The following is a 112,622-nucleotide window of genomic DNA, read 5'->3' as shown; positions in this document are numbered from 1 at the left end:
ACATCGCCCTGTGAGAAAAATCAAAATTTGATTTCTAGAAGTGTGCCATGGGCAGGAACAGTTTTCCAAGAGCCACTCAATAAAATAAAATCACTGGCAAAGCTGGGATTTACAACCAAGCTCTTAGGTGACGTTTTCTTGTAGCGTCACAGCCTAAGAGTGAAGACAATAGAGAGACTAATAGGGCAAGAATTGAAAATTATTTAATGCATGATTTCTGTAAAAAATACTATAGGCATATCACATCTTTTAAATGCGGCTGTATTTTCCTACTGACACATCTATACCAAGATCATTCTAGATCAGATTGAGTTTGACCATGCCTTGCTACAAAAGACCAATCAGAGTCATATTTGCTGGCGTCCAGCTTGCCACAGATACGATCGCTATGGCTGAGTAAGACACATCACACATCTGGTAACAAGTGATAGAAGTTTAGCAATGTTTCCCTTGATAAGATTTTGCTAGTGAAAAATTTAAACATACTGGCTATGAACACACTCCTAAACAAAAGAAAGCACCACGGCCAAGTATCACTGGCTGGCTCATATTCATATAGATTGAGTAGATCTATTAGGTTTATAGCAAGCTTGTCTTGCGGAGAGCTAGGGAATGAGCTGAGAATTGAGGAGTATGGAAACCAGGTGCTTGACTCCCCTCTGTGCCACTGGTATTCATGTGCTGAAAGATCAAGACACTTGTGAGGCTGATCAGGAGAGAAAAAGGAAAGAAGCAAACCAGAAACAAGTATAGAGTTAAGGACGAGATGTTTCATCCTAATAGATTATATATTATCTCCTATACTAATAAAATATGAGGAAATACCACTTACAAAAGAATGTTCATATTTCTTCTGGTCTGATCCTCCAAATAGCACTCCCAAAGTATGTGCTCCTTCTGACACTTTCAATAGTGAAGTCTATTCAGAGTGGAGGTGGTTTTACCACACTTGTCTGTAAAAGAGCTGTTTGGGAAAGGGTAGAGGTCCTGGAGGCATAAAGCTCCTACAGATGTGATGCTGTAGCCATTTTCTTGGCCACCAGACAGAAGGTGTGGAGGGGTCAAGGAAAGAGCTTAGGGCTCACCACACCTCCTCTATCTCTTATCCTGCCTTCAAGCCAGAGAAAAGCTAGGGGACCTGGCCTTTTTTTTGGTGCCTTCAGCTGGGGCGACAGAGAGAACAACTCAACACTAGTTCTTTCTTGTGTAATTTGTTGTAAAAGTCAGCCAACTGTGAAACACAAATCCTTTGGGAAGCAAACCCTTTAATGCAGTAGACAATGGAAATGGTAATTTCTTATGAGAAAAGTGAACACACCCCTTTCTACTCCTACTGCAAGCCCCATGACATGCCTGAAGCCTGGAGGAACTTGAGCCAGCAAACACTGCTCTAAGCAGGCAGGGTTATAGGTGACTTCTTTGGCTGTGCTCCAGACAAGAATTTCCATGACAGAATGTGAAGGGTGCTTGTAGTATGGGGTTGCTGTCATGTGTAGAAAACCTGAGGGAGATTTTGAAAGCAGAGGAGTTGTAAGAGCAGACAGAGGGAGATGACAAGAAGAAAGAAACAAATACTCTAAAGGAAAGGTGAGAAGACAGTTGCCAGAGAACAGGAAAATGGACACCTAAAAAGGAATGTGGAAAGGAAGAAGGAAAGATTAATAGTAACTGAACAGATGGCACAAAATAGAGAAATATGGTTATATGAAAAGGGGCAGACTAGAAGGACAAGAGGTCTTGAGAGTCCTATGCGCGTTACTGAGATCACTGAGAGCATGGGAAAATGGAAATAACTGTTGAAAACAATATCTTACATAACATTTCATGGTCAGTGCTCCATACTCTGGACTTAAAATTCTTCAATATCACTTCCAAGTATCTCTAGCCACATCCTTACTGTAGCATGATGATTTACAAATTAAAAATTGACACTGTAAGAGATAAACAGAGAAGAAAAAGGCTACACTGAAAAGTCTGTCTGTGTTGCAACCGTCACACTGTGTCCTGTCCTAGCTTGATTCCTGGAGACTGTGACAAATGGGTCACACCAAGTCGATTTAGATGAAATATGAGGTGTCTCCTGGAAATTTTCAAGACTCCAGCTTACTTTGGGGGTTCTGGTTGGGATTTTGCTTTCATCTCCATATTTCTCTTTTTCTTGAGTTTGTAAGAATTTACCTCACATTCTTAGAATTAACCTTAGAAACACCTGCAATCAAGAATATTACTACTAGGAAGTTATACTAACAGGAAATTCTAAACCAAACAAACACAGAACCCTCCATTTACCAGTGTTGCTTCTTCACATAGGAAAAAAAAAGAGAAAATTTCCTACAGTCATCTGTAACATCAGAGTCCTTCATTTCTGACACTGCAGCAAGTGAAAATTTGAAGTAGACTGTTCTGAGGTGAGGGTTGTAAATCTCTGAGAATCAAAGGACTGAATATAGTTTGAAAAAAGGAGATCCATTTGTGATAGCAATCAAGGAATAATACTGTAATGGTTTGACCTTGGCTGGGCACCATGTGTCCACCAAGCCACTCTCTTACTCCCCCTCTTCTTTATTCTCTGCTTGCCATCAGCAGGTGATATCCAGTCACTCCCTGGCAAAGAGGATCCAAGAACACATAAAAGTTGATTTACTAGAAAAATACCTTAATAACGAATGCCTCCTCCCATTCCAGTCTTCCTTTTTCCCAGCTTCATTTGCCGATCATGTTGTCATATGGTATGGAATATTCTTTTGGTCAGTTTGGGTCACCTGTTGCACTTGTTTCTTCCCCCAGCCTCTTGTCCACCCCCAGCATGTCAGCCTTTGCTGGGTAGCTTGGATGAGGTTGTAGAGACAGTCTTGATGTAGTGCAAGCACTGCTCACCAACAGCCAAAAATCAATGCCATCAACACTGTTCTGGTTACAAATACAAAGCACAGCACTATAAGGGCTGCTCTGGGGAAAGTTAATCCACTGCAGTCTCCACCCTTTATTCCACAACATTTGCATCATGCTCAGGTCTTATAAACTTCGATACTTCTAACCATCACATTGTATCTGTTTCTCATTCCTGAAATTCTCTCTTACCAACACTTACATCTTATTACCACATATGTAAACAGTCTTTATATCCAACATACAGATTTACGTATTCCCATTAATTAATCTCCTTTGTCCCTTAACAAATAGATAGATATTATTTTCCCATTCTATGGGCCTCTGCCTCTCCTAAAAATGCCCATAAAAACAGGCTATGACTGTCAAAGTGGTCATTCAGGACAGGCAAAACAGTATATTTGATTGTTAGATGCCAGCACTAGCTTGGTTTGGGTCACAGCTGCACTCATTGGTTTCCTGTGGAGCTCACTCTTTGTCATTTCAGGCTACCTTATGAACAGGTTTAGCTTTTCCTAAGGAAGAAGAACATACACTGCCTTCCCCAGGAACTTCCTTATGCACACTAAAAGGACTCTATCTCTTCCAACAGTATGCAGGGGTTTGTTTGGGCAGGACTAGGACAGTTAGCAGATATTCTGGTTGCCAGCTGGCTTCTACTAAATTTAAATTCAAATGTTTCCATGCCCCAGTTCCCAATGTTCTCAGCATAGCCTTAACAGTCCATTATATCAGTCAACTTTTCTAGAAGCTCGTGAGTGATGCAGTACATGATATACCCAATCAATACCTTGGATTTTGGCTAAGGACACAATGAGGTTATTTTAGAAATTAGTTCAATTTTCTGACTCAGTTCTTCCAAGGGTACCATGTTGCCATAAGCCTTGTGTTTCAAAGTCCAAGATGGTGTTTTGGGCAGTGGCATGTTTACAGGTATATTTCTAGACACTTGGTAGTTGCTTCCAGCATGGTGACTATGCAACACTTGCCTTGGAGAGTTCATAGCCGTGGCCCAGACCAGTCAATTTGCCAGGCCTCACCATATAAAAACCCCACCAATCACCCTCTATTCCAGGAAGGCTTTAATCACATATCTCATTTGATTGTGACAAATTTTTCACATTCATGAGTGGCCTGTGTGATGGCCACCGTGGTCAGGTCCACCTCTTGGCTACAAGCCCATCTGTACATTGCAACTCTCCCTGGATGTCCCAATGTCTTATGGGTCGATTGAGCTATAAATAGCTCACCCTTATGTTCTCAGTCCACGTTCACCTGAGCCACTTCAGTTTTGGCAGCTTTTTCTACATTTTCACTGGTTCAATGTTCTTAAGTGGCATGATTCTTGGGCATATCATAGAATCATAGAATCAGAGGAAGGGTTAGGTGGAAAGGGACCTTAAAGATCATCAAGTCCCAATCCCCTTGCCACAGGCAGGGACACATCACGCTAGATCAGGTTTCTCAAAGACTCATCCATATGAGGGTCTACACAATATACCATCACAGTGAAGTTTTCTACCCAGGCAGCAATGTCTGGACATAATGCAGTAGCCCAGAAGAGCTTACTTCTGCACTGCCAACTGATCTGCTTCCACTGCTGTAGCCACTCCCATAGGGCATTTGCTGCCATCCATGAGTCAGTGTAGAAGTAGCATATGGGCCACTTCTCTCGTTCAGCAATCTCTAGGGCCAGTTAGATGGCTTTCACATCTGCAGACAGATTTGACTCACCTTCTCCTTCAATGACTTGTTGTGTGGGACCCCACACAACAGCTTTCTACTTCTGATGGTTTCCTACAATACAGTAGGAGCCATTGGGAAATGGAGCATAACGCCTTTCATCTTCTAATAACTTGGGCACAAGGTACCTCCTCAGGCAATATTCCAAGATCTCTGCCTTCTGAACAGTCCATGATTTCTTCCATGACTCCTAGGTGGTTCAGATTCTCCATTTCAGCCCACTGAGCTATTAACACTAGTCACTTATTCCATGTTGCATTGATTGTGTGATGTGTAGATGGGATGTATCTTTTGAACATCCTGTAGTACAGTCTATTGCAGTGCCAAGGGGACCTGTGCTCCTGTAATACCAACTTCTGAAGCAGCTCAAATCTCTTCATATGCTGTCAGAGTGTAGCGGCCTTCCAATCCTCAATAATCCCAGCTCCAAAGCCCTAGATGTCAATCTGAAGTCAAGAGGTTCCAGGAGATGCCATGCTCCCCAGCTGTAGTGTAGAGGATGATTTGCACACCTGGCCCTGTACAGACTGGCCCAAGAGCTACTGCCCAAGTTATTTTCTGTTTGATCTGTTCAAAGGCTTGCTCTTTTTAGTAGCCCCACACAAAATAATTCTCCTTCTGGGTCACTGAATAGAAAGGGCTCACAAGCTGACTTTAACTTGGAGTACCCACTATCCGGAATCATAGAATCATAGAATCACCAGGTTGGAAGAGACCCACTGGATCATTGAGTCCAACCATTCCTATCAAACACTAAACCATGCCCCCCAGCACCTCGTCCACCCATGCCTTAAACACCTCCAGGGAAGGTGACTCAACCACCTCCCTGGGTAGCCTGTTCCAGTGCCCAATGACCCTTTCTGTGAAGAATTTTTTCCTAATGTCCAGCCTAAATCTCCCCTGGCGGAGCTTGAGGCCATTCCCTCTTGTCCTGTCCCCTGTCACTTGGGAGAAAAGGCCAGCTCCGTCCTCTCTCCAACCTCCTTTCAGGTAGTTATAGAGAGCAATGAGGTCTCCCCTCAGCCTCCTCTTCTCAAGGGTTGCTTAGCTCTCTCAGCCGTTCCTCATAGGGCCTGTAATCCCACAAGGCCTAGGGAAGCTTGTATTTCTTTCTTGTTATCTAGAAACTTTTATCTTATTGATCACATTCATATGGATATGACAACGCTTGTTGCCATTTTACTCCCAAGAACTGCATCTGCTGTGCAGGTTCTCTAATCTTGCTTCTTTTATGGTAAAACCAGCTTTCAGAATGATATGAATTAATCTTTTTTCCCTTCCCAAAAAATTCTTCTGTTTGCTTGGGTTTTTTTTTGCCCCACATAGTGATGTCATTGGTGTATTACAGATGTTCAAGAGCATCACCTTGTTCCAGTGCAGTCTGTATCAGTCCAGGACAAACGGTAGGACTGTGCTTCCACTCCTGGGACAGTTGATTCCAGGTGTATTGGACCCCCCTTCCAAGTGAAAGCAAACTATGGCTTGCACTCTGTTGCCACAGGAATTGAGAAAAAGGCATTGGAAATATCAGTTGCAGCATACCACTTGGCTGCCTTTGACTCCAGATCATACTGGAGTTCCAGCACGTCTGGTGCAGCAGTATTCAGTGGTGGCATGAATTTGCTCAGGCCACAAAACGCTACTACTAACCTCTACCCTCTATCACTTTTGCACTGGTCATTTAGGACTATTAAAGGGTGAGTAAGTCTTGCTGAACACTCCTTGGCTAACTAATTAATGAACTAGCTCATAGATGTGAACCAGGGAGTTAGTGTGATATTGCCATCAGTGCACCATAGAATCATAGAATCATAGAATAACCAGGTTGGAAGAGACCCACCGGATCATTGAGTCCAACCATTCCTATCAAACATTAGATTCTAGAAAATGTTGACAAGATACGAAAAGAAAGTTGCAAGTGCAGAGGACCAGAAATAGCCAGAATGAAGATGATCACTGTTCATAATCATATAAATCTTTGTTCAAATGAAGTGTACATAAAGACTTAAGAGCTGCAATCTATACACGTTTAGGAGGTTGTAGAGAGGAGGGTGCAGGCCTCTTCTCCCAAGTGACAGGGGACAGGACAAGAGGGAATGGCCTCAAGTTATGCCAGGGGAGGTTTAGACTGGATATCAGAAAGAAACTTTTTCACAGAAAAAGTCATCAGGCACTGGAACAAACTGCCAAGAGAGATGGTTTAGTCATCATCTCTGGAGGTACTTAAAAGACAGGTAGATGACGTGCTCAGGGACATAGTTTAGTGGCAGATAGGAACAGTTGGACTCCATGACCCAAGAGGTCTTTTCCAACCTGGTGATTCTATGATTCTATGATTCTGTAAAATAGCTGTAAACAGTTTCAGGGTTTTTTTTCCCTAGCCCTCCATGTATATTTTGTAGGCCAAGTTTAATTGTGCATTTACAGTTACTATGGTCATATTCTATGAGCAAGTATCATATTTTGTTTACAGAGCAGGCATCGTCAAAGTTTCATGACGTCCACAATAAGATTCAAGAATTTCTGGACCCAAACCAAACAATAACAAACAAAGTGTAGCAAAGAGTGTCTTATTTGATACTGAGATACAGTAAACTACACTTAACAACTGGCATTCTTTAATATATTTAGAGGTTTTTTATGAAAAGAGGTGAGAAGTGAGGGACCACATATGAAAATGAAAATTTCTTTCAGGTTAGTCTGGGACTGACAGCAGTGTCATCAAGCTTATGATAAATGCTGCTATTTGGGATATTTGGGACAATGGAAAAGGAGAGGAATCCAGTGCTATCCAGTGCCAAATGGTCTTTGGAAAGGCCCATGTAAATTTCCTCTCCTAAGCTACTTTTCTGAATGGAAAGCTGTTTCTAGCTGATCTGTGGTCAGGAAAGAAAAGAAGAAGAGATGTCAGAAAATAGCTCTGAGATTGATAGATAATATAGAAAAACACAACAGTATGCAGTCAGCTTTGATCTTTGCCTCTAGGAAAAGAATGAGAAAGTGATTCAGAGCATTGCTCTAAACATTATTTTAAGGTCTATTAAGGCCTTTCTACATGAAATCTTGAAATAAGCCCCTGAAGCCTTTCAAGGAAAATTATACATTTGCCATAGTCAAAAAATGTCAAGCAGGTCACCATTCAATTCCTGCTAAAACCTGACACACACTGAGAAATTTCTTTTCTTGTTTTGCTTAGACAGTTCAGCTCTCACTGATGTTTCCTAAAGATATGCTGGCAGGAGCTAAATGCTCTGAACGTGCCTAGTGGTGATGGTGGCTTTAACAGAGCACTCATGGAGAAGTGAGTCATCCACACCTCAACGCAACCAAAAGCCAAACAATCCACTTCCCATAGTTGCCTTCCACAAATGGCTGGAAGCCAGTGTAAATGCTTAATTTGCAGCAAAAGATTGAACACGGAGTAGGAAAACCTGCAGTGATGTTCACAGGATCAGATAGCAAGAAAAGCTGGTTTTCTGACTGGTATGGTTAGGACAGATATGTGGGAAACAGCAATCCTAAATCATGGGGTTTGCTGTGAATACAGTGACTGTATGTATCATAACAAGAGTCTGTGGCCTCTCTATCTCAAACTGCTGTGTTCTAACAAACAATAGTGAGCCTATTTAGTTCTTTCAAAGAAGAGACACCTGCCAGACATCCTGAAACAAGCCTTCTGCTTGGCTTTTTTAGAAAAAAAAAATGATCTTTAGAGAATATTTTCTAGGAGTGAATTAAACAGCATCTTTCACTCTTTCCATTGAAAAAAAAAAATGAAGCTTTGCAGAAACTGAAGTACATTTCAGCATTATTTTTCTTTTTCTTTTTTTTTTCTCCTTCTTCTTTTCCCTGAAGGATTTATTGTCTCTTTCCAGAGAAGACAAGATGTTTGGTACTCTTGGACTCAGTTGCTTGATTTGGTGGTTTATGATGCTATTTCATCCCTCGAATGCTGACATCCAGTGTACAGGGTGTAAGTATGCTTTTGCAGGCATAATCTGAGAAACATGGTTTAATTTTCATTTATGAGATATATTTACAATTAATCTGGCCATTGTAATTTTAAGCCTGGCAGATACTATCTTCTGGATTCAACAAAAAGAATAGCATATTCTTAATGAACTTATTCTGTAACACTTTCAGCAGAGACACAAGAGTCACCTATTAAAAACGTGAAAATGAACTGGAAAACAATGGAACTGTCTTGGGAAACCAGCGAGAAATTCCCTAAGTACAAATGTACAATCATGGACAGAGAAATGGAGAGCGTAGAGGAAGAGGTAAACTTGTTATTTGTTGAGATAAATAATTGCAACTTTTCCTTCACCTTTTATCTATTTCACATATTTTGAAAAAAATGAATGTTACAGGTAAAATTCAATCATTGATTGTTTGCAGTCTACACCTTGATCTGTCAGGGACTGTAGAAAGTCATCACCAATGCCAGGGCTCATCTGCCTCAGGAGGAGCATACCACGTGCATACCACAGAACTGAAGTTCTGATACCAACGTGAAAAGGAGGCAATAGCTTCAACTGTAGTTACACTGAATAGCGTACGTGTATGTAGCTGCTGATAAGAGGGGCTGAGACCAATTAAGACTCCTAGAGAATTTAGAGAAACAGAGGAAGAGACCCTGCAAGTAAAAAGTGAATTCTTCAAACACTATCATGGATTTTCATTCTCTCAACTTCTTCACTTGCTAGTAAATTGGAACATGCCTGTAGCACAGGTTATATTATAAGCCTGCTTTTTCCAAAGAGAAAAGTAGGAACCTTGACAGAGAGAGACAGGGGTGGCTTATTTAGCCTAGCAAAGCAGATGTTATAATTAGAAATACATATTACAAAACCACATCACATGTTTATTGAAGACTGTAAGTATAATGCCATAAACACCTTTCTGACCCTTGGGGAGGCCAATTGAGGACTTCCATTTTGCTTAATTCTTTGATTAAATTTCATTGTGATTCCCCTATTTATTAACCATCTTCTGTTATGTCACTGGGGCATTATTAGCCTTCTCTAATGGTTGCACCAGTGTAGCATCCAACTCCTGGGCTGAAAAGCTTTTTGTGTAGTTGAGCTTTTGATCATTCAGCTCCATTCAACATCACCCTCAAGTGGTAAAGGAGAGAGTTAGCTCTTGAATCTAAATCACATACACGTACACATGAGATTTTGGCTGTACCAATTGAGTTTCTGAGTTGTACTTCCATAGCCTGCATCATCTAACACCAGAAAAGGAAAAAAACAGAAAAATAAAATGCCAACATGTTCTTTTTCAGGTGAGCACTACACTATGCAAGTTTCCAGTGGAACAATACCTGCCTCTGCATAAAGGAGTATTCTTGACCATTGAAGTGCTGAACACAAATATCTCAAAAAGCTGTACCTTTATCCCTGGAGGTAATGTCTATGGTGTGGGTGAAGTTTTTTTCCATTTGCAATCTTTTAAGTGTAAAAATTGACATAGAAAACCATTCCTTACACAGTTGGTAACTGCTTCATATTCTATTAAAAATTATCTTTTACAGATCTTCTAAAATTATTTGCTCTGTAATGAATGGTTCCACAATTCTGCAAGAGATGGGTTGCTACAATATATTCTATTGTTGTCTCTTATACTAGGGCTCCAAAATGCCTCTAAATTACAGTGGTCTAGGGGTGGGTTCATGTGTTTTGGCTGCTACAAACTGAGATGTTAACAACCATTTCTTTATTAAATACTTTTCTGCTGGGCTGTTGGTGAGTTTGTCAGGAGCCAGACTACAGAACTAGCTATAGGCATAGTCTGGGGATCAGTGAAATCTATAAAATGAGAGAGAAAAAGGAAAGGAGATGCCAGCAATAAGCAACTAGGGTCAAACTGAATGTAGCCATCTCCTAATCTGGCCCTGGCATGCACATGCATGAGGGCACACACACATATGGGTTCCCTTACTGCTGTGCACTTGCAAGCACTGAGCTGAGACAACAGTTTACAAAGATATTCTGAGCCTTCCCTGTGTAGGAGTTAATCAAAGCAGGATTTAAGCAAATCCTAGGTTCATAATTCTTGAAAAATTTTATGGCATGTTTTCATCTTCCTCCTGAATTCAGCATTCTCCACCAAAATTGTCAAGTAACCAGTGTCCTGCAGCTGTGCATAACTCAGGTATTTCAGACTTGATAGATGTGATAACATTAGCAGTTTATATCTGAACAGTGAAAACACTCCCCACTCATCTCTTCCCAGGGACTTGACAGAGACAACACTCTCATGGTGACCCTCCAAAAACAGGCTGGGACACGCTGACCCCCTTAAACCTCTTGTGGTGCTCTTCCCCAGCTAGCTCTAGCCTTCAAGCATGCAGGTTCCCCTGCTGCCACAAGAGTTCCTTTAATACTGTGTACTGGAGGGGGCTGGAGGCAGCAATAGAGGAAACTTCAACTCTTTCACTGGAGTTGGAGCACACCACAGAACGAAGCAGAAAATTGGCTGAAGGAGAAGAGAGAAGGAGGCTGAGCATGCCTCCACAGACCAGCCATAAAGGACACTCAAAAGAATCAAGGCTTCCACTTCAATGTGCTCCAGAAAAGGAAAAGATCAAGTCTGTGTACCCACATCAGGGTGGAAAACTCAAACTAGGAGGCTATTTCATCAGAGGATCTCAACTTCATTTTAAACGTTCCAGCTCTTGAATGCTGAGTTTAAGTACTTCAAGAGTAGATTCCTAAGCATTAATTTTAAAAGGAGAAATATTTCTTTCTGTAGCACCAAGTACGGTGTTTAAAGGCAATGTCCCTTCCGGTATCTGTATGAATGCTATACTCACTCCCAGGTTTCACAGTTCAGAAGCAGTCAAAATAGGGCAAGTGTAAATTTCGGTTGTCTCACCTAACCCAAGCAACAACCAGCTGAAGTTGCAGGTGTCTAACATACCTCAGTGTGTGTCAAAATCCTCCAAATTGAGGCAGTCACATGATTTTTCCTTACCAAAGATATTCCTATGTTTGCAGGCATGAATGGATCAGCTGTTGAAAACTTCTCCTGTGTGATTTATAACATTTCCTTCATGAATTGCACTTGGCAGGCTGGCAGGGGTGCTCCAGGAGATACCCAGTATTTTCTCTACTGGCAGAACTCGAGGTAAGTAGGTCTGCTTGAGTCTCAATTGACACAATACACTACATATGTTTAACTAAACTACCTTGCAATATACAGATATGACGATGCGATGGAATGTGAGCTTTACATCAAAGATGAAAATGACAGAAACATGGGATGTAGATTCCAAAATGTGAGGATAAACACTCCAATGGCTTACTTCCTGGTGAACGGGTCTAGCAGAGACTCTCTGATCCAGTTCTATGATAAATACATTCAACTGTATGAAATAGGTAAGGAAGTGAACATTTTTTGTTTTATTACTCTTTTATAAGATAAGGAAGTGAAGAATTTCTCTCTGAAGAGAAAAGAATAAAACAAGTCTGTAGCTACCACAGGATCCTGCACTGCAGGACAGACTTTGCTGCTGACACCTGACAGGATATAGATCCAAAAATTAACTAAAACAAGCAAAGACAGACACAGCCTGAAATAATGGGTCAGAGAAGTAGTGTGAACAAAACCACAGAATCCAAGAGATTAAACACAATGGTTAGACTTCCAAAGCCATCTTTCTGAATGGCTTATTTTGCCATTCCTTAATTCTACACCTCTCTGAGAGTCACAAATGCTGTGTGCCCTGAAACCAGAGCAAGGGTACAGCTTGTAAATTAAGACTGCATTAGTTAAATATGTGGTTACCTATGTGTGAGCAAGATGTTCAAGCTCCAATAGAGATCTGAGACAGGATTCAGTTGCCTAAAAACATGCCTCTTGAGGCATTTGAGACACCCTCAGACACCTGAGTCATCCACAAGGCTTGCAGATGTGGTGCAGGATCTATGAAAGACTAGGGTATTCCTGGGTATTCTTTGTGTTTTGAAATGCATAGCATGACATTGACTCCTGCCTGTAGCCAATGTGGACTGTAAAAACCAGAGTTATTTAGCTGAGGATGCCTGCTCCATGGTACACTAAGCAGTTTTGTACACATCATGGGCACTACTGATGAGGTCTTCGCTGACTGTAGTGGATAGACACTTAGATCATACCTAGTCAACTATATTGTAGGCATTCAAATCCAGATGACTTATCTTCCACCTGAATGCTACCACAAGCACAAAAACTTCCACCTTTTTTCCTGTGGAGACATGCATTGTCCATGTGAAATTTAGATCTAGAAGAAAATGGCGCTTTGCTGATTTTACTACTGAATTACTACTGCCTGATATGTATTTTGCTATGAACATGAGTTGTAGCTGATTACTGACCATGTCTACATTAATTATTTCATTTCTTTTCAGAAATACTCACTCCTCCATTAAATGTCACTGTCAATTGCACTGGAGATGCAGTGGGTTGTATAGTTACATGGCAACCACCCGTTACAAGTCATGGGGATAAAAAAGACTGTCTTCTATATGAAATTCACATACAAAATAAGGTAAAACCAAATATTTGGTTCATATTTGGCACTGTATCTACATATGTGTACATCTATAATGTGTAAACTTCTGTTTCCTTTATTTATTAACTTCTCTCTCTCATAAGTTGTGGTGTCCTCCAGCTGTACTGGTCTCGCATCCTTCCTCTCATGACCTTATTTCAAACTAATCAGAGGTGCAAAGCAGAAAAACAAAGGAGAGCAGAGAAATGTTATAAGAGGTCACTGTCCAAGGACTGGGAGAGCACCTGAGATACTTTCCTGCATGAGCACATCTCACAGGACATGACTGCGTGATCATAGAATCACAGAATGGTCGGGTCTAGAAGAGAACTCTGGAGATCATCTAGCCCAACCTCCCCGCTACAGCAGGTTCACCTAGAACAGGTTACACAGGAATGCATCCAGGCGGATTTTGAATATCTCCAGAGAAGGAGATTCCACAACCTCCCTAGGTAGCATTTTCCAGTGCTCCATCACCCTTGCCGTAAAGAATCTTTTCCTCATGTTCAGCTGGAACTTCTTGTGTTTTGGTTTGTGTCCAGTGCCACTTGTTCTGTTGCTGTGCACCACTGAAAAAAGTCTGGCCCCATCCTCTTGACACCTGCCCTTTAGATATTTATAAGCATTGATCAGATCTCCTCTCAGGCTTCTCTTTTTCCAGGCTAAACAGGCCCAGGTATCTCAGCCTTTCCACAGTAAAGAAATGCTCCAGCTCCCAAACCATCTTTGTGGTGCTCCACTGGACTCTGTTCAGTAGCTCTTCGTCTTTCTTGAACTGGGGAGCCAAGAATTGGACACTGTACTCCAGATGAGGCCTCACTACAGCAGAGTAAAAGGCAGGATAACCTCTCTTGACCTGCTGGCCAGGTCTTATTAATGCATCCCAGGATACCCTTGGCCTTCTTGGATATGAGGGCACATTGCTGACTCACGGTTAACTTACTGTCCACCAGGACCCCCAGGTCCTTCTCAACAGAGCTGCTTCCCAGAAGTTCAACCCTCAACCTGGACTCATGCATGGGGTTATTCCTCCCCAGGCACAGAACTCTGCATTTGCCTTTTCTGAACTTTATTAGGTTCCTCTCTGTTCAACTCTCTAGCCTGTCCAGGTCTTACTGGATGGCAGCACTGCCTTCTGGGGTATCAGCCACTCCTCCTGGTTTTGTGTCATCAGCAATCTTGCTTAGGGTACACTGCCCCTCAACCAGATCATTGATGAGTATGCTGAAAACTGGGCCCAGTAGCGGCCCTTGGGGAACATGGTTAGCTACGTGCTTCCAACTAGTCTTTGCACTGCTGGTCATGACCATATGAGCTCTGCCATCCAGCCAGTTCTCAATCCATCTCACTGTCTACTCATCTAACCCACATTACCTGAGAATATCTGTGGGGATGTTATGGGAGACAGTGTCAAAAGCCTTGCTGAAGTCAAGGTAGACAACATCCACTGCTCTCTCCTCATCTACACATCCAGTCATGCCATCATAGAAGGCTACCAGATAAATCAAGTATGACTTCCTCTTGTTGAATCCATAGTGATCATTCCCAAATACCTTCTTTTCCTCCAGATGCTTAGACATGACACCCAGAATGAGTTGTTCTATCACCTTTTCAGGGATGGAGGTGAGATTAACTATCCTGTAGTTTCCTTGGTCCTCTTTCATGCCCTTTTTGAAGACTGGAGTGACACTGGCTTTTCTCCAGTCCTCAGGCACCTCTCTGGTTCACCATGAACTTTCAAAGATGATGTAGAGTAATTTAGCAATAACATCTGCCAGCTCATTCAGCACTTGTGGGTGGATTCTGTCAGGGCCCAGGGATCTGTGGGTGTTGAGTTTGCCTAAGTGATCCTCCTCAATGTGACCTGATCCTCCTCAACCAAGAGAAAGTATTCCTTTCTCTCTTTTCTCCAGGGTCTGGGTTTCCTGAGGGCTGGCCTTAGCAGTAATGACTGAAGCAGAGAAGTTGCTTAGTAACTCTGCCTCTTCTGTGTTCTCTGTCACCAGGGAACACACCTCATTCAGCAGCAGGCCCATATTTTCCTTAGTCTTCCTTTTGTTACTGAAAGGAAGCAGTGAAGGCAGCCTGTAATCTCAAGTGAGAGTCCTGCCTTGGTTGCAGCCTCCAGGATGAGGTCCCTCATGCTTGCCCCACTTCCCTGGGCACCTTGGTTTAAGCCACGCTGATGGCATTTTGCAGAAGCTCGAAAGTTCACAGCTGCCCCTCAATTTCAACATACAGAACTGTTTTAAACTACATCCCAGCCTCCACATCTCTCCTCCACCACCCCTCGCACTGTCTGTTGCCCTTTGGCAGCCCTCCCTCAGACTCCATCCTTCTTCCTCTGGAGCCTGGTTGAGCTAACTTGACTCTTGCCTGTCTACATAACATCCATCAAAAATCATTTTGAAAACAGTGCTGAAACAGAAGCTACTCTTCTGAAAAATTAGATACCACCAGTTCAGGGTAAAGTTCACACTGGCCCAGGGTAAACACCTGCAATGAATGCGTTTACTATTCAGTGAGTTACCCTCTACTCTCTCTGCAGCCAGATGAGCTGTTACTCATCCCATTCCAAGGCAGATGACAGACAAATCATGTCTTTAATGTGCTTCTTTCTTTCCATTGGCTGGAAGAGAAATCAAAGATGGATAACTCAGATGTAAACACCTACACACCAGAAATGAGCTGCAATTTCTCCTATGCTATAGGCAGAGCACTACCAATTTTCCATAGTCACCACAGGAAAAGTTCAGGATAATACAGACTGCGCCACTTTAACATAGCTGAGGTATGTTGGTTTCCATTAAGTACAATGGAGAAGAGGGGCTGCAGTATCAAATCCTCCTCCATGAATCTCAGTGTCTACAGGACCTGAATTTAACGCCCCTAAGGACAAAGGGCAAGATCCCATGAGTTTGGCAGAGGCCACAAATAGCTTGTTTCCTCTCCATCCCTGGGATACCCGTTTCACCATTACGTGATTTCCAGACATGGGCATTGTCTGTGCAGTGACAAATTAGAGCTCACTACCTACCTGCTTTCCCAGCCTCAGCTCAGAAGCCTGTAGTAGTGGCAATTCCTCAGGCATTTGTAACATGAGACCATTACAGGAAAGCGTAACTAAGGGTTAAACATAAATATGCAACCGGAATATAGCAATACACCATTAACGCTCAGTAACTCGTTCAAAATAAGGCCTGCAGCTTGCATGATTGTTCAGATTGGATTTTGTACCTTGCATGCGTTAATGGTATCTAACTTGGTAGCTATTTCAAGCAGCAATTGCTTTCCATAGCTGGGTGGTGTAATTTGACAGTAAGATCTTTCGTGAAATACTTAGAATTTTTTTACATAAGATATAGGTTACACTGTATGACCAAAGCAATATTATCAAAATGTTTATTTAAAAGAAATATATGCACATCTAGGGCTCCATGCTGCTGCACAGTAGGTACCTCATATACCTTAAGGTGCTGTAGGTACTTGAGGTATCAGAGGTACCCACATGGAGATGGCAGATATAACCCTTACCTGTTGGGAGTGGCTTTCAAAAGTAAGGCAAGATACCCCAGAGCAATTAAAATGGCACCGTACACCTAAAGTTTAAACACCTCATTTGCACCCTCCCCATTCAGAGCACAAGCCGATGACTTCCATCTTGTCCTAAGTGGAAAGAGCTCAGCTGACAATGAGCAATGGGGAAATACTAGTCTATTTTATAATGCAACATATGTGGTTGGTATATTTTCTGAAATTAGACATTCCCTCTGATAACATCTTTCTGATTTTTCCATAATGCCAGCTATCCTTCTGGCATTACATGTGATAGATGTTTCCAGAACCTCAGATTTTCAACATTTTCTGAGATCCTTAGTAAAATCACTGCTGTTGATTTTGTTCATACATTTTTTAATCTTTTCTTTTCTTTTCAACTGATCCAACTGATTTTTTAGTTTAAAATTACTTATCATCTTTATAAGCAAGAAAATAAGGACATGTGAGGGGGAAAAAAATGATTCTTTTACAAGGAAATAACAGATTTGGTTTTGGTTTTCAGGATGACCCCAAAGAAGAGAAAAAGGATCGCCCTGTGACAGTAAGTATACTCGTCCTATATAAATTTGTGCTTTTGACCACTTAAGCATATAAATACCATTATATAGAATATAGTTACTGCTAGAAGCATAGTTTTTGTACTGATATAGCAATGAGAATTCAAGAAAATATGTTCCTGTTACATCCTTATGTATTAAATTAGTATATCCCTTTTGGATGCACTAGCTTACACTAGGCAGAATTTTCCATGCATTTCACAAAACTTTCCGTGTATTGCCCAAACAGATTGTGATATAGATTAAGACAGGTGTGACATCTTGCTTAATACAAACTGGAAACATTTGTTTTCTCATATCTGTTGGTAGAAAAAGACCACTGTAGCTCAGGCCAGCTAGACAAAGGGAATACCAAGATCTTCAGACTCTATGGAAGTTAATACACACAGTCAGTCTTCTCCTTGCAATTGTGTGGTCCTTTCAGCCCTGGAAGTACCTTAGACTTGGCAGATTTCAGACTTTTTATAACGTATCAAGACACCAGATGATACGTATCTTCTATAAGATTGTCTCAAAAACATTGTATGTTTGGCAGACAGACACCATCCAGGGAATATTCTTTATATAATTAATCCTCATAAAGCTTGCAGAGTGAATTCAAAGGGTGCTTCACTGGTGTCAGAGAACCCCATTCTTATGGGGGTTTTAGGATCCATAAACAAGGACAGAAAAAAACGTCCTTAAAGCATAATAAAATAAAGACCAAATAAACTTCAAAATCCAACTTTAAACTTCAAAAACACAGAAAGATTTTGTGGCAGGATGAACTAATTTATCACAGATTTAAATTTGAGGAGAAGAACACCTAACTACTACCTAATTACAAAAGCATACAAATTAGTATTAGTATTTGTATCAGGAAATAAACCCCCAAATTTTATTAATATTTGCTAATGGGGTGAAATGCACAGTCTGATTGCTTTGAATCTAGGTAACGACTGAGAGATACGAATTCCAAAATTACAATGAGAAAAAAAAATACATTCTGAAAATCAGAGCACGTGGAAACAACTGTCTCGCAAGCTCAAACTGGGGCGAATGGAGTCAACCCATTGAGTTTGGTAAGACTGTGAAATATTATTGAAATATAGATCATTTTTTTCAGTACTATCAGGTTTGCCTCCCTTTCTCCTTCACACTCACAGATATGAATAAAATCTCAGTTCTTACCCAATGACATGGAAGGAACCCATTGGAAACTATATGGTGATGGAGGCTGATACCAGCCGGGATTGTGAAGGCAAAAGTTTCTCAGGTGTTGGGGCTACAGGAACAGGCTGAGACAGACCCAGTTGTATCTCCAGTCTAAAGTGCTGAGGCTGCCTTTCAGTTCTTTAAGTTTTTGCCATGAATACCACCCCCTTCCTCCCAAAACTTCCTTTTCACCCTTTCCTCAATACTCTTCACAGTTCCACCACTTTTGCTGTTATTCATTCTGTGACTCTGTTTCTCCTTCTTCTTTTCTGGATTTTCTTTTTAATTGTCTACATTTTAAATATTTGAAATGGTTTAAAATGTGTAAGGTGTACGTGAACTTTTTGACAAGGCTCTATAAGATGTTAAGTTGAAGTCCTTGAGGTTATTCAAAAAACTGGGTTGAATTTTTATTCATTACTGACAGTCACAAAGGTAGCTTTTGGAGCTGTAAGATAATTATCTCTCTTGGATGTTTCAGGTCAAGGGAAAGATTACTTCATTTTTGTGATTTTTTTTCTGATAGCACTTGGAACAATCTCAGTGACACTGCTCCAATATTGTCTTTTCAAAAGGTAAATCAATCTTTTTGATGCAGAAATTTTTGATACAGAATTATTTCTATGAAACACATTCCTCCTACCTCTTAACTTCCTACTTACACATTTAAATAACCTGATTATTACCACTATTGTTGTGGAAAGCACTTTGGCATGCAAAATCATAACAAGTGAAAAAAGGAAAGTATGTTAAAGTCAGTAAGTGATTGATTCTACTTGCAAAAATATTTCTATCATTACTTCTAAGGATTTAACATCCACATTGCTTTGAATCCATTTACTTCATCCAGTCCCAAGCAAGAGGGAATCACAGAATCACAGAATAACCAGGTTGGAAGAGACCCACCGGATCATCGAGTCCAACCGTTCCTACCAAACACTAAACCATATCCCTCAGCACCTCGTCCACCTGTGCCTTAAACACCTCCAGGGAAGGTGACTCAACCACCGCCCTGGGCAGCCTGTACCAGTGCCCAATGACCCTTTCTGTGAAGAATTTTTTCTTAACGTCTAGCCTAAACCTCCCCTGGCGGAGCTTGAGGCCATTCCCTCTTGTCCTGTCCCCTGTCACTTGGGAGAAGAGGCCAGCACCCTCCTCTCTACAACCTCCTTTCAGGTAGTTGTAGAGAGCAACGAGGTCACCCCTCAGCCTCCTCTTCTCCAGGCTAAACAATCAGGACAAATGAATATGTCATTATTTTGAAAAAAACTTTTCAGTGGTGGAAGGAAGTTATGTCATCTGATTTATTGAAAGTTGTTGTTAAACAAGGCATTTACTGTGACTCTAGTCACAAAATAAATTTTATCTACCCATGTGCTAACTGTAGTAGTAGTTATCCACCAGTCTACACGCAAACTATTTTCCTTCTCACTTAATGATTTGTAGAGCAAGGGCTATTCAATCTTGAAAGTAAGAAACGTCCCTAAGGTACAACACAAAATGTTTGCACAATTTATATTACCAGTATTTTTAATTTCTTAACAATCCCATTTTCTGCCTACAGGTATTGCAGTTCAAAAGGCATATTTTCTCCCATTCCACAACCAAGAGACAAAGTTAATGCGTCAACCAATGAAGATATCCAGGTATGCTTTCTTTTCATTTCAGTCTAATTTGTTAACTATAAACCACAATAGGCCAAACACTAGAATAATTGGCATATAAACACGGAATTTGGTCCATTAAAAACTAATTTGCTCCCATGCAAAGTATGCTGCTTTGATACTAGAAATGCTCTACGCCAGTGTTGAGACAAATGATTATCCTGTATGTATTTGCAACCATATTTTAAGCCTAGAGTTTTAACTGCTACTGAGATCAATAGTTTTTGTGTGTACCAGTTTTTCTAGGTTTCTGTTCATACTTTGGAAATAAGCTACGGAAGAAAGCATTCACCATCAGCATTTTCAAATGTCAATGATCATAACACAACATGAATATCTATTTTATGTCTGACCTATATCCATTTGAAAAAAAGCCCTGTTGTGTTCAATCTTGAAAAGCAGGGCTGGACAGTCCCATCAGCTTAACTAGCCTTGCTCTTTGTTTCAGCACAGGATTAGGTATGATGGTTTTGATGTTCTGTGTAAGTTATGCTTGGCTGATATTCTGTAGCATCTCTATGCAGTCTATTTTAATGTTTTTACTATCATTACTTTTAGAATTTTTTTTTAAATTATCTCTTTTACTGCATTTAAAATCCATTATACCTTATCTTTATTCCTTTCCTGTTTACATCACCTTGTACATTTGCATACTGTCAACAGTAACCAACACTTTCAGGCTTTCTTAATATCTCATAACAACCAGGCTTCAAACCATTCATGCTTCTTTTCTAATTCATCCATTTGAATAGTGGTTTGTATAGTATCTGCATAGTAAGGGAATGCCTTGTACCAGCTGTCTAAAGCAAAGATGCACTTCAAGCCAATAAATCAGGTCAGCTGTTTATTGCCTACAACATTCTGGTGGGCAACAACACCTTTTCAGTAAGGGTTTCAAGTGACACAGACATTTTCCTTCAATTATTTATAAAGAATTCTCAAAGCTATTACCACTATAACTCTCTGGTTTTGCTAACTACACACCAGCACATTGTCCTAATTTATTTGTCTTTGGCCCTGCCATCTTTGGCTTTAATAAAAGAGAGCAGTGGTAGAAGGTAGTGATGTAACTTGGATGAGTTTCCCCATACACCTTAATTCATAAATACTCAATATATCACTTCATATCAGGCTGCCTGAGCTAAGGCTACAGAGCAGCAGCGGTCCAGAGTCCATCATATTATTAAATAGTAAGTGGTAGCGCAGTAGCAAGCAGTCCTTCAAAACCTGAAGACTTTCCAGATTGCTGGCTTTTGCTAAAGTTGAGGGGCTTCCAAATCCCTATGCATATACTACCAGAATTTCTCAAACTGTTCCACTACAATTCAGAAGCCTTTCTGGATGTGGCTTTGGGAACAGCGACACAGGCAATTCCATGCAGGCAGCAACTTATCAGCAGTAATTGTCCCAGCTCAAGTGAAGCCCTCATATCAGGCTGTCTCGTATCTGCCAACATTCAACATGAAGATAATTTGTAAGCCTCAGACATGTCTAAAGAGTTTCTATAGGCTCTTCTTTGCCTATTTTAATCTACACTTAAGGCCCAGATTTATTTTACCTCTTCTCTTCACACTAAGGTATCTTTAACACTCACTGAAAACTATGATTCTTCTAGGTGGATAATAGAGCACGGATAGGTTATCTGAGGAGAGCTCTCCTCCGCTGAATGCCAGGACTACCTCATCTTGGCATTTAGTGCTAATATATTTATGAACTACCATGAAATCTGTTATGTCCTTTACTAATAACACCTTTTAAAGCTTGCATTTCCTCATTTTGTCCCCACTTACCCAACGACCTTTCACTTTTCCTTAGATCACAGAAAACCTCTTGATTTACAACTCCATCCTTTCTGAATTGAGTCTGCACTTGTATCTTTAATCCTCATGTCAAAGAACTGCCTATTCTATTTACTGTGGGTAAAACCCTCTTAACCAATTCACTCAGTGCATCTGGCACTTTGCATTCCTCTAATCCATTTTATTTTCTCAAATTCTTTCACTTGTTGGCAATTTTCACCAAAATGCTTTCCTCACGCTCACTCAGAACTGTAGCTTAATACTTTGTCTTCCTCTTTTCCTGAAATAAACACACTCGAAAAAAACCCACAAGTCACACTCTGTGTGCAGATGCAGTTTTCCTCAGCTGTTTAATGCAAAACACCATGACCACAAAGCCATGCAATGTTTACTAGTCCCAGACTACCTAAATTCCCCACCTAGACATGCCGGTTTGATGTTCTGTAACATGCACACAATGAAAGGAACACTGCTTTTTTTCTACTTTTTCCCCTTCCTCCCCCCTACCCCTCCAGTACTATTCCTCATGCTTCTTTAAAAATCAAAATTATCCCCCCCTCAATATTTAAGCCCTGTATTACTGTGACCTTACCAAGCAAGTTCACTTGCGTAGACTTCCAGGTTAATCAAGGAAAAATCATGTGATAATGCAAATGTTTTCTAATTCTAACGTAATGTCTACTTAAAGAAAACTCATGCAACACTCACCAAATAAATTTCCTCTATTGTCTCACTTAAAGTTGTCCAGCACTTAAATCAACTGTTTTCTCCTGCTTTGCAAGCATTTCTTGTGTATTAAAATAGCAATACGAGTAGTTTTTGGTACTGGCGTATCTACCAATGCTCTCTGATCATCAACAGTGACTCTGTAGCTTATTGCATGTTACAGAATTTTCTTTTCTTTTTAGACAGAAAATGTAGATCTGCCAAAACCAAGTTGTACTGAGGAAATAACAATTGTTGAAGAAATAACCTAAATTTCCTCCAAAAAAAACCCTTTTGGATTGCCCAACATGAAAAAAATCATGGATCTTCCAGACAACTAAGTAGTTCGCATCAGACTAGAAATGAACATTGTTACCTATAAAACAATTTGTCCCACCTAAAATAGAGCAGGGGAAAATAAATGGAAAAAGTCTGTTAATTTTGTTCTCCCTTTGTTCAAAATTACCAATGCCTGGCAGAAAAGCCTTTTTGCAAACATCCACAGTGAAGGCTCGCCTAAACCTTGGTAAATTTTCTTCACAACACGAAACAAGGCCTTTGATCCAGAACACAGAAGAAATTTGCCATTTGCCGTCTTCATAGCCATGATACATACTTCTTTCCTCTGAATACAATATCCTGTATGATGACAGGACTGCTTAATGCCATAGTAGTTAATTTGACCACCTTTCATCTGCCCAGGGTATTTTCTGAAGTGGAAACTAACTCTTCAAAATGTGTTTAAAATTGCCCTACAACCTTGCCACCAGCAATAGCAAACTCGCAGCACATTTTATAGTTTATGGAAAACAGAATAGGAAAGAATACTATGGTTGTCAGAAGTAACAAATAATACTCGTTTGCCAGTCAGCCATTCCACAAGTACTTCAAACGCAAATGTTGCGTTATAAATACACATCAATATTGCTTCTGCAATATTAATGTGGATTTATCTCACATAGATAGCACTTGGAAGAAGTATTAAGATTTAATTTTTGGATTTTAAATGTAAGTATTTCCTTGCAGCAATGCATTTTCATTTATTCACTTCAAAGCACACAAGCTCCATTTCCAAAGCCTTTTAAAAACAGTATAAGCTTTAGATGACGGCATCCTCTTTTAGAAGTTTGTTATTTTCCTGTTAAGACTATTTTTAAAGGTATTAATATTTTAAAAAATAAATAAATTTCAAGATTTTCAATAAGGCAGAAAACATGCTTTCTTTAAAAGTCTCATTTATTGTTTGCCTCATGTTCCCACACTGCATAATCACACTGAAAATTGCTGCTGAAAGACTAAGGGAAACCGTATACTAAAAAATGAACACCAAGTGGTACATGCTGAACGCACAGCATAAGCAAACTGCAGTTCCACTTCAAAAAAAAAAACCACCAAAAAAACCCAACCAAAGAAACAAAAATCAAAACCTAAACAGCCGCACTTGCATTTCTTTCTCTTCCTATTTTTTTTCTGGGTAAAACATAGTTCTGGAAGGGAGGGGGGCTGCTCAACCAATTATCATACTTGGTTCTTCATGACAAATCTAGGGTCACCATACACTTGCAGTGAGGCTATGGGAGGTATTCTATCATTAGCTCTACCATTCAAGTCACTGATAAAAGAAAATAAACCTAAGCAATGTATTTATAGAGACAAAAACTCTTCTGTGTCCTCCCAAATCCATATAATTACAACTGAAACAGCAGGTGGATTGGCAAGCTCAACATCAAATGACCTGTCCGCACCATTACCCAACAAGATAAAATCACCTGCAATAGGTACATAAAGTTTGCTATTAGTTGTGTACAAAGTAGCTGGGTAACACACATTCAAGTACAGATGTTGAAATCAGTGCTTCTGCAACAGTGAAAGGAAAAAGGCAAATTATGTTTTGAGAGGAAAGAAATAATCAGCCAAAGCCAAGTAGTTAATTTAAATACTTCATCTTGAACAGTAACCTCAGAAGGCACACAAAGAACTCAAGATAGCTCAGTCAGCCTTCAATGACTCATAAACAACAAGTCTTTCCTCCTCAAGATACAGGGAGAGTTCTTAAAAACACGACTTGATGATGAACACCTTGTTTTCCTTTAGTGGTCCACCCCCCATCCATGTCTTTGCAGGTTACAAAGTACAAAAGAAAGATTATATACATATGAAGAACGGCACATAGGTATTACATTATTTTAGATGAGAAATCAAGCAATCTGATTTTGGTCTTTGTACAATCCTCAGAACTAGACACCAATCAGTTAATATTGAAGGCTGACTTATTGTGATCTATATTTTACAGCTACACAGAAGCACACATATGCCTTCTCACATATCCCATTAATTTCACCCCTTAGGATGAACCTTATGCCAGATTAAATTCACCCAGAGGTACTGATCACTGCTACAGATCAGGCCAAACAGCATCTTGAATGGCACAATCAGCATTTCCAAACAGCAGCAACAATACAATACACAGCTTAGAAGTTGAAGGCATTTACTAGGTTCCTGGGTTTTTGCATGAATACCATGTTGCTTTTTATACAAACTTAAAAAAAAAATTAATAATTTATGTTAAGCTATTTTACCAAGGGCTAGAGTATTACATTTTGACTGTCCGTGGGACTTCGGGTTCTCCTAGCACTACAACAGAAAACCCCCCATTTTAAGAAGTTACAAATCAATTTCTACGAATCATGCAAAAAGCCACTTGCATCAGCCCATCATACACTATCAGGCACAAAGAATGGGAGTGGTTTCTATTAATATAACCCATGCTTCCCCCCATCAAAGTTCTCACATTCAATTATTTTTTTTAAATAGATCAAGCTTATTCTGTTACAGAGTGCAGCGCAAGTGTATCAGAGGAACCATTACCTGAAACAAGTTTTCAAATGTAAGAGGCTTTCCCAAAGCTTTTATGTAATAATTTCAACACAGACAGAGTAAGTTATGTTTATTGTTTTACAGCAGAAATGCCCCAATTTAAGACAAAATTGCTAGATGTTCAGCGGTGCAAAATGGTACATAGTGCTTCAGTACAAGTGGAAAAGAAAATGATTTGTTAGCAAGAACTTTCAAATACAATTTATGGTCCTAAAAGACAGGACTTGAAACCGGGGACTGATCCACAGGCAAACAATTTTTTCTGCCTAAATTGGACCCAGTCACTTTGGACCCAGAACCAATGCCACTGATGCCTCATAGCTGAAAAAAAAAAAAAATCACCACACTGAATTGCCAGATTCAGTGTCTTCATGCATGTTACTGAGAAATGGATCAGTCCTCTATGTCAGTTTCTAGTCCCATCTACAAATGTCACTTGGCTCCGATAAATAAGACTCTCAGGAATTTCTTGAAGGTCAATGGTCCATAATGGTAGTTATTCTACATGATCTGCTCAACTTGATTTCCAATTCTAGTTAGGCTGTTTAAATTATTTTCTTGAATTCATCGTACAGCACAAGCACAAAAGCACCCCCCATGCCTCTGAGAACATTAGACCATGCACCCTTGAAGAAAGCCTTTCCTCCCTCATCCCTTGCAATCTTCCGCCAGCAGTCAATTGTTCCAGAGTACATGATATCAGCTGTGGAAAAAGAGCAAAGAGTCATTTTTAATTCCCATAATTATATCTATGATGTTAACAAGTTTTCTCTTTCAATTCTATAGCTACTTTGTGATATCCCAAACCATGTTTTAAGACTAACACAACACTTTGTTCAGGCAACAGGAAAGCTTCTTATCTGCTTGCCTAGTTATTTAAAACCTAAGTCACAAAAATGTTAAGCTTTCTTTCTGGCAATCATACAATCAACTTGATTTCTCCACTTAGTCTGTCACTGCAAACAGGCAGTCAGTTGAAAAATCCACACCATATTTCCTGACAAACACCATAAGTTACAAGCCTTGCTGGATTTCCTAATATTATTTAAACATAGTAAAACTTAAATCACATTTATGGAACAAGAAACTTGTTAAAGTGCTGAGGGATGACTGCTAGGAAAAAACAACTCCACCCTGTTAATGTTGCTTAAAGAACTGCACAAATAAACAGCCTACCTCCTTTGCGTCCTGACTGCATCATCATTCTACGCCTCACTGTATCAAAAGGATAGGAGACCACACCAGCCACAGCAGTCACCGTCTGGGCAATCATCCAGCTGATAACAATATGAGTATTTCTGGGATCTGGGAGCATGCCTGAAATAAAAAAAGAAATAATTAGCTTTTTATCTTGTACATGGCTCCTCCAGTTCACTCACTACATGACAGCTACTTCATTAGAATAACTATTATGAAACACTGGGAAGCCATCTTTGAAGTTGCAGCTACACACTACTTATAAAATAAGGAAATTCAAAGGATCTTCTCAGTAATCGAAACAATTAGCACTTAGGCATCGGTATTCCTTTTGGACAGGCATAAGAAGAGATCTATTTCCTACTCATTTTAGAAATAAATGTAACCACAAAAGTCACTGTTTCTGTGAATTACATCAAACTATAAGCCAGTATCAATGACACCTACTCTCAAATGTCAAGCTTAGCAAGTAAGTATTTTATAGATGCAACGCTCAGTCCCATCCTGCTCAACACACTTCAAGTGGTCTAGAATAACGTACTGAAAACAAAACTAACTTGTAACTGTGCATGGTTACCAACATGCTTTAATGACATCAGGAAGAATTCCTTTCAGGGCAAGTACAAAACCAAAAGTACTTGAAAGTAGCCTGCAGCCATCAATGCATGCCCAAGTTTTGCCTTGAACACTGCAGAGTCACTGACATTGGCACCAATACCCCCACTTCCACCTCCATGCTCACCTAAACTGTAGTTACTACAGACAAAAACAGAGTAACATCCCAAGAACAGACATAAAGAGACAATGCAATTCTGTAAATAGATTGATCAGATCCCCTCTGAAATTGTACCTTTTGCTGTATCATAGATTCCAAAGTAGGCAGCTCTATAGATGATGATGCCTTGGACAGAAACATTGAACCCTTGGTACAAGCCACGCAAACCGTCAGACTTGGTAATTTTGATTAGACAGTCTCCCAGACCAGTGAATTCTCTGTCTGCACCAGCTTTTCCGACATCAGCAGCCAAACGGGTTCTTGCAAAATCCAAGGGGTAGACAAAGCAGAGGGAAGTGGCTCCAGCTGCACCACCAGAAGCCAGGTTACCAGCAAAATACCTCCAGAATTGAGTGTGCTTGTCTACACCTCCCAAGAAGACCTGCTTATACTTATCCTTGAAGGCAAAGTTGAGAGCTTGAGTTGGGAAGTATCTGATGACATTTGCCAAGTTTCCTCGCCAGAAAGACAGCACTCCTTGTTCCTTTGGAATACGCACTACACAATCGATGATACCCTTGTACTGCTTATCAGCAGCAATTTGTTTACTTGCATGTTGCACCTGTAAATAAAAGCACGTATTTTAACTGTATGCCTTTGAAGGCCTGCACTACAGGTGAGCTTAAGTCTGCTTACACATAGTGAAACAAAGAGCTGTTAAGCCTGAACGCCTGATGGCAGTTGCACATAGGAGACGAAGCCTCCATTAACCATGATAAACTAGGTGTGATAGCAAACCTCCAAGAAGCAGCTCTGGGGTCAGTTTTCATCTTAAGACTAAGAACTTGGAATCTCTAATACTGTGTTCAGTTCTGGACCCCCTGCTATACAGAAGACCTTGAGGTGCTGGAGTGTGTTCACAGAAGGGTAACAAAGCTGGTGGAGAGCCTGGATCACAAGTCTTATGAGGAGTGGCTGGGGGCACTGGGATTGTTTAGCCTGGAGAAGAGGAGGCAGAAGGAAGACCTTACTGTTCTTTACAACAGAAAATAGGTTGCAGAGAAGTGGATGTTGGTATTTTCTCCCAAGTAACAAGTGATAGGGACAAGAAGAAATAGCCTCAAGTTGTGCCAGGGGAGGCTTAGATTGGTTGTTACGAAAAAAAACTTCACCAGAAGGCTTATCAAGCATTGGAACAGGCTGCCCAGGAAAATGGTGGAGTCACCATACCTGGAGGTATATAAAAGATATGTAGGTGTGGTGCTTAGGGACATGGTTTAATGGTGGACTTGGCAGTGTTAGGTTTATGGTTGGACTAGATGATCTTTAGGGTCTCTTCCAACCTAAACAATTTGATGAACTGTGACTTATTTCTATTTCATGAAGACCACAGAACTCGAGAATTAACTTAAACCTCAAGCATTAAAAACTTACGTTTTACAAAGACACAAACCCAGAAAAATGCATGTGACGCAAAACCTTGTAGATACGTAAAGTCCTGTAAAATTACCCCCTAAAAGGTTTAACGCTGCTTCCCATGATACAAAAATCAGCTACTATTACAAAAAGCGGAATATTTTGATTTGGCTAAGGTAGAGTTAAGTTCTGTCTAAGGGATTGTCTTTTTTTAAAGTTAGACAAAATGGCCCTCTGATACCATGTTTCCTTTTAGACAGTTTTTCCAAACACTGTTCATTTTATGGAGATTAACTTCTTGTGCTCAGTAGGATCTGTGCTGAACAGATGTGTTTCCTTCTGCGACCACCTCTGCGGTATTTCCCTCCCTCAAACGCAAGGTCAGACAGCTCTGGAGCCAGCTCCAAACTGGCAACAGTTTTGACTGCCGTCACACTCACAATGTTAAAATCAGTCCTTGGAAAGTAACGGAATATGCATGAGGTTTCAGAGGAAAATTTATCCATATGGATATAAGTGGGAAATACATTCTGTCCCCAGCCCTTGTCGTGCGGCACAACTGATGATGATGGCACAACTCCTGCACGCTGCCGGTAAAACTCGCCAAATGAGGCTTGGGAGAGTTTGCTGGCCGGCATTTTCGGTATCACCCAGCTCCTTCAGAGCTCAAGGCCGGCCGAAACGCTGAGAGCCCCGGCGTGAGGGCGAGGGGCCCGCGCCCGCCTCGTACCGGGTCCCCTCCGGCGCCGCGCGGCCCGGGCCAAGGTCAGGGGAGTCACCTTGGGGCGGCCCCGCGCGCAGGGGGCGGGGGGTCACGCACGCGCCGAGCCAATGCGCGGGGCGCACGCGGCGTCACGTGAAGGTCACCAAGATGGCGGCGCGTCCCGTCGTCCCCCCGCCCCCAACCCCCGCGCCGTGCGGCGCCAGGCGGGCGGAAGTGACACCGCTCCCTCCTTCCCTCCCGCCGCGCCCCGCATAGCGGAACCGGCTTCCCCGCCGCGGCCGCCCACGTGACCTCCCCGCCAACCGCCGCCCCCAGCCCCTTTTGTCCCGCGCCCTCCCTCGCTCCTTCCCTCCCTCCGCTCCCCACTCTCCCTCTCTCTCTCTCTCTCATTCCACCGCCCGGCCCTCGGCGGGGGAAGGCGGCGGGGCCGCTCCTCGCTGCCGCCGGGCCCGGCCGCGCCGCTGACCTGAAGCAAGAGCTTGACCCGTTCGATGGGCGCCACCGCGGTCTTGCTGATGGCGGCGGCGATGCCGCCCGCTAGGAAGTCCTTGAGGAAGGAGATGGCCTGGTCCGCCATGTTCGCGCCGCGCCGGAGCCGCCGGGAAAGGAAACGCCGCCGCGGCTGGGGCCGAAAAGGGGGGGACCGCCCCCGCGCATGAGCTAAAATGCCGGGCGCCGCCGGCCACGCCCCCTCGCCCCCCGATTGGCCGCGCCGCGCGCCGGGGGGGCGGGGCCTCCGGGGCGCGCCGGTCCGGGTCGCTTCGGGGCGGCGGGAGCGCGCGCGGCCCCTCCCCGCCCCTGCGGCGCCCGAGTGGCGCAGCGCCGCGTCGCCCGCGGGAGGGAGGCGGCGATGGAGCCGGTGATCCGGGCTGGGCAACCCGGGGGAGCGACCTCCGTCAGCCGTGTGCGGCGGGGACAGAGCCGGGGCACAGCGCATTGCCCACTCGCATGCAGATGGATACATTTTCCCAGAAATCTTACGCATATTCTGTTACTGCCCAAGGAGTGCTCTTAGTGTTATTATGAAACTTCGCAACAGGATTCTTCTTGTTACCTGTTTCCTCATACTAATTTGGAGCTGGTTGCAGCTCTCTGCTTGACCTTGGCTTTCAGATAGGAAGAAAACTCCAGGCGGAGGTCATTATTACAGCGGAGGATGCATCTGTTCAGCACAGATCGTACTTATCACAAAGACGTTTGTGAGAAGCGAGACGTGAGCCGGCAGCGTGCACTCGCACCTCAAAAGGCCAACCGTGTCCTGGGCTGCATCAAAAGAAGCGCGGCCGGCAGGGCGAGGGAGGGGATTCTGCCCCTCTGTTCCTCTCTCGTGAGATCTCGTCTGGGGTGTTGTGTGCAATTCTGGAATCCCCAACCTAAGAAGGATATGGAGCTGTTGGAATGGGTCCAGAGGAGGCTACAAAGATGATCAGAGGGCTGGAGCACCTCTCATATGAGGACAGGCTGAGAGACTCTGGGTTGTTTAGCCTGGAGAAGGCTCCAAGGAGTTCTCAGTGATCACCCAGTACCTGAAAGGGGCCTGCAATAAAGCAGGTATAAACCAGAGAGGGGCAGATTTAGACTAGACATAAAGAAGAACTTCTTCACCTTGAGAGTGGTGAGGCACTGGCACAGGTTGCCCAGGGAAGCTGTGGCTGCCCCATCCCTGGAGCTGTTCAAGGCCAGGTGGGATGGGGCCTTGGGCAGCCTGGGCTGGTGGGGTGTCCCTGCCCATGGCAGGGGGATTGGAACTAGATGCACTTTAAGGTCCCTTCTAGCCCAAACTATTTTATGATTCTATGATGTTACCATCTTGAAAGAATGAACAGTGTCTGAAAGAACACCATTTTAAAGAATATACACTGACAGGGACACTGTGTCTAACATTCAAAGAACACAATTACTTAGATAAAACTTTACCTTAGCTAAATCAAAATATTCCATTTTTTGTTACAGTAACTAATTCTTGTATCAGGGCGAGGCTGAGCTGAGCTGGTTTCACCCAAGTGCGCAGATCATTGTTGCTTGCATGATTTTTTTTTCCCCCAAGACTTGCTTTCCAAAGCATTTCCTGGGGTTGCTTTGTGCTGTTCTTGGCAGAGCACATGGGAAGCTGTAGGATTTAACATGTTTTCCCCACGAAGCCCAGGGTGAAGCTGGGGAGTGCTGGATTTGGGGTGCAGGTTCATGAGCCCGGCTGGACAGTGAGTGGGGTGACTGAGTGGGCTAGGAGGCTCATGTTGGGGTAACTGGGAAGTCAGCATAGGGTGGAGGCCTTGGTCAGTAGCAGCAGCAGCCATTAGGTGGAGGGGAGTGGATTTGGGGTGTTGTCTGGGCAGCAATGTTTTTTTCTCCGTGCTTGCCACACTCATGGTAATGCTGATCAAAGGCATCACCTTGTATCCAGGTTCTGTTCCTGCCTGCTTCTCCTTACCTTTGCGGTGCCAAGCGTCACATCACCAGGCTTTCCTGTCAGTCACTGAACTGACCCAAGGCAATGAAAAGCCAAATAACTTGGAATCATAGAATCATAGAATGGTTTGGGTTGGAAGGCATCTTAAAGATCATCTAGTTCCAAACCCCCTACCATGGCCAGGGACACCTCCCACTAGACCAGGCTGCCCAAGGCCCCATCCAACCTGGCCTTGAACACTTCCAGGGATGGGGCATCCACAGCTTCCCTGGGCAACCCATTTCACTGCCTCATCATCAGCTTAACTGCAGTATCCTTGAAGAACGATGGGGAACTGTGGTCTCAGCTTCTTGTCTGGGTGCTCAGTTACATGCTGTGAAAAGCACTTCTGCAGGTTGCCGAAGCAGGTACTCACAGCAGGGCTTCTGCCCCTCTCGACAGGCACGGCCTTCCTCAGTAATTTTTGCTAATTTTAATGTATGCTGAAAGTGAAATTTTACTCCTAGTGGGCAAAGTTCTGCCAGATATTACATCCACTCTTTCTAAAAGTCAGTCTTGAAATTGTTCCTAGCTGGAAGGTGTTAGTTCACACGTACCTTTTGTTTTTGCTTTCCAACAAAAGTAAATAAAACCAAACATTTTTTTTAAACAGATGACTGGTCAACCACAAACTTTTAGTAGATGAGGTGTCTGAAACCACTGCTTATACATGTATGTACTCAGCAGAATTTCAAAATGAGAGCATCTCTCAGTGCAGCGTCATGAGAACAGCATGTGCCAGGCATAGCCTTTGTCTCTGCTGTAGTACCTTTTTTTTTGCACATCAAAAGATAGAAAGTAAATTGTGTGCTATTTTGTATTCTAAATCGTAACACAGATATCTGAAGTGACTCCTGTGCCCACACAGGGTTAGGCACATATAGCATGACAGGACCATATTTTTACGTGCGATTAATGAAAGGCTGTAGTGCGTATTCAAGCAGGCGCACACAGCTTAGTGTGGTATTCTTTTAAAAAAAGTTCATAACTGAATGTTAATACTCTCATAACACAACACAATCTGTGCAAGGCTTGGATATTTTTCCTCATAACAAATTCTATTCATTTAAAAAGAACTTGATACTCTTGGACTTTGAATCGTTGTCAGTTTGAAAAATGAAAGTAAAACATACATAACTTTTGTGACATGAAACTGTTCAATCAATAGTTGGCCTGTCCCGTTCACCTTGGGAGCTCAGGTACATCTGGCTGAGGAAAATCGTTTTCTCTTTAGCACTATGCTTTCCCTTGTTTCTGCACTTCCCCCCACACCCTTTTCCATTCTTCATCTAATCACATACGCTGCTATCCACTTTCGTAAGCCCTCAAAAATTAAGTAGGGCTAAAAAGGGGGAAGATGTTCTTGAACCAATGTGGTGCTCTCACATTTCGTCTCCAGTTACAATCACAGATAAAACATGCTTTCATACAGCTGCCTTTTTCCAGAAGCCTCACGGAAGGCAGTCTATTTTGACCCTTGAAAAGCTGCTGTTCCAATTCTTCTGTTCCAATCTTGACTGTACCATTGGCAGTAGCCGTTTCCAGGCTTCATTAGACAATATTTCTTTATTTACAGTAGATTGTGTAACATAAAATGATATTAAAACAGAAGGTGATGGAATACTGAAATGATACGTGCTTTTAACTCCTGAAAGACAGGTAAAGCGATGTATGCTAGTCTGAAAACTGGACTATTCTAATTGCACCAAGTATGAAGGAATCATTATTTCTCAGCAACATGAATCTGGCTGCAGAGTTGCTGACAACATTTGGAGACTCGTTTCTGAAGGTACTACAGATGTTTTGCAACCACTGTATCACTGTCATTTTACTCAAGTTAAAAACAAATGCAACCAATCTCCCCCCACTTTTTTAAAGTAACTTCAGAAAACTGACATAACATTTCTTGTTTGTGATATTGATGGGGAACTGAAAATGTATTTACGTAATCACAACACATGAAAAAATACTACAATCATCCAGATTTTACTACTAAATCAATTGTTTCTAGGTTTTAACACAGAAAATGACATCTAACAAATTCCCTGTCAATCTGATTCTGACATTAGTAAATCCATGTTGTTCCAGCAAGCCTCGATATTCAGAGCCACTTCTTTCCTTTCCCTCCGTCTGCACAAGCATGTTCAAAGACTGCAGTAGAGCTGTGCTTCTCCTCTTCTTCTCATCATCCAGTACCATTTCAGCCAGCAAAATACCACAGCCTAATTTAAAAACAAATGCATGCAACAGTACTAATGCACTAACAGGCAAGAGAATTTCTGCTACCATATGTAAGAGTACCAACAACCAGTCACAAGTAATTTTATTTATGGATTTGCAGTGTTATTAAAATTATTAATCCACTATTAAATGTATAATCCATTCCTCTCACCACGCCCCCAAAATTCCCTTTTACACTATGGAGGGATGAAAATCTTCCAAATCAAGTCATATCTCTGTTTTCAGACGTAGAGGGGATGATTTCTGTAGACTTGATATGAGGATTGCAGAAAACAGTAAGACAGAAAGAGTAGTTATACCTCTTTGGGATATATTACTGCTTCACATTCACACTGAAATGATGCCAAGCAGACGAAATGTGGGATGGTGAGCATTATAGAAGCAAAAAAGTCGTCAATGTTTTACATTACTTCTATAGGAACTTAGGTCTCTGTGGTAACCTAAGCATGTAAACAGAACTTAAATGATTCTATTTTCACACAGTCTTTTCCTCAATTGTCAGACTCTCGAGGGGAAAGGGAAGACAAGTGTAGCCTACTGACAAAACAAGCATTGTTTTACTCATTGTCTTTTGGCTTTGCTTCTTATGTGGTGATTTCCATTGGCACAGTGTGGGTAGGAGGTCACCAACTCAGATCACAATAGCAGCATTTTATAGTGATTTTAATACTACTAAGTGCTGCATAACATTCATATTTTTCTGTTCCTTAAGACGGTCTCCTCAGAGCCATTCCTTCTCATACATTTAACATTTAATAAAAAGTAAATTAAAAATAACACTGCAGTTTGTAAGAGAAGAGAATGAGACCTGTGGATAAAATTGCTGTCTGGGACCTTAGCATTAACTGTATCAGGAGCCATGGAAGTCCTTCTGTCAGCTTATTAATAAATTCCCTGTTTCTTCCCTGTATCATCAGCTACCTTACTAAATGCAAGTTGAAGCCACTTATCCTGTGATGAACCAAGGGCACAGGTTTGCTTCAGAAAGAAAAAGGATTAGCCAAGCATGTCTGAGGTGAGTCTCAACCTACATTGTCTCTCCAGTGGGATTCTTCTGCCCTAATTCAGTCATCCACAGATTAGATAGTTGTATTTCAGATAGCACTATTCTATACACTCTATCCACTATTAAATGTATAATCAGTTTTTTTAGGAAAACCAGGACATTTCCTTTCACAGATGGGTGAGATTAATCATTCTCTGAAAATGATGATTTTTCTGCTGATTGGAGAGCTCAAGGTGATTATATGATTTGAGTACCTAATATTTAGGTATCTAAAGTTAAGGTGATGAAGCCCATTTATTACAATTTAGTGGTTTCTATCCCCTCTCCCTTCCCATGTGATTTTCCTTTGCCTTCAACAGAGGGGCCTGGGAAGTTGCTGTTCCTGCTTCCACAGCAAACATTGCTAAAAAGAGAAATGCAGGACTATAGTTTCTAAGTCACCATTATGGTACAGCTTTGATGAATGTGTCCAAATCTTATACCCTTTGAAAGGAGGAAGCAAATACAACGGTCATAATAATTTGCCACAGGAAGTTATTTGGGACATCTGGATAACATCGGAGTAATCTGGAAAGATATACCCAGAAAGCAGAACCAGTGTGGGAGGAACACCTTTGAAAATTAACGACGGTAAATTAAGGTAGTGCAGGGAAAAAGAAAAAAAAAATCCTCTCTCATTTAATGAAGTTTTACTAATGTAATTAAAATTTTTTCATGTGAGGGACTGAAACAGAGATAACTTTCAACCCTTTACAGAAGCTTACTTTGAGGAAGAAATTTTGGTCATTGTTTTATATGAGATAAAAATTAATGATCGTACCATTTTTTTTTCTGAATTAGAAAGTAATTTTATCCAGATTATCATTGCTTATCAAGGATCTAACTTCCAGCCAAAAGATAGGGGTGGTGGAAGTAAAGTGCCAGGATCCAGAATCTCTTTTTTTTAAACAAGACAAAACACACATTAAATACTTCCCCTATCTAGGACTGAGCTAACACATCCAAAACTGAACTGAGAGTTCATACAAAGGAGCTTAGCCATTGAATAGCTATTTCTAAGATTTTGTGCTGCAAGGATCAGATGACATACTGGCCTTCGCCTCTGTCCCATTACTTTCCCAGGCACAAGTACTAGTTAATATGTGTAACAAGGTCAAAAACTGATATAAAAGATGATTGAGCTAGGACAGCCAATCGAGTTGTGTCTCTTCTTTCTTACAAACTTAAGTCTTCCTCAAGGAGTCTTACCTCAGCATTCAGTAAGCAAGTGCTGAAGTTCTTGTTTCTAATATTCATCTGTCGTGCTGTTAACCCCTGTGATTCTGCACCTCAAAAAAAATTGTTTTCTGTGCATCACATTTCCTCCAAACTTAGTATCCTCAAGAAGGCATAGTTGAATGCCACTTCCTGAGGAGCAACACAAAACCTACAGGCTTTACTGAATTTTAAAACTTATCCTCCTCATTCTTAATTTCTTGATTGGTGAATAGGTCCAAAGTTTCCTGGGTTATGCTTATTGCTTAAGAAGTCTTTTCAGTCTAACACCATTAAATCCACTCCTAACAGTCAGCAAAAGATACCAACTTCCTCTACAGCAACTGAAACAAAAAGCTTAACTTGGGCACTAATGAGAGAAGATGAGTTTATAGTTTTTCAGGTGACTGGGATACATCAAATGTTTATAATAGAGCAGCTGAGGCTGAAGTAGAACACAGGAGATCTCTAGTCCAACCTCTTGCTTGAAGCTGGGCAGCTCTACAGCCAGCTAAGCTTGTTCAGGGCGTTGTTTTCAGATCTTGAAGCCTTCAAGGGTAGAGATTCCACAAATTCTCTGGGGAACCTGCTCCAATGCTTAATTATCCTGAGAGAACAAAGCTGTGGTGCATTACCACAGACGCCATGCCCAGGAGACTAATGTTTAATGTGTACAGTATTGTGCTTTAATCACAGAGTATATTGAGGTTGTGGTAGCCAAGCACATTCTATTCAAATTTTACAGTCAGTTACATAGCACTTAAAGGCACAGTTTTAAATCTAAGACAGTTACAGGTGTGCCAACTTTAGGATTGAAATCTTTGACTCAAAGAGCTTACAGCAGCTTGAAGAACAGCATTGTGAACTTTATGAATATCTGACATGAGAAACATCCGATTGCTGGAATGAGTCTCTCAAAATACAAACCTGCTCAGCATAACAGCAAGCTTCATGTCAATACGGAAAAGAAACTTATTTTAAATTTATTCAGTTGTTGACTCTTTTGCTTTAATATCTGTACAGATGAAATCAGTTATGTTTCCATTCATAAAAAAACTTTCTGCTGAGAATTAAAAATAAAACAATTTGTACAAGTCTGACTTTTCCCTGATTTTGTGCAGCTGAAGCGCTCTGTAGTAAGCATGTGTTGCAAATAAATTCAATCACTGTGGTATTTTTGCTTTACTACATGCTCAAAGAGCAGAGTAACTTCTAAGTACCATAAGACAGTCTACCAGGCAGATGCAACTCTTGACCTTGCTCATCAGCTCTCTGTGATTTGCCAAGGTTGCTGATTCAGCATAGGCACAGCCTCTTTCACACTGCCTTATTTGGTTTATTACTGTAGAAGCATGACAAGCAAGAAACTCACAACTGACAGATTAGGAGGCTAGTTTGAAAGTGCAACTTTAATCTCCATGAAGGCTTCCACTACAAAGTACACTTCACATAGAAAAATATAAATATCAATGAAGTATCAAGAAAAAAAACATTAAGAGAGGTGACATAAATGACAAATTACTTGAAAGAGATGGGATACAATATGTTATAATCCAGTTAAAGATTTGCACATAAAGATTACACACTGGCTGGAGGATAGAGGCTGGTGAAGTTTTTTTATAGCTGCTGTAGAAACAGATTTGTGCTTTGTCCTGCTTTCACTTTTGCCTGCAGAAAAAATGCTTAAAAGATGGTGCTCTTCAAACATTTGTGTAAATCGCCACAGAAAAGTGAAAAAGAGGACTAGCACCCCCAAATTCATACAGATAGCACAGTATTCACTTTTATTGTTTTTCATTTCTGATAAAAATGAGCAGTAACCACTGACAGCACTGCAGAGAGACAACTCTCATTAGTACCTTAGTTTTCTTGGACCTTAAAATTAGTGTGGCTTATAAAAGTTTGTAGTTGTAATGTGCCATACTATACAGCTATGTCGACTAAGCTTAATACAGTTGGCAAACTAGCAAAAGAACTGGATGTGAAGGTATTTAATAATAGGAGTTTTGGCTTGCCCCAGACACAAATACATAGAACTCACTCCAGCAGAAGCTGCAGCCTGATGTTTTTTCCAGGCTTGTAACAACTATGCTTCAGATAAGGGTCAAAATGATCATAAACTGACAAATGACACCGGACTGATTGATGATGGGTGTATTGTACAAGTGTTGTTAAAATATCAGCATCCCAGTTTGCTTCTAGGCACACTATAGTGACAAAGTCTTCTTGAAGCACAAAACAGCATCTAATAAGTTTCCTGTGATCTTAATTTGTACATTTGTGAATCCATATTTCTCCAGTAACTGTTTATATTCTGAGCCACTTCTCTGCTTTCCTTCAGTCATACTGAGGGACTGTAGTACAGCTCTAGGAGGGTGCATCTTCTGTTCATCAAGCACAATTTCTGCCACTAGCAAGGCACATCCTGCATTTCCAAAACAATCAAAAGTGGTTCAGTGAAGTATTTTTAGCTTCAAGTTTTTATTGATTTGTTCAGAGACAGTTATGGACATCCCTCAGACTAGTGTTTTAATGGTCTTCAGTGGAAATCAGTAACAAAACTTTACCTTCCAGTAATTTCTTCCTAGGTGCTACCATTAACTGTTAAAAAGAAGGGGGAGTTTAGAGCACTCTCTCCACTTCAGTGAAGTTCCATCACCTCCTGACTATGCTGAGTTTAAACTCAGTCTTGTTTCCGTTTGAACCAAGCAACTCTTGTAAGCATCTGTCATATTTCATGTCTTTGCATAGCAAGATTAAGATAGTCACCCATAATATTCTTTCACAGTTTATAAACAAGATTGTGCTTTATAGCCTAAATCAAATTCTGAATGCTCAGCTATGAAATAAACTTAATAGCTACAGTTAATGCTGTTGGATTAACAATCTGTTCTTCTCAGCAGTCAGGCTCTTCTGCTTTTTGTCATCTTCTTAGATCTTTAACTGTCCGGATATGAGTAAGTGTGCCCTGGCAGCCAAAAGGGTCAACCAGGTCCTGGGGTGTATCAAGTGCAGCAGACAGCTGATCAAGGGAGGTGGCTGTACCACCCTACAATGCATTGGTGCAGCCTCACCTCAAGTACTGTATGCAGTTTTGGGCATCTCAGTATAAGGAGGACATCAGATTATTGGAGTGGTGTGCATAGAGGAGGGCAACAGAGATGGAGAAGGGCCGCGAGGCCACGACTTATGAGTGGCTGAGGTTGCTTGGTTTGTTCGCGTTGGAGAAGACAAGGTTAACGGGTGACCTCATCACTGTCTACAACTTCCTCAAGGGAGGCAGCAGAGGAGGAGAGGCTGATCTCCTCTCTAGTGACCATTGACAGTACAGCAAGAAATTGAAGCTGTGCCAGGTAAAGTACAGACTGGACATCGGGAAAAGGTTTTTCACTGAGAGGGTGGTTGATCACTGGAATAGGCTACCCTGGGATGTGGTCACAGCACCAAGCCTGTCAGACAGACTTGAAGGAGTGTCTGGACCACACTTTTAGTCATATAGTTTACTTTATGTAGTCCTGCAATGAGCAGAGAGTTGGCCTTGATGATCCTTATGGATCCTTTCCTATCTGAGATATTGTATGATTGTAGCATTGAAATGGAAGAGAAAAGGCTACATATTTCCCACACAATCTGTGCATAAAGTACTGCTGAGCTCCAGTTTACCATATTCTGGACACTAGAGATAGCAAAACAATAGCAAAGCAAACCACTGCTTCTAGATTAACCTGAAAACTTCAGTCAGACTACTTGTGTGAATACAAATAAGCACATGCTTAGTTACTTGATGATACTGGGCTTAGTAAAAAAGACTGGGCATAGCATAGAGATGATGTAGTCCTATGTGAAGTCTGCAACAACAGTATGGGCTTATTTCATATAGTTTTTGCCAGTAGCTTTGTTTCCTTTTTTTTCTTAGTAGGTATTACCATTATGCAAGCATTGACATTCAAGCAAAGACTACTGTGATTGGTCAGAAAAATATGGTTTTTTTAATTTGAACCTGTTATGATTACATGTACTTTTAAGTGTACAAGATGAAAAAACTTACCTGGTTTGCAAAGAGCTGATATCTTGCTTAACAGCAAATGTATCTTTTCATCAGGCCAATCATGAAGAACACGTGAAAGGATGTAAAGATCTGCTTCTGGAAGATCATCCTTGAAGAAGTCACCTGTTAGAAAGCAGAGGCAATACGTTCCTACAGAAACCACAGAGTACGTTCCTACAAAAGCTTCAGCAGAGGCAAAGAAAGAAACAAGAATGAACAGGTACAGGGATGCACAGATTTGCAGGTAAAGAAAGTGTAGTTACAGAGAAGACAGATCACAGCAAGAATTCTGTAACACAAAACCAGAGAGAATGCATAAAGTAAAGAAGAAGACAAAGTCCTTTGTAGCCACCATGTTGATCCTGCAAGGCAAGAATATGCAGCTTCTACTCCCAGCAGTACTCAAAACTGATTAATTCATACTTCCTTAGCTATCCACATCCTCCAACCACAGCCAGTTTGTTTTTTTTCTTCACAGGCCTGAGAAGTACAATGTTCACATTTAGCATAGGTGAGCCTACTTTTCCTTGTACTAAGATACACCTTTGGGCCTGGAGCAGTGTAATGCACCATTTTCTGCAGGAAGAGAGCCTGCTCTATGCTTCAGGATAACAGGAAAAAAACCCAACCCGTATTACTTTTACCTGATACAAATGTCACTGGAGCTGTGTGTTGTCCTGAAGGCTGAAAGTAAGAGGTGTTTGCAATGACTTCTGGAAGGTCAAATACTGTGACCTTGAGATTTGGGTATATTCGTACTAATTCATGAGCCAGAGCTCCAGTGCAACCTGTTAAAAGTTGGAAGAAGTTAAATCAAGTCTTTTCTCCCAGGATTTGCAGACATTTTTTTTAAAGACAAGGCTGTATAGAATGTTTAAAGAGACCACATTAGAATGAGACGTAGACAGTCAGCTCCACAGTTAACACAGGCAACAGCACTTCCCAGTGGATACAGCAATGCTTTAAAGCTTGGGCAATGCAGGCACGACTCTTTACTGTCATAGAATTCCTAATATGACCTTTGATACCAGTACCTCAGGGTTTTTTTTTGGGGGGTGGGGGAGGCAGAACATTATTAATGAAAGGGCAAGGACTTTAATTTGTGGATGAAAAACACTGGAACTATTTACCATTTACAAAGCACTGATATCTGAAGTTTGATACTTTCCAGCTTGGTGAAGGATAGGGATAGTCAAGTCTTGGGAGCCTCTGCACAAATGGCAAAGGTTGCACCAGTACTGTGTTAATTCCTCTGCCATGCTGTCCACCTACTCAGGCTCTAAGTGTTCTTCCTTCAGTAGATATTGCCCTATGTAATAACACTCCCTCTGTACAACTTCTAGCACAGCATAATAAGAAGAGTTTCTTCAGGTGTATCATTGGCCTTCGCCCTTTTTGGGGTCATCTTAGATCTTAATTAAAACAACACATGAAACAAATACATTCCAAAGGAATCCATCCCTTTTGTTCTAGCAGTGTAGTGTTTCAAGTCTGCCACCACAATACAGGATTCATAAATAAATCCATTACTTCTGAAAATTTTGGACATGCCAGAGGACAGCAACAGCACAGTAGACAATGAAGCTCCCAGCCCAATACTCTTATCAGCAAAGCCACAAACCCTCTTCTTTTCTGTGCTGAGCTATGTGTCACTAACTGGCTGTGACAAATATTTACTTACTTCTAACTACTCAAATACCATTTAAGTAACACTGCTTTCAGTTAACTGCACTAAGCCCTTTTATTCTGACATTACAATACCAGAAAAAAAGTAGACAATATTACTCCAGTTCTAGTGAAAAAAACATACATAAGCCTAAGCAATAAAATATGGAACTGAAATCAACCTTTTCCTTTTAGTATGTATACCAGTTCAATTACAGGCAGTACCTCCTAAATCACAAGCAGATTTAAATTGTGAAAGATCAAATGCTGTAGCCACGTCTTTTGCTGTCAGATGGGCAATGCTGTGCATGGCAGCCATAAAACATTGCTTCACCTCTTGGCTGTGATAGTAGTCCTAAGAAGGGGAAAAAAAGCACAGTAACTGAGGCTTATTTTCATTACTTAACTATAACTATGTACAACCAAGATGCACAGCATTAACATTAGAATGGTAAAATGAAAAGATAAGTTAAAAGTACATTGACTGTTTTTTCATCCAAATCCTTTGCTGTATCACTGTAGTGACAAGCAGATTTCTTCATCCTCTCCAAAATTCTGATCACACAGACATCTTTTGCAGTGCATATCAAATGACACAGTTGGCTGGTTTGAAACAGGTCTTGGTGATGTCACAAGGTCTATTAAATTCAATATATCTGCCCAGTGAAGATGGGGCAGCATAGCAGGAAGAGGGATAATCTGAAAAGCGCTTTTTAAAGAACTACTTTGTCTTTGATGTGCATTCACTTACACATTTGCTTCACATCAAGATGTCTCTAGATTTTAAACTGTTTGAAAGGACAGTTGAATTTTTTTTTCCTTCAGTCTTTTAAAGTGTTCCCTCCTCTTCTTGAGGTACTCAATTGCTTTCATTTAATTCTGACATCTGTTCTTCCATGATGTGGAAATAACTAGATGATTGAACCAAAACTTAAACCAGAAACATTAAAGCTCATACTGTTTGTTTGTTTTTATTAGATAAGCAAGTATTCAGTACCAGAACATAATGCCTTTACCTTTGAAATTATATATAAGCATGAATCCCTTTATGGCTTACTTTCATACAGACTTCATCAGATATGTCTGGCTCTACAGTTACTATGAAGTGGAAGTATCTCCATGCTGTGGCACGCATATTGCCATGGCCAGGCCATAAATTCTGCTTGGATGTACGCTTATGTACACATATGGAGCCCAGGCCTGAAGTGTTAGTGATGCCAGAAGCATCACTCAGGCAAACTCAAGTTGGCAATCCAGATGTCTATCAAAGGACGAGATCCAGTTCAACTATGTCAAAACACTTAATTTGCACATAAACTTAAGAATCTACTGCAGCAGCTACCCTAAAGCAAAATACCTGAACTCCCTTTAAAATGGCTTTTGAAAGATTCTTAGAAGAGGTCCACCAATAATCTAGGTACTAACATTAGGCCAATAGAACCTTCTTAAGCCTCCAACATCCCTTATTTCTTTCCATCAACTCTATATACATGAGTAGTAAGCTTCTTGTTTAAGAAACTGGCTTCATCAGCATCTGGAAATTAAGTACAAAATAAGAAACTCAGGGTGTAGTCTGAACTACACTATAAGCCAGCACTGCTGTCAGAGAGAAGTCCTGACATTCTTCTGCTCACTCTACTAGTGCTCTCCTTAAATGGGCACATATTTATGCCCCTCAACCTGCTTCACCAGGTAGATTAATTGACAAGTTCAGCTAGTTAGAATCATAAGTGATTCTCCAGCCTGAACATATCCATCTGGGCTAGCATTGGGAAAGGAATGCTATGGAGATGGAAACACATGGAGGAAAGGATTAGGGTTCTTGTCAGCAATATATACCACCTTGAAGCATATAAAAAAAACACAGACCTTCATAAAAGAGACTGAATCCCTTCTCCACTGCAGCAACACAAAGCAACTGTGAAAACAGCTTTGATTACACAGTCAGCACTGACTGAATTGGATGCACATCAGTACCAAGTGACTGGCATCCAAAATAGTATGAGTGCATGCGTGATAAGATACTACCTGATGTTATAAAAAGGCAGCATAAATGTAAACTAACTGGGCCCAGAGGTTCTTCTCAGAGTATCTTGGCTGGATGGACAACACTTCAGCCAAAGAATTTTTGTCAGTGCTCAAACATATAGAGGATAAGTATATGTATGAGGTCCAACACACAAAACAAGGCTGCACCTGTAACTCCTTTTATTTACTAACTTAAGAAAATCAGCTATGATCACTTTCAAAATAGTTCTCTTCTGAGTTGACACAGCTGCATACGATACTGCCAATGTTCAACACAATTCCATAGACCGTTTTCTGAAAGGCTGTTGAGATCTGCGTTGGTTTTCCTTTTACATCTTCTACTGACAAAAAAATTAGTTCCATTGAGCATGGATGTCTGGGATCTCTTCACCATAGGCCTCTCAATAACTGAAGTTTCCACTGCAGATTTCTTCAGTTTCAGAAGAAAGTCTGTTTGCTCCTGCACACCGACATTTTCTGACTTAGGTTAAGAAAACACCTCTATCTGAATGCATGTCAACTGACACTGAGTGAAGAAATTGAGCTGAGCCTTGTCTCACTGTGACAGGTTAGAACATGTTCTATAACCATCTCTTTGTCTCTCCCCTCCCACTCGTGGTTCCTGAGTTAGTCTCAGGTTTTTGTGTTGGACCTCGGGGGGGGGGGTGTGTATATATATATACACACACACACACATTTTTACATGCATAGTATACATACACATACACACACACGTGTACGTATATAAATATAAAATCACAGTATGTTCTGTGATTGCTCTAGCACTTTAGAGCCTGATATTGAAGGGAATGGAAGTCACAGACTAGCAAGTTGCATTGTGTGTCCACTATTTCTGAGACTGACCACCTTTCTTAAGCAGCTCAGTCTCCATTTACCCATAGATCAGTTCTGGACTCCTCACAGCAAGTTTTGATACTAGTAAGAATTTACATTACCTTAAACAAATCATCTGCTTTCTTCCCAAATGCTCGATGGTTCTGCCTGCTTCCTTCTTTAACAGCCGACTCCAAGTTTGTGAAGAGAGGCCAAAGGTGGTCATTAGAGTGGATAATGTAGCCATAAAGCGAGTATTCACCATCTGAAGTCAGGTAGGTATTTGCTGAATCTGTATTACTGTAACCTTATGGGAAGAAAACAATTGTAACCAGCTTTGTTTCATTATTTTACAAACTGTCATTTAAAAGCTGAAGGCACGTTTTCCTGCACAGCTGTTACATAGCTAGCAAATCCTGATCTTAGGATCATATTTTTATTTTGTGCAGAGATTTCTATGAAATACTTCTAAACATCTTCTCATTCTTAAAGGAGTTTTTCTGCTAGGCAGCTTTCCAGCCACTCTTCCCCAAGCCTGTAGTTTAGCATGGGGTTGTTGTGACCCAAGTGCAGATGTATCATCTGAGCTATTATACTGCTACCCGAGACTGCCCATCTAACTTTCTTAGAAACCGGGCTGGTACTATGCCCAGAGAGCAAAAGTAATATAAGGATTCCTCAGAGAAGACATGAATGTATTCATTAGATAAAGTCTGCCATCAAATGAAACAATTCCAGCTACTAATACTGAAAGCAAAGATGCAACAATCCATTTCGCTTCTCCCCAAATCTAAGTTACCCACAATATCAAGTCAAACCCTCTGACCTCCAAAGCATTTCTTCCAGTACTGCATGTCTTTCAGTACTATATACAGTTGTATATAGGAGGAGAAATTAGTCACCTTGTGTTGTTTTCTCCAGTAATCCAAGAGCAGCACATGCATCAAGGAGTCTTTCTGTTCCACACACAGAGGTTCCAACCTCATTTGCAATATCCACACCCTTTAATGGACCTTTATCTTTCAGATAATCAAAGACCTTCAGCTTGGAAGCTACAAACAAAGCCTACATGAAGGATAAAAAATTGTTAGCATGCTGGTTTAAAAGACTGCAACCAAGAAAAACAGTACTACACCTTTTGCCTAGAATTATTCTACACAACTACTATTCTTGAAGAAGTGCAACACAGTTTAACAAAACTTGTAAAAAATACCTAAGACACATTTCCTTCACTCTTAGAGAGTTTCATTATCTTAGTCAAGTAAAGGAATTTTAAACAGAGGTGTTTGAGAGAGAAGGGAACTCAATATTCTGCAACATAGCCTACAGATTTTGTAGGAAGACCATCTCTTTATTCTGATATTTACCATATGCCCATGTATAAGCTTATTCTATAAGGTAAAAAATTGAGCATCTGAACCCATGCCAGAAGATCAAATTAAATTTGATTTTCCTAAAATAAAAGGAACTGAAAAGCTCGACTACAGCAGCGTAACAGCTTCAGTTGCTATAATACTGACCTTTGCTTAATAAAAACTAAAGGAAAAAAAACCCCACAACTTCAGAGCACAACTGTACTACAGGGGCACCTTAATAGGACATGTATATACAGAATGAGGAAGATAACTAGTGCCCGATAAAAAACCTGTGGACAAAGCAGCTGTGCAAGTTGAAAAACTTAACTGAACTTGTATAGGTATGTCGACTAAACCAAAGAGGAAGGTTAACAATATGTGATGAGATATAACTCTCCATTTGAAATTACTTTGCAATTCTGCAGTTTCAGTACCTGAAACAATTAAAACACCTAAAAACCAAGGAACTTAGAGCACAAGAATGGAAGCATACAAAGCCATCACAAAATCCATTTATTTGCAACTGCAGGCAACATAGGCAGTTGGACTAGATGATTGTTGTAGGTCTCTTGCAGCTGAAATATTCTATTCCAATCTAAATCTTAAGCATCATCTCACTCATTTGAGAGCATCAAAACTTGCTTCCTATGGATATACAAGGAAGTTCACAAATGCAGCAGTTTCAAGGCTGCTTTATTCCAAAATCTCAATACTGCTTTGCATGCCTGCAAGCAGCACACCCACAGATCTAGTGGCCACACTATGGTTTTCCTTCAGATCTGAGTACATCTTCCTACTGTTCCAGCAAAACCATTGTCTACTGCCTTGTTTGTTTCCCTCCACCCTCTCTCAAATTTGTTATATCTTTAGTTACAGGTTTGTCATTTCACTGCCACTTGAGAACTTGTTTCACTTCTTCCTAAAACATGAATGACTATGGACATCAGTGATCTGCTAGAATGATTGGCCTTCATTTGTCCTTCACCTCCCTTTCACTACTGTCTTCACTGCACTGGAGTAGAAAACTTGGCAACACTTAAAACGTTCAGATACTCATTTCTCATCATACTTGGCTGCTACACAGAGCATGTGACCTGTTCGTAAGCTATTACTTCCATGTTTCCATCAGATACTGCAAGCAGATTATCAGCTAAAAACACACCTGGGACATGAAACAGGGTATAAAAAAATCTCCTTAATAGTAAAAAAAAAAAATTAAGACCTTCCAGAGAAATCTAATGTTAAGCATTACACGTTAGAAAGGAAATATAACATACACAATTTTTGTAGTAGTTTTAAGTCAGGTAAGTTAACCATATAAAACATTTTATTTGCAGAGTATATAAAGGTAACTTCCTGCTTGATTGTGTTCTTGTGATGAATTTAAAAAAAAAAAACCTAATTCAACAATTACTGAGAAATTGTGAAGTTTCCCTACAACATTCTACTTTACTCATGGAGTAAACATTCCACTTCTGAAGTGACTTTTATTCTGAAGCCTCCTAATCACACCAGAACTTGAATTAGTGATGTAGCTAATGGAAGATAAATTATGGTCTTGCATTAACTGCATTTAATTAGACAAAATGACAAAAGGCACATATGGGAGACAAGACGGTTCTCTTTCCAGACACCCTGGAAGCACAAGTGCACCGTTCAAAGTTAATCATGCAAGGACAAAAAACATATTCTGAGGACTTTTCTTCTCAAGAGAAGAAACATTATTATCAAAAGGCTAATTGACATTTCATAGAACAGATAAAAACAAATACCAAAAAAACAACATTGTTTGCACTGCCCCAGAAGTTTTAGTGATCTTGGACTATCTGGTACTTCAGCAACCCTTTTATACTAATTATTAATACGTTCTTTACCCCATCTCAAGTATTTCACATTACCTGCTATATATTGAAGTCCAATGAAACATCATATAATTCAGCAATGTAATGAGTAGTTTTATTTTTTGACTTACCTTTGAAGCTCTAAAACCATCCATCAGCTCCAGAATTTTAGAAGGGGGTTTTGCTGCCCTTTCCGGCACTCCATTCTGATTTTCCAAAGGTACCATAAAACCAGTTCTGACACTAGAACTGGTTTCAGAATTGTAAATAGCTTCTGAGGAATACATCCCACTGCTGTCCAACTTACTAGCACCTTTATGCTCTGTGGAATTTGATGATTCACTTTCTCCATCACTTAGGTTCTCAAAAGTGTCCACGGAAGGGATGGAGTCATACTTCTTATGTTTTATGTTATGTTTAAGAGGTGGATAGTACAATTCTGCTAGCTTTTTGCAGAAGTGATTCAGAGGAAATCCCACCACATTCAAGAAGTCTCCATGGACATACTCAACTAACATTCCACCGAGGGCCTGGATTCCATATCCGCCAGCCTTGTCCCTGGAAGAGAGAAAGCAAAACCAACATACATCTAATTAAGGTTAAGAGTAAAGGTAGCACAGAACACAAATAATCCACCAGTACTGCAGAGTCTGCAATAAAGACCAGTGTACTCAAGTTAGTGCTGGAGTAAATGTACTAGTTAGGCTCAACACTTCACTTTATAAATCACAAGATAAATATAAGGAATAGTATTTCTACTTAAGGTGAGTAGCCTAAGGTCTCTATGCTTCATATGGTCCATAGTCACCTAAAAGCAGTAGGTAGCTCAGCTGACTGCAGTCAGACTGTGTTGCCACAGGTTACTGAGCATTCTCAAAGTCATAGCTACCACAAAGGTGAACAGCAAGTGTCACTGAGAAACATTGCCACTGGGCTACCCAGCTGCATGCTGACCCTTGCTCTATTCCACAAGAGACTGGAGGCCTTTAGGAACACGTTAGCTCCAAAAGGAGCTGACAAAGAAGACATCTTAGAACACAAACAATTGTCACATGCATGTTGTGGGTCTCAGTCATAGGAACGTCTCAAATGAGGATGAGGAAGACAGGACTTTCTTGGGGAGGAGAAATTTATTCAAACACAAAATCTGCTACTATCCCTTTCAGCCCTGTCCAGTTCTTGTGTAACCCTCTGTGATAATTAGAGCTGTGGATCACAATACTGTGCTCTTAGATACCAAGCTAATACTAGCAGTTTTGCACAGGAATGTTATTTTCACAGAAAGTAACCTTGGAAATGTAATTTCTCTTTAGATATAATTACGCAAATTCCACTGCAAGGAATGGAAATGCATACAGGCTGATAAGCTGCAATAGACCCAACAATTCTACAGTTCAGATTTAAGAACAAGGCAATTAGAAGTATGCTCATTACATGACAGCACCAGAATCTGAAAGCCTAAGTCAGCAAGCTCTGAAACCAAAGGTCAGTCTCAAATCTCTTATCTTCAGATAGAACGGAATTACGCAAACTGCTTGTGAATGAAGGTTACCACACAAAGAAGATTGTAGGTTTTTCACAAACTTTACAAGTTTGTGAAACTTATTCCTGGATTCCCTTTATAATAGCTTTCTAAGAGAAACAGAAGAATCGGTATCCCAGCAAATGGGATTTTTGAGTTGCTATGAACTAGGGAACAGGTCTTTTCCTTTAAGTACCATTGCATAGCTTTGTCGTTGTTAAATTATTCCGTCTTTTATAACATACTTAAGACTTATACCATCTAAATTAGGAATATTCTAATGACTAAAAAGTATTTTCATTTTTAAATGAAGTAGCAGTCCACTAGGATGAAGTCCATCTTGTACACGCTGACAGAAAGGCAAAACCCACTGTGACCGTCAAAAGCCATGGTATCATACTCCCAGCAAGGACATCAGCACAATTGGCAGCATCTTATTTATTTTTTTATACACAATTTTATATTCTAGCACTGGATCCTGAGTAGGATTCTCTGCTACAGGTACAGCTTCTAGTCCAAAAGCATGAAGCCATGTAGTTAGTAAGTTTCATTGATTTTTCAACAAATGTCTTCCATGCTAAAATCTGGACTATATCACTATTTACACAGGTCTCAACCAGCTCTGGCTAATCTGACTGGCTTTTGCAACTGGCTACCTTCATTAGCATAGCACTAATTTTAAAGGCTTCACTTATAATATTATGCACAGCATCAGCTAATTCACTTTATAATAAACACAACTCATAATACATTTGCTATAGCTTTGAAGAAAATAACTCTTAAGAGAAATCATACAAGGGAAGAAAGTTAGACATTCACACTTTACATTTTATTACTTTATGGTGGAGTCTGAAACTGTACGGCCTCTGTAATCACCTCTTTCCCAGAATGCAGTAGCATCCTTTGGTTTCATTGCCACCATTCAGAGCAGGGCTACCAAAACCCACATCCAGTCTTCAGACTGGAAGTTATGAGCAGATAGAGAAAATTGTTCACAAGGGAAAGATTACAAAATAAAAAGCTCAGTTGAAGAGGCTGGCAGAAACTGTCTACTCATCACACAAGCCCAAAACAGTCAGGATTACTACAGTCCAGCCTTCTTTCTATAGAGCACAAGAAAAGAAGAAAGACCCTGCCAGCAGGCAAAAAAATCTTTAACTGGTAAGACGAACAAGAATAAAATAAAAAGAAAGACCATCTTTCTGTAACAAAAATTCTTTAGGGTTTTTATGGCCTCATCACAATCTGCTTTGAGGCCATACTTCAACCTTCTTCCCTTATTCATACTTGAAGTCAGCTATGTAGTTTTAGAATTAGTCTGCGTCACTAGTGACTGACTTCTATGCCAATTTTGTCCTTGCTATAAAAAGAACACAATCCAGTTTTCAACAGTACAAGTCAATTTGCTTTTATTTTTTCACATGATCATTAAGTCTTGTATGATTTCCAAATTAAGTTGCCATTTCACTTGAACTGCAATAGTGTTTAGAGAAACCCAAATATACATAAATGTGCAACCAGAATGGGCATCCACAGGGGAGAGGAGATTAAAAAAAAAGCAGCATTTTTTTAATTCCAGAGGAAATAATCAGAATATTTAAAAATATTTTCAACTTGACATTCTTCCTAGAAAATCCATTGTCATTTCTCCTTCAAACTGCAACTTTCTGATCAGTTGTATACTGAAGACCATCTTCCAAACAAACCTAACTACGAATTTCTCTTACAAACTGCATACTTGCCAAAAGATTCTTCTCTGCATAATCCAATACAGCTTTGGTCTCTAATAAGCTGTGAACCTTACATGTTCAGAAAGTATGCCTCATTTACACATAAGCACTTAAATACATCCAAAGTCTACAATGGTTCCTCTTTCCCCAGTAAAATAGGATTATATTTTTTTATAGCACAAATAAGTGTAAAAAAAACCCACAACTAATACTCTTCACAGTCAGAATTGAAGTGACAGAGCCAACTTAATCTTAGGACTAGTTAGGCATTCTATTCTTATCCTAGTTATTCTGGGGAATCAATGTTGTCTATAAGTAGCTACTACATCATGAGGGCAGAGGAAATGCGTAACTAAGACAATTTTGGCTTAAGAACACATATAAGCTGGTCAGAAGAGTAAGTGAAAAAAAACTTGGTATTTCTTGCATCAGAACAGTGCCATTTTGATAAACTAAGTAATACCCTGATTATCCAATACTTTCTCTACTCACCTGCTTTATAACAAGAACTATACATTGTCTTAGGTATCCGAGCTCCCTGAATGCATTTGTTAACAGAGAGATAATAGTATATTGCATGAGTACTTGCTCTAATCCAGAGTATTTCAACAGCCATCACTTTTCAAATTTGTTAGGGTACTAAAAAGGTAGCTCACTTTCCCTGCAAGAATGATAGTTCTAGATTAGAAGAACAGAACACCCACCTTGCATCACCCATGCTATCATTTTTCATGTATACACAGAGAAATTTCACAGAACAGAGGATAAAATGCTTTAACCTGGTGGCTAGTAACATACTCTAAGGCCTGTTCCTAAGCACTGTGCAAGAGCTTCAGGGTCTTACTTACATTGGCTCGCCACTATGAATATACTCCCATAAGAGCTCTTCAGACAGGTCAGAAAATTTTACTTTAGTCTCTTCATAGAAATTAGTGACTTCTGTCTCTAGCTGATTATCTACAGAAAGGAAGAGTTCTTATTAGAAAAAGAAATTGTAGTTTAGAGAGCACATCACCTCATTTTTATTTCAGTTTGTATTTATTCGACGTTTTTGCTTGGAAAAAAATAAAGATAATACACAGGTGTATTAAATGATGAGTAATGCTCTTCGGGGACAGTAGACTCCCCCCGCAAAAGTAAAAGCTTGCATTTTCAAGCTCTGCAGTTCTGTCTTGGGGCTAGCAGGTTGCTCTCCCTGTGCCACATTCACTTTTAAATTAATGATGCTTATGCAGAGATATTCATGGACTGCTAATATACACATGCAGCACTGAGAACTCTTAACAACACAGCATAGGTACACACATAGCTGTTATAAATACTCGAATGTGACTGTGCAGCTACATCTGTACTGTAGACTCTGGCATCCAGCAGCCCCATTAGAAACCATCAGTGTCATTTTCATCTCTCAAGAAATAAGATTTCAGACTTCTGTATCTAGAAGTGGCTGACAGAAGGCTAGAGGTGCAATACTGTACTGCACACCTGGGTGTGGACCCTGCTGCATGTGGCACACCAGGAATCTGGTATCATTGTATAGTAAGGCTTTTCACAAACATTTTCAGAAAAGAAAACAGTCTTGTACAAATAAGTGCCCACATTATGGATTATTAGTTCTCTCTACTTTTTTTCTATGAAAAATCAAGGTCAGCATCTCCGTTTACCACTGTTCGTATAGCAGTGGAAATTCTAGAGGAGTAAGAAAGCCACAGTACAGACCAAGGGAAGAATACTGACAAATTGCTAATGGTGTTAGTGTTGAAGCAACATTTAATGACCCAAATGAAATAAGTAATATGCAGACAGATTACTATGTCTTTTAGTATAGATAAAAAACCACAATCAGCTAAAGATGAAATTTCCATCTGTAACATCTATGTGGTACTTAGCAACAGCACTGTAATTAGCAATCAAAACTAAAAATGTATTCTAGAAAACTCTTCCATTGATTATAACACCTGGGGAATATGCAGACTTATGGTATTTTTATTCATCTGAATACGATGTGGCTTAGATTTCTAAACTTCAAATGGGATGTGCTATCATAGCCTCAGCACTGCAATTATATGCACTTTTACTGTCTTCCTAGAGTAAACAGTGAAAGGCATTACTACTCTTGCTGGGTTGCTCAGAGGAACCCCTTGATAACTGAAAGGGATCTGAACAGGCTGGACCGCTGTGCTGAGTCCAATGGCATGAGGTTTAACAAGGCCAAATGCCGGGTCCTGCACTTGGGGCACAACAACCCTATGCAGTGCTACAGACTAGGAGATGTCTGTCTAGAAAGCTGCCTGGAGGAGAGGGACCTGGGTGTGTTGGTTGACAGCCGACTGAATATGAGCCAGCAGTGTGCCCAGGTGGCCAAGAAGGCCAATGGCATCTTGGCTTGTATCAGAAACGGTGTGACCAGCAGGTCCAGGGAGTTATCCTCCCTCTGTACTCGGCACTGGTGAGACCGCTCCTCGAATCCTGTGTTCAGTTCTGGGCCCCTCAGCACAAGAAGGATGTTGAGGCTCTGGAGAGAGTCCAGAGAAGAGCAACAAAGCTGGTGAAAGGGCTGGAGAACAGGCCTTATGAGGAGCGGCTGAGAGAGCTGGGGTTGTTTAGCCTGGAGAAAAGGAGGCTGAGGGGTGACCTCATTGCTCTCTACAACCACCTGAAAGTAGGTTGTAGAGAGGAGGGTGCTGGCCTCTTCTCCCAAGTGACAGGGGACAGGACAAGAGGGAATGGCCTCAAGCTCCGCCAGGGGAGGTTTAGGCTAGACGTTAAGAAAAAATTCTTCACAGAAAGGGTCATTGGGCACTGGTACAGGCTGCCCAGGGAGGTGGTTGAGTCACCTTCCCTGGAGGTGTTTAAGGCACGGGTGGACGAGGTGCTGAGGGATATGATTTAGTGTTTGATAGGAACGGTTGGACTCGATGATCCGGTGGGTCTCTTCCAACCTGGTTATTCTGTGATAACGTGTTTTATTTATTTTGCAACAGCTCTTTGTGCTGTAGTAGCATATTAGTAAGGGTACTGGATCACTGACCTTATTTCTGTTACAAAGATTAAGAACAATCATTCCAGTAAAGATTAAAAGCTGTAAATAATTTGTCTATAGAAAGGCTACATCCAGTGAAATTTCAGAGAAATGATCCTTACATAAGTTACACTGAAAGAATATTGGCATAATTATTGGAGGAAGTCCCTCAAAACAAACACTCCTCAAACTGTATTAATGATACAGTTCTCATAAAAAGCACGGCTTACTATATATTGATAAAGAACTCTGATGTGTTGCTTGCTACTGTTCATTAAGTCTGAGGCATTAAGCTATTACTTTAGTCATTTCCTAAAAATGGGCTCTGAAACTGCTCTTATTTACCAAAAAATGAAGTAACTGCAGATAGAGCAACTGCTTGTACTCATCAGCTAGTGTACATGAAACACGGCAGTAAAGTTAAATATGGATCAGATTCTGCTCAGCCCCAGTCTGCAGCGCCTTACTTGAATTTCATTTAGAATATCCCCACAATTTACACTGGTCTTTTAATTAAGCTATCAGAGGCAGTATTTATAAAGTCTATTGTACTTTGTCATCTTCCTTCCTGTGTGAAAACAGAATACACTAAGAAATTTGGCATTCGTGGGGAGTTTTTAATTTTCATATATATTCTTGATTAGGAAGTCAATTCAGATTATATATGAAATATTTCCATCCTGTTTCTTCACCTGTAAAAGTCCTTATGAAAATATTTTTAATGAAATTACTGGGGCTTGATAAAATCACGTGATTACCTTTACTGCTGCAATGTATAATAGCCACTCCTGTGAACACACTGTGCTCTTTCCCACTCAACCTGTCAGGGAAAAAAATGTGTATTAAGCAATAGTTTTATGCAATCTGTCATGTGCAGAAGCGTTCTACATGATTATGTTACCACATCTTGAAAACAGACCCTTATATTAATATATCACTTGATGGCTCTAACAAGCGTGCTAAATAATTAAAATTTACTTTAGTTTCAACATAGGCAAAAAGACAATGGCAAAACAAAGAATAGTACCAAGAGATTAATTCATTTCAAGTTTCTGAAATCCCACTTATACCAATGCCCAGAATTTGGAAAAGTAGCCTATGGTATCAGCTTATTGGCAGGACATGGGGAGAAGCGACTGCTTCAACTGCACAAGAAAAAAGCCAATCAGCATAAATACTGCCATTAAAAGCATCTTCACTGAAAATTGGCAATCAATAGCTACATGATGCAACTTAAACTGAACAAGTGACAGGCAACTAGAGCTTACGTACTCACTCCATCCAGACTGGCCTCCAAGGATTCCATGGCAAACCAGAGTAATAGACACAGATTGCAGAGAACCTCTAGTCACTCTTAACCAGCCTCACGTGCTCTCTCCTGTAGTGGCTCCACAGCGCCACTCTGTGGCCCATTGATTGTGAGGACGTTATTAATTTAATGTGTAAACAATGGAAGTATAATAAATAGCATGAGAACTTGAATCTTTGATGAGACTAATTGAGAAATGATCTCCTAGAGATCAGCCAGGCTGTTACATCTCACATTCTGACTATTCCCCACAAGATTCCATACAGTTAATTTTAAGATGAAACAGTGAGCAAAAATTGTAATCTAACATCTTGGATATGTGCATATTTATATCTTGTCTGTACTTTTTCTTGATCATATAGAAGAAAATTAAGAGGAGTTATACAAAAGTAAGTTCTAAATGCATCTCATATCCATGACTCAGACTGACCTACTGAATGTAAAAAAAAAAAAAAAGCCAAAATGTGTGTTAGAAGTAGACTGTGTTCTGTAAAAAAAAAAAAAAATAGCACTACGTTTGAACTAACCAAACTTGGCATGATTTCAAGCACGAACAGTTGCAAAATCTCTTGCCAGACAGATTAATTTGGGAATCTCCTACTAATAACATTCTGCTGTCATTTTATTGATTTTTTTATTATTAAGCCTACTGCTTTAAAGTTAGTAACATGCCACAAAGGATCAAAAATCTGGCCACTTGCATTCTGGCTTTAGGAGATGCCTCAGTTAGAATGTGAACTGGTAAAACAAGCAAATGTACTGTAGCTGTATTCCCCTCACTAGTGGATTCATCACGTCTCGTCCTTCAGAAGGAGGTGACTACAAGTTATTTAGTTGGTGTTTCTTGGGAAAAAAACAAACCAAAAAAAAAAAACCCCGAGAAAGAATGCTACGAGATAACATTAAACTTGTAGAGAACATTATGCTTTAGGAAAAAAGCAGAAGTTCAAAAAACATCAGCCCTCCATCCACCAAGAACACTGATGAAAGCAGATTCTTCTTCCTCGCTTAAATTACAGAATTTAAAGCAATTGTCTGTGAACATATATCACCATGTATTTTCTTGTACATGTAATATTGTTTCATTAAATGTGAAGCCTCAAGCCACTCCTCTAATGGTTCTGTACTTGTTCCCATCATGACTTCACTCATGTCTCCTCCCTGTACCAGCTAAAGCATACATGCAGTCTTGCGATAAGTGACTCTGAAAACTAATCCAAACAAAACCAAAATTATGTCCCCGATCAGCTTCTTAAGGTAAAAAGGCAAGGGAAAGCACCTGGTGGGTAACATAAAAGGAGGTCTAACTTTTTCAGTGGCAGAATTGGCTTACATAGTTTAAAAATGACTGAAAAAAATTGATGGATGTCTTCATTTACATCAAGGAATATGTATGGCTCCTTTTACGACAGCTTAGTATATACATTTGGAATTTTACTTAAAACTACATACTTTGATAGCATCCTATATGCATCTTGTTTATCAACTGGTTTCTCCAGGATCTGCTCATCCACAGTCTAAAATAGAAAGACACAGTGAGTGTGCTGCTTTTTCTTACTTTTCAGAAACTGAGGTCTGAAACAACATTTCAACTATGGTTTCAGTCAAGACTTCAAGCATGAGTCTAGTGAGTAGAGCAGGAGGCACAGATGCTTTGGCAGAACAGGTAATTTAGTGTCAAGCACATAATGAGTGCAACACTCTACCCCTTCAGTGGCTGTAGCTCTCAAACAAAAGCGTAATTCAACTCCTTCTGTCCTTAACCATGCAACACTGTCTCTGGAAAAGGCAGGTATAAAGTGATGCCTGCTACAAGGCACAATACTGAACAGTTCACATGATCTGGACTTCTTGACAGTCAATAATCACCTGATTTGCATTACATACTAGAGGATCCAAGGCAATACTTAGGCAATACTAGTGACTCTGCAAAAACAGCAGCAAGGCTTCTAGCATTCTATACCAAAAATTGCCTTGTTGGGAAAACCCCCTAAAACCTACCCCCCTAAAATATACTAAAGTATATAAAATACACCAAAGTATAACTTCTCAGTGAGGACCATTTTCAAGCTTCAACTTTAAACCTAAAGATACAAGTATTTTCTACACTCGTCATAAATTAAGACAATGCTAAACCACATGAGACTTCTTACCACAATAGTGTCTGCTCCTATGACAACATCAGGTGTTCTCAGGTGTTTCTGCAAAGGCACAAAGAAAGATGATATTTCTTAAAAGAGGTAGAAAGAGCAAAGCCTTCTAAAAATTAAGGTAAGAAAACATACAGTTGCTGCTTTACTGGTAGGGCTCTGTGCTGACCTGAAAACAAGAGACTTTCTCCTTTTGCACAGTTTACAAACTATTAATCATTTACATCATGAAAAAAGGGAGGGAGACAGGAGGCTTGAGCAGACCACTCTCAGGTCACAATGTTGCCCAAACATCTTACTGACAAACAAATGCATTCAGTAAAAAACTGCATTTTCAAAAGGCAACCTGATCTTCAAGGCAGCAGATGATACCTTTACAGGAAGTACCCTGTGTATGGAAGCCAGAGTACGGCATTGAAGCCCTCTAGGATCATTTTTCCAAGCAAAGTTTTGCTGAAAAATACCCCTTTCTTTAGCTACGCTTTGCTTATCTCTCTCAACAGGGAATACCTACAGTCCATGAGTTTTGATCATTATATCAAAACTATGATCATTATATTCAAAACTTTGCAAAGGGTGATCCTTTTATAGAAAGGCTGTTGATGTGCTTTAAATAGTAGAACTAATTAAAGTTATCATTGAAAAAAAAAAAACCCAGTACGAAGAAGCATTTTGAAATCCACTGAACTAGCTTTACCACCAGCACAGTGTTTTACAGTGAAAGCCCAATGCAAATCAGTTAGCAAGGTTGGATTTAAAACCAACTCTTCCTCATGTCACACAATTCTCTGTAAAGAAGTCGACAGAAACCTGGGTAACAATTTACATTGGAGAAAATGCCATATTTGCTTTGAAGAATGGGGATGCCTGGCAACAATACTGGTTTATCATGTTCAACATTCCTTTTCTGCCATCAGTATAGGTTCAACAAACATACTCCTCTCTTACACAGCTATATTATAAAGAAATTATTATAGTACATTTAGCAGAACCTAATTAGCTAATCTCATCAGTTTCTCCCTTCCTAAAATTAAATTGCTTGTTTCTCTGTCCACAGTGCTTGAAAACACAATGCGTATTCTGCTTTCCTCCAACAGTTCTATACTCAAAATCTGAGCTGCACTCTTGTCACAACTGTTCAGCTGACCTACTTTTCAATGAAAGCTACAGCAAAGCAGCAGATTCACACAAGTATGTTTTTCCACAGTCTGCCTCCACAGTCAACACCAGGAAAGAACAACTGCCCAGCCACACACTTGACTGTTGAGAAATAATTACAAAGTATATATATCCCAAGCAAGAGCAGGTGTGTTGCTGACAAGAGATGCTAGCCACCTCTGTTTGTGGGAAGCCCAAACTGCACGCATGAGACTTTCTTGTGATTAGGTTATTTCAGAATCCACCTTTCACAAGTGACAGAAGGGAGATGCACTCAGAGACCACTTACATGCAAATTAGGTCACACTAAAACACACCACTTAACAGATAAAAATCTCATTGCATGAATAGCTGGTAACTTACTACATGCATCCTGTTTGCTACTTCCAGAGCTTTCTGTTTAGCTGTTTCCATAGCATACTCATAAGGGGCTGCAAAAGATGACTTTTCAAGTGTCTCTTTAAACCAGGATGGAACCACCTCAAACCGCAAGCCCTGTAACAAAGGAAAGCAATGCACTTAATCTGATCCTGTGATTAAAGGCAGCTCCAGAGATAACATATTAAGCAAGTGATACATTTGATTTTTGCTCTTCCTGCTTTAACACCCCTGCCTCCCAAACATGTAGGGGACAAAAACCAGTGCTTCTATTATGGTGTTTGGTGTATGTTTAGCCTGGAGAAGAGGAGGCTGGGGGGAGATCTCATTGCTCTCTACAACCACCTGAAAGGAGGTTGTAGAGAGGAGAGGGTGCTGGCCTCTTCTCCCAAGTGACAGGGGACAGGACAAGAGGGAATGGCCTCAAGCTCCGCCAGGGGAGATTTAGGCTGGACATTAGGAAAAAAGTTCTTCACAGAAAGGGTCACTGGGCACTGGAACAGGTTGCCCAGGGAGGTGGTTGAGTCACCTTCCCTGGAGGTGTTTAAGGCACGGGTGGATGAGGTGCTAAGGGCCATGGTTTAGTGTTTGATAGGAATGGTTGGACTCGATGATCCGGTGGGTCTCTTCCAGCCTGGTTATTCTATGATTCTATGCATACCATACAGTCAAAAAAAAAAAAAACAAAAAAAACCAAAAACAAATCACAAAGAACTTTTAAACCGTGCACTTACTTGATTTTACCCTTAATACACACTTCTGATTTCACCATTCTTGTATGAAAATCTAACTGTAAAGCACACACTTCAGACTATTCTACTACAGGATTTTTTTTTTATTGCATCCATCCACAGCACTTTACTTGTGCACAAGTAATACACACTCTGACAGCAGCTTTACCACCCACACTTTATGTGTTATTACATGTGATAACCAGAAAACAAGAAGCGACAGTTTCTGTATGGTTTTGTAAAAAAAAAAAATATTCTTTCTAGTTCCTGCCTCCAGGTTATACCTGTACATTTACTACACCCAGCAGACACATTATGTATATAATAACATAGTGCATGCTTGAACTTTATTGCTTCTCCAAAATCCTGTATTTTGCAGAGAAAGTATTTTTTCCCATTTAAGTTCAGCTTTTCCCAAAAAGAACACCACCACTAAAGAAATCTAAATCAGATGCATTATAAAACTGAAGTGCCATTCAAGGGCCTCCTGCAGGCTGCCCAGTAAGGTCAACATGTTCTTCCACAGGAGCTTAATGGTCTGAAAAAAAGGATTACAGCTTATCTGTGCTCCGTAAGAAAACGGAATTTTGCTTTACAGAAAAAAGAGACAGCAACCTTATTCCTCCTACCCTGCTTAAATACTAACCACATAAAATTTTCATACCTTTCAGAAGCCTACGTCAATTTTTCAGAAGTTTAGGTATCGCATATTTAAAGTCAGGGCAATAGAAAGACGCTTTTAATTATTTAAGTCTATCGTAAAATCTTCCAAATTTTTCTATTATATGCCAGAAGAAATTACGCCAGCATTTTTAAGTCTAAACAAGTCTTTTGTTTAATTACACCATCTCCCTGTCAGCAGAATACTTCCATCCACACTCATAACAAGAGGGGGTTTAGGTTGGATACTAGGAAAAACTTGTTCACTCAGCGGATGGTGGAGCACAGGAACAACTCCCCCAGGGTAGGAGCTACAATGCCAAACCTGACAGTCTTCAAGAAGCACTTGGAAAACGCCCGCAGACATATGGTGTGAATGTTGGGGTTGTCATAAAATTATAGAATAGTTTAGGTTGGAAGGGACCTTAAAGATCATCCAGTTCCAACACCCCTGCCATGGACAGAAACATCCCACTAGATCAGGCTGCTCAAGGCCCCATCCAACCTCACTTTGAACACCTCCAGGGATGGGGCATTCACAGCTTCTTTGGGAAACCTGTGCCAGTGCCACACCACTCTCATTGTGAAGAAATTCTTCCTTATGTCTGGCCTAAATCTGCCGCTCTCCAGTTTATACTCATTGCTCCTAGTTCTATCACTACACATCTTTGTAAACAGTCCCTCCCCAGCTTTCCTGTAGCCTCTTCAGGTACTGGAAGTTTGCTATAAGGCCTCCTTGGAGCCTTCTCTTCTCCAGGCTGAACAAGCCCAACTCTCTCAGCCTGCCCTCACATGGGAGGTGCTCCAGCCCTCTGATCATCTTTGCAGCCTCCTCTGGACCCGTTCCAACGGCTCCATATCCTTCTTATTTTGAGGATTCCAGAACTGGACACAGTACTGCAGATGAGGTTCTCACAAGAGAGGAACAGAGAGGCAGAATCCCCTCCCTCACCCTCCTAGCCGCGCTTCTTTTCACAGGATCATAGAATAACCAGGTTGGAAGACACCCACCGGATTATCGAGTCTAACCATTCTCATCAATCACTAAACCATGCCCCTTAGCACCTCATCCACCCGTGCCTTAAACACCTCCAGGGAAGGTGACTCAACCACCTCCCTGGGCAGCCTGTTCCAGTGCTCAATGACCCTTTCTGTGAAGAATTTTTTCCTAATGTCAAGCCTAAATCTCCCCTGATGCAGCTTGAGGCCATTCCCTCTTGTCCTGTCCCCTGTCACTTGGGAGAAGAGGCCAGCACCCTCCTCTCTACAACCTCCTTTCAGGTATTTATAGAGAGGAATGAAGTCTCCCCTCAGCCTCCTCTTCTCCAGACTAAACAACCCCAGCTCTCCCAGCCGCTCCTCATAAGGCCTGTTCCACAGGCCCCTTCACCAGCTTTGTTGCTCTTCTCTGCACTTGCTCCAGAGCCTCAACATCCTTCTTGTGCTGAGGGGCCCAGAACTGAACACAGGATTCGAGGAGCGGTCTCACCAGTGCCGAGTACAGAGGGAGAATAACCTCCCTGGACCTGCTGGTCACACCGTTTCTGATACAAGCCAAGATGCCACCGGCCTTCTTGGCCACCTGGGCACACTGCTGGCTCATGTTCAGTCACTGTCAACCAACACCCCCAGGTCCTTCTCCAGGCAGCTTTCTAGCCAGACTTCTCCTAGTCTGTCCACCTTTTGACGCGGCCCAGGACACGGTTGGCCTTCTGGGCTGCGAGGAGCTGGATTCGATGATCCTTGTGGATCTCCTTCAGCTCAGGACATTCCATTCCACGATTCACTGTACTGATCCGCCGGGCGCCCACTGAGACAGCGCCCGCCCGTTGCCCCCCTTTGCTCCCATCGCCCGCCCACAGCCGCCATTGCCCGCTATTGCCCGCCCACTGGCCCCTATTACCCGCCCACTGCCGCCATTGCCCCCCCACTGCCGCCTGCCCTCCGTGCGCGGCGGCGGGCCCCGCGCTGTCTCACCGCGCTGGCGAGGATCTCCTGGCGGCGCGGGGAGGCGCTGGCCAGCACCACCCGCTTGCTGAGCAGCTTCCCCAGCACCGGGCTCAGCACCATGGCGGCTGCTGCGACCACCGCTCCGCACGAGCCGCCAGCGGGCGCCCCTTATAGGGTGGCGGGGCGGAGCCGGGGCGGGACCGTCCCAGCGGCGCCCTCCCCTTCGCTCGCCTCCTGCTGGAAGCTCTGGCCGATAGCGTCTCGTAAGACTCGACACGGAGTTTTAGAAAGGGAGGACGCTTTTTCGAGGCCTGGGCAACGCGGAGCGATCTCCATTAGTCCATAGAATCACTCCATGGAATCACCAGGTTGGAAAAGACTTCTTGGATCATCGAGTCCAACCATTCCTATCAATCACTAAACTATACCCCTCAGCACCTCGTCTACCCATCTTTTAAACACCTCCAGGGAAGGTGACTCAACCACCTCCCTGGGCAGCCTGTGCCAGTGCCCAATGACCTATCCCCTCAACCTCCTCCAGGCTAAACACCCCCAGCTCTCCCAGCCGCTTCTCATAAGGCCTGTTCTCCAGCCCCTTTACCAGCCTCATGGTTCTTCTCTGGACTCGCTCCAGAGCCTCAACATCCTTCTTGTGGTGAGGGGCCCAGAACTGAACACAGGATTCGAGGAGCGGTCTCACCAGTGCCGAGTACAGAGGCAGAATAACCTCCCTGGACCTGCTGGTCACACCGTTTCTGATACAAGACAAGATGCCATTGGCCTTCTTGGCCACCTGGACACACTGCTGGCTCATGTTCAGTCGCTGTCAACCAACACCCCCAGGTCCCTCTCCTCCAGGCAGCTTTCTAGACAGACTTCTCCTAGTCTGTAGCACTGCACAGGGTTGTTGTGCCCCAAGTGCAGGACCTGGCATTTGGCCTTGTTAAACCTCATCCCATTGGTCTCTGCCCAGCAGTCCAGCCTGTTCAGATCCCTTTGCAGAGCCCCCCTACCCTCCAGCAGATCGACACTTCCATCCAGCTTAGTGTTGTCTGCGAACTTGCCAAGGTTACATTAAAAAATGATTTGTTATAAGTTGCTAACCTATTATATATTTGAATATTATGTATAGTTTCTGTGATTTTAGAACTAAAATACAGGATTAGCTGGAATAATAACTTTTAGCTACCTTGTACCTGGATACTTATGCTTAACTAAGGACTTCTAACAAGTCTGCAGTTAGAAGGAATGGGAAAGAATGTGACTGTATCTAATCAAGTCAGATAACAAGGACAATAATTATAACAGATAATAGATAATAACAGATAATAGCACAATGATAAGAAAAAGAAGAACCAGCTAAGACTAGATGCAACCTTGAAGAGATGCCCAAGGAGTCTAAGAGCATGTACAAGAAGGAGAGTTGAAAAGTTCAGCTGCGAGGAAGACCTGTGGCCTTCGTCCAGAGACCCCTGAAGAAGACCCCCAAAGGGAAGAGTGCATGTGCCAAGGGGAGGAAACTTATGTTCCTGTTCCAGGAAAAGTGATGAATATGTATGCTTTGACTGTATATAGCCTTTATGAATTGTATTGGAAGTTGCAGGCATTAAGTGGAGCTGCGTGCAGGAGGGACATTGAAGAATACTTTAATTAGTAATCAAATTGGCTTTGATTATTGAGTCTGGCTTTTCACGGCATCAGCGTGCAACAAGACAAGAGCTGAGTACAGAATATATTTCCCTTTTACATGCATATGTATAGATTTTCCCAGAAATCTTATGCGCATTTTATTACTTTCCAAGGACTAATTTTAATGTTATTATGAACTTCACAACAGTCAAATCTCTTGCTAATTTGGAGCTTAGAAGCCATCTCTTTACCTGACCTTGCATTTGAGTTATGGAAAGACAGGTGATTATAGAAAAATACACATCTGTTCATATGTGTATTTAACTTAACACAAGATGTAATGGTGACTGAAAAAACCTCCCATATGAGGGCAGGCTGAGAGAGTTGGGATTGTTCAGCCTGGAGAAGAGAAGGATCCAAGGAGACCTTATTGCAACCTTCCAGTACCTGAAGGGAGCCTACAAGAAAGCTGGGGAGGGACTGTTTACAAAGGCTTGTAGTGATAGGACTAGGGGCCATTGGTATAAAATGGAGAGGGGCAGATTTAGACTAGACATAAGGAAAAATTTCCTCACTACGAGAGTGGTGAGGCACTGGAAGACCTGGAACTGGATGATCTTTAAGGTCCATTCTATGATTCCAACCCAAACCATTCTATGATTCTATGACTCTGTTTGAAAAAGCATGCTATAATAAACCATGCTATCAGAGGGACATTCTGTCTAACTTTCAAAAAATATTGTTATTTGGATTAACTTAACATTACTCTAGCTTAATTAAAAATATTCCACTTTTTTAAAGGTAACTACTTTTTGTGTCACACCTGCAGAGGTTTTGGGACAGTGAGTCTGTGCCAGTAATGGGCTGGGACAGTGAGTAAGACGCCTCGCAGGTGCAGGGCTGTAGTGTTGGGGTGGCTCCATGGGAAGGTGCAGGTCTACCAGTATTTAGCTGTACAGGTGAATTACAGCAGGTTTAAATGGAGAAGACAGTGTGGACCTGTCCAGTAGCAGACCTTAGACAGGGCTCCTGTGGTACCAGGAGGGGCTGGAGCAGGGGGCTTTGTTGTCCCTGTGTGGTTGCTGGGACTTCCCCCTGCTCTTCGCCCCCTGCTTCTGTCACAGTGCACAGGAATCAACCTTTTGGTGCCACAACCAAACAGTTTATATATCATCCCATGTAACAGAATTTGAATTTTAAAATTAGTGGGTTTTTTTTATGGATAGCAGTGACACACAAAAATTTAAAGACATTTTTTCTCAAATTATTAAAAAATACTAAGAACCTAGGGATATTGTACTGAATTGAAAATGGAAATAAAATGCTTAGATTAAATATAACTGTGAATATAGATAGCTGTCTGCAGAAAATCCATAATAACAAAAATAGTTCTAGGATGGCTGGCGAGCTGACTAGAATTAAAGGCTCTGTGTGAAACAGAGAGAGAAATAGCATGTGATTGTCATAGAGCTTGTCAGAACAAATTCACTGCTTTTTTTTCATGGCTGTGAACTGTGACACAGCTTTTTGCAAATAAGAGGGCTTGAAAGATACTACAGGAATGGAAACCAGCGCATATTTCATACGATACTAATAGAAATTTTGACTGAATAGAAGGACAAAGATCTCGTCAAGTCACAGAAACATATGCCTCCTGGCATACATAGGGCAAAGATGTGGAGTTACTCCTCTTGGAAAAATATTACATCTCTATCACTGATGCCTGCATAATTGTATATCCTAATATGTGTACATCTTCAATGTGACTGCAATACTAACCAAAGAAAAGGAAATTGCAGTTGTGTAGATGCTCCTAGAATCCTAGAAAATGCACTTCTTATCCAGAGTCATCTTTCTGTACTGTGCTTCGCTTTGTGAGGGACATGAGCAAGATTGACAAACTAAATTCACACTCCAGAACAATAAGATAATAATGCAAAGTTTTCCATCTCAAACCAACAGGCCTGATTTTCTTCTCTTCCTCATTTTATTGAGTCTTCTGGTGTAGTCTCAGTGGCATGGACATGAAACAATGAAGTTGTGACTCTAACCCAATGTGTGTATGTATATACAGAACAGACTTGACAGAAAGAATGCCTTCTGCTAGCTTGTTTTGATCTACAATAATGGAACACAGATCTGTCTCCAGGCATCTGTAGAGATGTATGCAACCTAACTCATCTTCCTTACATATCATGTCCCATTAACTCCAGAGTAAGTCAAGGATGACTTGCCTCCCTTGGCTAAATTCTGTTTGAATACTGCTCTTCTGGTTTGCAGAACAGAGTTTTTGAAGGTTAAATAAATAAATATGAGGAATTTCTATAGTTTCTTTCCAATGGAAGTTTAGATAATGTCCAAAAACGGAGACCACTGGAAGAGTTTTGTATGTGAAGAGTTTTGTATGTGAAGAAAATGAGATGTGGCCTTTGGATTATTAATTTTAAGGAGTGATAATTACTAACTTTGTTAATCTGTTACACTTAAATGACACAGTGATTTAGTTTATTTAAAAGACAAAACCATGAAGCTGTTGAAATACATGTTTTCATTTACCTTTATCTTACTTATGCTGGTCTAAATGTCAATCCAAAGAACCCTATGAGAAAGTTGAACCACATCACAGAAGATACTGTAGTTTAGAGAGGTTTGAAAAATAGTCACTATTAATGGCTCCGTAGCAGCCTTACAGGCACGACAAGTGTGAGGCTTCAGCCAGCTGACTGAGGTGAAGATCAATGACACCAGCAGTTATCAGAAAAGTGTCTGTCTTGGCTGACTATGCTAGTCAAACATTAGCTTGTCCAAGGTTGGTTATGAAACTGTTGACTTTTCCAAATACCCAGGGTATTTTGAAGAAGAGCAAAATAGCAGTTAGAGCTCTGAATTGCAGAGACCTTTCCTCGATATTTTTACTCTGGACTTCTCTGCTTTTCTGCCGATGTATTTATGTGGTGATAACTCAAAGTAGCACCTTCAAGCATGTAAAGAGCACTATGATAATTGAATTCTTGTGCCTACTTTAGGTATATCACAATGACTGTAGGTATTTCAGCCTCAATGTCTTATTTGCCCGAGTCATCTTTGCAACTTCTTTGGGGAAAAAATGCATTTCCATTGTAAAGAAGTTAGTGAATCCTTTGGATGTTGCTATGCAGTGAATGAATATTTCACCTTTCATAAGGCAGCTTGGCTTTTCTAGGAAAACTTCATTAATTCTGAGAGCTCAAAGTTATGCTTTTTAAGGAATTTCTTTCTCCATTGAAATCCTTGCCATAGTCCAATGTATCTGCACAGTTAATGAAGTAATTAATATCTCTTGTTTCTATTACTATAGATAAAAGAGCATTAGTGGTATAAATATGGATTCTGTTTTAACAGCTATTCATCAGGGACTCTTCTCTGTTTAAAAACATCATTGTCTCATTTAACACTAACTGGACTATATTTTATTTTTATCTTTGTATGTACAGCTAGTATTTAGCTAGCAGTCTTCTAAGCAAAGATTTAGCTGCTTCACTTAACACTCTGCCTTCTTGGTCTGTTAAGATTTCTTTATATGTTCAACTAGATTTGTGGGTCATGAAGAGGTATTCTAGATTTTTTTAATAAATTCAGATTCTTGCAAGGTGTATAAAACTGAAGTACATGTTGGCTTCCAAATTATTTTGTCATTGCTTCTTGAAGTTTATTGAAGTTTTCCTGAAAAATCTTAAAACATTCAAGAAACATTTTCCAGACTCAGGGAGCACTTTTGGAATGGGTACCCTAGATATATTTTATCAGTCTTATTGTTCAGCTCTGTGTTCTTATAGCCCATTTTCAAGAGCTCCTATCAATTAAGTTTTCTTCAGTTCAGGTCTAAAGGCTCCTTCTTCCTCTTCTACCCAGCTTGAAAGGTCTGCAGTAGTCTAGCCTGTCTACATGATCACTTCCCATAATTTCTTTTCTGTTTAAGACAGAATGGTGTTAAAAACGTATAAAGGTATTTTGGTGAAACCACAGGAAGTCAAAGTAAATAAGATTTTAAGTTAAGTACATGGGTTGTACAGTACATAATATCCCTGCAGATGTCTTTATATATACTTAATTAGTAAATGTTTGTCCCATGCACTTATAAAATGACATTATACCTTGCCTGCTAGGAAACTTGACGACTGCTGAGTGAGTGTAGTATATCTAGTACCAGAGGAACATCACCCTGTCTCTCAGGCAGGTCTACGTCCATCTTGTGGACCAAGGAGACGATCAAACATGGATATGGCAAGGTCCAGGGTCCAGCAGGAGAATGTGGCTGTTCACAAAGCATCTTTTAGCAACACAGTAATTATTATCCAAGCTCTAGTGATGTATCTGTGGCCAGCATGTTTAAATAGTGGATAGAATTTCCTTCCAAGAATCATTAAAGAAGGGATATCAGGGATTCAGACTAACTGCTTTGCTTTTGGCCTCCTCCACAGAGAAGGTATTGCAAGGTGAAGAAACCCAGAGCCTTGAAAAAAAAACCCTCACTGTGAAAACAACTAAATCCTAGGGACAGAGGCACAGAATGACAAGGTTTGTCCCTGTGTTGTCCAAGAGGATGAGCTGCAAAGTCCACAGCAGCAACGCAGGACGGAAGAAAGAAAAGAACGTTTCCTTCCTGCTAGTTTCCACCTGTTAGCAAATGTGTGCTATAGACCCTTCCTGACTGACACAGTGTGCTGCAAGCACACTACAATTTACATGATATAATCATGTGCAGCATCATGGTTGCATATGCTTCCAGGGCTGCCTTTCCCAGTTGTTGCCACAGCCTAGTGTCTGCCACTGAAAGCAACTTCTGATCTACAGCTTGCTTTCTCTGTGCTGTTAGCTTGAGGACAACAATCAGCCTCAGAAAAGAAGATGGAGCAAGTGCCTAATAACCCTGTAATCAGTGGAACAGGAGGGTGTTTGCTGACAACACCCTAGTTACTTGTGACTTTGAGGGGCAATTATATTGAATCCCTGAGCCTCTCTTAAAGTCACTTGGCCGGCATGTGCTGCAGGGATAGTTCCACCTCTAATCTCAGCACTGCCCCAGTCCCACTCTGGTTAACACTTACGTATTCTTCAGAGAAAAATAAAGAGTGCATCAGAGTTTAAAGACTACTATTTCTGAGTTGTTTATGTTTGAAAAACACATAAATATTTTCAGAAAATGTGCATGAGTGTACATAATGTATACATTATATACATGACATGTACATGCTATCTGTTTGCCTGTGTGTGTGTTTATATAAAACACATGTACGCGGATATAATCCAAGATTCAAATACATACTTGCCTCAGTATGAAAACCAAGTCTTCCTTCTACTTGCATAGCATAATGTTTCCTGCAAAGACAATGGTATGAAATTGTGGAAAATGAAGATAAGATGCAGAGAAAAGAAGGTTTATTGGCTCTGCTGGAATCCCAGCTCTTCAGGAAAATCACTTCCGATGCTCCAAGGTCAAGAGTATTTTTGGAGCTACCAAGAATCTTCTGTTTGTTATTTAAATCTCCACAAGAGGGCAGTGTATCCCTTGATTTTTCTATGTATTTGATGGTATACTTTTAAGTTCCAGGTAGCTGTAGAGCTGTAACTTTTAAGGACTAAACACAAACATTCAAACTCCTAGTTTTAATTATAAGGATTACTTGATAGAACTGAGTATACATACCTGTGTGTACCTGCAGACACAATCAGAGCTAAAGTACATAACAATAGGTCTAGCAATATCTTGAAAGAAATGCATTGAGATTTGATCTATAAAGCAATGAAGGAGCTATAAAAGAACTTAAGGGCCCTCCAGCGAATTTGCATGGTTGTGGTAACAGGTATAATTCTACCCTGTGACCCAAATAACTTTACTGAATATGAAACTAAAAACTTGGAGTAGATGTTGTCATTTTAAAGGATTTATTTTTGTCTCCTATCTTCTCAATCTGATCAAATTTATCAGTTGGTGAAAAGGTATTTGCTGTATTTTATCTTGTTTTTGTACTACTTTAAAGGTTTAGTTTTCGCAGCAATATGAGGGAGCGCATTCCTTATTAAAGAAGCTCAAATATCTTGACATTTCAGGTGAAAGTATACAGAGTGATTTGCATTATTCATCAGAACGGGGGGAGATACTGATGACTTCTGCATATACTATGAAAAGGAAGGTGACATAGGACATCCTGGTTTTAGCTGGGATAGAATTAGCTTTCTTCTTAGAAAGCTATGTTTCTAAGTAGCTGCATTTCACAGAATCACAGAATCACAGAATAACCAGGTTGGAAGAGACCCACCGGATCACCGAGTCCAACCGTTCCTACCAAACACTAAACCATATCCCTCAGCACCTCGTCCACCCGTGCCTTAAACACCTCCAGGGAAGGTGACTCAACCACCTCCCTGGGCAGCCTGTTCCAGTGCCCAATGACCCTTTCTGTAAAGAATTTTTTCCTAACGTCTAGCCTAAACCTCCCCTGTCGGAGCTTGAGGCCATTCCCTCTTGTCCTGTCCCCTGTCACTTGGGAGAAGAGGCCAGCACCCTCCTCTCTACAACGTCCTTTCAGGTAGTTGTAGAGAGCAATGAGGTCACCCCTCAGCCTCCTCTTCTCCAGGCTAAACAACCCCAGCTCTCTCAGCCGCTCCTCATAAGGCCTGTTCTCCAGCCCTTTCACCAGCTTTGTTGCTCTTCTCTGGACTCTCTCCAGAGCCTCAACATCCTTCTTGTGGTGAGGGGCCCAGAACTGAACACAGTATTCGAGGAGCGGTCTCACCAGTGCCGAGTACAGAGGGAGGATAACCTCCCTGGACCTGCTGGTCACGCCGTTTCTGATACAAGCCAAGATGCCATTGGCCTTCTTGGCCACCTGGGTGCCCAGGTGCTGGCTCATATTCAGTCGGCTGTTTTTTCAGTAGCTGAAGTATTCCAAATTCTGTGAGTATAATGGTAAAAAGATAGCATGTTTTGGTTTTGTGGTTGGCCATGGAATGTCATTTCTATGGAAACCGAGGACTTTTGCAATTCAGAGTGCCAGGCACGTAACACTGGGAGGAGTGGGTTTCTGACAGCTGACCCAAACTGACCAAAGAAAGTATTCACAGAATCACAGAACAACCAGGTTGGAAGAGACCCACCGGATCACCGAGTCCAACCGTTCCTACCAAACACTAAACCATATCCCTCAGCACCTCGTCCACCCGTGCCTTAAACACCTCCAGGGAAGGTGACTCAACCACCTCCCTGGGCAGCCTGTTCCAGTGCCCAATGACCCTTTCTGTAAAGAATTTTTTCCTAACGTCTAGCCTAAACCTCCCCTGGCGGAGCTTGAGGCCATTCCCTCTTGTCCTGTCCCCTGTCACTTCCATACCATAAAAGTCTTGGTCGTTATATAGTGAGAAACTTTCTTGGGACAGCCCTTTTCTTAATGACTGCTGCCCCTCCAGGACCTGCTCCCCATGCTACTAAGTCCAGTTCCGGTTTTCATGGTATCTTGACCACAGTGGTGACATCAAGGCCAGCTGGGACTCCTTGTGCTCGTAATGTGTGCCATCTGGTGGCCACTGCTTGTAGCGTGCCTTCTGGGACAAGTATTCTGTTTCTTATTTCATATTCACTGTTTTTATATTATTTTAATTATTATTGGTAGTAATAGCATTAGTATTAGTTTCAATTGTTTTTATTAAATCTATTTCAATCTCCAGTTCTTCTTTTTCTTTCCCAATTCCCCTTCTTCTGGAGGGAACTGGAGCTGCACTGGGACAGGGTTTAGCTGCTGGCCGGGGGGGCTAAACTAGGACACAGAGAAAGTAAAAGCATCAGCCTGTGGGCAATAATGAAAAACTGAGCAAACAAAACCATTAGTGTTGCAGTACTGAAACATTTTGAAGGAGAAAAAGCCACTACACCTCCATATGGGGTTTCTAACTGAGAAGGTGGTACAGTCTATTTGTAGAGGTAAATGACAGGAAGAGGCTTTGTTGCCTTTATTTTCCAAAGCCATGTGGGTTTGGGGAGGTGAGAAAGACCTGCAACCTATTCAAGTGTTTGCTGAGATCCCCAGAAACATTATTTCCCAGGTCATAAGACAAACATCTCTTTCTATCAGATGAACAAGCTGCTGTTACAATCATGAAGACGGCAAAATCTGGAGACAGCTGTCAAGAGGAAGGTGGTAAGAGTCCTGGGATACCAACATTGTTTTTGTGGTGTGGGTCTGTGGTAAACAGAAGTCTACCAACTTCTGAATATCTGCATGCAGCCAACAGGCAAAGCAGTTATCATGTAGGTTTCAGAAATGGAGGAGGCAGTCAGCATGAACACTGCCAAGCGATAAGGTGCTTAGTACAATGCAATATCTACTCTTGATCAGGTAAGTTGAACCTTTTGAGTCTGGCAAGTCCACATTTCCAGAGATCTTCATCCCTCTGTGAGATGTTTGCTCAGTATCTAGGTAGTGGTTTATTTGTCTGTTAATCAGATTCATTTCATTGCAGCAGAGATCTGGAGATTTGCTGCTGCTTGCAGCTTTCACTCTGAAAGGGCTCCATGTTTCTAAAACGAAACTGGAAGTTTATGAAGAAAAGTTATTTACAGGCATTCTCTAACTGCAGTTAACCTCTTGCAGAAACTGACTTCCTGGATCATTTTCCCAATAACTCACTTTTATTGTATTTCTCCCCTTGCCACCACTGCCATAGAGGTTACTTCTTCAGTCTATTTCCATCTCTATGTTGTATCTGTTTATACCTTCCTTAAATCTGTTGTCCTTTCTTCTTTGACAAGGCTGCTCAGGTAGAGAGCAGAGAAACCAAACCTTTGATTTTTCTCAGATTTATGGTATTTAACAAAGCACTTCCCCATTTTTCTGATACATCACTACATCCAACATCAACAGTTAAGAGTGTGGACCATACTTGAGACACCATCAAAGAACAATTAGCCTTGGCAGCTCCCAGGAGCAGAGCATGCTCATTTTACTTCCTGCATCTGAGTAACTCTGGTCACATGGGCAGTGGTGTAGAAACTGGGTAAGAGTATCATCTATTCCAGTGCTGAAAATTTCTGCAGAAGAAAAAAACCCCAAAACACTGACTGCAAGATATCATCATGAGCCAAGACAGTCAAGCAAGGGTTGAGATATTTATTTATGCTACAAACTAGAAATGTGCTCTGTCTGGCAGCTTTGAACTTCTTGTTTTATAATTAAAAAGACCTGAGAATCTTCTTATTTGATGACTTTTCCCAGCTGTTTAGATTTCAAGGAAAAACAATAGACGTCATAAGACTTGCAACCAAGTCATGAAAGACCAGGAGTTCAGTAGGTGTCCAGACTTCAGAAAGGCAAGGCTTTGTGTCAAAAAAAGCAAGCTTAAACAACAACAACAAAAAGATATTTCAGCTAAGCATTGTGCTCTACACTATTATGCACTCCATAATTACACTTCATAGCTTTGACAAGAGAATACTTACTTGCAAAATATTAATACAGAATTAGTGTAATTTGAATATATCAAGATGAATAGTCGGACTGAAATTTTACTCTCAGTAACTGCTTTTAAGCCTATGAATTGAAGCATAAATGAGGAAAAACAGTACAATATTTATTCCAATATCAAGTTCCTCCCTTTTTCAGTATGGAATTAATTACTAAGCATGAGAACCAAGGCTTATATTCTAAACATTCTTGTGAGAGTAATTTCTTATTAGAAATTTTATTTTGGGCACTTCAAAGAACTGCTGCTTTAGCTAAGTCTTAAAAATGTTGTCAATAAAATGAATTCTCCCAATGGACTTTGCCAGGACAAGACAGTGTCAGAATATCTTAAATCAGCTTCTCTGCAGGAACTTGTCAGGTCATTGAAGAAAAGGCCAGTGTTACATGCTCTTCCAGCAAAGCGATGCTAGAGGTCTTGTCAGTGTATTTGTGACAATTCAGGCCAAGGAATTGTACCCATGACTAATGCCGCTGTGATAGCTTTTAGAAGTAGACTAGGCTGCTAGCCTATGAAGTTGAACAACAGCCAGCAACTGCAAGTGGCCCTGCCCCAACAGGAAGATGAGGTCTGCTGCTAGTCAGCTCCAGCAGCAGCCTTCAAGAGAGTCAGGTTGATGGAGAAATGAGAAGTGAGAAAAGATGTTAGAAATTGCATTAATAATGATATAATTTGAAGCAAAATGTTACCAACAGCCAGAGGGAGGTTGTTGAAGAGTTTGTCTTTGAATGTTGAGAGACTGCTTGAACAGGGGAGGTTGGACAAGGTGAGCTCCAGAGGTCTCCTCCAGCCTCAGCCATCCAGTGATTATGAGACTTGTCAACAGGGCTAAGTGAAAAAGGGCCAGGCTCCCTCCGCAACTCTGTGATAGCCACTTCAAAGAGGGTAGCAGGGAAAGCTCCCTGCTGAATCCCCACTGGCAGCACCACAGCCAGCAAGGTGGAAGAGGCCAGGCTCCACGGCAGTTCTGACAGGCCTTACATGGGAGCAGGAGGCTTACACGAGTGGGACCAAACGACCACCTAGCTTATGGAGTCCTGCCTCAAGCACTGACATTTCAAGAAAAGGAAGAACTGGGTAATCATATAATGTCAGTTCCCCTTAATACTCTCCCACCTTCTGACCATTTTAAACTTAGGGGTTTTCCTGAGTCTATTGTTTACCTGTTTAGTAACCTACAGTGGGTTTCTTTTTCAGGTGCTTTTCCAGTCTTTCTGTGGTATCATATATTATATTATACTATATGCATCCATAAAATACTTGGCAAGGTGTTCCCCAATTCTGAGTTATGAGAAGACATACTAACTTTTCTTGGTCTTGAGCCTGGATTTCATTTCATTGTTGTGTGGCAAAGTTTTAGTAGCGAGGGAGCTCCAGGGGTGGCTTCTATGAGAAGCTCCTAGAAGCTTCCCTTGTGTCCAACAGAGCCAATGACTCTGGCTCCAAGATGGACCCACCACTGGACAAGGCTGGACCCGTCAGTGATGGTGGTAGCACCTCTGGGAGAACATACTTAAGGAGGGAAAAACCTGTGCAACAATAACGGCAGCTAGAGAGAGGAGTGAAAATATGTAAGAGAAGCAACTCTGCAGACACCATGGCCAGTGAATAAGGAGGGGGAGGAACTGTTCCAGGTGAGCAGAGATTCTCTTGCAGCCTATGGTGAAGAGCGTAGTGAGGCAGACTGCCCCCGTGCAGCCCATGAAGGTTAATGATGGAGCAGATATCCAATTGCAGCCTGTGAAGGACCCCATGCCAGAGCAGGTGGATGTCTGGAGGGGGCTGTGACTCTGGGAAGCCCCTGCTGGAGCAGGCTTCTGGGAGGACTGTCTCCCATGGGAGGGACCCTGTGCTGGCACAGGATAAGAGTGTGGAGAGTCATCCCCCCCAGAAGAGGAAGGAGCAGCAGAGATAACGTGTGATGAACTGACCACAACACTTGTTCCCGGTCCCCCTGTGTCACTCGGGATGAGGAGGTAGAGAACTCAAGAGTAAAGATGAGTCTGGGAAGAAAGTTGGGGCGAGATATGATTTTATTTCGTATTATCCTACTCTGATTTGATTGGTGGCAAGTTAAATTAATTTCTCCCCAAGATGAGCCTGTTTTGCCTGTGATAGCAATTTGCACGTAAGCTCTCTGTGCCTTTATCTTGACCCATGAGTTTTTTGTTATATTTTTCTCTCCCCTGTCCATCTGAGGAGGGGAGCGATAGAGTGGGTTTGGTGACTACCTGGCATCCAGCCTAAGGTCAACCCACCACAGCCTAGTATGTTATTCCCCAGTTCTTGCATGGGCAAAGGCAGTGAAACTTATCCCTATCAGTGTCTGCAGTCCATTGAGTAATTTTCTAGACTTTTTTCCTACTTACCTTACATTGCCTCTTTTTGGATCTGAAGGATCCTAAACTGTTTAACTACTAAGTTTTTATATTCATACATTAGATCATCCTAGATGCCCTTCTCTTGGCCCTTTCTAGTTCTTGTAGATTCTCTCTGTGATGAAGAGACCAGAAGTGCACAAACAATCTGTGAGTGAACTGTGGCTTTGTAGAATTCTGAGCTGATGCATGGAATTATGTATCATGATTCATAGGGGTCACTGTCAAGCAACATTGTTTTGCACGCAAAGCTGTGACTGGTTTTCCCTATGTGCATTACTTCACACAACAGTGCAGAATTTCATCTTCAAACATTCATGCTATCTTGCACAACTTTGGTTATGTAGCCTGTATTCTAAGAATTTTCTTAGAGAAACACCACTCTGGTAGGTTTCAATGTAGACCTCATGTTTTTTTAAACACTATGAACTGGAAAAAATGACAAAAATGATGAAGTGACTTTAGGATGGTCTCTGACCCTCTTGCGTATCAGAATAGATGAGGACTCTTGAGTTGTCCTGCCCTAGGCCTGTCACTGTCCCCAGGGAGGTGCCTGATGCTTGGGGCTGGAGCTGCCCCAGTGCCCCTGGCTGCCCTGCTCCTGGCTGGGGCTGGGATGGTCTTCCAGCCCTCTTCAGAAATGCACTGAAATTTAAAAACATATATATTTCTTATGTTCGGCTATTGGGCAAGAAGAATAATTCCAAGCTAGCCAACATCTCATTCAATAGTGGTTGCTTCTAAAATTTGTATGAAGGGGGTATGCCAATGCCAGCTGCTGATATGTATATGTATATGTATATGTATATGTATATGTGTATGTGTATGTGTATGTGTATGTGTATGTGTATGTGTATGTATAGAAAACAATGAGCAGGTGGTTGGGAAAAATAAGAGACTTAAAACAATATAGAAATCTGAAAAAAAAGCACAATAAGAATGGGAAATGGATTAATTTTATTTTATAACTTGGTTTTCCTGCCCTCCTCTAAGCTTGGAATTTTCTCACGCACGCAGGTGCGAACAAAGGAAAGAATCTTAAATCATGTCTTTTTAATTTTTTTTATTATTATATATACAAAAAATACAAGCATATTCATAGATTAAAATGCTAAATAACAGTTTAAAAAATCACAAAAGAACAAAACAAAAACCCCAAACAAAAGCCTATACATTCATGTCTTCTCAGGAAAAAGTACATTAACCACAGAGGAAATGAATTATGCATGGCGACCAGGACCCAATTCCCCAGACCAAAGGCAATATAGACATGAGCTTCTCAATAATCTTTCAAATGGAAATCTGTATTTTTATTTATATATTTATATATATATACACGCACGCATATTTTTGTCAACTCACAACTACTGACCAAGAGGGGTTGAAATCTTGCTACCTTATGGTTCCCCTGAAGGATGTTTCCAGTGTCAAAACCAGTATGTTGGGCTACTTTAATTATTTTGTCTCCTCCTGTTTAAGAACACCTGTAAAACTTCACAGTATACACCATCAGACTCAAAAAACTGCAGTCGTTGGGTTCCTTTCTGTATTCCTTTCTTAAGGAACAATCCTGCTGACCTAAATGGGAACTTAGTCAAATCTGAGCTAACTAGAAGCTAGTTAGTAAAATGTCGTGAGGAGGTACCTGAAGGAGGCATCCTTCTGGTTCCTTTTTAGACAATGTCAAAAAAGGGATGAAGGGCTATGAAGAGCTGCATGAGTCTGGAGAGAGTAACACTTTCTGTCAGTTGTATGCATATTTTCTTTCTTGCAAAAGGAGCAATTCAGTATTTTTCAAAATACAGCCGTTGATGTCCAAAGTGCAAAGTTTCTGCCCTTTTGGCTCTATTTGGTGTCAGTTACAGTTCAGGCACATTGCAGCACATTTTAGAGGGCACTTAAACACTTGAGGATCAGGTATAAGAGAAAACAGAGTAAAAATCTGCATTAGAGCTAGGAGAAGTGATTCTTTTAATTGTAAAAATAATTGCCTGTTAAAAAAAAAAGAAAAAAGGAGAGAGATTTAAAAAACATCTCTGCCACAGTAAAATACTGAAAACAGTTTTGATAGTGAGAAAGCTATAATTCTGTGAAAATAGATGGTGAAGGGACTTGAACAACAAGGTGAAACCATGCACTGCTGAGTTAATATGAAGGCTTGCAAAACATAAGTAAAGTAACTGAGTTTCTGCCTGACGGATGAGGGACAGCTTGGAAAGAGCCATTGTTCTTTCTTTGGAGGTCCTGGTGTAAGCAGGCATTTTGGAGTGTGTCCTAGAGCTGATACAGGAGCTTAGAATCCTCAGTTCACACAGGAACATATTCAATGGTCTCCTGTCTTTGAACATACACAAGGTGATTTAAAGTAGAAAGCCCATCTCACCCAGCACGCAGGCTGGTAGTGCTGGAGCTTCGAGGCAAATTCATTGCAAAGTCTGGATGGATTATGTATCACTAAGTTTGGCCTTGTGGCCAGAAAATGTGCAGATCAATTAAAACTAACACTGTGAAATGCCACAAACCACTTCAGATGGCTTTTGAATATTAGAAAGAAAGTAGAAGAAATTAACGGAAGAAATTTGTGATGATTAGTGGTGGAAAATTATGTTTCAATCATGTTGTACACAAAGGAAAAAAGGCAGATTTCAATGGCCTTGGGTATTGTCTTTTGCCTAGGCACAGCAGCTGATAAATCAGTTCAGGTCTGGTCAAGGCAGAGTTAGAGTGTGGTGTCTGAACCAACTATCCATTATGTCAAAGGCAGCCTCCTACTCAGTGTTGGATGGAGTCTCACCACAGCAAAAGGATAAAATATAGCGTTGTCTTGCTTATGAGGGGAAACTTGCCTGGCTCTGTCAGGGTTTTTTTGACTCTTCACTGTCAATAAGGGCCAATAGGTAAAAAATTGTAAATACTACAGGAAAACCATTGCCTTCATCTCTCCCGAGTATGTATTCTGTAGCAGTTGTCTTTCCAAGTGCACAGACAGTTTCTTACATATGAGAATAATCAAAATTTTACACAGTGTATGCAAACAAGTTAGAGAATGGTATTTCAGAGTTGAGTCCCAAATACAGGACTGCACAATCAACCTGCTGTAACCTATTTCCAGGGTATTTGGTACATCTCCCATCTTCAAGCCCTGCTTTCATTTTTTCTTCTTCTTTCTTTTTGTCCGCTTGAAAAAAGGTACATTTCTGACATCTGGATATAGGGACAGATTTAAAGCTGGTTTCTGCTGGCACATAATCACTCCACTCTGTGGTTGAATTCTGATATATTCAGCTGAAAATCTGGTCAATAATCCACACCATCACCATAAGGAAGACAAACTCCCTGTCTGTGCACCATAATAAAGCTAAATTCTCTGCTGAAGGGGACGCTGCTTCTGTGTATAGCCTACAGTGAATTGGTGAAAATGACTTGTTGATATCAATCATATACAAGCAGCAGCATTATTACTGTAGTAGATCAATGTGGGAATGGGTCAATGCTCTCTCCCTGGCAGGGCTCAAGGCCAGGTTGGGTGAGGCTTTGAGCAACCTGATCTAGTGGAAGGCATCCCTACCCATGGCAAGGTGGTTGGGACTAGACAATCTTTAAGGTCCTTTCCAACCCAAACCATTCTATGGTTCTATGTTTCCATAAGAAAACCTGTTTTCTAAAATTAGCTGCTCCACACTGTCCTGAGAAATTGATAACTACAGGAAATAAAAATATAATCTACTCAGCAGCTGAAGTTGTCTCAAATATTGTTAGTTCTAGCTTTCCTTTCATTGTATGAGATGTTTTGTTGTATAACATTGAAATAAATAATATGAGTCAATCTAACCTTTTTAAAGGTCAGCGTGGTTTGGTTCTGATAAACAGCTGGGCGAGTATTGTGGTGAATTCACAGTGGCTATGCATTATGCATTAACTGTAAAATGACAAGCTATTTTTACTCATTCTTACAGCAAGGTAGAAAGCAATGCATTAAAAAAACCCTAACAAAAACCACACTGCATTGCTTAGAAAAATAACTCTCCTACTCCAAACCTAACTGCAGTGTATGCTCTAATTCATACACAGCGATGTTTCACATTCACCAAGAATCACAAGCCTTTGCTTAAACACAGAGAACATAACCTGCAAGTAATATTTGTTCTAAACTTATCCCTTCGTTTCATGCAGTGGGACTGATTCCAGGAGAACCTCTAATTATGAATCTCAGGTTTGCTTCAGTGCCTTCTTAAGTAAACTCAGTTCCTCCAAAGCTCCCATTTCTTACCAGAAAATACTGAAGTAGGATGCACAAGCATGGCTTGAGTTCTGTCACTGGAACAAGGTATTTTGAGGATAGCCTTTCAGAAAGAAATGTTTTCTGCCTTCTCATGGATCTCACAGGTGTCTTTCTTCTGGAAATGTCAAAGGCTAAAAAACACTTTCTTGCCTTTGCAAATAGACCTTTACTCCCTCTAACCCCTCCATAGGTCCGCTTGACATCGATCTGGCTGACATGGTCCTGCCAGAGAATAAACTTTCCCTTCTGTTTTCCAAACTGTCGCTGAGCAGTACCTTAGGGCGAAACACTTGCATGAATTTCTGGTAAAATTCTTTGGATGCAAAATAATAAATGAAGGGATCTATGCAGTTGTTGAGGCAGCTGAGGCACAAGGTGAGCTTGTAGGCAGGGTACAAACTTCTGCCATAAAACAGGCGGATGATCATATGCACCAGTAGGATAAAGTTATTGGGGGCGAAGCAAGTGATGAAAACCAAAAGGACTATCATTGCCAGGTATATGGATCTGGTCTTCTGCTTGTTACCGTATCTGTTCGATGACTGAATAAGCTTCCGAATGATGCCAATATAGCATCCAACTGTTACAACAAAGGGGATCAGGAAGAGCACAACAAAAAGCGTGAGGAGAAAGGCTACCCAGGCTGCAAAGTTGGGCAGCATATCCCATTTGAGGACGTCAAAACAAGTTATAATCCCCAATTGTTCCACTTCATAGGTCAGATCTGTGCTTTCTAATGGGTAGAAGGCTAGCAGCAAGAAAATCCACATACCTAGGCAGGCAGCCAGGGCATATCTTTTTCTTCTCCATTTGATCAGCTTCATGGGATAGACCACACCCATGTACCGCTCGATGCTGATACAGGTCATGGTCAATATGGAAGAGTACATGTTGGAGTAGAACATCACGGTCACAAGGCTGCAAAGAGTCTTGCCAAAGCTCCAGTGATTGCTTTGTATGTGGTAAGAAATCTGGAAGGGAAAGCAGCTGGCCAGCATGAGATCTGTGATGCTTAAGTTTATCATGAATATAACAGAAGGTGTTTTGGGTTTGATGTGCCAGCAGAGTACCCAAAGGGAGAACAAGTTTCCAGGGATACTGATCATAGCCACCAGTGTATACACAACTGGAAGGGTGATGGAGATAGCTTTATTCTGGAGCATTGCCAGCGTTTCAGCATCCAGTTGGGATCCGTTTTTAACCATTATTGACTAAGGAATTGTTGATCACCATAAGCCAGATGGATCATATCATGAACACTTGGCTTAAGAACCTAGAGGACAAATGTCAAGAGAGAAAAGCAGTGTGTCAAAACAGAAATTAAGAACACAGTTCTATTTATCAAGCTAAGAAAACACCCTGTGTAGTTTGACAGATTATCTCTGAATGAACTACATCCATTAAAATTATCTCCTGCAAACTCTCTCCTCCCTCCAAATCATGGTAATGTTTTAACAGTTTCACTTCTTCCTAGCTTTGAATAGCTACTTTTTTTCCTGCTGAAAGGCTTTCTGATAGTTTTTGCAATCTATACATTTTCACACCTCTTTCATTATTATAATGTAATAAAAATCATATGTCACAATTGGAATTAAATTGACGCCTGCATGAGAGCATTATACCATAGGATATCCATGAGCTAAATCCATCCTATCTACTCCAGGTGCCATGACTGTGCTTCTCGTAATACACAATATTTTCTGACTTCTCCCCCTCCAAAAAAAAAGCATTGATCCATTCCAAGTAAGTGCTGGATTTTTTTTTTTTTTTCCATCTGGGGAAAGGTGAACCTGCAATCAATTATTCTTGGTATATTCATGATATAAAGAACATATAAGATAAACAATCTGTAACTGACAACCAGGGACATTGCAGTTGCTTGGACTTTTGCTACAGGTTGAAGGGACTAGGCTAAAGAAATAACAAGCTCTCTTATAACAAAAAGAAAAGCTATTGAGTTTCAGTTTCTGTAATATGTAAGTTATTACAAAAAAGTTATGTTTGCAGCTGTCTTATTAGTATCACCTGTAATTCTGCAAAAATAATTTCAGTTTTGCAGTCTGCAAAGCAAAAACATGCTTGTACTGTCTGGCCCATATAGACCTTTCTTGGCAGACACAATAGCTTATGGTTTAGCTTATTTGTTTTATAGAGTGTAGCAGCATCTAGCAGATGCAAACAAGAACTCACACCTCAATCTACTAAATGCATGTGTGCTTACTTTCATTAAGCTGCAAGCACAGGGTTGCGATTTCACGGGAATATAGCGTTGAAAAAGTGAAGAAATGGCAATGAATGATGCAAAAGGGCAAAGGACAGAGCAACAGTAAGTTCTGTGAGGAGTGGCAGCAGGGGCCTGAGAAGGGTACCAGGCCAAGGCAACCAATGACTCTGAGTGAATCTGGTGAATCTGTGCTGCTTAATAAAAGAAGGTCAGAGAGTGAGTTCAGGCACACACTCCTACTTGTTGACTTTGACAACTTGCACTGTTTAATCCAAGTATCTCTGCAAGATGCACCTGCTGTAGGAGGTTAGATTAAAAAAAAACCAGAAGTGCCAGTCAGTTGGTGTCACTTGACCTCAAATTTCATTAAATAAGACCTTTAATTTAATTTAATTGTGTGATTATAGCCCTTGAGCATTATAATAGATCAGTCTCAGAGAGGTGAGCCCTTGGTACTGGCTAAATCTAGCTGGAAATAACTATTCTGACAAACTTGGTGACTTCTGGCAGAGGCTTCTACTGAATAGCTTCTAGATCTTTCACAAAATAACTGTTGATGGTTCCTGAGACCTGGCAAAGGCAAAGTCTTTACCGAAGGCAGTAGTGCAATAAAGAGATACTCAACAATAAGAGTAAACTGAGTGTAGATCTAGAAAAAGCACAACCACAGCAGCAAGAAGCTCAGTAGGGGCTTATTTCTGTTGTTTCTTGATCTGATTGAGTTGACACAGTGCTTCAAATGTCAGTTAAAAGTATTCAGAAGTAGTAGTGAGAGTCAATATCAAACAAGTAATGATAAATAGTATTGCCAGTCTTTCAGAAGCTTCAGATTTCTAGCTGTTGGAAGCCCAGAAAAAGGCACAAGAAAGTAGGAATTGCAAAGAAATCATGTGCATGATGCAAATAAAACATGCTTCAAGTAATGAGCATATCACATGACCACAACTGCAAAAAATCCTTTGAGCAAACCCATTGCAGATTAAATTGAAATGAGATGCAGTTCTCAGTGGAGCTATATCAAGAATGAGACTAACTCTTTAGTTTTCAGGGGAACTTGAAAAAAGTGCTCACTGACAGAAAGATCTTGGTCAAAAACTTCAATGTTATCTATTTCAACTCTTGTATAGGTGAAAATTTCCATTAAATCTGTCACACTGGCCATAAAGCTATTGAATACCTCTTACATTCAGTTTTGTGTTAGAGCTAATCAGAAATGTATTTTCTTCTAAGCTTGCTTTTTCTGAGAACACATCCTGATAAAAGGGAGATATAAAAAATGTACACATAGATGCTGCAGTATGCAAAACAGTGTTAGGATCTGTGGCCTGGCTAAAGACAAATTTTATCCAGTTGTGGAACAGTAACCTCAGTAAAACGCAAGCGCCTTCCAAATTAGGTGCCTGTTGAATAGGGGTTGAAAGGCACCAGACTCTGTGTTCAGATGCCTACAAGAGCTCTCTGAAAAGGGTAGGTTCCCTTGACGTGGTTTTCAGTAAGTAAGATGTCCCTCGCAAGGAGCAAAAGAAGAATGATGCAGTGGTAGTCTAGCGTCTTCAGCAGGGGAGAAGGGTGCATGCAAAGCACACAAGACTGTTACTGGGAGACATTACCGAGAACAAATAGCTTCTTGGGGAAACGTGAAGTACATAAAATCCTTCTTTCCACTTTGCCTTTCTTTTTGCCAAATCCTTCCAGGGCTCTAATCCTGAATTCCTTGTTCAGGAAAAACTTGGCTAGAAGAAATTCCTGCTCTGAGTAACACTTACTTTAGATGCTTTGCTTTTAAAATGCCCAGGCTAAGCTTCTGGAACCACAATGTAGCATTTCAACTTACTTTAATTCTCCTTATTGAGTTTATTTGAGTTTAGTTCACTGTATGTATATTTTCATCTTGATTAGGGTAACTTTAAGTTCTTCCCCCACCGCAACCACAGTCTCTGTCTTTCTCTTGTGGTTTAACTTGAAAATGTCATGAATCAAGCAAGAAAGTAATCTTTATGAGGATAAGAATTAGATTCTCCTTAGGTTTTATGAGTTGCTTCCTGTCAGTTTCAGGTTTCCATTACAATTCAGATCAGTGGAGCTTGCATGGATCCTCTGCAAGACAAACTTTGCTGCAGGATAATTCTAAAACATTAGCCCTCAGCTAAGGTTTTATATACATAATCTGTAAAAATACAGTTCTGTCACATAAGTATCCCTGTTACGAAGACATGGATTTGATTTTATTTTGGGGAGAGCCATATTTAAACTATTTTTTCCAGGCAGACTGGAAAAAATCAATAAGGATTCTTCAAGTGAGGAGATCCAGTCTTATTGCTATTTACATCAGGCCTCAAGCTTCCGACACAGAAAGAGAAATGCAAAGCTTTTCTGCTCGCCTCATTTCTGAAACATTTATTGGATGGAGTAATCCCTGATAAATCCAGGTAGGATTTGTTCATCTCTTCAAACTTCTTGGGTCATGGTACAGAAATCTCACTTGCAAATTCAGTAATGCCAGATTTTCATCTGAGCTGTAACCACAAGCAAAGGTGACAGCTGCTTAGTGCTTTTCTGACAAGAAAGATGTTTCCTTTCCCTTTAACTGACACATGATGCCAAATAAAACCTTAAAGGGTATACTGAAAATCAAACGGTAAAATATCAGAAGAGGACTATGTTATTTCTTTGCCATGGAGCAGTAATAATAGAAATAGACTACTAAATAAAACTGCTGTGCTTCCTCTCTTACATCTGTTCTCTTGCTGTTGTTGATGTCAGGTGCACCCCTGCAAAAGACTGAAAAGCCTCTGAGTCCAATGAAAGCCAGAATTATGATGTTATAAAAAGTTTTGTGATTTGAGATGTTAAAATAAATCTCAAAACATGTTATGCAGTAGAAGACCTTCCAATACCTATTCTGTGTCATAATTCTTGGTTCACTACCTGTCAAAGCATTATTGCGTAGAATAAAAAGGTCTTATTTAATAAATTCTTTGATATTATTACACTTTTGGAAAGACATTCTTCCAGATGAGGAATTAGGATGGCATGTTTCAGATTACAAGAAAACCAAATTGAAATGCAGTTTTAACTCAATTGCAAAGAGATTCAGAATAAAGAAGAATGAAAGTACAGATTTTATTGTAAACACTTAGAGAAATCATATTTACTGTTTTAATTAATGCAAATGTGACTGAAGAATGTATTTTGTTTTTTCTCAAAAGACTGATTTTTGAAAAATATTGTTATTTTTATTTTTACTTGCTTAATTTAATGCTATTACAAAGCAGCAATAAGAGCTAGAGGGTTAGGATAGTTTATGTCCACCTAAATGTAGCTAAAAATGATGAAAACTTAGGGATCCTCAGTGTGCCATGTTCCTGCTGGGGATTCAAATCTTCCACAACTGTCTGAATTGTGAGATGAATGAATATTAGACAAGCACAGAAAGCAGATCTTTAATTTCTATTGTGGACTGAGTATGAGGAGAAGAAGCAGCCAGGAAGACAGAGGCCAGTATCCAGTCATCTTGAATTGCAGGAACAGTGACAAACACTTTGATATTTATATCACTTGGAGTATTATCCAACACTGGAGCCTTCAGCACAAGAAAGATGCAGACCTGTTTGAGTGGGTCCAGAGGAGGGCCACAAAAAATTACCAGAGGGATGGAACACCTCTTCTCTGAAGAAAGGCTGAGAGAGTTGGGGTTGTTCAGCCTGGAGAAGAGAAGGCTCTGGGATGACCTTACTGCAGCCCTTCAGATGGGTATATACTTTTTAGCAGGGCTTGCTGCAATGTAACAAGGGGTAATGGTTTTAAACTAAGAGAGGGTAGATTTAGACTAGATATAAGGAAGAAATTTTTCACAATGAAGGTGGTGAAACGTTGGAACAGGTTGCCAGATAGTTGGTAAAAGCCCCAACCCTGGAAAAGCTCAAGATAGGTTGGACAGGGCTCTGATCTAGTTGAAGATATCTCTGCTCACTGCAGAGGGGGTTGGACTAGATGACCTTTAAAGGTCCCTTCCAACCCAAACCATTCTATGATTCTATGATACTATGATATTTAGGTAGAGTAAGGGGCTTTTATATAAGGAACAAGTAGAAAAACTGTCCTTATGTAGCACATCTCAGTTACTCTTCCTAAAGCATCATTGATGCAATTCAGAGAAGTACTTCTGCAAATGTTCAAGTTCACCAAACTGACAAATGTAAATGAGTACATCTCTGATTGCATCTTCCTTAAACTGAACATGGGCTTTACAAGAGAAGGTTAAAGTTTTTGTTTGGATGGTTCTTTCTCACCCTTGCGATAAACTGTCATGCAAATTTTAGCTTATAGTGTTTCATCTCCACATCTCTAAAAACCAAAGGTTTGATTCATTCAGTCACAATCTGAACCTAAGTCTTCTAAGAAATTTCTTTATATTGAGTCTTCTCTGCTCTTTTTGCTGATTTCTTTTTTTAGTTTGTTTCTATTGTTTTGTTCTTAGTATCATTTCTGCAAAGATCAGAAACTGTTGCTGAGCCTGTAGTTATGTTATCAGAAAGGCATTAATTCATGCTAGGCTTTAGCTTATCTTCTTTGAAGAATAAATACATTAGGGAAACGAGACATCTACCCTCTGTGTACTTATGTGTACAACTGTTTCTAAGCAAACAAATAAATGTGAAAACATCCAACTAGCTGCAATATTCCTGACCTTCTATGTCATTTAGCTTTAGAAAAAAACCCAAAACTGTTCTTTATTTCTTATTTTTCACCAAAGATTATTTGGATAAAGTACATACAAAAAGTATATGTATGCCTTCACTGCAAAAGATGGCACATTTTTTTACAAAGAGAAAGTTATATTATAGTCACTCTATTAATCAAAAACTTGTGGAGAGAGACTTCAGTCTTTATCTTAGTATACCTAGTCAAAGTAAGCCCTATGGTGGTTACTGATCTGACCTCAAGCAGCAGGGGCAAGGTAAAACAGAAATGTCTTCTGTCCACAAGGATTTCACATTGAGAGGTAAAACAACCCTCTATTTTTTTTCAGTAAGAAAATTTAGACGCTTACCAGCTTTAGTGCAGAGGAGGGTACATGCCTGTTTATCTTGTTAGCTATATCAATCTAGACAAAATCAGCTTTTTCAAAAGTAAGGAAAAGTAATCCTATCATTTCTGCCTACTACAGAGTTCTTCTTTTCTCCAGCCTGAGAGAGTGCAAGGAGGGCAGTTTCCAAAATTCAACGGAAAATGCATTACCAAGTGTGAAATCTAACATCACAAGGAAATACTGCACCAGTTCTTCAGAACTAGCTAAGTAGTAACATTAACTGTAGAGAGCTACTGTTATCTCTCCTGTGTCTGTCCTGGACTATGCAGTTTTGCTGATAGTTGAATTTTTGTTCACTTCACCCTTCACCTTTGCTAACCATAAATTAGCAAAGTAGGATACTGTGCTGCTATTACCATTGTTCACCCTAATTTAATTAAGGTTTGCATAAACACAACCACGAGGATCTGTGTCAATAACCCTGGTCAACGTGGTCTTAATAATACAATACTGGTCAATACAAAACTGGTCAACGTGGTCTTAAAAAGTTCATTTTGACATTAGTCAGGTTTATAATAGTAAGGCTGTGGACCAGTATTGTCAAAAACCTCTCGGCATCCTAAGCATGATTCTATGACTTCAGGTACCAGTTATACTACAAAATGAATCCATTTGCAATTTTCTTTATTGGTCAGCAAGACAGCCAGCTTTTAAAAGTCCTGTGAGCAAAATCTTACCCAAAAGCAAAATCAAACCCAACTTGTATGACTGCACTGACAGATATTCTAGGCTACTTTAAATTTAAGTTAGAATATTTTATATATGTTTTTTCTACATAAGCAAACTTTGCAAGCTTAATTTTTTTCAAGCCTGATATTTTTAAAAGAATTAGCATTCAACATAACAGCGCAGGAATTCGTTCTACAGGACTTACACTTCTCTGTGGTCATTGCCCTTTTGCATGCTCTTATTTTCCAATAGCTCAAAGTAACTTTCATCTTGTTGAAATAATGCTGTCTTGCACATAAGATGGAGAAAGAACATGCAGGGAAGGAGTTACCAAAATGTTGCTGACAGCTGGTGGGGGACCTTGACTTCACTAGACCACAGTTTCTGTCAGGTGGCACAGTCGTGAACAACCAGATTTCAAAGCTCCTTTTAACCCTTTTGGCAGACACTCTGGGTAGTGTAGAGTCATCCTGTGCCAAAGTGCCCTTCTGCAGGTAATTTGCTTTTGAGTGATGGTCAAAATTAAAGTTTTTCTTGAACTTTGACTAAGTGCCTGATCGAGTCTAGATTTAAATAACACATTAACTGATTTCCTTTATAACTTTAACTCTTTCAAATATTGTCTGTGCCCGGGACTGACAGACAGTGCCTTCTGGTCTGCAATTACTTCCCACAACAAGCAGTTGCCTCACATAGCTGCTGTGAAAGTCAGATGAAAAAGTCAATCCTTTCCCTTCTGAGCTAAATGCCAAGAAAAGAAGTAATGGTTTGTTGGCACCAGGTATGTGTGGCAGACAGTATGGCAGTTTCCTAACAGAGAATCCCCCAATCTTCATAAAACTTGGTGGTCTTATTTTGAATCTGTATGGTCTGATTGGTGTTTTACGCAATATATATATATATATTCAAATGATGCACTTTCTATCATTTCATCTCTCTTCTCTGCTAAACTTTTTTGAATGTTTCCTCTCCTGTTCAGTCCACAAAGAAGTTGAGGTAGAGCTGATTATCTCTAGAGATTAAAAAATAAAGAAAAAGAAAAAAAAACTTGCATATTGCTTTTTCTTGCATTTGCATTGAAGATATGACAATCTGTAGCTGTTGATCAATTTAACTTATGATGGTGTCCATAAACAGGACAGTCAACCAAGTTTTGCAGGTTGTAGCTGAAAGTATAATTTGTCATAGTATCTAGGAAATGTTTTGAGCAAAGACTGTAGGGTAATTCTAACATTCATGTAACGTACTGGGGCCAGAAATTGCAAGCACTTTTGTTAGAGGTCAATCAAAGAACTTGCCTGAGCATGTAGGTTGCCTTCAGAAAGAATTTCTCACACTACTTCTACTGATTGGCCTCAATATGTATAAAACCTCTTACTGATTCCTAGGTAAATAGAAATGTCCCAGAAATCCCATGCTGGATCCATAACAACTGATGACTTGTAAATACTGGTCAAATTATTGTTCTTGTTAAGGTAAGATCTATATGAATATGCAACTCTTTTTCCAGAGTAGCGTAAAGTAGCAGGACTTGGGTACAGCTGGCACCTTTCTTGCCTGATGTTTGCTACAGCTGTGGATTTAGCATCCATGGAAATTTAAGTGTCAATTTTATGGTGAATTGGAAAGTGGGTGGATCTCCAGTGACTGCAACAATCTCACATGTAGTCATTTCCATTGTCAATGCAGGTGTTCGAAACTGATTAGAGCCCGTTTTAAACATCCTGTTGATTCAGATCCTAGTTTCCTGGAATCCTGTAATTGCCTGGATTCTATCAAAATCTGAACTAGTCCACTAAAACATAATCAACCCCTTTCACTCTTGGATCACTCAGCTGCCACTTAAGAATGATCAAGCCTGCTCCTATGTCAAAATAAAGTGGCACAGAATAGGACCAAATGCATGATTTTACCTGTACCTGCCTTCTTCCATTTGTGTATCAAAACCTACAGTCAGTTTTACATAATTGTAAGGCTATTTGTGTAGCTGGGACTCAAGATAAAAACTATTTTGTATTCTGTTGGTCCTGCTGCTATACTTGCTTAGCACATATCTTTTAACCTCTACTGACAGCTCACCTACAAGACTGACTACTCTGCTTGCTCCTCAGTATCTTCTGCAAGGTACTGGTGGTGAAATCCTGGCAGACTGATGGTTCTCCTGGCTTGCACATCGCTTAGAAGTGATTCTCACATCAACACTAGTGAAAACAGTCTTGGCTGAAATATGCATGAGACCCACAGTTTTGTATAGCCTAAATTGACATGCACTTGGCAGCTTTCTCATGCATCTGATTCTCTGCTCCTGAAAGAGCAAGAAGAGCTAGATGTATGGAAAGAATAAGCCTTGCTGTCTGTCAAACGGTACCTCTTACTGTAAGGCTTTAATCAGAAAAACGGGCTGCTGGAGGGTCTTTTGTATGGCTGGAACTGATATTGCGTCCACCCTGCACACCCTGTCAATACCCACTAAAAATAGGTGATGTCGTGTATTTCAGCAGGAGAGGTGCTTGTGCTAACAACTGGCCAGTAGGAAGTGATGTGTACAGTCCAAGGCAGTAAGAAACATGATCTCTGTGGTTTTCTCCTCAGTCCCTAGCACTTTAGGCAATGCTTCCCAGCCTTGCCTGAAGGGAGCAGTGGTGGGGCTCAGCTTGGGCAATCTCCATGATAAATCCTACACTGTCACAGCTCTTTCCTTTGCCTAGTTTCTCTTACTGCTTATTGTCACAGCTCATAGTGTTGACAGTGAATCTTATCTCTACTACTGAGCTGCATATCACTGTACCTTTGTGAATGATGTTCAGTTGCCCATGTATATGGTCTTACAACTGGTTATGATTCTCTGCTAGAGAAAGTTTCTTCATTTTTTCAATGCTATCATCAGCAGTCAACAGTATTCAAGCTACAATCATGGGATACTCTGGCTAATTTTGCCTTTTAATTATGGTCATATCATAATGAAGGCATGTGTCACTAGGACAGACATGTATTGCTTGTATCTGTCTTGAGAAGAGAAACTTGGGGCACATGCAGTACTAATATAGTGCCTGGATGTCATGGGAAGAATTCATTTATCTCAGGACCAGGTGTGTAGGTCTGGTATTCATGCAACTCCCAGTGAAGACTGAGGCAGCTCTGTGTGCTGTGTACACTGCACCTCAGAGCTCTTGGCTTGGTGGTAGAAGACACCTTACCCTGTCTGAGCTCATGCAAACTCTCATCATTCATCTGCTGAAAGAACTGAAAGTTGGCTTCTCTGCAAAAGCTCACGGCTTATGGTTGAGCATCAATAATTGCAGCTGTGCTACTTCTGACTGGTACAAGGCAGAGTATAAATTCACATGTGCCTAAACAGTGCTGAGTAAATGTACCCAAAGGCACAGTATAGAGGTAAGAGAAACTTCAGAAATAGTTAACTACAGGAGCAGATGCACTATATGACCTAGTTTTAAAAGCAGCATTATGTATGCATACAAAGGAAAAAGAAAGAGCCAATATAATTGTTATCTTTTCCCGTCTTACCACTGAACACTTTTTTCCTGACTTTTTGTCAGTTTGGCAATTTGAAGACAGTTAGAGGCATGACTGGTAACGTGCAAGAAGTAGAGATTAGAAAACAGGACAAGTAGAAAAATACTTCTAAAAAAAGAGCTCCATTTCTTGTTCTGGTTCTTTGTGACTACTTGAGCTATCACACTAATACAAAGAGTTATAACAGGAATAGCACCCTGAAACTACATCTGCTATTGTTTCATTCTTTTGAAGGTCATCAAGTGCAGATGAGACAGCAAGACAAAGTTCAGCTCTGCAGCTGAACCAGTGTCGTGCCCTCATGTTCAGGCTTTGGTCTTCCTCTCAACTTCTCACCGCACTTATGTAATTGATATGCATGAATAAGAAAAAAATTGAATTCTGTCCTTGTCTAACATACTCTTCCTGCATTAGGAAGTATATAAGTGCCCTGATTGTACTCAAGACATATGCTGATGTTTTATTATACAAAAGTTACCTATGAAAAAATCACAGACAGAAGTCAAATGCATTCTGCAACTGGTTTTGTTGAGAGAGCTAGTCTCTGCTCGTATCAACAGATGATACATAGCAACAGCTCTTTATCGGCTTTTCTTGAGTTCATTTTTATTGCTAGAAAAATGCCCTGAGACATCTGGATCATTGTAGCTCTGCAAATCCTTTCTGGACTCTTGCCATCTTGAGAAAAAAGAATGAAAGTGAAGATGCTGTACTTTGAAGGGTTATTTATTAATGTGTGTACTGTTAGTGTTTTAACTATAATTTTTATGCTGTTGACATTTAGCTCCAATTTAATAGAGCTAATTCTGGGTATTCCATTTGTAAATAGCCTGTATCTCACAATTTCTTCTAATACCTGTATTCGTTCACTGCTATTTTTAAGTGTACAGGCAAGCAAATACATTCTTGCCATGTAAATGAAGGTGTGAATCTATATTGCATCAACCACTCTGTGTTTGATCTACAGACAACGGAAATTGCTTGAATGCAGTAACCCAGCAGAAAAAAAATATGTTGAAGAAACTTGCAAGCATACCATAGAAGAGTAGTTCTACCATGGATGAGTAGTTCCTGTCTTTCTAAGGAGAAAGGACATTTACTGACAGAGGAATGGAGAAAAAGCTGGAGAAAAAGCTCTTAGAGATGGGAGGCCCTTGACAGGCTGACAAATCGCTTGGTAAAAAAGAGATAAATTCTGTCCCTTGGGGTGCTGATTATGCGCTTTATAGATACTTTACTTTGTGGGAAAACTGTCTGTTGGAGATGAAGACTGTGAAACTCATGGGATATATAAAGATGAACTCTAAGGTAGTTTTGAAGATTGGTACAATTATGATCTGATAAGATACTAAGAACATTACAGCAGTAGGAGAACTTTGGAGGCAGAACTTGAATTTTTAGGACATCTAGACCTCTAAGTGTTGTGCTATGAAATATTCCTGAATTCCTGCAGTTTCAGTGTGTAATTGAAAATAGATTCCTAGGAAAATTATATAAATGCATTAAGAATAAAGGAAACGTGTGGTGCAGATGGCACCTATTCAGAAAAATACAGTTCACCCTAAACCAAATCAGACCAAGGCTCCTGTTTCTAGAAGTTAAGGTCATAGGTTTTAAATGAAAGATTAGAGGAAGCCAACTGCCACATAAAAGCATATAGTTTGAAATGACACATACTTAGGAGTGGGAATGTTATCAAATCTTCTTAGGAAAAAAGGACAGGAAAAGGTATTAATAAATTCCAGGAAGGAACTGGACAGAGTTTCTACGTATGAAGTGTATGAAGCAGATCACGTAAAACAGTCAGAAAAAAAGCCAGATATTTGTGTCTCTACAGATATGCAAAAAATGTAAAACTGCTGAAGTCGATTGCTTCAGCTTTCTGACCTAATTTAGGCATTTTGGAAGTCTGATGACAGGTCACTGTTGGAAATGCTGTTGTCAGGATACACATTTATACAGCCCTGCCAAAACAGTCTGTGTCAGTGAAGGAATGGTACTATTGTATTACAAGAAGCTTTGTGACACATCCAGTAAACAATTCAGCTGCATAAACAAATAAGATAGAATTTCCATGGACTGAAAGCTATAACTGCAGGATCATATCATGAATCATATAAAGAGAATGGTAAATGTGGCAGCAATGTCATTGGGATAGAAAAATGGCTGCGAGAGGAAACGATACATAAATAACAGAACCTTTCAACTACCCACAACAAACTGGGAAAATGTGCCAAAGTGTGATGTGTGTGTTCAGGCACCACAGAGTGACTTCTTGTGGAAGTCACCCACTCATGATTCAGATGGGTGCTCCTCGCAAGAGGAGGAGAAGCAAGTTTGACTTAGGCCTCTACCGTCTTGAGCCTCCACTGTGGCAGGAGCACTGACCTGAGGTCTCCTGTTCCCCCATCAGGACACCTGAGAGCTTTGGGCTACAGTCTATCATGAATAAATTTTTACAACTTCAGCTGCTTAATTAAAATATAATATTCTATGTCTGTGTGTGAAGTTTCCCTAGTGGATAGGCTAAGGAGACAGAACTTCTTCTATACTTTTTTTTTTTTTCCTGGATCCTTAAAGTGCTTGGCTGGAAGATACACACCATGTTTTCTCAGCCATTGCTTTGGGCCATAAACACAAGCGGTGCTTGATAACTTCAAAGCCCAGCAGAGAGGAAAGCCTACTGCTGAGCCTTGCCCTCTACTACCTGGGTACAGAATTAGATGTCAGAGAAATACCAAAGGAAACCCTAAGAAAGAAAATCACTTGAGAATCCCTTTCCTTCTTAAGCATACTTTCTCCTGTTCCCAGAAGAGCTGCTGTTCTCACGGAAGGTAGAGAGGGCCCTTAGTTGGTCCTCTGAGTGTTGCTTGGTGCTAATAACAACGTGCACTTAGGTCTGTTCTCTGTCATGGAGATCAGCTTGACACAGACAGCCTCTGCCCGTGCTCTCAGGCTTCCTCAGAAGGGTGATGGTATGCAGTTGCCTCTTTGCAATGGTCCTGGTGTGATTCAGCTGCTGAACTGTGCCCAGGAGCTGATGTGGCAAATTTAGCTAGCCTAAACCAAATGTGCACCTTGTGAGCCTTCTTGTGAGATATTGGTGCAGAGAATCACGTTCCAGTAACCAAAAACTTTCCCTGGAGCTGATTAATCAGAAAATATATAAATATGTAATGTAAACTATATAAAATGTAACCTGTTGGTCCCAAAGAAATGCATAACACATGGGTATATCTGATGATAAATGAGACTTGGTAGAAAATGGCAATCTTGAAACCTGGGCTCTCGTGAGGGCTTCCCTATTGAAAGGTTTTGGTTCCCTTTTTCACTCTCTTGTGGTGCCATAGATCTTGAAGGAGAATTGTCACTCCTTCACTGTCAGGCTTCTTCACTTTGGCAGTGGCTGAAATATGATTGCAGCCCAAACAGCAGCCACCTTCTCTTCTGAAACCCCAAGAAAACCCTCAGCTTCCTGGGAGTAGAAATGAGGTGGTGGTTTTGAAAAGACACCCCACTCTCCTGTCTGCTGTGCAGTAAGACCAACACTAACTACTTTCTTGATTCTCATTCTAAGAACAGTGGAGGTCATTTAATTTTTGCTACTATTTAGTCCCTAGCTCTGTGCTGAGACCCGTGGCTCATGCTTGCTCATGGGAAGTTCAGGGGCTCAGGGTTTTCCTACAGCCCTGCTAAACCTATGCCCTCCCTGGCCTTGCTGAAATCACCTGGAGCTGGGACACAGTTTCAGCCTCTGTGTGTGGTACTCAGCCTGCCTCTCTGTGCAGCATCAGCCAGGCAGTGGGGAGGCCCAGCAGGGCATATGAGATTGAGTCACTGATGCCCGTGCTAGTCAGTGTTACAGCTCACTGGAGCTTTAATGTGCTTTTTCAAACAAATAATGGAAAAAAAAACAGTGTTTTGAAACTTATTCAAGTTACTGAAGGAAATAGGTCCAAGTCCTTTTTATTTTAACATCTCAGCAAGTATTTTATAAAAATATAAAAGCAATGTGAATTTCATGACGGCAGCTTTAGTATGCTTTCTTTTTCCATGTGTGTGTCTGTCTCTCACTCTGTATTGTCACATACACAGGCAGAGAGGGAGAGAGAAAGAAAACAGAGTTTTAGGCTTTACTATAATTTGTTTCTTGAGGATTAAGCTTAAGTAAATATTGTTTATTGTATGTTCATAGAAGTGCCTGGAAAGGCAAAACAAATTCTTACTGCACCTTCTAGCACCATCCATCCATCCATGCAGGTGAGCAAAGCCATGGTGCTCTAATATTTCAGATAGCATAGATAAGAATGCAGTGATAAAAGACATTTCATCACGTGATGTGGGGAAGGTTGTGTACAAGTTAGGACTAGCTGCTTACTGCAGGTTCCTCTTTCAATTCTCTGAAACCCTTTAAAAAAAATTACACACACAGAGAAAAACAAATTTCAAAAGCGGCTTCCTCAGTTCAAACCTCTCACCACTCCCACACCGTCTCCATACCACTAAGATGTTCTATAAACTACACATAAAAGTTAGTTTTGTATGTACTGCATAGACTAATAGTTTTTAGAGCATTCTGTTATATCATGTTACAAACTACCATACACCAAACCCAAGTCTTGTTATTTAGATTTGTTTATCCTTTTCTTTAATGTAAAAGAAATCTATCCTTTCTATTGCCAAGACTAGTAGATGGAGAAGACACCTAGCAATTCATCAGCTACAATCTATCCTTTCTTTTTAAAGGTTATACAATCACAACAGGAAATATTTTGAAATGGTCATACTAATCACAAGACGGGCTACTTTTTAGGCTGAACATGTGTTTTTACTAGTCTTCTATTTTTAGGTCACATCACATGCCAACTCCTTGCATTGCCATTAGTATTTTAATTATAAATGAAATGACAGCTTTTGCAGTCTTCAAGAATGATAGGATCATATTTAATTCTTGCTTTGTTCTTACATGCTATACTCAAATTCATAATCTCACAGCAACAAAGAGTGAAAACTTGCTAGGTTATGTTTAATTAAAGACCAGGCTTTTGTTCACCTCATAGTTATTTCTCTTTTTTCCTTATTTCTTTAAGCACCTGCAGCAAAACAATATTTGGGAAAGATGCTAATTTTGGCCTAAGTTCTGAAAAAGAATTAGGCATCCAATTATTTTTGAAGAATCAGTTCTTAGCACTAGCACTCCTGACTAGCCTCCATAGATCTTTCTGCAAAAGCAAATGAAAGCTTGTCTCCTGCTGCTAAAACTGTAAATTAGGAAGTGGCAATGATACTTGGACCAGGACATCTGTATGTCAGTGACCTCTCTGCAACAGAGTGATAACCAAAACACTGACTTTCTAGATCAGAGTAAGAATCCACCTTATTGAACATATATGTGTAAAAGTATGGCTCTGACACTCTTAAGATCACTTCCAGACTGTTGGAGAACAGTTGACTGAGACCAACATCCACAACAAGCTTCCTCATTATCACTCCTGCAGAGAGTCATGTCAATAAAGAGACAAAAAATTTGTCAACTTTTCTGTATGCTTTGGGAGAAAAAGCCTCTTTGCAATAACAAGATAGATTATTAAGAAGCAAGACTCTTCTGAGAGTTGACAAGACTGTAGGTGTGTCTTTGCGGATGATAATCAGATCAACTTCAATTCCGGTATGCTCTCTTTCACTTGCTCATTGCCTTTTAAAAAGCCATGACTTTCCTACTCTGATTTCATTTTCTTTTTTTCCATTTTTTAGGGTTTTTTTTTAATATGAATATATTTGCAGTACTCAGTTATCTCATTAATGATGGGTTAAGAAATATAAATATCTTGCTTTATAAATATTCCGAGTGTTCTAAGGATTTTGAAATACCAGCACAGCATCTGCTTTTATTTAACTGAAGAAGCAATCTGTAAAAATCATACTTCTGTGTTTAATCTAAGATGAAAACCTTGGCTGTAATACACTACCCATTTACTTAGAAGATTTTCTGTTCTTTCTTAGAATGCCTCAAGATGTTAGATACGTTCTGTAGACAATTTTACAGGAAGTATTCATCCAATTAATTTACTGGAAACAGTAGACTTGTTCTCATACATTATAACTATATTTTTACCACACAAGGCATCAAGATCTCTCATGTAATAATCTTTACAAAACTTTCAGTGACTTCTTAAAACAATGTGGTAAGCTTGATGAAATAATTCCGAAGTTATGACAGCTCTTGAATGAGTGAAGTTTTGTGCCACTGCTTTGAAAGCCCAGTTCAAGTCATACTCTAGGGATAACGTTTATCATAACAGTGGTCAAGTTTGGTTTTTTTTAAATCAAGCACTTTAATGTACATTGTACATCAAGTTGTGATACCCAACTAAGGAGATTTTCCAAATCAATTATCAAAATAGAAAATTCTTACTTTACAGGTAGTGTTTATCCTCTGCCTGAACTATGATAATGTAATAATATTCTAAGGGAGAAAATCTCCATAAACTGTAAGGTACAGAAGGAGTTTCTGGTTCTCAAATGACAGAATAACTCATATTACAATAGACAGGGTATGACTTTATACACTGAATTTCTGATATCTTGTTCTTGTTACTAGTCAGGCTCAAGAAAGTCACAGTTCAGCTGAAAACGAGTTAAAAGAGTTTCTTTAGAAACTGAGTGTGAAAAGATGGCTGTGGTTAGTTTTTCTCAGTCGCAAAAAGGACAGAAACACAGGAAAGCAACAAGTAGCTAGAGGCAGCTAATACAGATGCAAATCCACAGAGACAACTTAGAGCACCTATAAGTAGACAGAGGAACTTGCCTTGCCCAGGGCCCCAGCTGAAGTGTCACATACCTCGTCAGCTCACAATTAGGCATTTTAGAATGAGATCCAGAACACCAGGACACCAAGCAAGCTAGATAACAGGACACACTTTAGTCCCTGAGAAAACTGCATCTTTCAACTTTTTGTTGAGGATGTCGAGGAGATCAGCTACGACTATGTATTGCAACTGAAATTTCTCCTGAATTAGATGCTTGCATCAGTCTTATCTCACAATAAACAGACTGATCCAAACCAGCAACAACAGTACTGTTCACATTTTTCAAGTATCACTCAGTGGGGATTTGGGACATATGAATTTGTGTCTTCAGAGCGATGAGATATGAATCTACGCCTCCCATCAAGCAGTAAGATTTTCTATTGGTCATTTCATAAAACATACACATTGCATTAAAATAAGAACAGTAGTTTGGGTGTCTTCTCCTCTCAGGGACTGCACAAAACACCTAAGCCTTTCTTTCTCACCCATGCATTTCATATCCACTGTGCAAAAAGGAACAAATTCAAGTGCACAAGTAAATATAAGTCGTAGAGAGATAGTTCTAGTGTGGTGGTTATTACATATATGCAAGACTGATTGGTTCCAATCAGATTGGGTAAACATTTTTAGTCTGTAGAGAGTGCTCTAAGAATCCACAGGCACAAGACATTTCCTTCTTTCTTCTGGCTGTATTCCATGCAGGATCTACTCCAGTAAGTCTCTAATAATTGCTTTGACTATTTATGATGTACTGGGCTATCAAAATGATGCAGCTCTGTGGATCATTTCAGGCCTTCAGTCTGAACTGGGTATTAGGACATGTGAACTTCTGAGTGCTTAGTGGCTGGGCTTTGTAGTTTTAATACTGGGTGCCCTTCGCAAAAGCTGAGTAGTTGAAAACCTCAGTCGTGAGGTTTAGGAAATACAGTGACAAGAAGAGAGTATTTAGGCTCCTAAAGCCTTTTTCAGTGCTAGCATTAAGGTTAGATGTTGGAAATTCAACCTGTGAAAGAAATCTTTTCTCCTTTCATGTGAGGTTGGAGTGAATGTCAAAAAGTAGGTCAGGCTTATGAACATGTAAGGGCCTGTTGTTGGGCATATAATGTGAGTCATACATATACATTTACCTTACTCTACCTGCTGGGATTGCGCCCCTTTTGCAGAAGAACCTCTTTGGTTTGTGCTAAATAATCTCTTGGGGAGCATAGTCCCAGCCTGGATGGATTACCTGCACTGTCTAAGGAAAGCCTTGGTGGCAATCATATAAATGTACTTGCCTTACCTACATTTGCAGCACTCCCAGTGTCTTTTCTCCAGGTAAAAAATCCTGGCAAGTATTCCATATTGTACTGCCACTCCATTAGCTAACCAGTCCTAGTTCATGGTGTGTCTGCAGACACTTTAACTTGACCCTTGCCAGGCTCCTTGAGAACAGATATCCTGTCCATATATCCTGTCTCACCATACTAGGAAAGGTATTCGGCAGAGAAAAGCTACCTGGCTCAACTCTACATTTTTGTAGCGCTCTCCCAGACAGGGTAGTCTGGATAAAAGGAACTCGTGGAGGTGAAAGAGGATGAGAATAGCAGGTGGGTAAGGTGCCTTCACTGCAAGTCACCAGGCTGAGCACTAGTGTTTCTTTCACTTCTGTCTTGCAGGGGTGAAGTAGGGCTGTTTCTTGTTTCATGAACCTGCCTGATTTCCTGAATTGTTCACACAAGGATGAAGAGGCTCAGCTTACAGAGGTATAGGTATTTATTTGTTCTACCTCTCCTACAGAAGCCCTTAACGAGTCATTCTCTCCTCTCCTGAGCTGGGAGAGAAGAAGGATAGTATGAAGATCCTATACTTACACGGACTATACCTACCTACTACATCTACCACACTAACCGTGCATAAGAAGGGCAATTACACAGGGAGATACCTAGGAAGGTGTTTTCCCCCTTTTAAGGTCATAGAAAAGGACTTCAATTAAAATGTGAGCCAGGTTGGCCTCAGAGGCTAACGTAATGCTTTTTAACAGAACTAGAGTCATGAGATATACACGGAGCAGTTTACAGACATCTTGCCCCAGCACGAGACCTCAGCTATCTCTTGTAACATCCTGTCATTGCTGGTGTGGCTGATTTGTATCAGTGGGTAAGAGGAGGCATCACTGGGAAGGACATCATTTGAGGAAAGTAGCAAATGATCAGGCCACTTTTAGTGTTTTGTGGTGGGAGACGGCAAGCGATCCTGATACTTCCAATGCAATGTGCGATGTAGGTTCAACAAAATAAAACACTACTAGAAGGATGAATAAGAAGACTGGAAGATTCTCAGTGGCAAAAGCCTCACAAAACCCTACTCCTGCAAAACTCTTGTCACCTCTTCAACTCTGTCTTGCTTTTCTTGCTTTTCTGATGAGAACCTACCTGAAAAATCGCATAGCTTTCATACTCCCAGCTGTCTGGAAAGAAGTGTAGATCAACTTATATGTAGACTACAAACAAAGATGAAAAGGGATATGGTATATTAAAGGGTTAAGAGGAAGGGAGGACAAATAAGGAAGTAGTGGTTGAAATGATCTGCTTTTAAGAATACAAAAAAAGTTAAAAAAGACTTGATAACGTTTTAAACGCAGTGCATAAACAACATAGAAGAACCCCAGACTAGGTGTTTTTTTCTTTTCTGGGGGCAGGGGCATTCAGACCTAGTGGAAACTATAATAGGAACTTCAGAAATGGAAACTTTGTGTTTTCTCACCAACCCAAACTGAAACAAGGATTGAAGGGGCTATTTCTAAATGAGATGAGAGGCTGGTTTCCAAACCAGTCCACTGTAGGGTAGCACCATTTTTTCTACCTAGTTATTTTGTTTTAGATCTATTTAATCAAAATCATATTAAACAAAGCAAATGCAGTAAAGTACTTTACTTTGGAGTTTGCCACTAAGGACGGCTGAACTGTCAGTGTCAAAAAGATAAATATAAACTGATTTGCAAAGAACATTTCCATACTTTAGAATGCTATGCTGACTTTTGAACAATTATACTATATTTGCCTCTCTTTCCACTGGGGTAATACTCTTGTCATTTGTCACCATTGACAGTGGTAATTCAGCAGCAGTACAATTTTTGTAGTCCTAATTTTTGTAGTCAAAGTTCTAACACTGAAGTCACTGTGTCTTGTGTGTGTGCCATAATTTGCAACTGTCTGTATGGAGGACATTGACAAAATCTGCGGCACTGTTGCACCAGTCATGGAAAAAGACTTACAGGAGGGATGGTTTAGGATTAACTTATTTTGTAATTATTTAATAATTTCATAATAAAATTAATATAAAATAAAGAAATAGATAACATTGAAAAGGTCTCATCTTGATCATCAGTGCTATTTAGTAGTTTAGTTGCTGCGAGTTTAAATTTTTGCTTCAATATAATCCCATTTAATGCTTGCCTGTGAAGAAGTAGCACAGTATTTAACAGTCTCTAAGATTTTTATTTATTGGCAGCACTGCAAGTTGTCTGTCTTCACAGCCTTTGATGGCTATACATCAAGAGAATTAAGCTTCAGCTCAGATCTTGAGAAAGGAAATAAGCACCCACAAGATAGTCTCTACAGCACATTTCTCCCGCGCAAGAAAGCATTGAGGCATTAATGTTGACACAGAAAGCTCAGACTGAGTCTATTTCAGGGGAGGCTTTGATGTTTGTCTTCTTCCTAGAAGAAAGTAAATGGCCACAATAGCACTGGGCTGCAGAAATGGAAGGCAAGATTCAGGACTCTGTGGATCGTTGTAGGGATAACATGCACCAGGGTGCTGGGCCAGGCAATGCTTTCTATGACTTGGTCATTAATACTGCTTTTAATTAATTTAATTAATTGAAATTAATTTCTGGTTAATTTTAATTAATATGGTCTTCTGTGTGTTGTGGCCATAATAATTCAGGAGAATGTTCTAGACATGTGCAGAGACAATAATGATGGTCTTTGTTATATAATAATTCACCATAAGTCCTAGAATTGTAGGAAGAAAATAGGGTGGTGTTTTCTACTGCCCACAGAAATACTGGAGAGCTTGTTAGTGTTAGTCCCCTTTTTGGAGAGTGTCACCATGATTCTCATGGTCAAAATGCCTCTCACCCATTCCTTTTTCAGGCTGGGATCAAAGTAATGAAAGCATACCTTGTAACAAATGGTAGAGTATTTCATATTGTCACAAAAAACAGCCTGCAAGTCCTAGACCAAATCATGCCTGACTCAACACAAGGCAGACCCTATTTATGAATGGGCCAAGGCCCAGTGAATACATTGATCTTTCATTAGAGGCAAAAGAAAGCAGGATCATTTAGGATTTGGCTGTCTTAAGCCCACAGCTGGACACAAAAATATCTTTGATGTAGAAACATGACTTTATTTCTAGTGCCTGGCACACTGAATTTCTGGCCAGTCCTTTGTGAACAAGCCCCTACTCATTCAATTATTTTTTCTTCTGACTTACTAGAGAAGTTTAATATGATGATGTATGGAAGGCGAGAACGTTTTTCTTTGCTGTGGCAAGTAGAGGTAGAGGAGCCTTTGCGTGTTAGTATGCCTCTAGTATGTTATTCTGAACCATGAAATTGTTGGAAATGGCAAGCAGCAATACTGCATGTTTTATTTCAAACATAAGAAAGTCAAGTCCCCAGGTGCTCCCACATTTTTTTAGAAGTAGACAAAGATATTTCTGACCACAAATTTTTCCTTCTACACCCATGACTACACTAGTCCCAAAGACAAGTCAGAGTAGGTAGAAGAGCAGGCACAACCAAAGAAGCTGATATTTCTGTACTACACTTTGTCTCTCTCTGCTCTCATACTGCTAACTGGTATAGGAATAATCATTCCACGTGCTGTTGTTTTAAATATATGTATATATACATCAAAGTGATCCCTAGACACTGCTATGAGAGGCTTCGAAGTTCATTATTGCAGTACTGCAGCAGCAAAAGGTAGGAGGTGCTGAGAATCCACACCACTGTGTAAACATTTTCAAGCGGAGAACTGCCCGGTCATTTATGTTATTGATATCCAGATCGATTATGATTTCTGTCTTTCTCATGTGGACAGTAATCATATACTCATGTTAGACAGCCCACAAACGTTAGCAGGAATAGATGTGTGAGCTGAGCAAACCTATGAGCCTACTGTAACATGCAAAACCGCACAATGTCCTGTTAATTTATCTAAGAAGCATTGTTGATGGAAAGATTTTCATTTATAAAGCTGAAAAAAAGCCTTCAAAAGTATATACAATTTAAAGTCTCAAAAATTTAACATACACTGAACCTGAAACATCTCAGTGGTGAGTTTGTGAGGCTTTTTTATCCACCAAGACTAGATTTTAAGGTTTTGTATCCACACAGCAGAAAACTACTGAACCACAAAAGCCAGACACCTACTAAGAAACTTCATTCTTCATCTTCTTAGAGGTGTTGATGATATCTTTATGCCCCACCAGAGAAATGTGTGACTGAGAAGGCATGTCTTCATGTGAAAGAACAGGCTCCAGATATTTTCTTTGACAAGCGTGAACAGAGTTAGGTCACAAACTGATAAAGGGATGTTGTATGCAGTGTGAAAAGCAGTATTCAGTTCAGTTTAAAGGCTTAATCTTACTCTTGCTTAAGGCAGTCTCACATTCTTGTACTAGCAGCCAACTTCTGTTGGCTCTGATTAACACATTATTTAAGCACCATGTATCTGAGATTATCAGCTTTGCAAAGACCTGGGCATGAGGGAAGGTGTCCCTTATGAAAATGTCTTGTCTTTTCCTTCCTTTTCAAAATACTCACAAGGCTCATATACCTCAGGATCGTTACTGCTGTAGAAGCCTGGACAAATAAGCAGCTGAAGAGCATGGGAGCAAGAATTTCATCAGCAGGTTCCTTTGGTTGCTTTGCAGTTTAGTAATCCCATGAGTGAAAAGCTGGAAGTTTTCATGGTTTAACTCCATGCTGCTCATTTTCTCCCCCCTTGGCAGGATGAGGGAGAGAATCAGAAGAAAACTCGTGGGTTGAAATAAAGACAATTTAATAGGTAAAGCAAAAGCTGAGTGTGCAGGCAAAACAAAATAAGGAATTCGCTACTTCCTATCAGAAGCAGATGTTCAGCCACCTCCAGGAAAGCAGGGTTCCATCACACATAACAGTTACTTGGGAAGACAAAGGCCATCACTCTGAATGTCCCACCCTTCCTCCTTCTTCCCCCAGATTTATATGATGAGTGTGACATCATATGATATGGAATATCCCCTTGGCCAGTTGGGGTCAGCTGTCTTAGCTCTGTCCCCTCCCAACTTCTCCAGCCTACTTACTGGTGGGTCAGTGTGAGAAGCAGAAAAAGCTTTAAGTGTGTCAGCACTACTCAGCAGTAACTAAAATATCCCTTTATTATCAGCACTGTTTCCAGCACAAATCCAAAATACAATCCTATACTAGCTACTACAAAAACCAAAACAAAATAAAACTTAATCCTAGCCAAAACCAACACAAAGACCCACAAATTTCTTCTTTGCAGCCTTCCTCTAGAATGAAGATTATTTAACCCCATACTGCAAACATGAAAGTGAGCAATAGAGGCCCTGAGTTGCCTAGGACCTGATTTATAAGAACTCTTGACATTACATAAAATGTTATTGTTTCAAAGCCACTTTTCTATTGACTATATATGGATCTGTGACTGCTCAATACTTCTGCAAGTCAGATCCAGGTGTTTTTAAATACACGTTTGAAAATAAGGAACTCAGAATGGGTGTCTGTTTCTGAAAGGCTAACACTTTGAAGTCAGATCTGAAACAGGATTTCAGGCTCTGTAAGATCAGCATCACGGGGGTAGAAGGATTAAGGCATCAATGAAGACAGAAGTATCTCAGAATAAGATCTGAAATAGTCAGCAAAATCATAGAATGCTGAAGAACAGTGTGAACTTGTCACTCTTCCCGTGCTGCACATACCAGTGATCTGGAGGAGACTATGGATGAGCTATGGAAGCATCAAAAAAATCATAGTGAGTCTCACAGGACATTTTCTCTCTTGCAGGAAAACTATTGAGAGACCTCAGATTTGACCCTCTTTAGGAAGGTTCCTTTTATGAAAATTCCCTGTTATGTTTTCTTTCTGGGAACTAAACATGATTTGCAAAAACCTTTTAAGATGATCGATAGAACAGAAACACTTTTCTTCCCTGTCTAAATGATAAAGTAGTGGTTAGGGTCAGGAAATACATGCCTCAAGTTGCCTCCCAAGCCTGACTGTGGGACTTATTATCTGAGCAAGAGATAGTTTTAACCACAGAGCTGCTGAGTACTACCCATATTTCACACGAAAGATGTGCAATAAAAAATTATAGATATAATAGCTCAGGGAAAGATGAAAATGCCATGCAGGAGTGAAAGAGATTCACTAACCTGGTGATGGGGCAGTCAACAACTGTAAGGTAGAGGACATGGCCTGGTATCTACATTTTAGATTGACCTTTGTGGTTATCCACTGACTACTTCATGTGAAGTAGCGTCTTTAAAGATGAGACTAGGGATGAGGTCTTTTGCCTTCTAGCTGAATGATATTTCTAGCATCTGATCCATTTTTTGTCCAACAACCACTGCTTGCTCTTCCAGCTTTAGCTAGCCATGGGCAAATCCAGACTGTGGCACCTGGCCTACTATGTAGCTGTCAAGGAAAGAAGTGGGTAAGGCTTTAAATATTTTACAAACTGAGTGTTGAATGTGCATGTTTTTTCTTGTAGGACAGTCCTCTAGAGGAGGAGTTATGGTATTCCTTGACTGTGTTTGGAAAGAAAATACTTGTATTTCTGAAGAAGCTATGTAGTCTTACTGATGGGCTTAAAGCATGCTCCTTACTGGCTCTAGGCCAGCTGTCTCAGTCCTGTCAAAATCCAGTAGTTCTATAATTGCAGATGGATATTTGTTCTATGCTTGTTCTTAAGTGCCATAAGAACAGCAGTCTTAGGTACTGCTACCTTATTTTATAAGAAGCAACTCCTACGGTATAAAGCTCCAGTAGTCAGAGGCTGTATGAGAATTGTCCCAGCCTGGAGCTGAAGCTCTGTAGTTCCACTCCAGTTCCATTTCAGGTGTTTTTCACGTATCCTTTTTTTATGGAGATGCCCTTTTCTCAGCATTACATAAGACATAAGGTAGAGTCAGTGGTGGAATCTCATTTCCCAGAACATTACTTAGTCACTAAAATCACAAGGTTACTTTTCCAATTTCCTGTAGTCCTAGCTCTCAGTCAGCACACGTCCTCCAGTAGCAAGTAGATGAGAGCTTATCAAAGAGACAGATAATGGTCTCCCTCTGAATGGGCTTTTATTGATTTTTTTTTTTGTGCTAACATATTCAGTAATATTTACATTTAGGAGACTAAGGACGGTACCCCATGCACAAGGGAGGTGTTACTGCATGAAGCATGTGTCAATATTAGTAAATCAAATGCTGTTAGGGGTTACTATAGACCAAAGACCATTCTCAAAAAGGAGTTTGGATGTTTCCATAATTTCTCAGAGGTTGAGAACAGTTATTGCAGAGATGTCAAGTAAGCTGAAGACCATGAAAATTTACTTTTGGGTAAAAACGTATTTTCTGTATAGACCACTAGAGGGTGCAGAGGAACCTTTAAGATTTTTTTTTTTTTTAGGTTACTGAGACTTAGATACTTCAGGTTTTTCTTTAAAGTAGTTGAAGAAAAGAGCTGAAAATGCCTTGCTGTCCTCTACAAACCCACTTACATCATCTGTAGCATGTAATCCTAAGTCTCTTTCTCCTATTAACTGCTGGCTAGACACCACCCTCTGTCCTCATCTACCTCTATTTCATAACACTAGCTTTTCTCTTCCCTTTTTCTTTCTTTCCCTCATCATTTCCATTCCTGCTTATCCACAATTTCCTCCCTTACCTCTCACCATACCCTGTGCTGTAGGAGGATTTCCTTTTGATCTCTGCACTGCTTGTCTGTCAGAAGGTGAATTTATTACTTCAAAGTAACAAGTACAAAGGCAATTTCCTTCCACCCTTCAGCTGCCAAACCATTCTAGCACAGTAATGGGGTCTACTCAGTGTACCCAGGATTCTGGAAGAACAGGATTGCAAGAGAGTGTTCTTTAGAGAGTCTCAAAGACCGTTCATATCTTTGAGAAGTTGAGGGGGACGAGAAAGAAAAAGTCTCTATGAGATGATTCCTTTCTTGCACATACTCATCTACTCAAAGCAGAGGCTTGTGATCCTGAATATTCCATTATTGCCTCAGCAACTGCCTCATACAGCTAAACTCTGCATGTAACATCCTGCCAAAGAATATGCAAAACTTTTCATCTTAAATGTTGATCAGACTTACAGGCAGCTCCCTGAGGAATTTGTCTTGCCGTGGTCACAACTGATGTTTCCGTGCTCCAGCAGATCAGATTTCCTCTATGAGTAAGAGCTGCAGAAAAGACCAAAGAAAAAATCTTCTACAAATCAGTTGAAACTGAAAAAACTTTTTAAAAGGACCGCGTTTAAAGATAATGCCAGTGACAAACACTGATAATGCTGCTTTACATAGCTTTAAAAGCCACAGTTCATTAGCTGCAAAATGTACCTGTGCAGGATTATTAAAGATGCATAATATCCATATCTGAAGATGAAGAGAAGACAAAACAGCACATATTTTGGGTGACTTGATATTTTCCCTTCTTCTTTTTGCAGACCTGAATCAGGTGCAGTGTCTCTGGTAGCAAGTAACCCTAGTTGTTTCATCATGGTCACACTGGTGTGTAATTTCTGTTGTTATTTCAAGACTTAATCAGCACACGGGACAGCAAGGATGTGGGAATAAGATTATTTTCAATTCACCAGATGCTGAGTTTGAATTCCGCATGTAGCAGTGTGGAAATGTGACAAAAATGTGCAGCTTTTGATGAACAAACTTACAGATGCCTTGCCCCAGCCTAAACACTTCTTGGGCTCACACCAATCTGTGCACAAAAGGCTAGAATCTCTCCATTATGATATCAATAAAAACTAAAATCCAGCACCCAAAAAAATAGACTACTGCATAAAGCCTTTACAGATATCTCTCTCCTTTTCACTGTCTGAGTATTTAGCTTTAGTTAAATACTTAACAACACTGAAAAATAAGACTACCAATGGAAAATTTCAGAAAGGATGGAAGGCTTCTGATCAAAAATTTATGCAACTAGACCAAATCAAACCGACATTAGCATATTCAAAAGATGTAGAAAATGAAGCCTGTTGGATATTTCCCATTGATTAGCACCTAAATTTAGTCAAAAATTTACTTATATCTCAGGTTTTTTGCATATAAATAGTAACCCCAGGAGGAACATCAACTTGACCTTCCCATTTGAGAGCTGGTAGGAAGAGTAAACAAGTCCACACAAGAGTCCCAAAGGTATTTACTTATAAAATTAGCTCATTTAATCCAGGAATTTTTGAGGCAGTAGTCAAAAGCCAAATGGTCCCTTTGGTATAAAGTCATTTTTTATTAGAAAACTCCATTTTCAACCTCATTTTGCATGCTGTGAAAAACATGAGAACAGTGTCAATAAATATGCCTGATACAAAAAACACCCTTCTGTCCATTTAGTGGCTTTGCAAATGTTAGTTGTCAGTGGTGAAGCCCCCTGGACTTCTGCTTCAAAATAACTTTTTATCTGGAAACCATGCAAATATGAATTAAAGTTGTAAGGGGGTAAAATGTTTGCAAAACGCAACCACATCTTTTAAACAGATTAAGAAATAGTCATTTTTGAGCAGGACAGAGGGAGCCTACTGCAGGATAACTTCTTGAGGCTGGGCTGTGGTCTGCTCAGTTTCTCCTCTCTAGGTACTTGACCAGGGCACAGTAGTTACTGAGGGAGACCACATTTAACATAGTGAATGGCTTTTCTAGGGTTTGTTTCTTTTCCATCCTATTATGCTGCTACCTATAATGTATGACTCGCTCTGACAGACAGCTGAGTAGTACACCCTTTTCCCACACCAAAGATACTCATTCTGAAAGAGAGCACTGAGAGCAAACATTTTAAATTGCATAAACTGGCCTTTTCTGACTTACACTCACCAGCAAGAGTAAAATTGTCTACATAGGCAGATGTATCTGTGTTGAACCCAAACCTACTCTGAAAGACAGAAGGTGAATACACATTTTAATAAATGAACTTGAAGGGACACTAAAAACTGAAGGCAGAAGCAACACGTAAGCTGGTTGTCAACAGAGGTGACCTTAGTTCTGTTTGTTCTTCCTACATAAAGCTGCTGAGATGTGCTTGTGCATTGACTGGGAAATGTGACTCCAGGATGGGTAGGCACACCTCATCCAGCTTTCATCTACCAAGCTGCAGCATAGGCTGCAAGTATGTAACTGCCAAGACCATACTGAGCTGTAAGGAACAGCAAATTGCTCGGCATTGACTCTCAAACTGAGAAGATTAAGGCTAATGCAAAATCAACTTGTGCTATAGCCTTTTCCCAAGCAGAATGGTGATAGACTCTGTCTGTGTCTAAACTGACATACAACTGTTTGCAAGGGCAGACATGAGTTTCTTGATCAGTTCACCTGCACTGGGGATCTGCAAAAAACCAGAGCACAAGTCTGGTGCCAATTGAGATTCATCTGAGTTCCCCATCTGTAGATGATGGTGGCGAAACTTCTGTGGCTCATAGAGCCTTTAAAGGGTGAAGTTCACTACAGAGGTCCAAGTGCTACCATAGTAGTTGGAATTGATTTAGAAATGAAGTCCAAATATTGATGGCACTCTATGTGTGTGAATCAAATGAATGCCTTTGGAAACCCTCCTGATCACTCTCTATGAAATCCTGAAAGTGTTTATACCAAAGACTGAGTACAGTCAAGGAGCCAATGCTCAAATGTTAAAACTAATTCCAAGGAAAGTGAAAAAAAAAAGCATATGCCAAACCCCTGAACCTCCAGTGTATGACTTCACCCAGAGGTCCTCATGGCACGTACATTTCACTTTCTGTAGGGTGACCTGGTGACAGCCCATTATTACAATAACTGCCCTACAGATGGCTATTTTCTGATGGTTTCTGAACTATTAAAAAAACCTTCAGACAAATAGACTCTCTCCATGTCTATTAAAAGACAACAAATGCAGTACACAAGATTGTACTGAGTTACGAGACTTCCTTCTAGTGCCGTCTGTGTGAGTTCAGTTTTTATGCATCAGAAGCCTCCAATGAAATTATATCAATTTATGAAATGGTTTCACAGTTACTTCTGTGTGCATGGCTGCTGCAAGCCTCAGGAACAGTCTCAGGTTGACTACAATACATGACTCTGCAATAGCCAAAGATAAATATCAGGTCCAGATTTACAAATAAAACTGGTCCAAATATATCTTTTTCCTCCCCTATGTGTAGAAGCTCATTCTTCCTCGTTTTAAAATGCTGTTCAAGACACACTATGACTTTTACTACTTTCTTTTCTGAAGCAAATTGTACAACTGAGAATCCCTTATTTTGATAGTGGTTTGTGCAGAGTGAATTCCTTAAAACTGGCAGTAAGAGTTTTCTTTCTCTTTTATAGCAGATATTATTGTTGTAATAAGCAATATGTATAGCAATATCATTGTTGTAATAATTCCAACTTCTAACTATGTGTAATATAACTTCTTCATTTTCATTGCTCTATTATTAATCTGTACATTTCTCTCTATTTCTAAAGCTCATAGTCATATGGCACAAAGACACATGTACTTCTTGGATTGCAGTGAACTTTGTTCTCCCTTCAGATACAAATAATGGGATGGAGAACAAATCAGTCTTGACTAAGCCTGGCTCCAATGAAAAACGATTTTGAATAAAAAATTGAGAAGAGAAAAGCTGTAGTCCTTACCTGGTCTGGGCTGTACAGTGCACCTTGAAAGCCTCTTAAATGACAGAGAAGAATTAGAAATAGTTGAAAGTTTGTACTCATCCAACCACAGGGCTCAGGAAATGACCGTGTGTTTTGCAACCATTAACTCCTTCCTCACTTCTAATGTCTTTGCTTTTTCAAGTAAAAAAAAAATATCATGCCTTTCCATTGCAATTTGTTAACTAATGTCATGCTTTACACGACTACTCTTTCGCTCTGAAAATATGAGGGTAGCCAGAGGAGATGTCTCTGATTGCCTCCATGGAAGAGAGAATTTGCAGTGCCTTCTGCATAACTGTGACCAAGTTCATTTTACTGTTGAGTGAAGCTTATGCGATGGAGTGTAGAAATGACTAAGCTTAGAGCAATATTCTCAACATGACTTCAGTGTTGCAGTGCCCAGCAGAGAAGGGGGAAAAAGTTATTTAAAGGAGCAGTGTCCATTGCAGTCCAGATGGGCATTTGATGTACATATGGTATATGATACTTCTGTGCACAGGGTATCTCTAGGTGAAAGCCTAATGTTAGTCTTTCAGGAGTTGGGTCCTCTGTGCATAAAAACCGTTTTTCCCCTAAAAGTATTTTTCTCTTGGCTGAATGTAGTTGTTTTACTGAAACACCCTGAGCACTACATACACCTATTAGCCTTAAAGCTAGTAGACATCAGTTCCACACAAGGCACAGGCAAG

At 40.4% G+C, this 112,622-nt stretch overlaps 4 protein-coding genes across 7 annotated transcripts; 1 reads left to right on the top strand and 3 right to left on the bottom strand.

Annotated features, from left to right (window-relative positions):
• Positions 1–8,513: 8,513 nt before the first annotated feature.
• On the top strand, positions 8,514–23,844 carry LOC138730377 (granulocyte-macrophage colony-stimulating factor receptor subunit alpha-like). 2 transcript variants are annotated; one of them, XM_069875543.1, is made up of 11 exons: positions 8,514–8,605; positions 8,776–8,912; positions 9,920–10,040; positions 11,634–11,763; positions 11,839–12,014; positions 13,026–13,165; positions 17,229–17,267; positions 18,215–18,344; positions 19,004–19,052; positions 20,042–20,123; positions 22,849–23,844. In XM_069875543.1, exons 1-11 carry the CDS (start codon positions 8,518–8,520, stop codon positions 22,915–22,917), a joined length of 1,161 nt encoding a protein of 386 aa, XP_069731644.1. In that variant the 5' UTR covers positions 8,514–8,517; the 3' UTR covers positions 22,918–23,844. The 2 variants fall into 2 exon arrangements, with proteins under 2 accessions (XP_069731644.1, XP_069731634.1); XM_069875533.1 differs by having other exon boundaries at positions 18,959–19,052.
• A 728-nt stretch (positions 23,845–24,572) lies between these two features.
• On the bottom strand, positions 24,573–30,223 carry SLC25A6 (solute carrier family 25 member 6). Its single transcript, XM_069875583.1, has 4 exons — positions 30,041–30,223; positions 27,570–28,056; positions 26,699–26,839; positions 24,573–26,225 (listed from the first exon to the last, which is right to left on the bottom strand). The coding sequence occupies exons 1-4, from the start codon at positions 30,149–30,151 to the stop codon at positions 26,068–26,070; spliced, it is 897 nt and encodes a 298-aa protein (XP_069731684.1). The 5' UTR covers positions 30,152–30,223; the 3' UTR covers positions 24,573–26,067.
• Positions 30,224–33,309: 3,086 nt separating this feature from the next.
• Positions 33,310–63,070, bottom strand: ASMTL (acetylserotonin O-methyltransferase like). 2 transcript variants are annotated; one of them, XM_069875521.1, is made up of 13 exons: positions 62,933–63,070; positions 59,550–59,681; positions 58,032–58,079; positions 57,331–57,395; positions 55,328–55,389; positions 52,396–52,504; positions 48,427–48,853; positions 46,002–46,164; positions 45,222–45,406; positions 42,463–42,592; positions 41,217–41,360; positions 40,573–40,695; positions 33,310–34,245 (listed from the first exon to the last, which is right to left on the bottom strand). In XM_069875521.1, exons 1-13 carry the CDS (start codon positions 63,023–63,025, stop codon positions 34,031–34,033), a joined length of 1,896 nt encoding a protein of 631 aa, XP_069731622.1. In that variant the 5' UTR covers positions 63,026–63,070; the 3' UTR covers positions 33,310–34,030. The 2 variants fall into 2 exon arrangements, with proteins under 2 accessions (XP_069731622.1, XP_069731612.1); XM_069875511.1 differs by lacking the exon at positions 33,310–34,245 and adding an exon at positions 37,916–38,949.
• Positions 63,071–77,554: 14,484 nt separating this feature from the next.
• P2RY8 (P2Y receptor family member 8) lies at positions 77,555–112,046 on the bottom strand. Of its 2 annotated transcripts, XM_069875497.1 has the most exons (4): positions 111,913–112,046; positions 109,455–109,573; positions 108,391–108,477; positions 77,555–81,962 (listed from the first exon to the last, which is right to left on the bottom strand). In XM_069875497.1, the coding sequence occupies exon 4, from the start codon at positions 81,892–81,894 to the stop codon at positions 80,821–80,823; it is 1,074 nt and encodes a 357-aa protein (XP_069731598.1). In that variant the 5' UTR covers positions 81,895–81,962; positions 108,391–108,477; positions 109,455–109,573; positions 111,913–112,046; the 3' UTR covers positions 77,555–80,820. The 2 variants fall into 2 exon arrangements, with proteins under 2 accessions (XP_069731598.1, XP_069731590.1); XM_069875489.1 differs by lacking the exon at positions 109,455–109,573 and having other exon boundaries at positions 111,913–112,015.
• Between the last annotated feature and the right edge of the window lie 576 nt (positions 112,047–112,622).

Source organism: Phaenicophaeus curvirostris, chromosome 1, assembly GCF_032191515.1.
Source record: "Phaenicophaeus curvirostris isolate KB17595 chromosome 1, BPBGC_Pcur_1.0, whole genome shotgun sequence".
NCBI classification, from domain to species: domain Eukaryota; kingdom Metazoa; phylum Chordata; class Aves; order Cuculiformes; family Cuculidae; genus Phaenicophaeus; species Phaenicophaeus curvirostris.
Note: the sequence above shows the minus strand (reverse complement) of the source record. Positions and strands in the feature narration are given on the sequence as shown.

Bases quoted from the DNA above. Each gene is read 5' to 3' on its own strand.
- LOC138730377 (XM_069875533.1), top strand. From the start codon at position 8,518: ATGTTTGGTACTCTTGGACTCAGTTGCTTGATTTGGTGGTTTATGATG. The intron at 10,041-11,633 runs GTAATGTCTATG...CTATGTTTGCAG, and splicing joins CTGTACCTTTATCCCTGGAG to GCATGAATGGATCAGCTGTT. The intron at 17,268-18,214 runs GTAAGTATACTC...CTTTGAATCTAG, and splicing joins AAAAGGATCGCCCTGTGACA to GTAACGACTGAGAGATACGA.
- SLC25A6 (XM_069875583.1), bottom strand. From the start codon at position 30,151: ATGGCGGACCAGGCCATCTCCTTCCTCAAGGACTTCCTAGCGGGCGGC. The intron at 28,057-30,040 runs GTCAGCGGCGCG...TTTTATTTACAG, and splicing joins GGGTCAAGCTCTTGCTTCAG to GTGCAACATGCAAGTAAACA. The intron at 26,840-27,569 runs GTACAATTTCAG...TTTTTATTTCAG, and splicing joins AATCTATGATACAGCAAAAG to GCATGCTCCCAGATCCCAGA.
- ASMTL (XM_069875511.1), bottom strand. From the start codon at position 63,025: ATGGTGCTGAGCCCGGTGCTGGGGAAGCTGCTCAGCAAGCGGGTGGTG. The intron at 46,165-48,426 runs GTAAGTCAAAAA...TCCTTCATGTAG, and splicing joins ATGGTTTTAGAGCTTCAAAG to GCTTTGTTTGTAGCTTCCAA. The intron at 42,593-45,221 runs GTAATGTAAATT...TCCCCTTCTTAG, and splicing joins AAGCAGATGATTTGTTTAAG to GACTACTATCACAGCCAAGA.
- P2RY8 (XM_069875497.1), bottom strand. From the start codon at position 81,894: ATGGTTAAAAACGGATCCCAACTGGATGCTGAAACGCTGGCAATGCTC.